This window comes from Hippocampus bargibanti, linkage group LG06 (genome assembly GCF_051943395.1).
Source record: "Hippocampus bargibanti isolate YZ-2025 linkage group LG06, ASM5194339v1, whole genome shotgun sequence".
NCBI lineage: Eukaryota > Metazoa > Chordata > Actinopteri > Syngnathiformes > Syngnathidae > Hippocampus > Hippocampus bargibanti.
The window spans coordinates 3,067,902-3,212,080 of NC_142739.1; the positions used below are offsets into that span (position 1 = coordinate 3,067,902).

Here is a 144,179-nt window from a genome sequence, read left to right on the forward strand (position 1 = left end):
AACGCACACGGTGGTGCAAAAGTACACAATCCCGGAAGACAAATTTAACTTACGGGACTCGGGGGGGAAAACACCTCGGACCGGATGAACTGACGCACCGAAGGTAGAGTCCAGGGTACGGTTGCGATGCGAGGTAAGACCAATCATCCGGCACGAGCGAGGTGACCGCGACCCGTCTAAATACACTGTGTCCGTCCGTGATTATAGAAATGACAGCAGGTGGTGGAGGCAGAGAGAGGCGGCCTCGCCCCCAGCTGTGAATTCGCACGTGACTCTTTTGATGATTGCATCTGGCTCGCAGATAAAACAGAAGAATCATGAAACACTGGACGTGATGTTATTCTGTCCATTTGTGCCAATGGATGGTCCTCACATGAGATTAGCCTTGATGTTGAGAGTGGTGTGGGAGCTGTGCCTCAGGGATGGGAGGTTGTGAATTTGGGACATCGTAGATGACACGCATCGTCTGTAGTGTGCCATCGTCAGTAGTGAGAGAGCTATAGAGAGAGATGTAAAGATAGATAGAGAGAGAAAGACAGATAAAGAGAGAGAGATCTAGGGATAGAGATCTAGAGATAGAGAGGTAGAGATAGAGAGAGGGTAGAGATAGAGGTAGAGCGATAGAGAGATCGAGAGGTAGGTAGAGAGGTAGGTAGATAGAGATATAGAGAGGGTAGAGATAGAGAGATAGGGAGATAGAGATAGAGAGGGTAGAGATAGAGAGAGAGAGAGAGAGACTAGATAGACAGACTAGATGACAGATAGACTGGATAGACAGATAGAAAGTTAGATAGATAGAGAAGGAAAGAGAGAGAGATAGATAGATAGAGAGAAATAGATAGAGAGAGAGAGCTATATATATATATATACAGTAAAGTCTCGTTATATCGATATTCAAGGGAGTCCGAAAAAATATCGATATAACCGGGACTATCGATATATCCGACCCTGTTTGCATGTAATTTTCTCCGTGCGTGCATAGAAATAGTATCGATATAACCGGGACTATCGATATAACGAGACTTTACTGTGTATATATATATATATATATATATATATATATATATATATATAAAGAGAGAGAGAGAGAAGAGAATCATCATAGATAGATAGATAGACAGAGAGAAATATAGATAGATGAAGAGAGAGCTAGCAGTTACATTGCGTCTGGACCCGACAAGCTGACTAATTCACATTCGTCTGTGATTCCGATATTTTTAGTCCAGCAGTGAAGGCCTTGCAGGCCCCAACGGCCCACCACTGTTAGAACTAACAGTCTCAATCAAAACTGAGCATTATTGCATCCACTCTTTAATCTTTAATGTTTTGGCATAACATTAAAAATGTTTTTGTGCTTTTCACTTGGGAAATTATTTACTTAGTGTGCAGGATTTTAAAGTTTGTCAAGAGCTGGCACATGTACCTGGGGAGAGGTGTGGGATGGGTTTTTTTGACAGGGTTTGTTTGCCAGCTTCCTGCGGTATTTAGAGCCCAAATCAAATTAAAACAGAAAATCAGGCATTTCCTTTGCATTTTAGTGCTACACTGGTCAAAGCTTTGGGAATGTCATGACTCCATGTCCAGTCTCGAGAGCCGTTCAGTTTTAATTGACACTTTGAGGTATCAATTTACAAGTGTCTAATATTTTAAACCTGTCAAGTTCAAGTACTTTACTGCTCACAATGTGATGCATTTCCTATGTGCTTGTCAGTAAAATAATATCAGAACTCAGTGGCGGGCCGTGCATGTCACTCCTTGGCCTTCAGTAGTGCTACGTCTGAATCAATCAGCTGCGAGTGTGGTGTGATATTACTACACATAAAGGGTGCCGTTGGCCAGGAAATAACTTGTGACTCAAGAAACTTAAGAAATACTGTCATTAAACTGTTCGAATTTTTAATGATGTCCATCTATTCTTAAAAAGTCCGTCTTGAAAATGCATTTAACAGTCTACTATATCTGCAACCAAATCCATTTCTTCTCCTCCTTCATCCATTGTGGGTTGAGGAAACCACTATTAAATCAACACAACAATATATTTACTAATTACTATTTACTACTGTAAATAATACTATTTACTTTACGGCTCACTACCGATACAGCGTGCTAGCTCTGGCCTGTATGCTCTTCACTAGAGGCTAGTGATACTATGATTGGCTAGTCACTAGCCATTTGTGTGACTAGCCAGTCATAGTTTGTGAAAACTCTGACGTTTCCAGTGCCTTCCAACAGGTGTTGGGTTGCCAACTTGAACTCTGATTGGTCAAAGCAACAGTTTCCTCTACATTGATTTTTATGCTCCAGTGCAGGGGTCGGGAACCTATGGTTCTTGAGCCATATTTGTCACGTTCCGAGCGAGACAGAAAGCAGCTGACTCGTCGGAATGTATGGGAGTGTTTGGATCTCAAAGCAGGCGACAGAGAAGGACGATCCTTGCGAGATGTTTATTCACATACAAAAGGTGCTGGTCCAAAACAAGTGGACCTGGGAACGAACAAAAAAAGAATACTAAAACACGGCGCGTGGGAAGTTAAGGGGAAAACCGACCCGCCTACTACGTCTGAAAGCAAAACGCACACGGTGGTGCAAAAGTACACAATCCCGGAAGACAAATTTAACTTACGGGACTCGGGGGGGAAAACACCTCGGACCGGATGAACTGACGCACCGAAGGTAGAGTCCAGGGTACGGTTGCGATGCGAGGTAAGACCAATCATCCGGCACGAGCGAGGTGACCGCGACCCGTCTAAATACACTGTGTCCGTCCGTGATTATAGAAATGACAGCAGGTGGTGGAGGCAGAGAGAGGCGGCCTCGCCCCCAGCTGTGAATTCGCACGTGACTCTTTTGATGATTGCATCTGGCTCGCAGATAAAACAGAAGAATCATGAAACACTGGACGTGATGTTATTCTGTCCATTTGTGCCAATGGATGGTCCTCACATGAGATTAGCCTTGATGTTGAGAGTGGTGTGGGAGCTGTGCCTCAGGGATGGGAGGTTGTGAATTTGGGACATCGTAGATGACACGCATCGTCTGTAGTGTGCCATCGTCAGTAGTGAGAGAGCTATAGAGAGAGATGTAAAGATAGATAGAGAGAGAAAGACAGATAAAGAGAGAGAGATCTAGGGATAGAGATCTAGAGATAGAGAGGTAGAGATAGAGAGAGGGTAGAGATAGAGGTAGAGCGATAGAGAGATCGAGAGGTAGGTAGAGAGGTAGGTAGATAGAGATATAGAGAGGGTAGAGATAGAGAGATAGGGAGATAGAGATAGAGAGGGTAGAGATAGAGAGAGAGAGAGAGAGACTAGATAGACAGACTAGATGACAGATAGACTGGATAGACAGATAGAAAGTTAGATAGATAGAGAAGGAAAGAGAGAGAGATAGATAGATAGAGAGAAATAGATAGAGAGAGAGAGCTATATATATATATATACAGTAAAGTCTCGTTATATCGATATTCAAGGGAGTCCGAAAAAATATCGATATAACCGGGACTATCGATATATCCGACCCTGTTTGCATGTAATTTTCTCCGTGCGTGCATAGAAATAGTATCGATATAACCGGGACTATCGATATAACGAGACTTTACTGTGTATATATATATATATATATATATATATATATATATATATATAAAGAGAGAGAGAGAGAAGAGAATCATCATAGATAGATAGATAGACAGAGAGAAATATAGATAGATGAAGAGAGAGCTAGCAGTTACATTGCGTCTGGACCCGACAAGCTGACTAATTCACATTCGTCTGTGATTCCGATATTTTTAGTCCAGCAGTGAAGGCCTTGCAGGCCCCAACGGCCCACCACTGTTAGAACTAACAGTCTCAATCAAAACTGAGCATTATTGCATCCACTCTTTAATCTTTAATGTTTTGGCATAACATTAAAAATGTTTTTGTGCTTTTCACTTGGGAAATTATTTACTTAGTGTGCAGGATTTTAAAGTTTGTCAAGAGCTGGCACATGTACCTGGGGAGAGGTGTGGGATGGGTTTTTTTGACAGGGTTTGTTTGCCAGCTTCCTGCGGTATTTAGAGCCCAAATCAAATTAAAACAGAAAATCAGGCATTTCCTTTGCATTTTAGTGCTACATATTATTTAGTCGGGCTTATCAGTTTCATCATAGTTTATATTTTTGTGGCAAAAATTGGCAATAAAATATAACAGTAATCCACACATGGTTGATGCATATTTGTGTTGGATTACCAGAAATTGTGACCAATATTTGGCATACTGAACGGATGGCTGGAGATTCAGAGACAGAACCTGTGCCAAATTGTTCCAGTTGAAGCCAATGGCAAGCCACTAACGCAAGTGTCCATCAAATGTGGCATATACCAAGGTGATGCACTCTCCCCACTGCTGTTCTGCATAGGACTGAACCCCCTCAGCCAAATAGTCGCCAAGACAGTGCTATGGATACCGCCTCAGAAATGGAGCTACAATCAGTCGACTACCTCCTCTACATGGATGACATAAAGCTGTATGCTAAGACCGAAAGGGACATAGACTCCCTGATCCACACCACCAGGATCTACAGGAGTGACATCGGGATGTCATTCGGGCTGGAGAAATGTAGTCGGATGGTGACTAAGAGGTAGTCCACACTGAAGGAGTCTCACTCCCTGAAGGAACAATAGCAGACATTGAAAACAGCTACAAGTACCTTGGTATACCACAGGCCAATGGCAACCTCGAATTAGCAACAAGGAAAGCGGCTACGACCAAATACCTCCAGCGGGTGAGGAAAGTCCTCAGAAGCCAGCTCAATGGCAAGAACAAGACCCGGGCAATAAACAGCTATGCCCTGCCAGTGATCAGATACCCTGCAGGAACAATAAGGTGGCCAAAGGAAGAGATTCAGACCACGGATGTTAAGACCCGAAAACTCCTCACCATGCATGGTGGGAGGGTTCCATCCCAAGTCCAGCACCCTGAGACTGTACACAAGCCTTAAGGAAGGAGGCCGGGGACTAGTGAGTGTGAGAGCCACTGTCCAGGATGAAATATCCAAGCTCAATGAATACATCAAAAAGAAGGCTCCAACGGATGATGTACTCAGAGAATGTCTCAGACAATGGCGAACAGAGGATGAGGTGCTGGAAGAGGGACAATCATGGGAGGAAAAGCCCCTACACGGGATGTACCACCGAACCGTAACTGAAGTGGCTGATCTCAAGAAGTCCTATCAGTGGCTAGAGAGGGCTGGCCTAAAGGACAACACAGAGGCACTCATCCTGGCTGCTCAAGAGCAGGCCCAGGTGTAGACCCAAGACCCATGGTGTAGGTTGTGCAAAAAGGCACCTGAGACAATCCAACACATAACTGCAGGGTGTAAGATGCTGGCAGGGAAAGCCTACATGGAGCGCCATAACCAGGTGGCTGACTGATTGTTTGTTATGATCCTCGCGTAAGCCATTTTGAATGCTTTTCGATTTACGATTCCGATAAAACTTTCGTAAATGAAACGGTAACCCGTTTGTAACTCGGATGTTACATATATATATATATTTATATATATATATATATATATATATATATATGTATATGTAACATCCGAGTTACAAACGGATGGATGTTACCTGCATATATATATACAGTGTATATATATATATATATATATATATATATATATATATATATATATATATATAGTGTATATATATATATATATATATATATATATAGTCACACTGTATATATAGTCACACTGTATATATATATGCAGGTAACATCCATCAGGTAACATATATATATATATATATATATATATATATATGTTACCTGATGGATGTTACCTGCATATATATATATACAGTGTGACTATATATATATATAGTGGTGCCTCGGTTCTCGAACGCCTCACAGTTCGAAAAAAAGAGGAGTTCGAACAAAATATTCGAGATATTTTTGCTTCGGCGGTCGAAGACCGATCGGTGTTCGAACACCAATACGACACGTGAGTGCATACGCGAGGGTGGGGTGCTGAGCGGCGTACGGGTGTATCGCTCTTTCCGTGACCTGTTGTCGCTTGCGGACGTGCTGCGTTTTGCTCTCGCGTCTAATATAGGTGTACGAAGAGTTTTAGCTCCTAATCATGCCTCCAAAGAAAGCAAGTGCTGCTAAAAGTGACAAAAGAAAAGTAGTGCGTACAACTATTGCATTTAAGAAAGAAATAATCGCAAAATATGAAGAAGGTGTGCGAGTGTCTGATCTGGCTAGGGAATACAGCATGGCGAAATCTACAATAAGTATGATATTAAAGAATAAGGAGGCTGTGGGAGTGAGAGCAAGTGTCACTGGATAGATATTTTAAGAGAAAAGAACATCCCGTAGCCGAGTCATCCGTAGCTGTCACGTTCCGAGCGAGAGTGACGGCAGCTGACTCGTCGGAACGTAGTGGAATGTTTGTGATCCCAAAGCAGGTGGCAGAGACGTATACTACCCAAGCAGGATGTTTATTCACAAATAAAAGAAAAGGAAGGGGCTGATCCGACCCGCTTACTACGCCAAAAAGCAAATGGCACATGAGGGTGCAAAATTATGCAATCCCGGAAGATGACATAAATTTACGGGACGCAGGGAAGATACCTCGGACCGGATACACTCGCGCATCGAAGGAAGAGTCCAGGTACGGTGGCGAGTTGAAGCAATCATCCGGCATTGGCGAGGTGATCGCGAACCGTATAAATGCCCCGTGTCCGTGATTAGAGAATTGACAGCAGGTGAACGGCCGGGAGAGGCAGCCCCCACCCCTTGCTGTCAACTCGCAAGTGACAGGAGCAAAGAGATGGTTTCGGTGTTCGAAAAAAATCGCTTTTCGAACAGGGTCCTGGTCGAGAACCGAGGTATCACTATATATATATATATATATATATATATATATATATATATATATATATATATATATCTATCGTCGTATGCCTCCATCGATCATGGCTGACCATGGATGGCTGTCCCGGTGTGTGCCTGGGCGGTGTATTATGGAGAGCAGGTTGTCTCCTATGCAGCTTGCTCGCGCTCTCCACCACGCTGACTGGACCAAAGGAACAGCTGAGCTGATACAATTTTGGGGTCAGTATGGTCGCAGGAGCTGCCGGAAAGGTAGCGGAGTTCGCCACCAGAACGCCTTAGGTGCGCCACTACCGGATTGATTTCGAGTTTACTCCCATAGGAGCTGCCGGAAAGGTGGCGGATCTCGCCACCAGACCGCTTTAGAGGCTCCGGAGACTCGTGGATGGCGGGGTCGTCTTTACACCTGTGTAGGTATATAGGACCACCTATATATATAGGTAACATCTGAGTTACAACCGGTTTACCGTTTCATTTACGAAAGTTTTATCGGAATCGTAAATCGAAAAGCATTCAAAATGGCTTACGCAAGGATCATAACAAACAATCAGGATCAGGAGCAAATCAAAAACAAACTGGGGGCCTGGAGGCAAAGAGCTAAGCAGCTCTCAGAACGATTTGTTCTAATCAGAACACACCCTCAGAGGTCTGTCCTAGGGTGAATCTGAATTCCAATGAGAAGAGCGCAGGTTTTCATATCAGATTCTGGGAAGTCCCCTGCTGAGCTGATTTGCCTGCAATAAGCTTACCTTTAATTGTGTCTCTACTTGGACTTATCAGTGTTATAGGTTTTGGTTTCTTGGCAATGTGTTCATCGTAACATCCATGGATGGATGGATAGATATCATTTTCAGTGTCATTGTCTGTTATATATACTGTTTCTCAGTATTAAATGTTCCTGTTTCTCTATGAAAACTCACGTCCTGATAGTAGCTTTTTTTTCCCAAGATGGCGGCGCGTGCACACGCAGCGGCTCCTCTCTCTCCCTGCAAATTGTTTTTTTCGTGCTTATTATGTTTGTCTCACTCGTGTAAATGTTCGTCTCCGTCTGCCTCGCTACACCCGAGGCGTACCTACTCCCATGAGGTTCTGCTCGACATCGGCAGTCCATTTTTAAAAGCAAAACCAGCTGAAGCAGAAGTACTACGCAAGCATGGATTGCTCAGGGAGTCGGCTCGTCCATTGACCTCCACTCTTCCACCGACCCCCACTCCTGCACCCAACCCAGAGTGGAGGCGCCACAAGCGCTGTATGAGGAAACCGAAGAGGGGAAATCGTGGAGGTATCCGCACTAGGCTCGCGGCTAGCCCCCACCGGCCGACCATTCCTACCATCACGATGGCTAACGTGCTAAAATGGACTACATCAGACTTATCCACTAAACTTCCAAGACCGATGGTGAGTGTTGTGCCCTTGTGTTTGTGGAAACATGGCTGACCGACAGCATACCGGACAGTGCCATCCAGCTAGCCCAGCTAACTAGCTTCCGAGCAGACAGAGTGCTCGTCGAGGGGGGGAAGACTCGCGGCGGGGGACTCTGTGTTTACATCAGTGATGCCTGGTGCCGCAACGCTGTTGTGGTATGCAAACACTGTTCACCACTGATGGAGCTTATGGTCATAAAATGTCGGCCATTCTACCTGCCGAGGGAATTTAGTGCCATACTGCTGGTAGCAGTTTACATCCCCCCGAGCTCAATTAACAACAGGAGCGCGGCATTGAATGAACTCTACCAGCACATCAGCGAGCAACAAACAGCCCACCCAGATGCTTTCCTTATCCTGGCTGGCGATTTCAACCATGCCAACCCGAAAAGCGTCTCCGTCTGCAGCACTATTCTGGACAATGTTTTCACCACACACAAAGGAGCCGACAAAGCCTACCCCCTCCCCCACCTAGGAGCTTTGGACCACCCCACCATAATGTTAATGCCCGCATACAGGCAACTTGGAAAAGTCGTCAAACCAGTCAAGAAGCAGATAAGGGTGTGGCCTGATGGGTCATCAGAGGCACTCAAAGACTGCTTCTCCAACACCGACTGGAGCATGTTCAGACAAGAGGCCACCTACAACAACACCACTGACTTCCAAGAGTACACAGACTCTGTTACCTCGTACATGAGGAAGTGCATGGATGACGTGACTGTCACCAGATCTGTCACCATCCGGGCCAACCAGAAGCCATGCTGACAGGTGAAGTCCACAGGCTCCTTAGGGCTTGGAACGCTGCCTACAAAGCTGGCAATGAGCTGGGCCTGAGGACAGCCAGGGCCAACCTGTCACGTGGCATCAGGATGGCCAAGAAACGGCACTCCAGGAGGATCGCCAACCACTTCAGGGACAGCAGAGACACCAGGAACCTGTGGCGTGGGATACAGACGATTACAGAGTACAAGCCCTCTCCACAGACCTGCAAGAACTCCACCACTCTGCTTGGAGCCAGGTTGTTGTGCCCACGTGCCTCAAAGCCACCACCATTATCCCGGTCCCTAAGAAGTCGTCCCCCACCTGCCGCAATGACTACCGCCCGGTCGCACTCACTCCCATCCTCATGAAGTGATTCGAGCGGCTAGTTATGAACCACATCAAGGCTGCCCTGCCCCCCAACCATGACCCTTTCCAGTTTGCACATGGGCCCAACCGCTCGACCGATGATGCCATCTCCACTGCTCTCCACACAGCGCTCACCCACCTGGAGACCAGAGACTCCTACGTCAGAATGCTGTTCATCGACTTCAGCCCAGCATTCAACACAATCATCCACCAACAGCTCACCGACAAACTGAGCAAACTGGGGATCAGCACGTCCCTGTGCAACTGGCTGCTAGACTTCCTGACGGGGAGACCACAGGCAGTCAGAGTTGGACCCAACACCTCTAGCACCATCACGCTGAACACAGGGGCCCCCCAGGGGTGTGTGCTGAGCCCCCTCCTCTTCACCCTGCTCACACACGACTGCTCACCATCATCACCCAGCTCCACCCTCTTCATAAAGTTTGCAGATGACACAACTGTGGTGGGCCTCATGAACAACGATGAGGAGACAGCCTACAGAGACGAGGTCAGCCGCCTGGCCACGTGGTGCAAGGACAACAATCACCGTCTGAATGTGGAGAAGACGAAGGAGATTGTTGTGGACTTCAGGAGAGTGCACCCACAGCATGCTCCACTAACCATCGACGGTGCTGCAGTGGAGAGAGTGAGCAGCACCGAGTTCACACAAAGTTGAAGATACTCTCCTCTTCTTGGCACGCTGGGAACCAGGTCTTTGCTCTCTGTGGGGTAATTTCACCTAAATGTTAGCTCTTCAAGCAGCTTCCCATCTCAATTTAAAGAATCTTTCATTTATCTGGATACACAACAGATGCAACATTCTACATATGGATCAGCAGCGCTCTCAACCCAACATGCAACATGCTAATCCCCAGCCTACTCTCCGCAGAGGTTCATGGGGGCCTTGGAACAGATTATTCTCATTTTAATAGTTTTTTTTAATGGAAAATAGATGTTTGGAACACAAACCTTTCGCCTTACATCCACTTTCTGGGAACCAATTAGCTCGCTGGCAAGCTATTAGATGGCTGGCTGGGTGGCTATCTGTTGGCTATCTGGCTATTTATTAGATATCCATTAGTTAGCTGGCTGGGTATTAGCTGGCTGGCTGTAAGCTGTCTAGCTGTTGGCTATATGGCTATTAGCTATTTATTTCCTATCCATTAGCTAGCTATTAGCTGTCTAGTTGACTGGCTGTAAGCTGTCTAGCTGGCTATCTATTAGCTATTTCTATCCATTAGCTAACTAGCTAGCTTTCTATCTAAGTTACTTCGGGGTTGAGTGAACGCTGGCGCGTGTGGCTGCCACTGCTCACCGACAGAAAAACTTTATCTTGTGACTGTAAAGTGACCTTGAAAGTGACCTTAATAGTTTTGAAAGCCGCTTATAAATGAAAGGTATTATTATTATTATATGAACCAGAGTGAGTCCACGCTGCTACTGAGGGAGCCGAACCTGAAGATACATCACCAGACTAGTGCCTAGCACTGACACTGAACCAGAATCAATCGTTAGAAAACCGTCATGTTGAGGTAATGTCGGAGAAAATTGAGAAAAGAACTTCAGACTTAGCCAAATGATCTGATGAAGAAAGAGACTGTCTGAAATGGCAAGGCATTGCAGCCAGAAATAGATTGAATGTGGCCATATAATAAGCAAACGACCTCCTTTGGGCAATTACAGACCTCTCATTCTTGCACGAATGGGTGCGAGTTTTGAATAAGTAGTCTTTAGATGTCCATATTAATTGATCAAACAAAATTGGCCTATGTTGTCAGAATCAAAGAGCTTCTGACTCCAAAGAAAATGAGTTCATCCCACGAGCAAAATTGCAAGGTTAAGAACTTGATATTTGAAAAAGACAGTTATGACAGTGTTGTGCGGCGAGACAGCAAGAAGGTGGAAAGATGATAAAAAGTTCATCCTGCCAGATCCAGGAAGTATATTTTGAGTTTTCTTTATTTGAAGTCGTGGTGGATGTCGGTTTTCGGCACAGGTAACACTGCTCTCCAGGCTGTCCTTTCACCCTCTTCTTCCTCCTCGAAGTGACTTCCTCATCATGTTTTTAAAGGTGGTTAACCTGAGCTTCTGGCCAATCAGGTCCCAGCGGCAATTGGCCATTCCCAGGTGGTTGCAATCACCTTCTCAGAGACAATTAGTGGTCGCCCGACTCTACTGTTTTGGATGGGGAGAAATGCGCACCTTTCTCCCATCCAAAACCGGAAAACACGAAATTATTTAACATTTCTTTTGGCATCATGACATCATTCACAACCTCTCCTCAGAGTTCAAACATTCTTGTCAAATAATCAGCAGTAATATTTTTCTTTTGTTTGTCGGGGCAGAGAATCTCGTATGTGACCTACTCTCCTGGTCACAGTGTATGGGCCCGGCCACTTTGCCAGGAGCTTACTTGGTCCTGTAGGTACACTCTCACCAACCACTACTTTGCAGTCACTGATTTCCTTTAGATGGCGCCGTTGACGCAAAATGTAGTCTACCTGTGTACTTCTGCCTCCACTCATATAGGTCACCATATGTTGCTGTCTCTTCTGAAAGAAAGTATTCACAATAGCCATTTCCATTCTCTTAGCAAAGTCAACCACCATCTGTCCTTCAGCGTTCCTCATCTGGAGGCCAAACCTGCCCATCACCTCCTCATCATCTTTGTTTCCTGCCCCAACATGTCCATTGAAGTCTCCACCAATTACAACCCTCTCACTTTTCGGGATGTTCTGTATGACTTCATCTGTATTCTCAAATGCACGACAATTTCTATTTTGCACATATTTGTTCAGGCGGATTTTTTCAGACACATTTTTTGATGCTAGACATTCAGAATGCTGTAGGAATATTTCTCATCCGACCATCTCGGTGTTCAATTGTACTTGATTGCACCAAGTATTTGATTTGGTCGTTTGGAATTTTTCGACAAAACAGGAGCCAGCGACAAATTGTGACAGTTAGGCTTGATCGAACTAGGCTTGATTGAACGATAAATAACGTTGGAGATGCGATGGCGGAAATCCAATGTTTATTAAGACAGCCGCAAATGCTAAATTATCTTCTGGCTGCCTTTGCGTACAGTGATGACGTTTGTCAGTTCAAAAGTAGTTTGTAGTTAAGACTTCTTTCAGAATTGGGAGAGGGAGATTCTTCAGAAGGGAAGAACTCCTAGGGAATCCATGCCAGGGTGAGCGGAGATGAAACTCGTTTGTGTTGGCGCGGATGGATGTCCTATGCAGAAGCGAAACTGACTGTCAACGGTGCCCTCTGACTGAATGACAAAAGGCGAGTATGATGACCATTTATGCAGATTGCCATAATGTTTGCTGACCATGTCAACTCGTGCTAAAGAATTGTAGAAGGCTGTCCTCCACCCAAACAATGTGGTGACATGCAAATGTCTACCCCACACAAAATTTGCAGATGTTGAGAGACATGTCGAAATTTGGCCTGCAAATTTAAGAGCAGTGATTGGCAATTGATGCATCTGCAAGACGGGTCGTGTTTTCCACGCAAACACGTTCCCAGTTGGCGAATTGAGACTTTTCATGTCTCAACAGGGGGGAGTGACGATAGCTCAATCTCCATTACCAAAATGTTCACTTTTGGTAATGAGTGATGTTGGCTGAAAGTTTGTGCCCTCCAAGAAATGCAGACTCACTGACCACTAATATTTACTAACCAACTAACATCTACCAATGATTTACTGCCATTTCTGTGAGAGAACGCATTGCAGAGCCTTAACGATGAGACAGACTTGGATAAGGAAAGAAACACCCAGAAAATGTGTTGTGTAGAATGAAACCATCCTGTCGACATGTGACCTGGCACAAGTCTTCTTTTGTTCTCCACAGGACGGAGCTGCGGTCTGAAGGGAAAGATGTGGGCCACACCAACGTGGGACGGACTGGTTGCGAAGCTACTAGCCGTCTTAGCAGCCACAAGCTTCATCTGGATTCGCGAGGACATCGTTCGTCAAGGAGATTCCCGATGCATGTCACTGTAGCCGCGTCAACAGATCACACCAGTGACGTGCAGTCAGTGAAGGCAGGTGAGGCAGTGCCTCACCTGTCGTCATGGAAAGCTGTCATGGAAATATCAAATGAAAAAATAAATTAAACAGATGTATTTAGTGATTTGTACTTTAAAGTTCTTGTCCATTTATCTTCACCGTTTTAGGATTTTTTTCAAAATCGCTGAATTTTCACATTTACCGTTCAAGTAGAGATGAGCGGTGACGTCATCGATGACGTCAGTGCCTCACCAGCCATGAACCTCACCGCACGTCACTGGATCACACCCTTTTCACAGTCACCAGCTCATCCGTATCACACCCTGGGGCCTGCTTGCGACAAATGCTACAAACAATTTCGTTCCCCCTCGTCGTCCTGGTGATCACCATCCAGGATGTCATGAAGATTTGACTGTTGTAGCGAATGGCGTGACTTTAATTTGAGATTGTTTCCATTGTGATTGTTTTATTTTGTGATTTTTTTTCTTTTTTTTTCTTTCTTCTTTCTGTTCACCTCCACCAATGTTCGATATGTTCGACAGAGGGGATATGTTGGGGTAATTCACTATACGAACATCTTTAAACATCTCTTTTGCATAGTTTGTTTACGTTTTGGACTTCCTGATACATCATATCCTGCCTTCCTTTACAGTATGTCACATCCTATTACGTCACCCGTCTTGTAAATTCTCTTCCAGCGGTCTTTCGTCCCTCTTCCTGCTTCCTCTTCCTTCTTCTTTCTTTCTCCTCCTCCTCGGCCGACACCCCGCGATGCCCCTGCTGTCTACAAGATTAAACTAACTTGGCTTCCTGCTGATTTAACCATCCTCTCCCATCAACACCCATGAACCACGGTCAAACGATCACTTCCAACCCAATACCATGGATGTTAAGACCCGAAAAGAAGCCGTAAGGAAGGAGGCCGGGGATTAGTGAGTGTGAGAGCCGCTGGCCAGGATGAAACATCCAAGCTCCATGAATACATCAAAGAGAATGCTACAACGGATGATGTAGTCAGAGAATGTCTCAGAAAATGTGGAACAGAGGATGAGATGCTGAAAGAGGGACCATCATGGAAGGCAAAGCCGCTACATGGGATGTACCACCGAACCATAACTGAAGTAGCTGATCTCAAGAGGTCCTATCAGTGGCTCGAGAGGGCCGGCTTAAATGACAGCACAGAGGCACTCATCCTGGCTGCTTAAGAGCAGGCCCTGAGCACCAGAGCCAGTCACGGAGATACCACACCAAGCAAGACCCAAGGTGTAGGTTGTGCAAAGAGGCACCTGAGACAATCCAACACATAACTTGCACAGGGTGTAAAATGCTGGCAGGGAAAGCCTACATGGAGCGCCATAACCAGGTGGCTGGCATTGTCTACCGAAACATATGTGAGGAGTATGGACTGGAAACCCCAAGGTCAAAATGGGAAACACCTCCCAAGGTAGTAGAGAATGACCGAGCAAAGATCCTGTGGGACTTCCAGATACAGACTGACACATCTTGTCAGTCTGTGTAATGGCCAACCAACCAGATATCGTGGTCATAGATAAAGGGCAGAGGAAAGCCGTTGTCATGGATGTAGGGGTCCCGAGTGATGGAAACATCAGAGAGAAGGAACACGAGAAAATCGAGAAATACCAAGGGCTCAGAGAGGAGCTGGAGAAAGCCTGGAAGGGAAAGGTGACAGTCGTGTATGTGGTACTTGGAGCACTCGGGGCAGTGACCCCCAAACTAGACGAGTGGCTGCAACAGATCCCGGGAACAACATTGGATATCTCGTTCCAGAAAAGTGCAATGCTGGGAACAGTATGGATACTGCGCAGAACCCTCAAGCTGCCTCAAGCTGCCTGGCCTACCTATACAATATATATATATATATATATATATATATATATATATATATATATATATATATATATATATATATATATATATATATATATATATATATATATATATATATATATATAGTAAAGTCTCGTTATATCGATATCGGATATATCGATAGTCCCGGTTATATCGATACTATTTCTATGCACGCACGGAGAAAATTACATGCAAACAGGGTCGGATATATCGATAGTCCCGGTTATATCGATATTTTTTCGGACTCCCTTGAATATCGATATAACGAGACTTTACTATATATATATATATCCGAAAAGTCCGAAAAAATATCGATATAACCGGGACTATCGATACCGACCCTGTTTGCATGTAATTTTCTCCGTGCGTGCATAGAAATAGTATCGATATAACCAGGACTATCGATATATCCGATATCGATATAACGAGACTTTACTGTATATATATATATATATATATATATATATATATATATATATCGGTGTTCGAACGCCATTACGACGCGTGAATACGTAGGCGAGGGTGGAGTGCTGAGCGGCGTACGGGTGTATCGCTCTCTCCGTGACCAACTGTTGTTGCTTGCGGACGTGCTGCCTTTTGCTCTAGCATTTAATATATGTGTACGAAGAGTGTATATATATATATATATATATATATATATATATATATATCAGTGGTGGGCCGTCAGAGCCAGCAAGGCCTTCTCTGCTGACCTAACATAATCAGACATCAATATCATAATTATAATAAAAGTTAATTAAAAAAGTATTTTTTCTAAATATATATATAATTATTCTACATACTTTTTTCTTGATGTTATTTTATATCCATTTGGTTATGCTCCTTTCAGTGTTGTAGTTTCAGTGTTGTAGTTTTAGGTCAGAGTTTTTAATCCAATCAGAATTCAGCTAGCTTGTGTCGCCAGGCTGTATGAAATCTGACCGACGCCTTCAGAATCAACAGTGAGGGCGTCTGTGCGCTGTACATGAACGGGCACATGTAGTTGATATATAGGTGTGATAGCCAATCAGATCACGAGTTGGCACAGTAAGGCCAGCTAGAGGGTCTTGCGTTGAACATGACATGTACGCGTCCTGTGATTGGATACTCACTTTACCTCAGCCCTCAGCCGAGGCAGCGCTATGCAAATCAACCAAGCTACAACAGATCAGACCCGGAAACTTTAGCAGAAAAACCAAGTATATCTACTCGCTTTTTTAACCCACAATGGCTGAAGGAGAGGACAACTCGCTGTCACATGTAGCCCTATTCTCAAGAACAAATGAAAAACATTTGTTTACTTTTATTTTAAAAAAATAGTTCGTTTTGTGAACGTCTTGTTGTTTTTCTTATATTAAATTGACATTTTGTAATTTAGCGTAAAATCTTGTTAAAGATTTTATGCTTTATTATTATTATTATTATTATTATTATTATTATTATTATTATTATTATTATTATTATATATATTATATATATTATATATATATTATATATATTATTCTTGGTGGACTTAATAAAACTTTGTGGACAAATGATTTTAAATTTCCTTTTATTTTTAAGTGTTTGCAGTATCACGTATAGTCACAAGTTCTAATTGCTGATGCAGATTTATTGATGTGTAATTGCTCCGGATAATAGCCTGTGTTGTAGACGATTAAGGTAATGCCACGCTACTGCGTGCGTGTGCTTTTGTAAAAGATATTTCCAAATTATGGTATTACAAGGGCTATTTGTTCAAGTCGGACTAAGCAGGACTTCACTGAAGGCCTAGGTGTGAAATGCACGGACCGCCACTGATTTATATATATATATATATATATATATATATATATATATATATATATATATATATACACACATACAGCAGTCTATAGAACGCTGTGCAACAACTTAATCAGCCTTTTAAGTACAACCGACGTCTCCGGACAAGTTGTGTCCATGTAAAATGGCTTCAAATGACTTCTACTGAGCGTATTTTAATAAAATTCCACCGCATATAGCTATATTTTACATTTTTAAGACTCGCGCTGAATATTCAGGAATTCTTATTTTTGAGTTGGTGACCAGTCCGTACGTGACGTCACTAAAGGACCGCCCTTTACCGTAAAAAAAGACGCACTGTAGCGGTCCTTCCATCACGTCAATGTATTTTGCTGTACTTGTTTGGTCTGGGGACCTCGTGTTGCACCCAAAAGCCGCCAGAAGGCCAGAAGAGGGCGTCCAAGCGCCATATAAGGAATTTATCAGCCTGTGGAAACGGAGGTGGACACAGGAGGTCACCATTTTGTGCCTCTTTTTTTGTGTGAGAGATTTTCCCCTAATGTTGCCTCAAAATGGCACAAATAAATTCTTTAATCGATTGCAAACATGTATGCTTTCCTCTTCAGAACTATTTGAATCAGATTCATAACTGGATGTGGAACAAGAAAGCATATCCTCCGAATCTGAAACCATTGTTTTGATTCTCCAGCAAGGCAAGACGTCTTGGGGTGACAACACGAACAAGGGGGCGGGACCTTCTGAAACTGGCCACTTCCGGGTTCATTTTTTTTGCAGATCAGAATAAGAATCATCTTTAGATTTTGGACACTTTAAGTCATTTTTATTAGTGTTTTGCATTTGAATAAAAACATCATACTGCGTGTTTTGAATATTTTAGATGCTATAAAACGTTTTTCTGGTGTCAGTTAAGAAACAAAAAAGTGACGTCGGTTGTCCTTTAAGGTTTATGTAAGTATATGTAAGCCTTGTATAAGTAACCTGTTTTGGTTTGTACTGAAAAGTAAAAATGTAATTAAATATATGCTGTATTAGCTAGCTAGCTAGCTAACTTCTATTTAGCTATATATATATATATATCTAATCTATTTGAGTTATTACGGGTTGAGTGAACGCTGGTGTGTGTGGCTGCCGCTGCTCACCCGCAGAAAAACTGATCCTGTGACTGTAAAGTGACCTTGAAAGTTTTGAAAGGCTGGCTACCTAGCTAGCTAGGTAGCTAGCTACCTAGCTAGCTATCTATTTGCTATCTATTCGCTATCTGACTAGCTATATGGCTACCTAACTAGCTATCTATTTGCTATCGATTCACTATCTAACTATTTAGCCATCTATTCGCTACCTAACTAGCTAGCTAGCTATTAGCTAACTACCTAACTTCCTATCTATTTGAGTTATTCCGGGTTGAGTGAACGCTGCCGTGTGTGGCTGCCGCTGTTCACCCGCAGAAAAACTTATCCTGTGACTGTAAAGTGAACTTGAGAGTTTTGAAAGGCTGGTTACCTAGCTAGCTAGGTATCTGGCTACCTAGCTAGCTATCTATTTATTATCTATTTGCTATCTGACTAGCTAGCTGGCTACCTGACTATCTATCTATTGACTATCTATTTGCTATCTAACTAGCTGGCTACCTAACTAATTATCTATTTGCTATATAACTAGCGAGCTGTCTACCTACCTAGCTAGCTATTCACTATATAATGAGCTACCTAGCTATCTATTAGTTATCTATGAGCAAGCTAACTAAGTTTCTATCTATTTGAGTTATTCCGGGTTGAGTGAACGCTGGCGCGTGTGGCTGCCGCTGCTCACCCGCAAAAAAACTGATCCTGTGACTGTAAAGTGAACTTGAGAGTTTTGAAAGGTGCTTAGAAATGAAATGTATTGTTATTATTATTATTATGATTATTTAAAATGTTCATATGTACCGCCGTTCATAACTCGAATGTTCGTAACTAGGGGGAGCGTCTGTATATAATATTTACACACATTTTTTTCCAGGATGTGATATTGACTTTGTTTACATGTGACGTTATGATGAAACGTTGCATTGGAACTTACCATATTGACTTTGGGGACCATGTATATGCTCGCCTCTATGCTCATGCCAACAGCCACAGGGGCGCCTTCAAAAACAATGTATGTTAAATGCATATCAAATGAAATAGAATTGTTATAATAATTCATAAATTATTTCTTACCTCCAAAATCGGGCCTGAGACGGATGTCGTATCCCTTTAAGTTTGTCCAGTGTCACTACATAACCTTGTCTATTTTGCCTGTTGGTCTTTCTATTGTCTTCCGTGTGTATGTTGCCTCACTTCTGCATAATTTAAGGGGGGTGTATGTAACGGAGTTGTGCACTTAGATTATTAAATTATGAAGGAAGTGACGCAACGGTGCACAGTGTGGCACCATGTCCCGCCCATAGTTTCCAGAACAATCTGGAGGAGATTCATGGTGAATCGCAATTTTCTGATGGTCTCGATTAACGCGCATTTTCATGACAATATCTTATTTTGTTTCCCCTTGTGTACTGTCTAGTGTTATCTAATTAGTTCCCTTATTCATTTCGAGTCCAGATTACTTTTTGTGTCATTATTTAATTCACGTTTTGTCGAGTGGAACTCGTGGAACTAGTGCTTTTCTGTTGCGCAGTTAATCACAAGACGAAACCGATGCGACTTCACCCATCCCTTCTGCCATACTGTGTTGCAGAAATAAAAGAAATAAAAAGACACATCCACGCAGCATCGTGGTGGAGATGAAGACAGTCACTGTTGTGACACCTGTCATATATATATGTCCAGAAAAGCGCAGTGCTGGGAACAGCACGGATACTGCGCAGAACCCTCAACCCTCAAGCTTCTTGGCCTCTGGTAGAGGACCCGAGCTAAAATGGGGGACAGACACCACCCATGAGGGGTGAGACGAGGATTTTATTTGATATAGGCTTTGTGATCGGCTGGCTGATGATGAATATGTGTGTGTCTGTGTGTGAGTAAATAAATAACTAAATAAATAGACAAATAAATAAATAAATAAATGGGTGGTAGTCGTGGCTCAAATGAAAGTGCAGTGAAAACCACTGAGAGTGATGCGGCAAAGACATGAATCTGTAGATTGGACTACTTGTCTTGGCTGTTGAGTGATGACAGACTGGCTTTCCTTTGTCACCCTCTTTGCGACACCCCCTCTTCGTTATTTGATCAATCTGATCTTTGGATCTTGACTCAAATCGCAAGTCAGCAGTAAGTTTCGCACCCATTTTTGTCATCTGTGAATCTCAAATGCATTACTTTAATAAACTATTACAACCTTGTTAAGCCTCAGTGCACACTTTCTTTCCCCGAATACATATCAAATATAATTGCTTTGGCTTTCCAACAACAATGGAAAATCTCAAGATTCCAAAGCAGTAGCTGATTTATCTCACGAGGCTGGCAAGCAACACACAAGCAGCAGCATTTGCAGAAACACCAGCCTTCCCACCTTTTTCCAGCAGTCTTCCATCTCGCCTGTCGGTTGTCAGCTCAAAATGTCTCCAGTCTGTCAGACGAAAGCCTTGCACTCAGTCTCTGTCTTATAGAGACAGAACCATCTCAATTTCTTTTCACAGTTGCAGATCAAAGTTATGTGACGTAACTGTGAAAAGACTCACAGTTAATATCATGTTTGTCAATTTTCCCACATTGCGCTGAATAAGGAATTTGTGCCCATCCCGATCTCGCTTTGGTTTCACAAACGTGACAATTAGCTTGTGATTGAGAGTGGCTTATTGACTGTTTGTGTGTTTATGTGGAAATGGTTGTCTATCCTTTGTTGCAACTGGGGCTCGAAAATAGCTGTTCACAATGGGTGGACAAATTAGATGCAAGGGTGGTTAATATTTAAATGAGACCCGTTGTTACACAACTGTGGAGCAGAATGCAGAATGACTCGCTCAAGGACTCATCTTCAGATATAAGCAGAGAAAAGATTTGCTTCGTTATTTACGATTGATGGGACAGCCGTCGCCAATTCTGAGCCACAGCTGATTTCCAAGCCAGCATAAAAGCTGGTTGAATGCATCATGAAGGACACCCAGCGTAAAAATTGTGACTATTAAAGCACGTGAGTGATTCAATGTGGCAACTCCTGACAGGTAAAACAGACAAAATATTTTATTTTATGTGACTGACCTTCATATGGCCTTGCAGCATATTTGTCCTTCAAACGTCGTCCCTGTACTGAGGCACAGCTATTGTGTTACAAGCTACAATTTTTTTCCATGATATGCAATCAGTTATTTTATAACAGGGAATATATACAGGACTGTAAATGTTTTGCAACCTTTCATCCAAACATAGAATCATATATTTGATATACTATTCTGTAGAAGGGCAGCCACTAAAAACGTTATACGACGTCAACGTTATATTCTGTATTGCAGAAGTGCTTTCTTGATGTTTGTTCTCAGTTGTCATCACATTTGCTGAGGCCTCTGCATCAGTCTTCCCCGAGAGCAAGTTGACTTCTGGGCCAGGGCCTGCTTGAGGGCTCGACACAAGTGCTTGACTGGCGCTTAGCATGCTGCTTGGTCTTTTTGACACCAATGCACAATCTAATGAGATTCTCTTCTCTTCCATGAAATGCTCCGTGTGCCTGTTCAAAAGCACAGATGAAGGGCGTTACAGAGCGACTTGAGAAGTGGGGGATGGGGATGGTTGTTAACGATGAGGCAATTGCTAAGACTGGAGGGAACGACATTGTTAGTAAGCCGAAGAAGGACCCAGAATATAGCAGTGCTTTGAGCTAAATGCTGGGAATATAGAAATTCCAACAATATGCAAGGATGTACAGTAATTAATGGCAGAATACAATCTAATAACTAGTGGAGCATTCACTGAGAGATGTAGGAATATTAAAACCATTTGCAAATTAAATACATATTCAAAATGGCACAAGTAACTAGTGTCGTAAAATATCCAGGTGATTATCACCTTTGACCTTCCTGTGTTGCGTCCTCATAATCTCTTCGTGCTTACCGACTTTGAATGTATTACAGATTGGTGTTTGTTAGAAGTGCCCTCAAGGTCACATTGCCAAAGAAACCGTATTCGAAGTGTGAGTGCTGCCTCATGGTCAGCAGACGTGAAATGACCACAATCATGTTCCCCAAATTATGTGTGTATAAGCTCTCAGTCATATAGGAGTGGTCCATCGATGAGAAGGTTTCTTCAGCCGTCATCTGTACTTTTTGAAGGTGTCGGACGTTTCGCCTCCTATCCAAGAGGCTTTGTCAGCGAACTAAAGTCTTACTGGTCGTATCGGCCCTATTTATATATCCCTAATGTCCAGACATGGCGGCGCCGGGTACAGCTATGATATGGTCCTTACTCTCAGGTTGGGGGGCGCAGAGGACCACTCCCTGTGGCCCCACTGATTGTTCCTACATTCCTGACTAACGACTGGCCTGTTTGCCCCACTCCCTCCGTTATCACCTCATCAGCATTACAAATGTAGCTTAACCTCTGTTGCCTAAGCAGGCTATTGTATGAACGATCCAAATTGAACCTCACCCCACCAGACCGGTTTAATGAAGGATTTTGTTGTTTTATGAGAATCGCTTTTTACTCCCCTTTCAGACCATCAATGTTCTTTCGCTAAGATTTTAACCTCATTGTCGTCAAATGAGTGGTTGCTAGCTTTTAGGTGCAAATGTTACGATACGACCAGTAAGACTTTAGTTCGCTGACGAAGCCTCTTGGATAGGAGGCGAAACCTCCGACACCTTCAAAAACGTACAGATGACGGCTGAAGAAACCTTCTCATCGATTCCCCAAATTATGTTTATTTGCTTCCTGCCCCTGCTGAATAACCATTCATTTCAGTTGTAACGTTGCTCATGTAACATGTAGATGAATTTTGTCTTGATGTCCTTGTGCCCGTGAAAGGGATATAGGAGGAAGAAGAAGGGGAAAAAAGCCAATTTAAGCACAAGAGAAATGACAGTATAATTTTCATTGTATACAGATCCCCACTGCTGTACAACAGTCTAAATCTGGCATTTTGAAAGCTTGCAACAGATACTCAAAACGATTTGGGCCACAGTGCAATGTCCTCAAAACCAGAGAGAGGACGCAACATCCTGTGCAAACTCAGGTAGTGACGTAAATAACTTAATAACAGTGTCATCATTTATTTCAACGCCCGAGTGGCTCTGGAAAAGTACAATGATTCTGTGATCCTTCTTTCATTGAATGACCGAGGATACTAAGGATAGATGACCCATTAGGATTGGCTGACTAAAAGAGGAACTCAATCTAATGCCTCATTTCCTCTCAGATTTGAAACAAGCTTTTTGGCTTGACCTCTCTCAAACAGATCTTGTTCTCCAGTGGCAATATTGTAATCTCACACAACATTGTCTCAGTAAAAATAATATAACAGGGAATATATACAGGACTGTAAATGTTTTGCAACCTTTCATCCAAACATAGAATCATATATTTGATATACTATTCCGTAGAAGGGCAGCCACTAAAAACGTTATACGACGTCAACGTTATATTCTGTATTGCAGAAGTGCTTTCTTGATGTTTGTTCTCAGTTGTCATCACATTTGCTGAGGCCTCTGCATCAGTCTTCCCCGAGAGCAAGTTGACTTCTGGGCCAGTGCCTGCTTGAGGGCTCGACACAAGTGCTTGACTGGCGCTTGGCATGCTGCTTGGTCTTTTTGACACCAATGCACAATCTAATGAGCTTCTCTTCCATGAAATGCTCCGTGTGCCTGTTCAAAAGCACAGATGAAGGGCGTTACAGAACGACTTGAGAAGTGGGGGGTGGGGATGGTTGTTAACGATGAGGCAATTGCTAAGACTGGAGGGAACGACATTGTTAGTAAGCCGAAGAAGGACCCAGAAATTAGCAGTGCTTTGAGCTAAATGCTGGGAATATAGAAATTCCAACAATATGCAAGGATGTACAGTAATTAATGGCAGAATACAATCTAATAACTAGTGGAGCATTCACTGAGAGATGTAGGAATATTAAAACCATTTGCAAATTAAATACATATTCAAAATGGCACAAGTAACTAGTGTCGTAAAATATCCAGGTGATTATCACCTTTGACCTTCCTGTGTTGCGTCCTCATAATCTCTTCGTGCTTACCGACTTTGAATGTATTACAGATTGGTGTTTGTTAGAAGTGCCCTCAAGGTCACATTGCCAAAGAAACCGTATTCGAAGTGTGAGTGCTGCCTAATGGTCAGCAGACGTGAAATGACCACAATCATGTTCCCCAAATTATGTGTGTATAAGCTCTCAGTCATATAGGAGTGGTCCATCGATGAGAAGGTTTCTTCAGCCGTCATCTGTACTTTTTGAAGGTGTCGGACGTTTCGCCTCCTATCCAAGAGGCTTTGTCAGCGAACTAAAGTCTTACTGGTCGTATCGGCCCTATTTATATATCCCTAATGTCCAGACATGGCGGCGCCGGGTACAGCTATGATATGGTCCTTACTCTCAGGTTGGGGGGCGCAGAGGACCACTCCCTGTGGCCCCACTGATTGTTCCTACATTCCTGACTAACGACTGGCCTGTTTGCCCCACTCCCTCCGTTATCACCTCATCAGCATTACAAATGTAGCTTAACCTCTGTTGCCTAAGCAGGCTATTGTATGAACGATCCAAATTGAACCTCACCCCACCTAAAACAACTAAATCCTTCATTAGACCGGTTTAATGAAGGATTTAGTTGTTTTATGAGAATCGCTTTTTACTCCCCTTTCAGACCATCAATGTTCTTTCGCTAAGATTTTAACCTCATTGTCGTCAAATGAGTGGTTGCTAGCTTTTAGGTGCAAATGTTACGATACGACCAGTAAGACTTTAGTTCGCTGACGAAGCCTCTTGGATAGGAGGCGAAACCTCCGACACCTTCAAAAACGTACAGATGACGGCTGAAGAAACCTTCTCATCGATTCCCCAAATTATGTTTATTTGCTTCCTGCCCCTGCTGAATAACCATTCATTTCAGTTGTAACTTTGCTCATGTAACATGTAGATGAATTTTGTCTTGATGTCCTTGTGCCTGTGAAAGGGATACAGGAGGAAGAAGAAGGGGAAAAAAAGCCAATTTAAGCACAAGAGAAATGACAGTATAATTTTCATTGTATACAGATCCCCACTGCTGTACAACAGTCTAAATCTGGCATTTTGAAAGCTTGCAACAGATACTCAAAACGATTTGGGCCACAGTGCAATGTCCTCAAAACCAGAGAGAGGACGCAACATCCTGTGCAAACTCAGGTAGTGACGTAAATAACTTAATAACAGTGTCATCATTTATTTCAACGCCCGAGTGGCTCTGGAAAAGTACAATGATTCTGTGATCCTTCTTTCATTGAATGACCGAGGATACTAAGGATAGATGACCCATTAGGATTGGCTGACTAAAAGAGGAACTCAATCTAATGCCTCATTTCCTCTCAGATTTGAAACAAGCTTTTTGGCTTGACCTTTCTCAAACAGATCTTGTTCTCCAGTGGCAATATTGTAATCTCACACAACATTGTCTCAGTAAAAATAAAATGTATAAATAAAAACAACAAAATGCATGAGCAGAGGCAAAACCCCAGAAAATCCAATTTGAATTTCATACTGTGGCTCTCAGTGTGGGATCACTCTCTATTTTGATGTCATATGTGGTGAAAATGGGCTTTTCCCCCCGATGTAAATAAGACTGCCGGGACTGCAGATGCATGGTTTTCAAAATAATAAAAAAAGATGCATCAAGTTGTAATGAAACAAAACTGCAGAACAGTGATGCCCGACCTTTTTTTTTTCTTTTTGTCACAAACCAGTTGAGACAAGCACATGCTGTTAGCTGACTGAAAAACATGTTCGCATTGCTTTTAAATTGCCAGTTTTAATCAACCTGTACTGAAAACAAAGATAATTATAAAATAATTAAACATTTTTTATTCATTTCAAAAATACGCAATTCGACTCTACCACAAATCCATTGTAAAATAAAACAGCACACTTAACTATTACGAAATGGACCAATAAATATGCCTTATAATTTAAATATAATAAGTTACAACCCTACACACCGCACTTGTGTCATTGCTCCTCGGAACTCATCAAAAGAAGACAGGATTTATTGTTGCTTTCATGCGGTGGTCGCCAGCTAGATATGAGCGACAAAACTGTGGGCAGCCGAAAATACTGTCAAGTTAAGGATAATTTTGTGATTTTATATTTGCATATTTATTCAAATTATCATTTGTCTTGAAATATTATATTGTTGGTTGTGATTATGGGTTCCTTATCAGCAATTTTCATCCGTCTCATCAGACGGCAGCGTTTCACAAAGCGTTTCACTAATGTCTATAGTTACGTTAATATGTTGGAGTTCAGGGATTTGTGCACACTTTCCTACATGTAGTTATTTACTTCACTAATCTTACAATTGTCAAGTTATGTTGGTTTTTTGAGCTCTCCCCCTAACTTGAAAAGGGTTTTGACTGTGTTGACCGGGATTACACTGGGACTTCACTCTTTAACTCCAATGATGAGACAGATTACTCCTTTCTTTTTCCTTTTTTAATTTGGATTTAATCGTCTCTTTTCTCATTGAAAAGACAATTGCTGATTGCAAGGTGAGAAACCTTTGAAGAAGGTAAAAACACAAACGGCAATTAGGTTTACATTTGAAGGCAGTCTCTTAACAGGCTGGTTTTGACATTAAACCACCAAATCAAACCATCAAATAAACGGTCACAATAACAGGTTCTCTCACCGTCAGCCACCCAGGTCTTTACACAGCTGAACTCCACTGCACCAGGCAAACTCCTAGAGCAGTACTTGAACCGAACCGAACGCTGAGCAGTGTAGCAACTGACTATTTCAAGGAGTGGTTTCTTCTGGTGAGAGCCTTCCTGATTACTGAATGGCTTTCAGCTGCTGGCACATTTGTTTTTATTCCAGTTCTCTCCTCTGGGGGAAAAATGGTGCCAAACTCATCTTTGGACGACAGCTTCGGCCATATTTGTAGTTTGCCAAGACAACAATTGAGAACTCTAATATCTTCCAGTGAGGAAAAGACCAACTGTTTATATGGGCTGACAGCCACCGCTGCTTCTATCTTTGGTACAGTAGTACAGTCATTCTGTGGAATGTTCAAGCTGTCACTTTCACTTACAGTATACACTATACAGTACCAAACCATAAAAGTGCTGCTGATAAAGCCTCAGCAGTCTATTGTGCATGACCGACTTGTCAGATGGGAGTTTGTTCTCTCCTAATCAATCTCTTTAACAAAGCGTTTAGAAGGAGGTAACGCACAGTGAATCTCGGCCATCTATGGGTGAGCCACCTGAGCTCCACTTTATTAGGAATAGGTTACAGCTAAAGGCCCTGGAGCACTTTGAAAGGTCCAAAAAATGGGAAATTTCTGACAATGTGGCATATTATCGAATGGAATACCACAGGGAAAAAATAGGCAGTATAATTTACAGTGGCGAGCCGTGTATATTTCATAGCTAGGTCTGAATCAATCAACAGCGGCGAATGTAAAACCTGTGGTGTGATTTACTACAAGTCCACTAGCGGGTATCGTTAGCCAGCAAATAACTGTCTGACCTTTCTTAATGATGTCTATCTTTTCTTGAAAATGGCTTTGACAGTAAATATGTAACCAAATCCATTACTTCTCCTGCTTCACCCATTGTGGGTTGACAAAACCGCTATTAAATCAACAATATATTTGCTGAAGCATCTAGCTACCAATACTATGTGCTAGCTCTGACCAGAATGCTCTTGTCACTAGCGACTAGTGATAAGAGCAGTTTTCACAAACAATGATTGGCTAGTGACTAGCCAATTATAGCATCAGGAATTGAGCACAGCGCCCGGGTTCGCCTGCGTAGCGTGAGGGGTGCAGTAGGGAGAGCTCGCGACTACTCACGGGGGCGGAGGAAGGAGCCGTATGGGTAGTCTCAGCCTCCTGTAGGCATTGAGTCAGCGAGGACATGGTGTGGGCGATCTCCGCGACCGCTTGCTCCAGCTGGCTCGAACGCTCCGCCTGATGGGCTAAGGCGGATATGAACTTGTCTGCATCGGCGAGATCCACAGTTGGCCAGTGTATTATGTCGCGTCCGCTCGAGGAGTGGCGACAGAACTCGACGAACGAAAAAAGTGAAGGGTTTGGATCCGAAATACACGATGGAGACAGTATCGTTCAATAAAGGTTTACTGAGACACGCAGGGCAAAAACAGAAGGTAAGGCAATCGAACAGACGAGCGGGACCAACCTGCGTACTGCTGGATGACAGGGTAGCGAATGAAAGAATACACCAGCGAGGACCGAGCGAGAACGGGTGGCTTTTATAGCCAGAAGGCACAATCAAAGGGATTGGAATCAGGTGAGTGAGCACATTTGTCTTGAAATATTATATTGTCGGTTGTGATTATGGGTTCCTTATCAGCAATTTTCATCCGTCTCATCAGACGGCAGCGTTTCACAAAGCGTTTCACTAATGTCTATAGTTACGTTAATATGTTGGAGTTCAGGGATTTGTGCACACTTTCCTACATGTAGTTATTTACTTCACTAATCTTACAATTGTCAAGTTATGTTGGTTTTTTAAGCTCTCCCCCTATCTTGAAAATGGTTTTGACTGTGTTGACCGGGATTACACTGGGACTTCACTCTTTACTCCAATGATGAGACAGATTTCTCCTTTCTTTTTCCTCTTTTAATTTGGATTTAATCGTCTCTTTTCATTGAAAAGACAATTGCTGATTGCAAGGTGAAAAACCTTTGAAGAAGGTAAAAACACAAACGGCAATTATGTTTACATTTGAAGGCAGTCTCTTAACAGGCTGGTTTTGACATTAAACCACCAAATCAAATCATCAAATAAACGGTCACAATAACAGGTTCTCATACCGTCAGCCACCCAGGTCTTTACCCAGTTGAACTCCACTGCACCAGGCAAACTCCTAGAGCAGTACTTGAACCGAACCGAACGCTGAGCAGTGTAGCAACTGACTATTTCAAGGAGTGGTTTCTTCTGGTGAGAGCCTTCCTGATTACTGAATGGCTTTCAGCTGCTGGCACATTTGTTTTTATTCCAGTTCTCTCCTCTGGGGGAAAAATGGTGCCAAATTAATCTTTGGACGACAGCTTCGGCCATATTTGTAGTTTGCCAAGACAACAATTGAGAACTCTAATATCTTCCAGTGAGGAAAAGACCAACTGTTTATATGGGCTGACAGCCACCGCTGCTTCTATCTTTGGTACAGTAGTACAGTCATTCTGTGGAATGTTCAAGCTGTTACTTTCACTTACAGTATACACTATACAGTACCAAACTATAAAAGTGCTGCTGATAAAGCCTCAACAGTCTATTGTGCATGACCGACTTGTCAGATGGGAGTTTGTTCTCTCCTAATCAATCTCTTTAACAAAGCGTTTAGAAGGAGGTAACGCACAGTGAATCTCGGCCATCTATGGGTGAGCCACCTGAGCTCCACTTTATTAGGAATAGGTTACAGCTAAAGGCCCTGGAGCACTTTGAAAGGTCCAAAAAATGGGAAATTTCTGACAATGTGGCATATTATCGAATGGAATACCACAGGGAAAAAATAGGCAGTATAATTTACAGTGGCGAGCCGTGTATTTCATAGCTAGGTCTGAATCAATCAACAGCGGCGAATGTAAAACCTGTGGTGTGATTTACTACAAGTCCACTAGCGGGTATCGTTAGCCAGCAAATAACTGTCTGACCTTTCTTAATGATGTCTATCTTTTCTTGAAAATGGCTTTGACAGTAAATATGTAACCAAATCCATTACTTCTCCTGCTTCACCCATTGTGGGTTGACAAAACCGCTATTAAATCAACAATATATTTGCTGAAGCATCTAGCTACCAATACTATGTGCTAGCTCTGACCAGAATGCTCTTGTCACTAGCGACTAGTGATAAGAGCAGTTTTCACAAACAATGATTGGCTAGTGACTAGCCAATTATAGCATCAGGAATTGAGCACAGCGCCCGGGTTCGCCTGCGTAGCGTGAGGGGTGCAGTAGGGAGAGCTCGCGACTACTCACGGGGGCGGAGGAAGGAGCCGTATGGGTAGTCTCAGCCTCCTGTAGGCATTGAGTCAGCGAGGACATGGTGTGGGCGATCTCCACGACCGCTTGCTCCAGCTGGCTCGAACGCTCCGCCTGATGGGCTAAGGCGGATATGAACTTGTCTCCATTGGCGAGATCCACAGTTGGCCAGTGTATTATGTCGCGTCCGCTCGAGGAGTGGCGACAGAACTCGACGAACGAAAAAAGTGAAGGGTTTGGATCCGAAATACACGATGGAGACAGTATAGTTCAATAAAGGTTTACTGAGACACGCAGGGCAAAAACAGAAGGTAAGGCAACCGAACAGACGAGCGGGACCAACCTGCGTACTGCTGGATGACAGGGTAGCGAATGAAAGAATACACCGGCGAGGACCGAGCGAGAACGGGTGGCTTTTATAGCCAGAAGGCACAATCAAAGGGATTGGAATCAGGTGAGTGAGCCCGGAGAGCAGGGAGGGGAGGGGCGCGCACCTGACGCCAATTAGGATGTGACATGAATATAATTCAAATAGATCTGAAGAAGAAAGCATACATGTTTGAAATCGATTAAAGAATTTATTCCGTGTCATTTTGAGGCATCAGGGGTGGGAAATGTCGCACCCAAAAAAGGCAGAAAATGGCGACAAAGCCATGTAAGGAATTAATCAGACCGTTTCCACAGGCTGAGTAATTCCTTACATGGAGCTTTGTTGCCCTCTTCTCCCTATCTTTGGTCCTACACGACATTTTCAGACCAAAGTACAGCAAAATGCATTGACGTGATGGAAGGACTGCTACAATGTGTACTTTTTTCGGTCAGGGGCGTTCCTTCAGTGACGTAGGGTGAGGACTCGTCACCAACTCAAAAACAAGACTTCCCGAATATTCAGCGTGAGTCTTAAAACGTAAAATATAGCTATATGCGGTCGAATCTTTGTAAAATACGCTCAGTAGAAGTCATTTGAAGCCATTTTACAAATTATGGACACAACTTGTCCGGAGACGTCGGTTGTCCTTTAGGACTACAATGCCATTCTGTTCCCATTTTTGTTTTATATGCAGTGATTTTTATTTGTTTTTGTAACTCCTTGTACATTTTTGGAATGAGTTTCTGTCTAGAGCCGTTACTATAAGCCTCCATAAATACTTTTAACTGAGTATTTTCCAATCCTGATTGTGTCATTCCCTTCTGTATGTGTTTCATGTAGTGTCTGAGCTGAAGATATCCATAAAAAAAACATCGTTATCCCAGCCAAACTACTTCTTCAGATTTTGAAAACTATTTATTGTCCCTTTATGCAAAACAGTGCAGTATGCTGTTAAACCTGGAGTTCCCCATCTTGTAACCTGTTCAGTGCCATGAAAACAGGTTTTCTCCCTTCTCAAAATATTTTTTTCTTAGTTCCCCTGACTTTAATGTTTAAGATTTAATGTTGATGCATTTCATAATCAAGTTTCCATTTTCGTTTCCTTCTCAAGGGCCGCCTGCCGCTTCACCGCCTATGATCATAGACCACTCACATTCGCCATGTCAAAGGTGACCGAACCGTGGTCGGTCAGACAGCAACGACATTGAGCAGTTTCGGCGATCACAACAGACATTCGGCATGTGGCTGGAAAACGTAACTCTGTGGCTGATTGCTTGTCACGCGCAATTGTCTGACCAGTCCAGCTAGGGTTGATTTCTCAGAAATAGCCACTGCTTAATCTGAGGATCCGGACGTCCACAAACTAGGCGGCTGGCACGGCCCTGAAGCTTGAGGACCTTGCACTGCGTGAAGGGGGTCCCGCTCTCCTCTGCGATGTCTACGGGGTGCACTCATCCCGTGATTCCGCTGGAGTGGCGTCAACGAATTTTTAATTTGATTCTTTCCCTCTCACACCCTGGTGTTCGGGCGTCAGTCAAGCTAGTTGGGGCCAAGATTTTCTGGCCCGGGTTACGAATAGCCAGCAGGAGGTGGGCACCCGGGCAAACCTTGAAGCTTTCCCGATTCAAAGGATAACAAAGGAGATTTGACCACATCCATGTGGATATGGTCTGGCCCCTCTCTCCTCACTATATTTGATCAGACCACTAGGTGGCCAGAAGCAGTCCCCCTGTCATCCACGAACTCGGCAGATATAGCTCAGGCGTTTCTGTCACCCTGGGTCACGCGTTTTGGCATGCCATCCAATATCATTTCTGACAGGGGCTCCCAGTTTGTGTGCGAGCTCTGGTCAGCCATGGCACAGTCCTTGGGTGTGCGGGTACACCGCACTACGGCCTACCACCCGCAGGCTCACGGGATGTGTGAATGTTTTCACCACTCACTTAAAGCTGCGTTACGGGCCACGCTATCGGACGGTAACTGGGTCGACCGTCTTCGTGGGTCCTGCTCGGGCAGAGTTGGTGCTCGGTCATCCACTCCTGTTCCTGGTGAATTTCTGCCTTTGGGTGCCCCTGACTCCAGCACCGGTTCACCACTGTGTCTCTAAAGTGTTTTTATCGTCTGCATTTGCCAACCCGGTCACCTGGGTAAACAGCAATAAAATAAAGTGTATTGCACCTTTTCAAAATCTATTATAAAATTGTGCACAATAACAAAAATCTATTTAACCAAATTTTTCTTATGGCTCTATCATTTTATATGAAGTAACGAGATTCTGTGGAACGGTTGAAGTATTGAGTACCGTCAATGATTAACTTTTTGGGATTTATTTTGTGTGTGAAATTCAAAATGTAGGGATTTCATTATCATACAGTAAATCTAGAACACCACAGACGCTTTTTAAGTTGTTTTTTCCCATTTTTAATACACTTTTTTTACACACACGTACGTAATTGTGACACCCTCTTTTTGAATGTGATTAGGTCAGAATGTCAGGGGAGATTCAAGATTTATCTACTGGAAACCATAATTTGAATGTGATTAGGTCAGAATGTCAGGGGAGATTCAAGATTTATCTACTGGAAACCATAAAAGTAGAGAAATATCTTTTTATGCCTGTCAAATAGAAACCAAAGTGATGGATTGCCCGTGGCTTATTTGAAGTCAGGAAAAACTTCAGATGTGTTTCTTTGTTTGAAAGGTACCTCATCACCTTTCTGATGTGTCAGTGATTTTGGGTTGCAGTAATGACGCACATGCCACACACTCAGGCGTTTCGCTCAGACTTTGAAAAATAAATTGTTGCATTCATTGTTCCACTTCGTGTTTGTTCCAAAAACATTGAAAGGATTTTAGAGGGAATCCGATTTGATTCATTCTTCATGTCTTACTCCTTTTTTACACCCCGGTGAATTGTTGTAATTGGTTTCTGAAAAACTGAATTTTCAACCTCAAAGATTGAGTTGTGATAGTACCAATATGAAATAGAACTAGAAGGATGTTGCATGAGAAGCTCTGTTATATGTTTGGTTGCTAGCCTGTTAAAAGAGGGGGAATGACATATTTAAATGACAATGACCAAATGACAACGATTTTAACTTTTTTAATTACTGGTTTGTAGCTGGAAATAGAGTTCTCAATTATTATTTCAGTTTACACATTATGTTCATGTTACACAATACAAGAATGTTATACATCATCTGCCGGGAGCTGTCTGTAGGTACTTGAGTCAGACTCAAAGTCCACGATAGGCCCACACCCTTGCATCGGTGATACAGTCACTCTCTCTCGTTTCATACAAAAATATAAAAGGACAAGATGGGGTAGAAGGAGGAGGACCAATTTCTTGGACAACAGAGGCTAAGATTATGACTGGAGTTGCATGCCTCAAAGTATTTCTGTTGTTACCTTCTTGGGAGAAAATGCTTCATTGGACACGTTTGCAGGCCACACAAAACACGTTAGATATGCTTGCAAAATCAAATGAGATCAAATACAAGAGCTTCAGTTTTATTATGTAATCAAGAAAATAAAATTAAACACGTATGCAGTGCGACATACGCATGGAAGCACACCAAATACAAAACTTGCAACATTGGAACTTTTTTTTCTCGATAGGTCCGTCCGTCCGTCCGTCCTTCTGTCTGTCTATCCATCCATCCATCCATCCATCCATCCATCCATCCATCCATCCATCCATCCATCCATCCATCCATCCATCCATCCATCCATCCATCTGTCTATCCATCTGTCTGTCTGTCTGTCTGTTTCTCTGTCTGTCTCTCTCTCTCTATAACTCCCTGTCTCTTCGTCCTCTCGATCCCTCTATCTCTCTGTATCTCTCAATTTATCGCTCTCTGTCTGTCTGTCTGTCTCATATATATATATATATATATATATATATATATATATATATATATATATATATATATATATATATATATATATATATATATATATATATATATATATGCATGGCAGGTTAATGTCAACAAGACTCCACTGCCGGGGAAACTCAAGCTCTGGTGTCTGCAGTTTGGACTTCTCCCTCAGGTAATGTGGCCTCTCATAGTCTATGAGGTCCCACTCTCAACTGTGGAGAAGAGCCATCACTAGATATGTGAATAGATGGCTTGGGGTTCCATGCTGTCTGTCCATCATCAGCCTCTATGGTAAAGGGGTCCTTGAGCTTCCAATCACAAGCCTCACCGAAGAGTACAAGTGCTCTAAAGTGAGACTTCAGATGACCCTTAAAGATTGAAGAGACCGGAAGATCAGTCAAGCTGCACCCCCCTATCAACTGGACGGAAATGGACGCCATCCATCGCAGTGCAGCAGGCCACAGCAGCCCTAAGGCACAGCGACATTGTGGGACACGTCCACCTAGGAAGTGGGGGCTTTGGTCTTACAAACAAACCATCTTGGCGCAAGGCCTCAATATCGGAAATATCGGCTTCATCATCAGAGCTGTCAATGATGTGCTCCCATCTCCCAAAAAAAACTCCACCAATGGGATGGCGAAGATCCAACCTGTGACCTCTGTCGAACTCCAGGAACTCTCAAACACATCCTGACCGGTTGTGAGACCAGCCTCACACAAGGCCGCTACACCTGGAGTCACAACCCAGTCCCAAGGAGTTTGGCAGTTGTCCTTGAGAGCAAGAGGAATACCATCAACTCCTTGTCAACGAGAGCCACCATCTCCAGCACAGCACCATCGACTTTCATCCGAGAGAGACAGAAAAAGCCCAACCATCCTCCTGCCAAACCAGAAGTTGGACAGCTATCCAGGGCCCGCGATTGGGAGATGCGGGTTGACATTGGCCAGCAATTGGTTTTCCCAGCGGAGATTGCAGCCGCCACCCGAAGACCAGACTTGGTGCTCTGGTCCCCTTCACTCAGGGCTGTTTACATCACAGAACTCACTGTACCGTGTGAAAACGCGGTTGAAGAGGCCTATGAGCACAAGACGCTGCGCTACACCGAACTCGCTGTGTATGCGCAACAGCGAGGATGGAAAGCCAAGGTATATCCAATTGAAGTTGGATGCAGAGGGTTTGTGGCTTCCTCCACCATCAGACTGCTAAAAGACCTGGGTATCCATGGACAGGCTCTGCGGCACACAATTAGATCAGTCTCTGAAGCGGCAGAAAGAGGCAGCCAGTGGATCTGGATGAAGAGGAAGGACCCTTGTTGGGCTCATAGAACAGCAACTTAAGACACAACTCTCCTCCTCCTCCTCCTCCTCCCCAGCTTCTCAGCATGGGACACAAGCGCGGGCGTGATCAACTTGACGCTGGCCACCATAGATGAGGGTGTCTAGAGATGAAAGGCCGAAACACCCAATGATTCTTTGGCGCACTACTGACAATGTGTCCCAAATTCACAACCTTCCCATCCCTGAGGCACAGCTCCCACACCACTCTCAACATCAAGGCTAATCTTATGTGAGGACCAGTGTTTCATGATTCCTAGGTGTAAGTGTGTGTCTGTCGTGTATTGCGTGAGGACAGCTGGGATAGGCTCCAGCACGTCCTCCTTGTAAGGATAAGTGGATCAGAAAATGGATGCGTGGATGTGAATGGGTAATTTCATCAAACATTTCACCTCAATGTGAGGCATGTCCAGGACAATACATTTCATTTACCCTTTTACTCACTAGTACTGTGAAAATATGCAGTCCATTTGTGTGAAAACAACATATAAGCAAAGAGTAGGTTATGAAGTCTTTCTGTATCATATAAGAAGCAACAAAGGTCCATGGTAAAAGAGTAGATTCCTGTTTCCGCTGAGGGCACTGCAAAGAGAAGAGCTCCTTTTACAGATTAATGGCAGGAAGAGAACTGACATTGTCGCTTTGGACCTAGTTAGACAGTTTCTTCAAGGCCTGCTGAGCTTTCTAATTTAAAGAAAGAAAAATGAGTACTTACACACTTTCAAAGGATGGTAACCCCCTCTATCATCTGACCTTGTAGAAGTCCCACAGGGTGGTAGAGTCAAGTTCCTTCAAGATGTCGCTGATACCGCTGCTTTGCTACTGTGTCATTGGGGTTGTTAATCATTGCGACAACCTACACTGCTCTAAAATGTTTTGCTAAACATTTTATAGGATTGCCTGAGAACCATGTGGCATCACATGCTCCAAATCCATCATCCCATTTATGAAAGTCCTTCCCTCTGCGTTAGGAGGGTAAAATGAATCTCAAGTCCAGTTGCTGACATGCACATTTTTCTAAATATTTGACATATTAAAATTTTTGGAGAGGTGTAATTGTGCATGTCGGTGCATGCAGAAACGTTTCACTTCAAAGGGCAAGATTGCTCACACAGTCATCACTTTTTCTTGAAATGTCATACAATCAAACATCTTCATCAAAATCTCCCACATTCATTTTGTATTGTAATCATTAATCTGTATTTAATAAACAATGGAGAGAAAGGCCGATGAAAAGGAAAACATCTTTCCTGTTACGTATTTAGATCTGTTGATGGTGTACAGATATCACAGGGTGCAGAAACAATGTTTTCATGAGCCCATGACAAAAAGTTAGCTCATTCTGATCAGGTTTCCAACAACTGAAAAACAGATACCAGCTGTTAATCTAATAACTGCAGTTTGTCCAGTTGCTTCCATGCCAACAGAACAATGGCCTCTTCTAATTATTCTAATTCAATCTTCCAAGATAGTCTTGTGTGTTGTCAAAGTATTGTTGGTCCTCTGTTGCTACCCCTACGATTGAATATGCATAATGCAGTTGTTTTTTTCTATGTTTTTGTATGAAACCGTTATTACCAGATCCCTTCGTGGTCTTACATTTGTATCCATTGAAGTGGTCACATGTGAGTTAAATAAAGTATACACAGTTTATTCAACCAAAAGAGAGAGAGAGGGGGGGGGGGGATAAAGAGAGAGAGAGAACCCTTTTGCTATGTATGGAATCACAGAAGCTCATGGCCAGCAATCTCCTTATCAGGCATGTCGAAATATCAGTCCATTACAGAGACAAATGAGCATACAAATATTGGATGTCAATTAAATGAGCATGTTCACATGACTAATCAATCCCGAGCAGTTTCTAATATGCTTTTGGGGGGCCTATTCCTTATGATACAGGAAAATAAGCACACTAGGCTGTGCATTTACCGCAGATGCACCAAATCTGCATTAGAGACTGCATGGCACATTGATCCTATACAATATTGAGCTATGGGAAATTGACACTAACATTGTCTGTGCGTGTCTCTTGGATTGTTGACCATGATGCTTTGTGGTCATGCTTCAATATCTGTGGATGGTGAAAACTATTTTTTTTAATTCCTGAAATTGTGTTGGGATTTACTCAAATCTGATTCTCACTCAGAAGCTGAAAAATGTCCTAAACTCAAAATATTTTGAGTTTATATATTTATACTATTATTTCTATTATATAGCAAGCGTAAAACAAATTCTTGCCGTGAGAAAAACCTATGAGCAGTTGCCATGTGACATACATTTAACTGATTAGTAGCAGGCTACGTGTGAATAATTGTTTATTCATTGTATTTTTACTTTTTACAACATTTGATTACTATTATACTATGTTTACTTGATTACCATGTTGAAATATATGAATTACAATCACCAAATCATAAAACAAGACCGTGAAATGGTTTCGCCCCGCCCCCCCACCCCACAATCACAAAATGTAAAAGACACCCACGAATTGTCAGCGTTTTGTTAACATGTTAGATTCTCAGCTGTATGATGCATTTGAAAAAGAGAAAGTAAAATCCTCAATAATGCCAGAAATATAATTGCCGTTCGATCTGTGATGCTTTACGAATACAGTCTCAAATTGTGCCTGACTCACTGTGTTCTGTTTCTTGCTGTGTTGCGTTTCCTCGAGTACGTCCTTCAAGCGCATGTGGCGAACGGCTGAGCTATTGCCTCGGAGAGGCAGTGACGCTGTCAGCTCAGATCCGTCTTCATTAGGACGGGTATGGCTCAATGGGAGACTTGCTTCCATAGCATCAAATGTACAGCATCATACATCTACATTAGGGAAAAGGGGTCATCTCACATAGATGGATACTGAGGGGTAATAAGGTGTGCAGGTCAGCTGTTTTCTCCAAAATCCAAAAAGTATTTGTCCTCGGGCGCATTTATACCAGAGTGATGAAAATCCTTGCGTCGTAATTCCCCGACTTTTGTTTGCTGTTTATTGGCAGCCTAAGACTGCCTTTTTCAAATGGAAAGGTCATTCACTGAGGCAACTTGCCAGGTGTTTGCGGAGCAGCAGACCATTGCTGTGTAGTGAATGCATTTATGGCTCTCCCTGGCAATCTAATGGCCTGCCAGTCCGTCTCTCAACATAAGGAAAGAGCACTGGAATATTAAATGTGGCTGAGCTAAAATAACTGTTAGTAGGGCACAGTATTGTTGGTTCAAGGGGCTTTTGTTGGTGACACGTCATTATGGGTTGGAATGTCAAATTGGCCGCCCACTTATTCTGTACAATGAAATTCGATCATTTTTCTTCCAAGCAGTTCAACACGTGCTTGCAAACCCATGTAAAACAAGCACAATCAATACATTCACACAAAAACAAAACACAAAAAAAAAAAAAAAGAAACAAACAAAAAAAATATGCTGAGCTAAATATCCAAGATAATGCCATTTTATTTTTCCATTGTTCTGTTAATAGTGTGCTTCTATCTCGTGCGGTTCCTAGCTAACAGCTAATCAGAGCAGACACTTTTTTCATATAGCAATTAATGGACCACTGCCACAAAGAAAGACTAAATCTGACTGCAAAAGACTTTTACGACTGTCAATATGTTCATGGGCAGGCAACATTTTATGGGACCATCCTCAACCCAGTGACCAACAAAGACTTCCAGCTCCATCCCACAGGCAGGTGCTATCAACCAATGCATACGAAAACCAGCAGACATTCCAATTGCAGCCTCCCCCTACCTACACATTAATCTCCTAAACAGTTGACTCAGAAATTCCATGGTAAGCATTTTGCAAAAAGTGGCTAACTTCTCACATCACTGTGTTTGTTATTGTTGCATTTTCTCTATATCTATTACAGTTATATATATATATATATATATAATTATTATTATTATTATATATTATAACTACTGTTGATTCCTGTTTCACATGATTGGATGGATACAGAACTTCCTGCGTTATTTGAAAAATCGTATCAAAATTACTGCACGGCTTGATGAATATTGCTTGATGACACTCCTCATTTGCACAGCATTCATTGTTCAGAATAATCCCAGTTGTGACATCCCCACAATGCTTCATGACTTTTGGTAGTTTTGTGTTCTTTAAGTTAAAGTTGCTTGTTGCTGTCATGACAGTGTTGCTCAAAATACCAGAGAATGTTTGTTCTGATATCTTTGGCCAATAAAGATGGTTCTGAATAAAATGTGCGGAGGACAATCCACATATTTGCATTGACAACGTTGGCCACATTGGGCTTCTGCTATTGGCAAAGTCTGTGTTTAAGTGGCAAAAATATGCATCAGCTCTCTTGTCTGCAAATGAGCTCAAGGCAGCAGCTTTGACAGCTACGAGTCCAGGGAGATGCTGCCCAGGACAAGAGCTTCGATCATAAGTCAATGGCTGGCTATTTAGATGTTGACTGTGTTTGGAGACTACTGCTAACAAGCACAAAAGGGTCAATGACCGAACCGGTGAAGGTGTGTGAACTGGGATGATACATCAGAAAGCGCTCACTTGTTTTCTTCTTCCACCTCCCGAGAACATTCAATCGTTGTTTCCACTGTCGTTACAAGGTGCTGCCAAGCACTGCTTGAGGCGTGGTTGGGCAAAAATCTCTGCTTTACATGGATGTGTACGTGGAGGAGTCCTTATGTTAGTCTCTGTGGAAACATTGTAATCATCTTTATGTATTTACCCCTTGGGAGGCGGTGCTGCAGAAGGCTCGCTTTGGGGAAATGACAGCGAGAGGAGGCCATATATTTTCAGAATGAATGAACAGCAATTGAGAGACCACAATGGAAAAAAATAAGTGCTTGTGAATAATAGTCTTTAACTTTGGGGTGGATGAAATGAAGCTTTAAAGTCACAGCTGTTCAAACAGCTAGAGTGCCAGAAACAATTGAGGAAAGCACATTCACGCCGGTGCAAATCCTTTCACAAATGCAATCCCTCTACTGTTTTTCGCCGACGAATGCCTCCCAAGAGTTTGACAAGATGGGAAGTGTTCAACTGAAAATGCAATAACAAATTTACAGTGTACAGGCCTGGTAAGCAACAGCGGAGACATAAGCCTGACAGGCAAGGCGTGAGGGGAATTTTGGCCTGAGCCACAGTGTTGCAGGTTTATTACATGCCACGCCAGACTGGTTACTAGATGAGCGGAAAATAATTATCTGTGGGGACTCCTCAACAAGCAAAGAACAATCAAGGCTTTTTTTACTCCTTCCTTTCTTTCACTTTGACTGCAATGGGAACTATAATGAGACTTAATAATGTGTGTGTCATTAGAATTATAAATTCAAATCATACTTTGCAGGAGTAAAAACTTCAAGTGATGTAATAAACGGTGATAGAAAACACATTTAGATAGTGTTCTTTTTTCAGGCATAAAACTGCCTTAATTTTCCACAATACCACTCTGTGCCCCACTAGAATCTTGCAAGCAGTTTGCCTTCATTTAAAGGACAACCGACGTCACTTTTTTGTTTCCTAACTGACATCATAAAAACGTTTTATAGCATCTAAAATACCCAAAACACGCAGTATGATACTTTTAGTCAAATGCAAAACACCAATAAAAATGACTTAAAGTGTCTAAAACGTACTGTTCCTCACAAACAAACGTAAGTGGCCAGTTTCAGAAGGTCCCGCCCCCATGTTCGTGGTGTCACGGCAAGACGTCTTGCCTTGCTCGAGAATCAAAACAATGGCTTCAGATTCGGAGAATATGCTTTCTTGTTCCGCATCCAGTTATGAATATGATTCAAATAGTTCTGAAGAAGAAAGCATCCATGTCTGCAATCTATTAAAGAATTTATTCTGTGTCATTTTGAGGGGGGAAATGTAGCACCAAATGTGTGTCATCGGGGGTGACCGAAAAGAGGCAGAAGAGGGCGACAAAGCACCGTGGAAAGCTCAGTGGAAACGGGCTGATTAAGTCCTTTGTCAGTGAATATCAAATAGATGCTCGGTGCCACAAACAAGGATTCACCATCGCGTTATTTATGGGTTTTCCTTCTAATTTCGCCCTCAACACGGATCAACACGAAGTTTTCAGACCAAACCAAGTATTGCAAAATGCATTGAGGTGATGCAAGGTGTGTCCTTTCTCGCTGAGGGGCGTTCCTTCAGTGACGTAGGGTGAGGACTCTTCACCAACTCAAAAACAAGACTTCCGGAATATTCAGCGCGAGTCTTAAAACGTAAAATATAGCTATATGCGGTGGAATCTTTGTAAAATACGCTCAGTAGAAGTCATTTGAAGCGACCATTTGAAGCCAACACAACATCTCCGGACAAGTTGTGTCCATAATTTGTAAAATGGCTTCAAATGACTTCTGCTGAGCGTATTTTAATAAGATTCCACCGCATATTGTATCTATATTTTCCGTTTTAAGACTCGCGCTGAATATTCAGGAAGTCTTGTTTTTGAATTGGTGACGAGTCCGTACGTGACGTCACCAAAGGAACGCCCCTGACCGAAAAAAGACGCATTGTAGCGGTCCTTCCATAACGTCAATGTTTTTGATGTACACCGATTTGTTCGAACTGTGAGGCGTTCGAGAACCGAGGTACCACTGTACTTGTTTGGTTTGGGGACCTTGTGTTGCACCCAAAAGGCGCCAGAAGAGGGCGACCAAGCTCCATATAAGGAATTTATCAGCCTGTGGAAACAGAGGTGGCCACAGGAGGTCGCCATTTGTGCCTCTTTTTCGGTGAGAAATTTTCCCTCAATTTTGCCTCATAATGGCACGGAATAAATTCTTTAATCGATTGCAAACATGTATGCTTTCTTCTTCAGAACTATTTGAATCATATTCATAACTGCATGTGTAACAAGAAAGCATATTCTCCGAATCTGAAGCCATTGTTTTGATTCTGCAGCAATGCAAGACGTCTTGGCGTGACGTCACGAACTGGGGGCGGGACTTTCTGAAAATGCACAATTTGCAGCTCTTTTTTTTGCAGATTTTGGACACTAAGTCATTTTTATTGGTGTTTTGCATTTGAATAAAAATATCATACTGCGTGTTTTTGGTATTTTAGATGCTATAAAACGTTTTTCTGATGTCAGTTAAGAAACAAAAAGTGACGTCTGTTGTCCTTTAAATGTGCCAAGAAATGGTTTGGATCTTTTCTAGTATTTGAGGTGACCACTGGGGTATAAGGAAATTGATGAATGAGAGACTTTGTCAGTGAAAGCCTCTGCATTTAAAAATTGTCGACTGGCTGCAGCAAAACCTATATTTTTAAGAGGGTAGACAGGGGTGCATTTAGAATCAAGCCTTGGATTTATGTCAGATTTCATAGCAGGAAGCAGATTGGGTAGGAGATAGCATACTTGTCGTCATTCCACACTCAACTTCCGGAGACCCACCATTGGATCATTTTGGGTCCTGTTTTCACCTTTGCTTAGTCTTTTCATACTTTGATTTTAATCAGTGAATCCTCAGGTAAATATTCATGAGGTAGTTTATATTACACAAGTTTATTCACTACTGGCTCTGCTGACCTTGTTTGTGTATCACAGCAGGAATATGGATCCCATTAATGAGAAGTCACTCGGGTCAGAGTTTTTAAAAATGCTAGTTTGTTCAAGGCCACCTTACTCAACAGACGAGGCAAAAACTGAGAAGGAAAAAAATTGCAGGACTAAATCTGTGAGGGCACAATAAACATCCAGCGTAACACATTTTCAATTTTAATGCAGCATCATACACTTGAATCGTAAAAATAGCCATTTTGATTCAAACAAGCCACAAAAGTGCAGATGAACGGTGCTGTTAGCACTAGGGGAAAGCTTATCAACAGTGCATGCATAAATGACAAAGTTGAATCAAACTAAAAATTGAACGACTACAATGTATTACGAATCACAAGTGGTAGTCGTGTTAAATGGAATTTAGGGGTGCTGGATGCACACCTGGTGTACGTGTGCATAGCTACAAATTCATTTGTTTGCCAATTTCTGCTCTGATGATTAAAAGGCCCTCAGTCAATGTGAATACAAGCATTTCAGATGAATTTTATTGAGCTGAACATTTTCACAAGGAAAATTAGTCCTATTCATCTAATAAATTTGTAAAAAGTGCACTATAATCAGACAAACAAATACAACGATTCACAAGTTCATATATTAAACAGAGAGAAAAAAAACAGACAATCTTAAGATCATTTCTCTTCAGCAGAGACATAAGTAGAAGGATGCAACGATCAGTAGAGGATGGATTATTCTGTCATTTTGTTAATAAAAGTCATTGTGTTTATTTGTTTGACCTTCAGGCAGAGTAAACTTGACCAGTCTTTTCACCATCGTCACGTGACTGATTGTCCATGCAATGGTCACACATGTAAGGAAAAAGATCACTAGTCTCTATCAGTGCAGAGCTGCGGGATACAGAACATGCAGCCACATTTGAACAACTGAGTTGGTAAAAAGGTTCATTGGGAGCCACGACAAAGGGGGCAGGAAGACTCATGCGACCTTCAGTGATATGAAGTCATATTAATGTGTCACTGGGGATCCTGGAATATAGCCAAATTCTTGCTCACACATCTGAATTGATGCTCAGATTGGCCAAACGTGGGTCAGAGTTTATTTCATACCTGTAATGATATCCCTCCATGTGGTCCCTACAAGCATCCCGGATGTTGTACATCCAGCGCTTGATGCCTTTGCGGTTCAGGTAGAGCACCAACAGGAATATGACACCAATCAGTGCCAGCACCAACCCCAGGAAAACATACGAAGTCTCCAGCACGCCTTCCATGTTGCCCGAACACTTCAGCTGGGACTGCTGTACCTGCAATAGTGGCTGTCGCCTCAAATACTCAGGGTCTGCACAGGTAAGGTTCTTCATGTCCGTGACCTGAGTGGAGTTCTTCAGCCACACCAAGAAGTCATCAATAGAACAGTCACAACGCCAGGGATTCCCTAGTAAACGAATATGCAGGTCTGACATCAAGTTGAACTCAACCAGAAATGTGGAAGGAACATTCCTGAGATGATTGTGCCTCAGATCAAGTTCTTGCAGTTGCATCAACGTTCGTATCCCATCGGGGATGGAGATGATGGAGCTATTCTGCAAGTTGAGCTTCACCAGGGTGGATAAACTTGCAAATAAATCATCTGGCAGAAACACAAGATCATTGTTGGACAAATCCAAAACTGACAGCTGGGGGAAGTTTCCATTCTCTAGGATATTCAGTGTCCCATTGACAGAGTAATTGTTGTGAAAAGACCTACTGAGGTTCAACACCTGCAATTTGTTGTCATTTGGAAAAGCCCATTCGCTGAACGTTTGGATTTTATTATTGCTCAAATCCAGCCGTTCCAGGTTTGGCAAGTTATGAAACACAGTTGCCTCCACAGTCTCCATCTCGTTGTCACTGAGATCAAGATCTGTTAATAATTCCAGGTCGCTAGGAAAAGAGTCCTCGTTGATGCTCGAAATGTTGTTTCCCGTGATTGAAAGAAACTTGGAATTGACAGGTATGAAATTTGGAATTGCATCCAAATCCTGGTTTTTACATTTTACTGTTTGTGAGGAACAGGCGCATTTTTCCGGGCAGCCCTGGCAGGACAGTATTACAGCAAGAAGCAAAAATAACTGAACCACACCGTACACGAATGCATTCATTCGAATTCCTTTGCTTTGATGCCAGCACGTTGTGCACAACAGGCGCATCTTGTCTTTTGCCATCTGTTATGGACACTGCACGCAACGTCAGTCCGGAACAGTCACTTCCGAGTGAAGTTTTTCCCCACCTTGATCGGTTCCACTTCAAACTCAAACGCCATGAATCTACCCCCAAACCATCTTTACTGATGTCTTCATTTCCTCGAGGACGGAAGGTAGTCAAGTACACAAACTTCTTCGCTTCGTTAATTCCCCAAATGCCAACGTGAACGTGCAGGGTTTAAAATACAAATAAACACGTCAGTTATTCAAAAGTCAAACTTGGTGAAAATAAATTGAACCGTGCCAAAAACAACAATGCACTTTGTCTACGGTCCCCGGATAGTGTTTTTTTATATTCCTTGCTGTCAGGCGGAAAATTGGAGGTTGTCGCTCGGTAACCTGGTGAGAAACCAAGGAGGGAGAATCCAAACACAACAGCACCGCTACGAGGGTGGACTATACCATCATAATCCTCTGAGGGGGGTGCTTACGTGGTGGAATTCGTCGAGTCTCACAGAACCATATTTATCCAGTGTCGAATACATTTAATTTATTGAATTGGTAGTTTTTATACTTGTATTCTGACTTGCTTTGCCCTTCTGCCCGCAATCAGGTCGCCATGGCTGTGAGAAACTGTTGTCAGTTGCCTTATTTGGTTCAATAAAAGTTCACAAGTTTAGTGTCATAGTACGTACTACATATTTGACCATGGCCACCACCTGGTGATGGCATTGCGCACCGGGTCGAAAACAGTCATGCTCATCTTGGTGTTTTTAAATGGTGTTTTGTAAAGCTTTAAACAACATAGAGCAGGGGTCGGGAACCTATGGCTCGCGAGCCATTTATGGCTCTTTTGATGATTGCATATGGCTCGCCGATAAAACTAAATACATATTCTCACTTTTTCGTTTCTTGTTGGGGCTGCAGTTGGCGGAAAGCGCAATTTTGATTGAATGACACTGACCGAGGTTGGCGGAAAGCGCAATTTTGATCAGATGATACTGGCTGTCATGTTGAAACAGGTAAATGCCCCTATAAATAAGCCCGACAAGTAAAACAATGAGTACACTTCAGGCTGAATGCACCTGAGGATTCACCTTTGTGAAGAGAAAAGGTTATGATTCTAATTTGCAATGAAACAATACAATCTATGAAACAGTCGAATGTCAGTGGCACTATGACAAGCCCCATGCTAATGTTACCATCAATATAATTCTGTGAGAGACAGCAGAAAGCAAGTGTGCAAGCAAATGAGCACTGTGCAGGCTAGCTAGCAGCAGCTTTGCCTATGGACCCGGCAAGTTGACTTTCATCCCGATCATTTGGCTGTTTTTTTTTTTTTTTTTTTTATTTTATTTTATTTTTTTTTTACTAATCATGAGGAACGGAAAAACATTCCTATTAATGGCGAGTATTAACACAAAGTTATTTTACATAATACATTCTGACATTTTGTTGAAATTACATGCGTGTTTGCATGCGAGTGCGTATGTGTGTGTGTGGCTCTCACTGAAAAACATTTCTAAATATTTTACTTTTATGGCTCTCTTAGTCAAAAAGGTTCCCGACCCCTGACATAGAGGTACATGTACTTGAATATCTTCTAAGCCAGTGGTCCTCAACCTTTTTTTGCGCCATGGACCGATTTAATGTCAGACAATATTTACACAGACCGGCGGATAAATACAACAAAATAAAATGATACGACAGGCATGAAAATTGTTTTTTCTTTCTTTTAAATATAATAATAAATGTGAATCCATTGTGTATTTTTATACAACTTTATTAGCAGAGTCCTGGTAACATCGCGGCAACAATATATGTAACATCTTCTCTGCCCATAAATGCTCTATGGTCACCATGGTAATGTTTAAATGTGCCTTCAAAATAAGATACACCACAAAAACAAGTACAAAGCGCATGAAAAATACAACTCACTACAACTGAATCAGTGGGACCCCTGATAAAACGTAAATTATGTAAATTATTCTTTCTGCGCGGCCCAAATGACCCACAGACCGATTCCGGTCCGCAGCCCGGGGACCTCTGTTCTAAGCATATACTCACCGACACTACTACGGGAGCTAGATTTTTCTGAAATGGCCTTGGGGTGGCCAAGGCCATTTCAGAAGTCTGCAAAAACAAAAACGTAAAAATACATTTTCAGCAATCAAAATTTAATTTTATGTTGAATAAAAACCGGAAGAGTAACCAGAGAAACGGGCACGTGGAAACCATACAAACTCCTCACAGGAAAGGCATAACCGTAATCAAACCCTTCACCTGTGTATTGTAAGGCCAACATGCTCATCGGTCGATCACCGTTGTGCCACCCGAGGTGGAATCCATTGGAGTGGGTCTGTTGAAATGAATGGGGAAAGCTAATGCCATTTTAAACACCGCTCCTCCTGAACAGAATCACACGAGTGTGCTGACTTGTTTTTTGTTGTTGTTGGTGTTGTTTTTTGTGGTAGTCTCATAGTTCACAAAAAAAGCCAAGGACATAGTAGTGTTCATTGCATAAAACCCATGCTAAATCTGTCTCATAATTTGGGATGTTGTGTAGAGTCCAATTGTGCTACAACGAGCTCGCTTGAATTGAAATGCAGTCTTGTTCTTTTACTCAACCGAGTGAAGTTGTTATCTTTATGACAGCAAGCAGGTAGAAAAAATGATAAAAGTTCACTCAGCCAGATCCAGGAAGGATATTTTGAATTCTCTTTATTTGAAGTCGTGGTGGATGTGAGTTTTCGGTAGACCACAGGTGACACTGCTCTCCAGGCTGTCCTTTCTCCCTCTTCTTACTCATCGAAGTGACTTCCTCAGTCTGGTTTTAAAGGTGGTTCACATGAGCTTCTGGCCAATCAGGTCACAGCGGCAATTGGCCATTCCCAGGTGGTTGCAATCACCTTCTCAGAGACAATTAGCAGTCACCCGACTCTATTGTTTTGGATGAGGAGAAATGTGCACCTTTCTCCCATCCAAAATCCAGAAACAATTAACAAATATTAAAAACATTAACAATTCTTTTGACATCATGACAGTTTACCACTTTCTGTCATTGACATTGTATTAATTGTGTGTGTGTGATTGGCATGTTGATGATAGTCTTCTTTTCCTTTCATTTCTTTTGACATCATGACATCATTCACACCCTCTCCTCAGAGTTCAGACATTCTTGTCCAATAATCAGCAATAACATTTTTCTTTTGTTTGTCAGGGCAGAGAATCTCATATATGACAGGTCCTATTCTCCTAGTCACAGTGTATGGGCCCTGCCAATTTGGCAGTAGCTTACTTGGTCCCGTAGGTAACAATATTAACACCTTCTGTCCAGGGTGCCAATCACTCCCTGATAAATTATTGCTGTTTTTCTCGCTGGAGATCCTCTTCCAGCTTCTGACGTTCTGCATCTTCCATTTCTTTCCGGAATTCTGGGTTCAGAAACCATGGGAATTGCAGCTTGTCTTGGATGAGGAAAACTGTGGTTGGGCATATGGTAGGTAACCCAACATGGGAGTTTCTTGTGCCGGAGGAAAGTTTGTTGGCCTGGAAGTTCAAGGGTCAGTGTTTTGCGGTTGTGGTTTTAGAGGAGGATAATGTTGACTCGATCGACTATCAAATGTCCATTCTTGCTTGTTGTGGTGCATCTGTTCTCTTAATTGGTTGATCTGTTCAATCAACATCCCCTGTCTATGTTGAGAATATTGCATGAAATTTCTGATTTCTTTCACCAATTCCTCATCAAGTTGAGCTCTGCTTGTACTCACTGTCTGAGTCTTAGGCTTCACCACTGGTTCCATCTCACTCTGCTCAGTTCCATCCTTGGCTTGGCAACTGTCAGACGCCTCATGGAAAAGAAGAACGGAATCTTCTTGGGGCAAATCAAGCTCCTGGATTCCTTGATCCCCTTCAGAACTCTCCAGTCCAGTTTGGTTGGCACGTACTGCACGACTTCATCCTCATCCCACCTTCTTCAGCTCTGCTTCCTCTTATCTTTTCCACTTCAGTAAGGCGTAACGATCCCACCTTCTTCATGCAGGGCGAAACTATCCCACCACTGCCACCAATTGTTATGCGGCGAGACAGCAAACAGGTGGAAAGAGGATAAAAGTTCACTCAGCCAGATCCATGAAGGATATTTTGAGGGGTTTTTTGTTAAGCCGTGGTAGATGTCGGTTTTCGACAGACCACAGGTAACACTGCTCTCCAGGCTGTCCTTCCTCCCTCTTCTTCCTCGTCAAAGTGACTTCTAATGGGTTGAAAGTGATCGTTTGTCCCTGGTCCATGGCTTCTCAGGGTGTTGATGGCAGAGGATGGTTAAATCAGCAGTAAGCCAGGTGTCGAACAGAATAAGTTAGTTTAATCTAGTAGACAGCAGGGCATCGTGGGGTGTCGGCCGAGGAGTGGAAGAAAGAAGAAGAAGAAAGAGGAAGGAGGAAGAAGCGCGAAAGACCGCTGGGAGAGCATTTATAAGACGGACATAATAGGATGAGACGTAATAGGATGTGCCATCATGTAAAGGAAGGCAGGATATGACGTATCAGGAAGTCCAACACAACGAATCAGTGTCCTCCATCTAACCCTGTTTTGTTTATCCTCCTCTCTCACACCGGCTACCTTCATGTCCTCTTTGACAACATCCATAACCCTCCCCTTAAGACAGGGGCTCTTAATCTTATTGGAGGCACGGAACCCCACCAGTTTCATATGCTCATTCACCGAAACCTTCTTTCAATGACTATGCCCACTAACTGCAGACGAGACTGAGGGGTGGATCTCTGCGGCGGAGGATCCATTGACTCCTTGAGACCGACTCACCGAACCCCTAGGGTTCGATCGAACCCAGTTTGAGAACCACTGTCGTAGGACTTCCTTTCGGGATTCTGCCAGGCAGTTTAAGGCTCAGTATCCTTCTCCCAATATATTCACTCTCACTCCTCTGGACATGTCCAAACCATCTCAGTCTGGCCTCTCTGACTTTCTTTCCAAAACGTATATGAGATGTCCCTCTGATATACTCATTCTTGATCCTATGTCTACCTTCCTCCTCTGCATCATGTCAACCAGCTCTCTATCTTTAGCTCTCATTGTTCCTACATTCAAAGTTCCTACTCTCAGTCCTATACTCCTATTCACGGTGAGTCTCATGTTGTAATCATATAACAGCGTCACATTTTCTTTATAGCTTCTATTGTATAGTCAAATCATCCAAGGTCCATATCAATATCAGAATTAGTAATGCGTCCACAATTCATATCAGCACATCCCATCAGGTACTTTACACTGCTCCCTACCAAATAAATTCAGTCCAAGCAGTGGGGACGTGCAGGCACGAGCGGCAAGTAAGCAAGCCTATCACTATCACCATCTGCTGGACGTTCTCTCCATGTAGAATTTCCATCCATCCATTTTCCGATCCATTTACCCTCCTTGGGACAATTTTGAGTGTCCAATAAGCCTGCCATGCATATTTTTGGAAATGTGGGAGGAAACCAGCGTACCTAGAGAAAACCCAAAAATCCCTGGGGAGAACATTCAAACTGTTGCGCTAGTCATTCTGGCAGCAGTCCTAGCGTTTTAACAGTAACCAAAATGGTAGCTTTTCGTAACGATTGCAAAGTACTCACGAGAGAATAATGATGCACAGCCGTATCAATCATTGGTCTGGGAACTCGACAAACTTTTTATTCTGCGCATGCTCTTTAAAAGGCCTTACAATTTCCGGGTATCACATGATCAGCTCGTTTCACAGGTGACATCAATCAGTGAAATTTCCCTAATCACGTCTTTGCCTCACACACACATTTATACTCGCACACTCAACACTCCCACTCAAAGACATATTCACAAATTCATGCAGCAAACAAAAGAAAAACACAAAAAACATTGAAACAAGAAATACATTGTTGTAAAAATAAAAACATCCTATATATTTGCAACACTCTGCAAGCTTCAAAATATTCACATTTCTCCAAACAAATATCTCTTGAATCTTTCAAATTTCACTTTTGTCACCGCCTTAGTAAAAACATCCGCAACCATGTTTTCTGTCTGACAATATTTTACAGATATTTTCCCCTCAGTGTGCGCAGAACGTACAAAATGATATTTAGTATCTACGTGTTTGCTTCTCTGCCTACACACTGGGTTTTTGGACAAAGCTATTGCCCCCTGATTGTCCTCATATATTTTTACTGGTACGTGGCGGTTACGGCTGTCTATCCCTTTTAATAATTGGACAAGGTACATACTTTCTTGAATTGTGGCCGCCAGTGCCATATACTCAGGTTCACAGGTTTATAACTCCACAGTTGGCTGTTTTCTACTTTTCCATGATATAGCTGGACCTTCCTTCGTTAGGCTAAAACAATATCCGGTTGTGCTCCTCCTGTCATTTATATCGGCAGCCAAATCAGCATCACAAATCCCTCTAGTTTTAACTTGTCTTCACATTTTCTGAAATTAAGCTCTTGATCTGTAGTATGTTTTAAATATTTTAGCAAGTGTTTAACTGCAGTCCAATGCTGCTGTCTTGGTTCAGCTAGGTGTTGTGAGAGTTTGCTAACAACCCAGCTTAAATCGGGTCTGGTACATGTCATTTGTATAGTATTAGGCTGCCCACTATCTCTCTGTACCCTGATGAGTTGACAACTTCACCCTCACTGTTAAAGTCCAATTTCTGTTCACACGGGGTGCTTATTACTTTGCACTGAGACATTCCAAATGTTCTCAATATTCTCTCTATGTGTTTCTTTTGAGTTATCTTGATCTCTCCTTTACTTTGTTTAAAATCGATACATAGGAAGTATCTAAGTGGACCCATATCTTTCATTTTGAACCTTCTTTTTAGCATTTCTTTTATTTCACTGAGTAGGGTATCATTACTCACCGCTATGATTAAGTCATCCACCCACACTAACCAAATGACTCTCATTTTCGGATTCTCTGCAGTAGACACAGATATCAGCATTATTTTGTATAAAACCATCTTTATGAGGTGATTATTTTGTAACATGTTCCAGTTACGCCCTGACTGCTTTAAGCCATACAGTGATTTGTTGAGCGTACATACCAAACGTTCTCCTGTTTGTGACCTGGTCTCAATACCTTCAGGTTGCTCCACAAATAATTCACAGTCCATTGGGGCATGGAGATATGCAGTCTTCACGTCCATTTGGTGTAGGGTAAGATCTTCCTGCACAGCCACCTGCACCAGTGCTCGAATGGAAGTCATGTTAGCTGTCGGCGAAAATGTCTCTCTGTAGTCAATTCCTTCCACTTGACCAAATCCTTTTGCCACAAATCTGGCTTGACAAATCTCAGATCCATCTTGGTTTTCTTTCACCGTATACAACCAGCGACCTCCCACTGCTTGTTTGCCCTTCGGTAGCGGGGTCAGAGTGAGTCTCATTTTCTGTCAGGGATTCCATCTCCTCTCCCATTGCAGTAGCCCACATTTTTTACTTTTCAGATTGCATAGCCTCTTTGAAAGTCCTAGGTACACCATAAGTTACCTTGTAGAAATAGTCAATATTTTCGGTTTTGTCATCATCACACTTAGTTTTACATATGTACTCCTTTAAATATTCTGGAGCCCTTTTTTGTCTTTTAGGAAACCTCCTTCCCTGTTCTGTATGAATATTGCCTGTTTCTACTGTCTCTTCAGCACTTGGTTCATTGCTTTTCTCAAGTTGATCTTGACTCTGTTTGATTTCCTTTCGGGGTACTTTACTGTAACTCTGAATATCGTCCCGCAAGTCACAACCAGTTTGAGTTTGACCATCTGTGTTGTTTTTCATAAAAAAATTCACCAGTCTATGTTTCAGGACTTTTCTTGTCTCGGGGTAGTACCCATTATAGGCTGGACTATACTTATCATAGCCTACAAAAATCCCCTTCTCACATCTGGGATCTAACTTCTTTTTGTCCTGTTTATAAACGTAACATTCACAGCCAAATATTTGCATGTTAGAAAGGTTGGGTGCCTTTCCTGTAAAAGCCTGGTAAGGTCTCTGCTGTAGTCGCTTACTGTAGCATCTTTTGCAAATTTGAGCGGCTGTTTGTACAGCATATGTCCATAGTTGCTTGGGAAGGTTACTTTCCAACAGCATGCATCTAGACATCTCAAATAGTGTTCGCCAACCTCTCTCGGCAGTGCAGTTTTGATGAGGCGAGTAGGGTGCACTTGTCTCATGCCTTATCCCATTCTTTCTTAGTAAATATTGAAACTCTTGCCCAGTGAACTCTGTGCCGTTATCGGATTGGATGCATTTTATTTTTCCATATGGGGCTACATCTGCAATGAATTTTTATGTAGCCTTTGTCGTGTCAGCCTTTGCCTTAATAAAATATGGGAAAAATCATCCCACTGTGGTCAGTGAATGCTATTGAGTATCTGTAGCCATTTCTATCTGTCAGTTCTATAGGACCGCGCAGGTCTGTGTGCACTAGCTGTAGCACAGTAGCAGCTTTAGCATCTGCATGTCTGTTCCTGCTTTGTGTCAGTTTGCCCTGTGTGCATGTTTCACAGTTTTGATTAGGCTTGTGTTTCACCCTAATAGACATTCCTTTAACCACTTTTTCTAATTTAGCAACATCTTCGAAGTTACAATGACCCATTATTTTGTGCCAAGGTTGGATATCATAACAACCATACGCTTCATCAACATTGTTCTCTTCTATTGTGTTTAGGTAATACATTCTACCATACACCTGCATTTTGAATTTTGTCCCATCCCCGTGGACTAACCAGTCATCACCATCTTTGAAGCGGACGTCTGCTTCACTCGCTGTTGCTGCTTTGGCGGAGAAGGATGTAGAGTGCTTGCTTGAGTCTCGTCTTCACGTGTCGCCCCTCGCTGTCCAGCAAGTAGACCTCAGCCTCTCCTCTCATCTTTGCCATTCCGCTCACCTTGGTTCCGTCTGCGAGCTCAATGATGTGGTCCTCGGGTTTGAAGCTCTTGTCGACTGTTTTGAACTTTGTGGTGTCGTTGACCATATGTGTTGTGGCACCACTGTCGACCATAAAGCCTTTCTTGTTTGCACTTGTTGGATGGTCATTTAGATTGAAGAAGAAGGATGTGTGCTCTGACTCGATCTCGTCAGCAGCTCCCTTCATGGCGTCGCGGCCTCGTCGCGGCATTTTGTAGTCCCACTGGTTTACATTACATTGTCTTCATTAGCACTCTGGTCACCTTTTCCATACTTTTCGGTGTTCTCAAAACTTCTTAGCTTAGTTTTGAATCGCCGAAAGTCATTCTGTCATTAGTTTTGGTGACGTGCACCACGAACGGTTTGTTAGAGTCAGGAATCCCTTGTAGCACCATGGCTATCTGAAGCCCATCGCTAATGTGCTCTTCTGCTCCTCTTAATGAGGTGAATACAGTCTCTGCTCGGATAACATAGTCTGTGACTGTCTCATAGCTGCCTTTTCGGCGTGAGGAAAGTTTGCAATACAAACTCACCACCCGTGGTTTGTTCTTTCCAGCATAATGCTCACAGAGAATCTCCAGTGCTCTTCTCCCGTCACGTTTTGCGTCCCTCATGACCAGCGATAGACTCTTATTGTCCAGACATTGCACCAACTCTGCATATGCCTCTCCATTCTTAGCCTTGTCTTCGGCGAGAGCTTCTTCGCTGTCTTCCTCAATGTTCGGGACGCCCAAAATAACGTCTCTGAGGCCTCGCAACTCCATGTGCGCCAGGAACCTCGTCTCCCAGAGCTCGTAGTTTTTCTCATCGCCATCGAACAAAAACCATCTTTGGCCTGTGGTACTGGGCTCATAACCTGTTGCGCTAGTCATTCTGGCAGCAGTAATAGTGTTTTAACAGTAACCAAAATGGAAGCTTTTCGTAGCGATTGCAAAGTACTCACAAGAGAATAATGATGCACAGCCGTGTCAATCATTGGTCTGGGAACTAGACAAACATTTTATTCTGCGCATGCTCTTAAAAAGGCTTTACAATTTCCGGGTATCACATGATCAGCTCGTTTCACGGGTGACATCAATCAGTGAAATTTCCCCAATCATGTCTTTGCCTCACACACACATTTATACACGCACACTCAACACAAACCCCACAGAAGCAGCCTGGAGATGGAATTGATTAGGTATCTCTGCACTATGGGGTAGAGGTAAGATATTCTGCCCGAGCCCGACCCGAGCGCAATTATTGACATTTTGTGCCCGACCCAACCCGAAATTTGGGTCGGGTCGGGCTGGGCTTCTCTCTCGCGGAATTTTTTAAATGTCAATAAAAATGTATACTAAAACGATGTGTGGATACTGAACCAATGAAGACTTGTTATAAAATAATAATTATTATTTTTCAAAGCAGTAAGTTTATTCTTATTTAACTACTAAACGGGAGCACGCAGCCAGAGCACGCTTTGAGCTCAGCTGAGTCAGCGCACGTGAACGAAAGCCAGAGTTTGAAGTGAGTAAGTGTCCGCCACCGTTTCCCTTCTGCCCCGCCTTCCTAAAGGCTGCTGTGGTTTATGGCACACCAGCCGGCCGTCAAACTGAGGGATGACCTTAAAATTTCTGTCAACTCTTCAAAAACTTCGCAATGATAGAAAATAGTCGGTTAATGTAACCTACACAAAAATCTAAAAGTTGTCAATGTTTATACAGTCTTGTTTAACTTAGATGCCGTTGCAAAGGCTTTCATTTGTTATTAGAAATTCCCCCCCCCCGAATTGGTCGGGCTTGGGTCGGGTCGTGCTGACCTTTTGGGCCTAAAGAGTTTGATGTTTCTCTTTATTTCTAGAATGGTAGTCAAAAGTAGGTTTGTTGTCAAATCTCTTTATTTGTCGAATGGTGGTTGTCAATTCTCCCAGGGAAGTGACACACAGATGTCTCGCAGAGCTTGATCGTGGCGTGGAGTCGAGCAAGTCGTGCTGTGAAACTCCGCCCGATGCTGAGCAGGTCTCTGGGAGTTGCGTGTGTGTCTGATTCCGAGATGATTATGATCCTCTGTCCCGCGACAGCTGCGCCTTTATACTTTCCAAGCGTGGGAAATGTGTCAGGCTGCAGTGACGTGCGGTGAGGATCATGGCTTGTGAGGCAATGACGTCATCACAGTCAGATTTACAAACATATAAACTACAGAGTAGCTTATTCACCATTTGATTGGCAACAGTTAACGTGTTTTGTCTACAATGTCATGTCAGCATTCTTTATATAGCATAGAAAAAAGAATAAAATATTATCGTGTTACCTTTTCTTATAAATGAAGTCCATGCGCCGCTCCTTCTGAAGAAAGGCATTGATAACTTCTTTGTAGAAGCCTTCCTTATCTTTCTTCAGTTTTAAAAGTCTCTCTATTTCTTTCAATTTATATATGTGATCCTCCATTCTGAAAATGAGGCCAAGCAACACGAAAAAATGACTGGATGGTTGCATGTAACTTGCTAAATGTTTACTGTAGCTCGCTGTCACCAATTCTATTATTCTGCAGCCGAGGAGTTGCAAGAAGAACCTCTAATCACCAGCGTCCACTGTTATGAGGCAGGAGAACTGTGTGCCTCACCCATGCACACAGTTTTGATAAAAATAAAATAAAATAAAATAACCACTGTAGTACATTGTTTATAATGTAAAGTGATTTTACATTATATACACCAGCTAAACTGTAGAAATTTAGTTCATATACTGAAAGTGTTTGAACACTTTAATAGCAGAGGGACAGCAATGCGGTCTTACTGCAGAGCAAGCCAGCACAGTTAGCATAGTCATTGCGCAATCCATGGTGAAGCTCAGCCAGCTGTTGCCTCACCGCTTGTGGCTACTTATTATTTGAACGGTAAATGTGAAAATTCAGCGATTTTGAAAAAAATTCCCAAAATGGTGAAGTTAAATGGAAAAGAACTTTAAACTACAAATCACTAAATCACTAATAACTGTTTAATGTATTTTTTCATTTGATATTTCCATGATGACAGGTGAGGCTCGGCCTCCCCTGCCTGCACGTCACCGTCAGGCTGAGATTCACATCAAAGCCGCAGTGCGCACCTGTGCCGCCACAGGCCCGATCTTACCTCAACTGTGGGGTCAAGCGATAACCATTGAGGCCATGTAAAGTTTTAAAAATATTCATTCCTGTTTCATTTTAGTTTAATGGTCAAAAACTTTCCATTGATTACCTAATAATTATAAATTATTTGTCACATTAAATAGCTGGATGTGCGTATTTACAATGCAGGATGATCGGAAACTGAAACAAAGAAACAACCTACTGTTGCTGACTCATGCATTAAATTGCAATCAACCGATGCTGAATTTTATTACACGCGTACTGCACATGGTGACGTTCCCCAGACTGTGGGATCTTTATTTACAAATGTGTGTAACAGTTAATCACTCCTGCTGCTAGAAAGGCCACTTAGTTTCCCAATGCTTGGTATTTTCGATGCCACGGCCAGCACTTGGCAGTGTTGCGTTCCGTTGTGACTATGCGTAGAAGCAGAAGCCAAACGACACTGGCAGTGTCCAAATTCACAAGATGATCCACTGGAAGAACGCGTTTTGGCCGCGTTATTCACCCGTGACATGCAGTATAAATTCATTTATTGAGAGAACTGACTCAGTTGGTGAAAGCATTGCGCAAGCCAGGAACAATATTCTTTGCTATGATTGGCCAAAGTAAAAGTTAGTTAGGCCTGCACATATTGCCGCATGGCCCAACCAGCTCAAAGTATTATGCTGAATGTCCCGCCTTTCCCCTGCCGTCTCTACGTGCAGCACTAGTTTAATGCAGTAGTCAGATAAGCAAGAACCGAGTTAAATTCATGATACAGTGTCGTGAAAATTATTTATAATAATGGAACATTCGATATTCGTGGTTCATGTGACTTATTTTGCCATCTCTTTTTTGTTTATCTAGCGGAAGGTAGTGTGATTGTTTTTCCATCTCATTTGATATTTCACATCGGCTATACTTGTTTCTAATGATGTGTCAGTCCATTTGTGGTTGCTTCTGGCTAATCCGGACCAACGTGCAGTCAAATGTAACATGGCATTTAGGATGGTTTTGTCCTGGCATGATTTTCATTTTTAAAACACAAAAATAATAATTCCAATGTATTTTAACTGTCTCGCTTCGAAGCTACATCTTGCTGAGACATCAAGCTGGTCGGGGATGTCTTCAACCTTCAAAACCATATTTTTGCGTGTTTTAAATGACCAGATTGGCGAGTTGCAGTACTTGTGAAGTAACTTGTGCGGCCTGCTCTTAAAACTAGCTACCCCCCTACTATGCTAATTTAGCTTGCTTGTTACATAACTCAATAATTCAGCATTATTAATACATGCTGTCAAACCCAATGTGCATGGATTTGCAGTCCTAAATGCAGTTGTAATGCTCGTTAAATCGTTAACTTTAAGAACATAAAACCAAGATTTATTTTTTAGTAAGATCCCTTCTCATAACTATTCTGTGAATTGTGAATTTCTCCACTGTGAGACCAATAATGGTTATCTAATCTAATCTGATCTAATTTTATTGTAATGCAATATTTGTTTCTTTTACAGGTTTGAACTTCGATTATGGAGTTTTGAATTACACTGCGTGACTTTTGAGGGGAAAGCGAGGCTTTCCCCTCAAGTTGATGGTTGGACTGCAGGCTGGGAAGGTTGCAGGGATTCTTAAATGTGTTGCCTTTTGTAAATTATATTGAGAGCTCATAGAGAACAAATTATTTTTTGTAATATTTTGACGCCATGGTTTGGTGCACAAGATAAAACACAGGTTAGTGGTGTTATGCCATTTGTGAGGGCACCTGGGCTTGCTGTTGACATTTTCTTGAGATGGTAGACTGAGAAAGTCTCCAAATTTCGGGGGTCGCTAGGGTGCAGTGGAAACGCAACACAAGCACAATTCTAGCACCCCACAGCACAAACATCTCAACCTTTCGTTTTGTTATTTTCATGTTTGATGCACTCAACACCGATTGAAGGAAGCATTTTTCCACTAGATTGTCAATGCTCCTGTGTGAGTCTGTGCGCACGTGCGTGTGTCTGTATTTGCGGCTGGACATTGCTTTGTCTTTGGTTTGGCTTTTAATTTAGACTACACTTTCAGACGACAGTAGGCATCATTTTGAAAATTTTGGGTAGCCCAGGATGAGTCTGGAATTGTCAGACTGTACCCCAAAATGCCGCTCATTGCAGCATGCAAATGAGGTGGTAGCAGCAATAACGAGCGGCTCAGAGGTGCAGTTACGAGCATACTTAATCTCACACTGCCATAATGCAGCAATTTTGCGGGATGAATTTGGCCGCACAGCATTGCACCTGGCTGCCTCTTTGGGAAAGAAGGCCATACTTGAGTGGCTGCTGGAAAATAAGAATGCTGATTTGACGGTAAAGGATGAAGAATCAGGCTGGACACCTTTGCATCGCAGCGTCTTCTATGGACAGATCCACTGTCTTCTTTCTCTGGCCAAGGTACATGTTATATTTTAAGTTCTAGTTTTATCTAGTTGGTCATCACTGAACGGGCTGTTGAAAAACATAATTAATGCGACCCCTCAAAATTAAGCTTCAGTAAATTTAATAATGGGATCCTTATCCTGGTGTTTATGTCTAGCATGGCGGAGTCCTGTCCACTCAAGATAAGGAGGGTCTTTCTACCCTGGACTTGATTATGAAGGACCGACCACCACATGTCACATTGAAAAACGCAGGTAAATTTTAATGTTCTACATTTACTGCACTATGATTTGGTGATTGGAAAATAATCCCGTATTGCATTGATGAAAGTACTGAAACTGTATTGAAAACGTAAATATTAAATATTGCTGTGTGCGTGTGTGTGTGTGTGTGTGTGTGTGTGTGTGTGTGTGTGTGTGTGCGCGTGTGTGTGTGTGTAACGCATTACAGATCCGACTGACGTTTATACATGGGGAAATAATACAAATTTCAGCCTTGGGCATGGCAATCAAGAGAGTCGATTGCACCCTGAGCTTGTGGATGTCTTTGCCAGGACTGGAGTTTATATTAAGCAGGTACCGGTAGATTTTTTTTCCAACTTGCTTCTCCTCAACAAACATTCCACATTCAGTCAATGTTTTCTAAATTTCAATTACGCTCATGTAAATGTCCCACTTCCACAGTTACAGGTAAATGTGAACCCTTTGGAATCGCCTGTTTCTGCATAAATTAGTCATAAAAAGTGTTCTGGTATTCATCTTAATCACAACAATAGACAAATGCAATCTGCTTGAACTAATGCCACTCACATAACATGTTCTCATGTATTTTACCACACACGTTTTCATGTATTTTTAAATCAGAGAGCCTTTAATAGTCCCACAATGGTGACATTTGCAATCTACATAATATCAACACAATATGTCAGCATTCACTGTGTGGTGGAAAAAGTAAGCGAACTCTTGGATTTAATAACTGGTCGACCCTTCCTGTAGGAACCATAACCTTAACGTATCCTGCCCAACGTTCACTAGGAATTTTGGACCATATGACAAAACAGTTTCACTTCAGCAATGTTATTGTAACATCTGGTGAGGATTGTTCTCTTGAAGTCATTGCAGTGCATCTATTGGATTGAGGTCACAACTCTGAATGGGCCACTCCAGAAGTTCTTCTGTTGAAGGCATGCTGTTGTTGATTCACCTCTGTGCTTTGGGTCATTGTCCTGTTGCTTCACCCATGTTCTTTTAGCTTCAATTGATGGACAGATGGATTTAGGTTTTTCTGCAATATGTCTTGGTAAACATGGGAATTCACCTTTCCTTTGATGACAGCAATCTGCCCAGGCCCTGGGTGAGCAAGCCATGATGCCCTTTTTTTGTATTTCAGCAATCATTAATCGTAGGTCTTCTGAGAGCTGTTGTGGTGCGAGGCATAGTTCACGTCAAACAGTGCGTCTCTGAGAATACTCCTAACTGGTGAGGTTTTCATGGGGCATGTCAGCTTTACCCAACACTTTCAATTTCATTTTATTTATTGGACTCCAGGTTGCTGACTACTGAATCCAGATATCTCATTAGCCTAAGGCAGTGGTTGGCAACCTTCACCTCTCGAGTCGCATGCAGCTCTTTAGCGGCGTCTTAGTGGCTGCCTGGAGCTTTTTTAAAAATGTTTGGAAAAAGAAAAAGATGGGTGAGGGAAGTATTTTTTTTTTCCTTTGCATATGTTGCCTTCATTTTAAAGCTTTAAATTTTTTTGCACCTTTTTTGGGGGTCCAATATAGCTCTTTCAACACTTTGGCCCAAGGGTTCACATACCTTTTGCCACCCTGCACTGTGAATATTTACATGGTGTAAAAAAATGTGTGCTAGGAGCTCAAGCTGACTGTTTGTCTATTGTTGTAGCTTAGATGAAAATCAGAATACATTTTATTTGCAATTTTTGCAGAAATTCAGGTAATTCCAAAGTGTTTTCATACTTTCTTCTTACAACTCTTCAAAACTTACGGCAGAGCATTGGGTCTTGTATAAAAACATAGCATTATCATTATGTCCTGTCAGGACACCAACTGGGTACCCCTCCCGAGTGCTGTGATATGCAACCCTGTCTCTGGAGGAGAGAAGCAATAAACTCAGACAAGAGTGTTTCATTAGTGTTATCCCTAAATCCAACATTCTGTTATCATAAATCATATCTGTTATGTCCTCTTTCATCTGGAACTGCTTACTGTAACAAAAAGGGTACAGAAAGTGCTTAAGAATGAATGACTCTCTGTGTTGTCATGTTACTTGTTATGTAGTTTTTTTTTTTGTTCTTTGGACTTCATGACAGCGCCGCGAGAGTGGCTGCTTTTCCAGCAGCTCCTGTATTTTGTTTTTCTACTTTCATTCCTTTCATAACTTTGCTGCTATGAAATGTAAATTTCTCCACTGCGGGACTAATAAAGGCAAATCCAATCCATATTTATAAGTAAAGTACACTGTGATGGGACAGCGATGTCAGCAGTAAACATTATCCTCAAAAAGGTCGTGGGCATGCTAGAGTCTATTCCAGCCATCTTCGGTCCGCAGGCGGGTTACATCCTGAACTGGTTTCTAGCTGATTGCAGAGCGCACATAGATGAACAACCATTCATGCTCATAATCAGACCTAGAGGAAATTTATAGGTTACACTTTTTTCACTTAAGCATGGCTTTGCATAGGTAACTCTCAGGCTGTGCCAACCTAAATATGATTTCCTGCATTATTTGTCACAAGAATGTTCTTATGTGCAGTTAGTGAGATACAGCATTGTGGTCATCTATTCAGTCCAGAATAGCTGTTTGTGTTGGATTGGGTTTACCCACATGTGTCCTAACCTGCTGTATGTGATCGAGAATAGACATAATAGAAGTTATCATATTTAAAGGTCATGTAGTTATGCTTTGTTGGTTGAACATGTATGACTAGAATACACAATAGAAGCAGAGAAAATCTGAGGTCAATCTGAGGTGAACAGACACAGCCTGTTACACTGTCATCTTCATGTAGGAGATCTGGCCTTGGGCGTAATTTAGGACTTGGTAAACTCCTTCACAGGAAGGGCTCATTAGCCAGGTTAGTTAGTTAACAATACATCTGCTGATGCACAAACTTGGACACATCATCAGTGTTGATTCCTAGAATCACTGGGTGTTTCGGGTCTTTCAACAGACACCCTCCTCCAGGCGACCCGACCGAGGTTTGCAAGGCCCCGGCCTGTGTCAAAGTGGCATGCTACTGCTCCACTGCCCCCACGGCTCTCCCCTCCTCAACCAGAGCCATCTGGTGGCTCTTTCTGCTGCCTCCACGTTGTTGCCTATGGCTCTTCTCCGGTTTGCACCTGTTATGCCCAGTGTGCCATAGGCTTTGCTCAGGGAGTGGCTGGCAAATCCCCGACTGCCCACCTCCACCGGCATACACCTCAACCTCCACCCGTTCCTCCGACATTCCTCCACCACCTCCTGGTACTTCTCCCTCTTCCTTTCCTGAGCCTCCTCCATCCTCTCCTCCCAGGGAACCGTCAGCTCCAGCAAGAAGATTTGCTTTGTGGCCTCAGAGACCAAGATGATGTCAGGTCTCAACCTGGTCTGGGTGATGTGTGCTGGAAACTTCAGTTGCCTTTCCAGGTCAACTGTCATCACCCAGTCTCAGGCCGTGGAGAGCAAACCAGTAGAGCGGTTGCTTGCTGTAGTCAACCTTTGTCCTTCTTTGACAAAGTGAATGGTCTTCGCCACAGGTGCCAAATCCGGCCCGCCACATCATTTTATTCGGCCCGCGAAAGCAAATCAATCTTGTGAAATTCCATGATGTGTGCTAAAATCCTAACCAAAATTTCAGATTTTTGGATGTAAACCACAATAACAGTCATTATTCTTGACTTCAGATTTGAAAACTAGTTATTCATTAATTTATTGTGCGATCTATATGTAACATGTGGAGGGGATTAAACATTCTAATGGCTTCCCCAAATTCATAACGGCCCTCGAGAGGAAACCATAACAACAATGTGGCCCTCGGCAAAAAATGACTTTGACACCACTGGTCTTCGCAGTGGCTCGGGTGTAACGGCTTGCCGCAATCCCCTTGCTGATTGCTTCAGCGATGGATTTGAGGACCTGGTCGTGCCTCCACCGATACCGACCCTCGCCCAGGGCCTTGGGGCAGCTGCTCAGTATGTGTTCCAGAGTACCAATCTTGGAACACAGGGGGCATGCTGGTGTTTCTGTGGTGCCCCAAGTGCACAGATTAGATGGGCTTGGAAGGACATCGTACACCCCCTGAATCAAGAACTTGATCCTCTCTGGGTTCCATGACCAGATGTCCTTCCAGGTGACGCGGCGCTCCATCGCCTGCTCCCACTTCATCCAGGCACCATGCTGCTGCATGGCCACTGCTCTGCTGGTTCGCTCTTCCTCGACTGCAGCTCGGACCTCCTCCTGCACCAGCCTCTGCCTCTCCCTCGCGCTGGCAGAGTCATAGCGGGTCGCTGTTCGTCTCCCCAGTCCAGCTCTACCTTGCGCCACTGCTCCAACAATGGTCCTTTGCCTCAGTCGAGTTTCTGCACGCTCAACTGCCTCGGCTGCCCTCCATTTCCTCCCTGTCCTCACAACGATCCCTGCCCCGGACACTTTGGCATCTCTGGATCCAGAGTACTGCAGATGTTCCCGTGCCCGTGCTACGATGAATTCCTCCCTGACTGAGCTGAAGGGGAGCCTGAGCTTGTTGGTTTTCCCGTACAGCCCAATGGTACTTAGGCTGCGGGGCAGTCCCAGCCATCTGCACAGATAGCTGCTCACTCTTTGCTCAAAACCTTCCACCACAGTCATGGGGAGCTCGTAGATTAGCAGCGGCCAGAGGATTCTTGGGAGGATCCCATGCTGGTAGACCCAGGCCTTGAATCTTCCCGGGAGCCCAGACTTGTCCACTGTTTTTAACCAGCCCTCCAGTTCAGCGCTGGTTGCTTTGATGGACTCGCTGTCATTCAGGCTGCAGTTGAAGACCTTGCCAAGGCTCTTCACTGGCTTCTCAGACACTGAGGGGATCTGGTTCATGGAAAGGACAATCCATTAAAATGTCTATGTTCTGTTGTTTGTAGTTGTTGGGGCTTGGGATGTACAGGTGTTCAAATCAAGAAGACTATGTTTTACTAATGTGTCACATAAATTTGCATATACTCTCAATAAATAGCTTGGCAGAGGGCTGCAGAAGTTGGGCGTTGCTCATGAATGGCTGCGTTCCATGCCGGCAGTAAAAGACAATCGTCCTGCGTTCCAGCCTTTCTTCACAGTGTCCAGCGAATATCTCTGACAGTATGTCATCGTTGGTCATTTCATGAACCTCCTTGCGGTGCAGATGGACCTGATTTCATAATTGCGTAATGACTGTGGCACCACATGTTATTTCCCTTGTATTCTTAGTCCACTGCAACTGCCTGAGGTTAAATATTAATTCCACAAAGACACATTTTAATTAAAGGAACAATGGTGATGTGTGGAATGTCAACACCAATCTCATACTTGGCAAAAGATCCCTGTGGTCTATTGAGGGAATCTATGTATTAGTCATGATGTTTGCTTGTCTAGGTAGCCTTTTTATTGGCGTAGTATTTTACTATCATTGCAAGAGGCATAAGCTGATTGATGGACATGGAAGAGATGACAACATCATGAGGTCAAATTGGAACAAGTCTGTGCAAACAGAGATATGAGTTAGATTTGTCCTTACTGTACTGCCTTTCTTATTAATAAATCCATTACAGAACGTCTGTGTTCTGAACGTGTCATTTATTTTTGTTTGTTTTATTTTTAGATGTAAAATGTTTTAAATTCAGATTGTTAATGTTTTTCTTTCGCTGTTTTAGGTGGTGCTCTGCAAGTTCCATTCGGTGTTTCTATCTCAAAAAGGTCAGGTGTTCACATGTGGACACGGACAAGGAGGACGCCTCGGCCACGGAGATGAACAGACTTACTTGGTCAGACTTATTTGGCAGGATTTTAGTTAAAAATTGGAAAAATTGCAGTCTGTCCTTGTTTTACAAAAGAGTTGTACTACATTTCTGTGAAAGCACTGGAACCTAAATCTGTACGTGTTTCATAACGTGCTGCAATCTATCGGTAACCTACTCTTATGTGACAGGTCTTACTGGCAGTACATACTTGTATGAAAATTTAAGATGGTCTCACATCAAAGTTTGGTTTCTTTTATGGGTTTGTTATTTATATGTATAGTAGTTGCTGGATAATTCAGCCAGAAGGAACCCAGCCCCTTTTGTGAAGTCAGCTGGGCGCCTGCTCACCTGTACCCCAAATGAGTCAAGTGCAACATAAAGCACGTGGATAGATGCATTAGAATAACTATGTACTGTACTTGTTTTCCTTTCATTTGCAGCCTGAATTGACACCAAAATACATGTCTTGAATTGATCAATTTCCGTTGGTGCTTCAAATGTTTCTCTCCTGAAACTCCTCACGCACAAAACTGCATGATCACCAAAATTCCAAATTATAACAATAATAAAATCAATATGCGTTGTAGTGCCTATCCTAATTATTTTATACTATATTTTATAACATTTGCTCTAGTTTTCACATACTCAATTTCACCTTCATTTCACTTTCCTTCAGGTTCCCCGAATGGTAGAGGGTCTCATGTCCCATCACTGCTCTCAGGTGGCCGCAGCAAAGGACCACACAGTGGTGCTAACAAAAGAAGGCTATGTTTACACTTTTGGGTTGAACACCTTCCACCAGCTCGGTTTGACTCCTCCACCAACTTCGGCACATGTTCCTAAACAGGTAAATTTGACATAGTAGAATACGGTGAACCTTGTTTCCATTACCTCATCAAATCATCTTCAGCAATTTGGAGCCACATGAGTCTGAAAATGTATTTATTTATTTGAAAATTTATTTTGTCCATTTAATTTTCACTCATTCTTTGGTATGTAGGTGTTTTCCAAGGCACTAAAAGGGAGGACTATAATTGGAGTTGCAGCTGGCAGGTTTCACACAGTTCTGTGGACGAGGGAGGCAGTTTATACAGTGGGACTCAATGGAGGGCAGCTTGGTAAGACATCAAATAAGTAGTGTGGCTAGGTGACATCATGTTTAAAGATCATCTATGTTGTTTGTGTCTTAGAAAATGGGTAAAACTAGATTTTTTTTTTTGTCAATTGGGGAACCTATTCATATGTCAACGATAAATATTATACTGTATTGTTTATTCATTTGGGTAGTGAATATCGTGCAATGGCGTTTTTTGTTTAGATTATTAACAAAAAAAAACAACAAAAAACAATTGATATATTAAGTCCCACTGTATGGTTTGGTCTTCAGGTTACTTGTTGGACCCCAATGGCGAAAAATATGTCACAGCCCCACGGCAGGTATCTGCTTTGCACCACCAGGATGTCACCATAAGAGTGGCTGCTGCAAGTAGTGGCGCAACTGTGATTGTGACCAAAAAAGGAGATGTTTACCTGTTGGCTGAATACCAGTGTAAAAAAATTGCTTCACGGTCAGTAAAATGCCCATCACAAAAAGCGAATATTTTACTTAGATTTATTATTGTCCAATTTTCTGAATTATTCATGTTGCTGGTGATATAGCACAGTCAATTCAAACCGTACAAACAGTGGCTTGTTTAATAAGAAAGTAACTAGTTTGTACTGCATGATTGCATACAAGTTAACTACCTGCATTTCACAAGTTGGTAGTTTCAGGTTGTGTTTTAGGCAATGATTATTTTCTGTTCTTGGCCCCATTCAGGCAGCTCCATATCAAGAAAGTCCTTGTCAGTGGTGGAAATCTCGACCATCGTGTAAGTCCCCAAATTCTAAATGAATGTGGAGGAGAAAAGTTGTCCATCTTGGCTTTGGATGAAGCTGGTCGGGTAAGTGCAGGCAAAAGTAAAAGAGAAAATGACATTATTTTTTTCCAATTAAAATGACCAGGACAGTATTCCCTGATAAACCATGTGTGATTCTCTTTACAATCATGCGACTTTAGATTTGAACTACAGGGAATTAAAGTAAATAAGATTGTATATATAATCAGAGTTCGCTGACAAAGCTCTTCGGATGAGGAGCGAAATGTCCAACACCTTCAAAGAAGTATAGATGACGGCTGAAGAAACCTTTTCATTGATTATAAAGTATATATTGTTTAACAAGTGAATGCAAATTTAAGATTTAAATTTTGTCATTCAAATTTCACCACATTAATCAGAAAATAACCTGCACCAAGAAAAGTTTTGAAACAGAACCCATGTTTTAAAGTTTTCAGCTTTCCATGTTTCATAAAAAACTTCAACCTCTGTCTGAGTTCACGCAAACTGACACACACGCACACACGCATGCGCACACACACGCACATACCATTCTATTGGTGCAAAATGGACAGTTGTACTATCCCAACCAGTCTTGTCTCATTGAAGGCCTATAGATGGAATGAATATTTTGACCAGCTTGTATTTTTCCATCCCTGTCAGGTGTTCTGCTGGCGCTCCTCAGGTAGCTCGATGAGAAACTGCCGCTGGGCGTATGGGCGGCAGGTTTTCATGTCTGACATTGCTCTCAGCAAAAACGGCATGATGTTTGTAACTCCGGAGGGGGAGGGATTCCGTGGCATCTGGGCTGCAGATTATAAAAAGTACAGTGAGAAAAAAGGTGAGTTAAGTGGAATGAGAATGATGCATGTTGACTAGTTGATTCTTAAATAATGGTATGAACGAAGCCCAGTATTGTACTTGTAATTTTCTTTCCGTATGTATTCTTACATCAGAGATGACTGTGGGGGTTTGTGGACATTCAAATGTTGCCACAATGTTTGAGCGAATTCGTCTAGAAAGACTTCCCTACGTTCACAGAGCCGTCAGCGTTACTATGGACTCAAACGGTCGAAATTTTGGATTGCTTCAGGTTGATCCCAAAACAAGGTAAAGGGTAATTTGGTGGCATGAAATTCCAGGCAATCATTCCTTGACCTAACTGAGTCTAAAGGGTAATTTGGTGGCATGTAATTCCAGGCAATCATTCCTTGACCTAACTCAGTCTAAAGCTGTAATAGCCCCTCACACAGGGATGGACAACTTCAGTTTTTTTGTCAGTGGTACTGGGGGGTCTTATTAGATGTATGATACAAGCAGTTTTAAATATGGACTTGCGTGCATATGTGCAAAATATTCCTCTTAATATAAAGGCCTAATTTCAATGAAGTTGGAATGTTGTGTTCAACGTAAATAAAACAATACATTTTGAAAATCATGTTCAAATTTAATTAAATACACTATAAAGACAAGACATTGACTGTTCCAATTAATAAAAATAAAAATATGAATAAATTGTTTTTAGTCAATAATCAGTAATTACAATTTAATGGCTGCGACACGTTCCAAAAAGCTTTGACAGGTGGCAAAAATTACTGAGAAAGTGGATGAATGCTTATCAAACACCTGTTCGGAACGTCCCACAGGTGAAGAAGCTCGATGCAATTAGGTGGGTGCCGTGATTGGTTACAAAACAAGCTTCCTTGAATTTCTCAGTCATTCACAAGCAAAGATGAGAAAATGGTCAAACCTTTTAAGGATAGTGTTCCTTAATGTACAGTTGCAATGAATTTAGGGATTGTCAAGTATGATCCATAATATCAACAAAAGGTTCAGAGAATCTGTAGATTGCATTCAAGCTGAAAAGCAACATTGAATGCCCGTGACCTTGAATCTGTCATGCGGCGCTGCATTAAAAACCAACATCATTGTGTAAAACAGGGGTGTCAAAGTCATTTTTTGCCGCGGGCCACATTGTATTTATGGTTTCCTCTCGAGGGCCGTTATGAATTTGGGGAACCCATTAGAATGTTTAAATCGCTTCAAATATTACATATAGAGCACACAGCAAATTTATGAATAACTCGTTTTCATATCTGAAGTCAAGAATAATGACTTCTATTGTGGTTGACATCCAAAAATATGAAATTTTGGCTCAGGTTTTAGCAATCATCATGAAATTTAACAAGTTTGATTTGCTTTCGCGGGCTGAAAAAAATGATGTGGCGGGCCGGATTTGGCCCGCGCGCCTTGACTTTGACACCTGTGGTGTAAAAGATGTCACCACATTGGCTCAGGAAAGCTTCTGAAAACCGTCAGTAAATACAGTTGCACATCCATCCATAAAGCTCTCTTATGCAAAGAAAAAGCCATTGATCAACTTTTTTTTTTCAAATTGTTTTTGAAAATTGTGGATGTTGTGATGCGGTGAACACAGCATCTTGCTTGTTGAGGTATGGTCGACTTTTCTTAACCACATGCAAAAGTCTGTCTAATCTGGTAGGCTACCTTGTCATCACTTCCAAATATGGGCTCACTGGCCACTGGGACACTGCCATCTATCTGACCTGCTGCACAACCCTTTCACAACCAGTGCGATTAGGAAAGAGCTTGAAGGTTCATTAATACTGGGTTCAGTTTTAAATTATGGGTGTGTCTTATGACTTTGTGGTCAAAACTACTACTATATTTAATTGTTTTTAAAGTTGGAGTTGAAGTCAAAAAACCAAACCTAAACACTGTGTTTCCTTTTTTCCAGTTTATATGAGATTCCCAGCATTTCTCCACCCTCCTTTGCCACACACTTCCAGAAACTTCTGGAGGAAGCACATGAAATGGACAGTATCCATGATGTCACACTTCAGGCTGGCAATCGCACCTTCGCAGCTCACAAATATATTCTGTCAATGAGGTCTGAGTTCTTCCGGAAACAGTTTATGGTTGAGCATTGTGGGATTGATGAGGAGCTTGATAAAGAAGTGAGGAAAAGTGAAGACACTGTGGGCTGCGACTTGTTCATTCTGGAGAACATTCCACCAGACATGCTGGAGTATGCCCTGCACTTCATCTACACTGATAACTGTGAGTTACTGGAGCACGGAGCCCGACCTCGACACCATGGATCCCTGATGGAACAAAGCGAGGTGTGGAATGTAAATCATACCCTAGTTATTTTTGGCCTATGTTCCCTTGAGTTTTTACAAGAGGTCAGAGTATAATCTACTGTTATGTCCTATAAATGCTCTAATTTTGTGTTGCGCAGGATTCAGAGGAAGAGAGGCTTAACAGCAACCTGCAGGACTTGAGCCTTCGAGGTCGCTCAGCACTCGAAGTGTATCGTTCCCTTCCCATAGCAGCCAAAGGAGATTGTAACAAGGCCACAAGCAGAAGCTCTAAAGTTGGCAAAAAGGTGAAAGGCAAAGGTGACAAATGTACCCTTGAAAGAGGGGAAAACCCAGTGAAGATTTTGCAGGCAGTAGCAAAGAAGCTTGGCCTTGGCAGCCTGTCTGTGCGGTGAGTTTTATGTTCAGAACCAACCTTACATGGTAATCCTTTTGATTTCAGTTTCTTATGAAGATATTTTATTTTTCCTCGGCAGACTGGATGGTGTCAAATATGAGGGTGGAAAGATCAATGTTATAAACAAGAAAACTGGCAACAACCTTAAATTTAACCAAAAGAAATGGTATGTGTTCTAAAATTGTCATATGCCATATATAGGGAGTGTTTTGACGATGAATTGCTGAATGTAAAAAAAGAAAAAAAAACATCCTTTCTGCTTGTGGCTTACAGTTCCTACTTATGTGACGTGACTCTGAAATCCGAAGATGGCAAAGAGTTTCCTTGCCATAAAAGTGTCCTTTGTGCAAGACAAGGTGCGAATTAAGTTTTTTTTTCCAATGAAATACTTGTAACCAGGTGAAATTACATTTTCATGTGGGATCTCTTATTTGATAGCAGCTTCACGATGCTTTTATCTAATTTTTGCAGAATTTATTTGTAAAATAATATCTCGAGGAACTGGCGTTCTCTACCCATGGTATAGATAAACCATATCTAAAATGTATAATTGTAATATATATAATAATTTGGAGCATGATGTAAAATTATAGTGAAAAGTCTGAATCAAACACAATTACGTAGATTTCTATTTTGGTTACATAATGCACATTTCAAAACTCAATTCACACAGTTAAATAAATTTGACTTTTCCCTTGCGGATTTCTCTGTTTACCTACTCCTTACGAGGACAACTGACCTTCATTAGCATTGCTGCTGGGTCAGACCTGTGAAGACCTTATTTCCAAGCAGCTTGGAGTCTGAAGACGATCACAGACATTTTCACTCACTATTATCATCACACTGATCAGAGCTAACCCTGCATCTTTGCTTAATTTTGGTTGTCAATATGATAGTTTCAGCTGAGAAACTTTGTCGGGGGCGGTGATGATGTAAATGAGGAAATGACCAGCTTACAGAAGCATATTTGAATTAGAAAGTTCAGATTTTCTTGTCGATTCAATTTCCCATTCAACGGGTAGCATTTAGAAAGTATTTATTTGTCATGTAAACATCTTTTGTTTGTGTAAATGTTTACAGAATACTTCCACAGTATGCTGAGCAATCCGTGGATTGAGGTTTGTTGTATTAATTTTTATTTTTTTTTCTACCCAGCTTGTCAGTGATGCTCAACTAAATTATTTGCTTTACAATATCTTGGCATAGAAGTTACACTAGTTCACAGGCAGACGCTTTATTCCCTCAGGCTACTGCTGGCACTGCACTTCGGATGCCCATCAGCTCAGACATTTTGTTTGCAATTCTTGAGTATATTTACACAGATGATTGCCCCACCATTAAAGGTATCTTCACTTTACATGCTTGAAACATCGTTTTTGTAACCCTGCTTGTTTTTATTTACATGCGCTATGAATACATTTGAAACTTGATATGCTGTTGTCCTTTTTTTCACTCCAGAATCTATGAATGTGGCGTTTGTCTGCAACGTGCTTGTTGTGGCTGATCATCTGCTGATAACACGATTGAAGGAAATGTGCGAGGTTGTCATCACAGAGAATTGTATGTCACATTTGTATTTTTTTTTTAAATACTCTTGCTTCAGGAAACTGTAAACTAACTGCCTTCTGTAATCTACACATCATGATAAATTTGAGTCGAACAAATATCACCATCTGCGATTGGCTGGCAACCAATTCTGGGTGTGCCCCACCTCGTGCCCGAAGACAGCTGGGATAAGCTCCAGCACCTCCCGCCACCCTCGTGAAGAAAAAGCGGTCAGGAAGATAAATGAATGAAATATCACCATTTAAAAATGCATTTTGTACAATATATAACTTAATTTTTGCTACATATTGTCGGGGAATTAACGTGATTCTGCATTGCTGTGGGTAGATGTCAAGAGTTAAAAGAGAACTCGAGGATAATTCCAATATAGTATTCGATATGTGCTATCACTGGGCTTATATTATAGTCAAGGTTGTGTTTGTGGTATTAAAATTCAATTCAATTCCTTCTCGTCATTCTCAGAACTCTGCCATTTTGATCCTGCATCACCCCGTGTTTTCAGCTGAAATCGACACCAAGTGCCTTTTGGCTCATAGTGTGAACTTCACTGTTGGTCCCAACTAATGTGGGCGCATGGGGCATATTTGTGCAATGAAAATTGTTGACTTGAGTTCCTCTTTATTTTTTCTGGAGAAATAACATCATACTTTTGTTGGATATGAATAAAAACCGCTGCCGCTGATTGCATACCTTTTCTGCAACCTTCCGAAAGTGGCTCATTCTGCTAATTTGTTCTTTGCAGTATCTCTGAAAAATGCCGCAGAGCTGCTGGAGTTTGCCACCATGTACAACGCAGGGCAACTGAAACTCTCCATCCTTCAGTTCATTGTGCTGAATATGGCTGCGCTACTCGAGTCAAAGTGAGAACCAGGATTGATGGTTATGCAGGGGCTTGAAATGTCAACATGAGATTTCAATTCATGCAAACAATTGCTCGCGTTGAGCTGAAACATTTGTGCAAATTTAGTATGTTTCACATTTTTTCCATTCACATCGGTCAGTAAACAGTGTAATTTTTCTAGTCACACTTTAATGTCCTAGTCGCACTTTAATGTACTGTTAATTGCTCAATAAGCATACCGTTCTTATGGTTCCCTGAAAATTTGAGGGAGGTCTGCCTGATGCCAGCGAAATGAAATACGCATATTAGCAGATATCGTTATTGAATAAATGCTGAATACTGTAATTATTTTCCTTGTTTTGGTTATGCGGTGCATAAAATTGATTGCTTATGTGTCAGCTCCTTATGATTTATTATTTTCTGTGATCCCATTAGAGCACTGGACTGTCTCAGCGATGAAGTGCTTCTGGAGCTTTCTGCAGCCTACAAGAGGATGGTCAGTCACCCCAACACCTGCCCCACAAACGTTCCTATTGCTGGTTACTGTTTTTGTCAAATCAAAGTCAAAAAAGTCAGTCAGCTTTATTGTCAAATATGCTAATATGCATGACATACAGCACAGATGAAATTGTAAATCTAATGTAGATCTAGCTTCGTTATAAGACGATTCTGGGATACTCAATACTATTATAACAATATTATTTTCCCACACCAGTACTAAACTTTTGAATTGTAACAGATATCGATGCCACTATTACTTTTGATCCGTAAAATCTGAAGAAACCTTTTCATCGATGGACCACTCCTGTACGACTGAGAGCTTACACAGACGTATTGAAGGACAGTCTTATATCATATCCTAAAAATATTTATGGCAACCAAAGGCTTTCTTTCAGCTGGGCTAAACTGGAATCTACAGTATTTGGATGACGGTACATCATGGTACAGTTAGAATTGTATTTTTTACATTTTAATTTCAGGTCCCAGCCATGCACAGGAGAGTTGTCACACCAAATCCTGATGCCCCGGATCTCAGTATGTATGAAGATGAAGATATTGACTTCACCTTAGCCCACAAATTAGAATCTGAATTGGACCAATCTAGCAGGTAAACAGCCTTGAAGTCAGCCCAAACATTGCCAATGATTTTTTTAGTTGATATTGTAGCAATCCGATCTGTGAAAGAAGAAGGAAAAAAACAAAGTTAAAATTACGGCAGAATGGGCCTTGACTTGGGTAATGTTTTTCTTTTACATAGACAGTAAATATGAACGTAGTATAGCCCAAGTTGATTTACTCTCCAAAATAAAACCAAGATGTGTAATCTGTAAATTATGAACCAAGTTGTTTTTAACCTTAAAGGACAACCGACGTCACTTTTTTGTTTCTTAACTGACATCAGAAAAACGTTTTAGAGCATATAAAATACCCAAAACACGCAGTCTGATATTTTTATTCAAATGCAAAACACCAATAAAAATGACTTAAAGTTTCCAAAATCTGCAAAACATTGAGCTGCGAACTGGGCATTTTCAGAAAGTCCCGCCCCCAGTTTGTGATGTCACGCCAAGACATATTGCATTGCTTGAGAATCAAAACAATGGCTTCAGATTCGGAGAATATGCTTTCTTGTTACACCTCTAGTTATGAATATGATTCAAATAGTTCTGAAGAGGAAAGCATACATGTTTACAATCGATTAAAGAATTTATTCCATGCCATTTTGAGGCAACATTGGGGAGAAACGATCACCAGAAAAGAGGCACAAAATGGCGACCTCCTGTGGCCACCTCCGTTTCCACAGGCTGATAAATTCCTTATATGGAGCTTGGACACCCTCTTCTGGCGGCTTCTGGGTGCAACACAAGGTTTTCAGACCAAACTACAGTAAAATACATTGACGTGATGGAATGACTGCTACAATGTGTCTTTTTTTTGGTCATGGGGCGTTCCTTTAGTGACGTCACATACGGACTCGTCACCAACTCAACAAGACTTCTGGAGTATTCAGCGCGAGTCTTAAAACGTAAAATATAGCTATATGCGGTGAAATCTTTGTAAAATACGCTCAATAGAAGTCATTTAAAGCCATTTTACAAATTATGGACACAACTTGTCCGGAGACGTCGGTTTTATTTGCCCCCTAAAAGGGACAGTTGATTGGAATGCACATTGGCGCATAACTAATATAATGAAAAATGATGTCTGCGCCATAATTCACCCCGCTGAAAAACTGATCTTTTTTTTTTTTTTTTTTTTAATGACTACATTCAGCACACCTTAATGACACCCATTAATGCTTGTTTTTCATCTCACTCTCTCAGTCATTGAGGGCAGACAATCTTTATAATGTTTCTCGGCATGTTTTGTCAAGTTCAATTGTCTGATATCAGTGGCCATTAATCACCTAATATGCATATGCACAATTCTGCTGTATTGTATCTCGAGCTGGGCTATATGACAACTTATTACACAAAAAAATAATAATGAACATTTTTAATTGTATTGGATAATAGATGGATGTTTGGATTGTGTGTTTAAGTGCAAAGTTGTGTTTTGGTCCAGAGATTTCTGTAATACATAATACGTAATAAGTTTCAGAATCATTGAATAATAGAATGTATTCATCACGATTTCAGTATCGATAAAAAAATATATACTTTTGATAAAGTGAAGATGATAAACAGTGTATACACTTAAAAATAAATGCAATTTAAATGTGTGCTGTTATTGAATCAAAACCCTCCTTCCTCAGGGAAGTACTGTTCAAGAAAGCCAAGACGAAAGCTAAAAAGAAACCAAGGCGACGCTCTGACAGCTCAGGAGGCTACACAATCTCTGAACTTATTCAAAGCCCCCCTGCTGCAGGTATGGTTGCACAAACACATACAAGTGATAGTATACTTAAAGGCCTCACTTTAGACTGATTTGCAATAACTATTTCTTTCAGGAGTTTCCCCGTGCCTAGTGAAGACACGAAAAGGCACCTCAACAGAGTCACTGCAGGAGCTGCTCACATCGGACTCAGAGGGTAGCTGCATGGGACTGGGTAGCCCCAGAGATATGCAGTCACCAGTGTTTCATGAAAGAGCTGCGGTTAGTGTAGTGTAGGGGTCATACATGTTATTCAAAGACAGGAAAGTAATTGGTTTTATTATCCACAGGACGAGGGGGTCTTGTGTCAGAGAATAAAGATTCCACCCAATACAAGGGATGACCTTCCACCTCCCCCCACCTCTAGTCCAAAAGATATCCCAAAGATCCTTCGCAAGTAAGATTGACCAGGGTTTTTCATGGCACAAATTAAGACACGGGTGATGCGATCCTGACCATGCACCATGCCGTACATGTACTCTATAAATTTAACAAACATACTTTTTTTTACAGGAACCATACATTAAGAGTTCCAAAAGGAGTATGACTATTATGTTAAATCAATCGTTTATTAAAACCTACATAGGAAAATAATTGACTCATAGCTTGTGTGATGGGGCCACATTTACTTCAGACACCTTATAGATTATTTTCAAGCAATCATCAAGCTTTGTTCGGTCCAGGCCCACCTGTGCTGCAATAGGTTGATGCAACACAAGGGTTGGATTTGGGGTTTTGAAACAAGTCCATTGAGATTTACACAACTTTGTATGGTCCTTCCAGCTGACTAAATAATGAATTTGTTATGTTATGTGTTGTAATAGTTTCCTCTCCAAATACATTGCACCTGAATCAAATGAAGGTTAGAAATATGATTCGAGAAAGTCACTTGAAGTGCATCTTTTTCTCCAGCAATATTTTGAATAGATGCATAGGAGAAAGTTTTCTGCCATGATGACTTGAAATCTCATCCAGCTTTTGACTGTATGTTATTTCGAACTGTAGACCTCCACATCCACCTCCAGTGTTGGATCTTAGAGCCATCATGGACATGGAAGCCAGCTCTGCGCAGACCGTCAAACCAGTTCCTAAAAGTCGAGCAAGGTAAAAATTCAATGCATATTCAGGTTGGCTACAGTTCTTGTTTATAGACTATTGATGGCACACGTTTGGGGGATTCCCACCCACTCTCCATATTTTTCTGCTTGCCTTCAGTGTTGGTACCCTCTGCAAATATTCTCCTACTCCTATGAAAGTGTCCCAAAAGCAAAGGAAGATGTTGGCCTTGGCCAATAAAGAGACCAATGTGGAGGCCACAGCATCCAAATCCACCCCTAGAGTCACGCCATCCAAAAACAGCAGTGGCAAGACCTGGTGAGTGTTCTCCCAAATCCATCCTTCCATTTTAAATATAACTTATTCTGTTCAGGCGAGACAGATTGTATGCTTGTAGCTTGCTATTTGGGCTGCTGTGTGAGGCCTTGCATTGTCATGATGCAAGATGAGTACTTTATGACACCTGTGTTTCTTCTTGACCTGCCTCAGCACTTAACAGGAGTTGGCACCAAGTTCATAAGTAACGATGACGTCAGATGTATTGTGAGCGACTGCTTGAGAGATTAGTCCAATCTCATTTTTATGCAGAGGGAATATAGAAGCTTTTGCATGGGAAAGCGATGTGACAACACTGGGAGACTTAAGTTGGGAGGGGATAAAAAAGTAAAAAAGGTTCTATCTTGATCAGAAGTCCTGATTCCAAAGAAATTCACCTTATTTATTGAATGGCCCTCATAGTCGCCATTTTGGCATATGTAAAAACACATACACTAGTTGAAGAGTCTTTTTCTTTAAACTTTCCCTGATTATTCACTTGTTTGTTTTTGTGTTCAGGACATGTTTTTGTTTTGTCCTCATTGTAAAACTTTTTAGGTTTGCTAACAATTACTTGTTTGTGTTTTTTCTAGTCCTTGGTCACCGAACCACCATGAATAGAGGTGCTAAACCAGGGGTCGGGAACCTTTTTGACTAAGAGAGCCATAAAAGTAAAATATTTAGAAATGTTTTTCAGTGAGAGCTACACGCGCGCGCACATACAAACGCTCGCGCGCGCAATACAAGCGCTCGCGTGCGCGAGCACACACACGCGCGGCCACTTTTCAACAAAATATCAGAATGTGTTATTTAAAATAACTTTGTGATAGTACTCACCGTTAACATGAATGGTTTTCCGTTCCTCGTGATTGGTCAAAATCCAGGCAAACTATCGGAATGAAACTCAATTTGCCGGTCCAGAGGCGAAGTTACTGCTAGCTAGCCTGCACACGGCTCATAAGCTTCCACACTTGCTATCTGCAATCTACTTCTCGCAGAAGTATGTTGATGCTAACGTTAACATGGGGCTTGTTAAAATGTCACTGACATTCGACTGTTTCATCGATGGTATTGTTTCATTGCAAATTAGAATCAGAACATTTTCTCTCCTCTAATGCTCCGGTGCATCCACGATGAAGTGCACTAGTTGGGCGTTTACCTTTTTCAACATGACAGCCACTATCATCCAATCAAAATGGCGCTTTCGGCCATTCTAGGTCAGTGTCATCCAATCAAAATGGCGCTTTCGGCCATTCTAGGTCAGTGTCATCCAATCAAAATTGCGCTTTCCGCCAACTGCAGCCCCAACGGGAAATAAACGGCGAAAAAAACGACAATATGTATTTCGTTTTATCGGCGAGCCATATGCAATTATCAAAAGAGCCATATATGGCTCGCGAGCCATAGGTTCCCGACCCCTGTGCTAAACCGTATTAGGCTTATGTATTGCTAAAAACACTGTTCTTTTTACATTTTTTTACATACATCATTCGGTTTATCAGTCAAATTAAAGCTCCACTATTTCAATGTGTTTCATGTTTCTACTCCACTGATTTCTGTCATCAGGGCAACAGCACTCCAGTCCCAACCTTCACCTTGCTCCTTCCGGGCGCTGCTTGAGGAGGAGGAGAATATCCTCCTCCGAGCGGGGCAGCCGGGACCTCACAGGGATCAAAGTGGTCAAGCGTTACCTGTCAGCATTACCCCTATTAATCGGAGGGTGTCATTCAAATGTGCTGATGGCGACGAGCCGGAGAAACCTGGGTAAGTTAACTCCATGCATTTTGTTCTGCTATCACTGGGAGGCACTGTGGTCAAAATAGTGCTTCACCTTACACAAGTTTAAACCAGTGATTCCCAATTGGCCAAATACAAGAGGTCATTGGGTGTACCATGGGAAGTGATTCGGTTTCACTTAAATTAATTTGGCTGGTTTTGTCTCCCTTCAATACCTGCAGACCAAATGTATTAAAATTGGGAGTAAAGTGAACATGATCTGGACATGCATTGTCTTTCTTTGTAACATTTTTCTTTGGGTGTGCTGTCAGTTGTTTTGTTGTGTCAGTCCTGACTGTTTTTTGAAGAAATCCCTATTCATATTGAGTGTATTTTATGCTTTGACAGTGAAACAGTTAGTTCATTAGAATGCCTGTTATATAGGCCGCCATTTTCATGGTGAATGTGGAAAAAGTGTAATTTACACTGGTATTGGCACAATATGATTGGCACAATATGAACATTGACAATTGAGAAAAAAAATAACATTTTCAAATATGAGTAACATACGCTGTATTTTAGTAGTGTACAAAAGACTCAGGGCATCAAAAGATTTGTCATGACAGTCTATTAGGGCTGGGGAAAAATATCGTTTTGCAATGTATCACAATACCTTTTTTTTTGCTCAATGCATGTTAAGTGAGTGGCGATACTTTAAAGTACATTTGCAAGGTTCGATCCCAGCTGTGACCTTCCTGTGTGGAATTTGCATGTTCTCCCCGTGTCCATGTGTGGGTTGTTCAACTTCCTCTCATATCTCCCAAACTTGCATGTCCTTAGATGTGATTGTGAGTATGAATAGTTATTTGTCTACACATACCCTGCAATTGGCTGGAAACAGGTTGTGGGTGAATGCAAAGTATAAATCGTGACTCAGATATCTATTTGCACGGGAGAAATTGAACCTGTTGCTCTTCTGTCTCAAAGTTGGAATTTTTCGCTGTGCTCCTACATGGGTGCGGTTAAAGCTGTAGAAGAATTGTGATCGTTTTGGAGAGGAAAACCTTCTCACCACATGTGGCAGAATAAGGCTCTATGGCAATGTGCCGATGTTTCTGGCATCCATGAATTTCTGGGTTTTCACGATTTACAACCTTACTTCTTCCCAAATGTTCAACCTTGCGTCTCTCAACGTAACATGTTACAGATTTTGACTGCTAGTCACATCTAAGTATTCAAATTACCAAACAGAGCTCACAGTTGGCCTATAAATTTGGAAGACACATACTGAGGGAGGAGCTGGCTGGCTTGGCTGATAGAGACTGGCGCGCGCACACACACACACACACACACACACAAGAAATGTGTATGCTTAGCAGTATGCATGACTTTGTGTGAAAGAGCAATTGAGAGACCATCAAAACATCTCAAGTTCGATTTAATGAGCAAAGGGAACAAGTGCAATAAACAGCTATCCCTGCAGTGTGACACCCGGTCATATGCGAATATGCCTCGTATTACATGAGTCCGAGAAACGTTCCGTAATTCTCTGTAACTACAGTGATACCTCGGTTTACGAACCCCTTGGCATGCGGACGATTTTTCAGGTTACACATGGAGCTGCCACAATGAGTGGTGTGTCGTTCGCGAACGAGCCCGGCTTGTTTTTGTCCTCTATTCCCCGCCTCCAGTCGTCGGTTAAAGCCATGTGATTGGTCAACAACGCAGCAGTGGGGTGGGGGGGGGGGTGTTACAGACAGAGAGAGTGAAGCCATTCTCCAAAAAAGTAAATAGCTGCCAACATTTTTGTTGTCCTCTCTTCCCCGCCCCCAGTCTACGGTTAAAGCCATGTGATTGGTCAAGAACGCAGCAGTGAGGGGAGGTGGTTTAAACATTAAAGAGAAAGGGAGAGTGACAAAATGGATAGAAAACAATGAAATTTGGACTCGTTTCAACTTTGATAGTTCAAAGGCAGAGTGTAGACTGCAAGGTTAAATTTCCCATCAATCAGGCTCCACAAATAACCCGCACAAGCCATCTGTACACTTAATGCAAAAAGCTATCAACCCAGCTAAACAGAACACAATTGATGAGGAACTAGGTAAAATTATCGCAGAGAAAGCACCTACAAGGGATCATTCCTCAAGATGGTAAAAGAAGATGGCTACGTTCATCATCAAGTGTTTAATGCTGATGAAACCGGCCATTCCATTAAGCCATCAACGACCATCACAAAGGTAAATAAAACGACTTTATTATACTGTACAGTTTATTCCTTTAATTATAATACCATAGCACATTTATTATACATAAAATAAGGTATATTTTGTGTAGTTTTAAGGCTTAGAAAATTAGAAAGTAGAAAATTATGTTTTATGGGGACCTGGGAACGGATTATTCTCATTTTAGTGGTTTCCTCTTGGAAATTAATTTTGGGGATACACACTTTTTGCCTTACACACTGTCTGGGAACCAATTGAGGTCATAAGCCAAAGTATCACTGTATTGCTGTCTTTGTCATTTTTTGGGGAGGGGCTCATCTACCAATGTTTGTAATACAGACATTGCCCCATTTAATAACATAGGGACTATTAGTCCGAGGCAGCTAATCTCTTCTTCTGCATCGCATCTGACTCACATCGCAACTCGCAAACCTCTGCACGCCGACTTCACAGTGCAGAGGTTGTGAGTTCAAACCCCGCTCTGTACTCCCTGTGAGGAGTTTGCATTCCACCCCCACCCCCTCCTCTGCATAGATTTTCTCCATGTCCTCTGGTTTCCTCCCACATTTCAAAAACATGCATGGCAGGCTGATTGAGCACTCCAAATTGTCCCTTGATGTACGTGTGAGCGCATTCTTTTCTATGTACACTGGCTGGTAACTCGTCCAGGGTGTCCCCCGCCTACTGTTTTTTTATGTCCATTGTGTATGCTTATCTTCTGGTGTACATTTTATTTTGTTCTTAACTTTTGTAAAGTGTCTTTAAGTATGATGAAAAGCTCTTTCACATAAAATGTATTATTATTACTGTCCTAAAACTGCTGGGATAGGCTCCAGAACCCCCGCAACGCTCGTGAGGATAAAATAAAGCACAAGAAAATGTAGGAATGTTTTATAGTGCGCAAATTTTGGAAAGCGCATTGTGAATATACTGTCTTCAGGTGGTTGTTGGTAGTGCCACACAGGTCAAAGATACAATGACCAGCAGAAAGTTACGGGACCTTTCACTTATCAAGTAATAAATTGGTATGGTTTAACTTTCCAACTGTTTATTGAATATTTGCTCACCCCGGCATTCCTCTAGAACATGTTGAAGACATTATAATATCATTGAATGCTTGACATATTTTTAATCCACCACACAATGATACTGGGCAGTCTTTTTAAAAGGGGACATGAGAAACGTAAATTTGTTTTAAGTTGGTCCATATATATTTCTTTTTGTATTCTTAATTACGCGAATAAGTATAAAGTATTATGCAACGGTTTGTATATAGATAAATGATACGATTTAGAGTCACGGTTGGGGGGCAGGGGGTCATAGAAAATAATTGAGAAGCACTGCTTTATCCTCAACATTCACAAGTAACGTGGATACGGGGATTCTATGTTTTACTACTTACTGGCAGTATGACTACCAACCATGAACACATTTTAGCCATTCCTCAAATGCAATCCAGAATCATGAAAGACTGGACATGATATTATTCTGTCCATTTGTGCCAATGGATGGTCCTCACATGAGATTAGCCTTGATGTTGAGAGTGGTGTGGGAGCTGTGCCTCAGGGATGGGAGGTTGTGAATTTGGGACACATCGTCAGTAGTGTGCCATCGTCAGTAGTGAGAGATACAGAGAGAGATAGAGAGAGGTCGAGAGATAGAAATAGAGATCTAGAGATTGAGGTAGATAGAGATCGAGATAGAGAGATATATATATATATATATATATATATATATATATATATATATATATATATATATATATATATAGAGAGAGAATCATGAACCACTGACGTGATGTTGAAGCTGTGCCTCAGGGATGGGAGGTTGTGAATTTGGGACACATCGTCAGTAGTGTGCCAAAGAATCATTGGGGGTTTCGCCCTTTTAATCACTAGACACCCTCATCGATGGTGGCCAGCGACAGGTTGATCACGCCTGCGCTTGTGTCCCATGCCCAATCAGATGTTCAGAAGCTGGTGGGGGGGTCTTAGGTTGCTGATCTATGAGCCCAACAAGGGTCCTTCCTCTTCATCCAGATCCAGTGGCTGCTTCTTTCTGCCGCTTCAGAGAGTGACCGAACTGTATGCCACAGAGCCTGTCCATGGATACCCAGGTCTTTTAGCAACCTGATGGTGGAGGAAGCCACAAACCCTCTGCATCCAACTTCAATTGGATATACAGTAAAGTCTCGTTATATCGATATTCAAGGGAGTACGAAAAAATATCGATATAACCGGGACTATCGATATATCCGACCCTGTTTGCATGCAATTTTCTCCGTGCGTGCATAGAAATAGTATCGATATAACCGGGACTATCGATTAATCCGATATCGATATAACGAGACTTTACTGTACCTTGGTTTTCCATCCCAGCTGTTGCGCATCCACTGCGAGTTCTGTGTAGCGCAGCTTCTTGCACTCATAGGCCTCTTCAACAGAGTTTTCCCATGGGACTGTGAGTTCTGCGATGTAGACAGCCTTGAGTGAAGGGGATCAGAGCACCAAGTCTGGTCTGAGGGTGGTGGCTGCAATCTCCGCTGGGAAAACAAATTGCTGGCCAATGTCAACCCGCATGTCCTAATCGCGGGCCCCGGATAGCTGTCCAACTTCTGGTTTGGCAGTAGGATGATTGGGCTTTTTCTGTCCCTCTCGGATGAAAGTCAATGGTGCTGTGCTGTACGTGGTGGCTCTCATTGGCAAGGAGTTGATGGTATTCCTCTTGCTCTCAAGGACAACTGCCAAACGCTTCAGGACCTGGTTGTGCCTCCAGGTGTAGCGGCCTTGTGTGAGGCTGGTCTTACAACCGGTCAGGATGTGTTTGAGAGTTCCTGGAGTTCGACAGAGGTCACAGGTTGGATCTTCGCCATACCATTGGTGGAGATTTTTTGGAGATGGGAGCACGTCATTGATAGCTCTGATGATGAAGCTGATGTTGCTTGCCTCCATTTCCTAGAGATCCTTCCAGCTGAGCCTTCTCTTCTCCAGGCCTTCCCACCTCATCCATTGTCCCTGCTTGGCAAGAGCAGTTGTTTTAGCTTCCTCTTGGCGACGCACCTCTGCTATCACCATTTTCCTTCTTTCCGATGTTGAAGCCTTACGCCAAGAAGGTTTGTTTGTAAGGCCAGACCCCCCTCTTCCTAGCTGAACGTGTCCCACAATGTCGCTGTGCCTTAGGGCTGCTGTGGCCTGCTGCACTGCAATGGATGGCGTCCATTTCCGTCCCGTTGATAGGGGGGGGGGTGCAGCTTGACTGATCTTCCGGTCTCTGGAGTCTGTGAGGGTCATCTAAAGTCTCACTTTAGCGCACTTGTACTCTTCGGTGAGGCTTGTGATTGGAAGCTCAAGGACCCCTTTGCAATAAAGGCCGATGTGGGACAGACAGCGTGGAACACCAAGCCAGCGTTTCACATATCTAGTGATGGTTCGCTCCATCTTCTCCACAGTTGAGAGTGGGACCTCATATACTGTGAGTGGCCACATTACCTGAGGGAGAAGTCCAAACTGCAGACACCAGAGCTTGAGCTTTCCTGGCAGCTGAGTCTTGGTGATGTCCTGCTTTAGTTGCTGCACTTGATCTTTGTCTCTGAGGCTTGCATTGTACCACCTGCCCAGGCTTTTGACCGGTTCCTCAGACACTGTTGGTATTTGGTCATCACCAATGCAGAACTTCACATTTTTTAGCTGTCCCTTGACGATTGAGGTGCTGCGTGACTTGCTCAGCTTGATTTTCATCCGGGCCCATTTAATGTTTTCCAAGTAGCTGCCTGGTGCAAGCTGCGGTAGTGGTCAAGGTGGCCATGCCATCCATGTATTCCCGGATAGGTGGGAGGTGGATCCCATTCCTTGTTCGCTCACCCCCCACCACCCACCTTGAGGCCCTGATGATGACCTCCATGGCCATTGTGAAGGCCAGGGGTGAAATCGTACAACCTGCCATGATGCCGACTTCTACACGCTGCCATGGTGTTGTGAAGCAGAGTTGCAGGTCTTCGAAGTAGGCTTTTACCAAGGCGGTAATGGAACATGGAAAAAGTTGAAGAATTCCCAGCGAAGGTTATGGGGAACTGAGCCAAAGGCATTGGCCAGGTCGAGGAAGATGACATGAAGATCTCTTGTCTTTCTTTGCCGCTTGGATTTGGTGCCAGATCATACTGGTGTGCTCCAAGCAACCAGAGAACCCAGGGATGCCAGCCTTCTGTACAGATGTATCGACGTACTTGTTCTTCTCCAGGTAGGTGGAAAGTCTCTGTGCTAAAACATTAAAGAAGATTTTCCCCTCAACGTTGAGAAGGCTAATTGGACAGAATTGACTGATGTCTGCCGCATCCTTCTCCTTGGGAATTAGTACGCCTCCGGCTCTCTGCCATTCCTTTGGTATTATCCCTTTCTGCCACACAATCCTCATGAGTCTCCAAAGATAACGCAGAACATCTAGTGCGTTCTTGTAGAGCTTATATGGAACTCCATTTGGCCCCGGGGCTGATGCTGATCTTGTAGGCCGTATTGTATTGTCCACTTCCTTCCATTTTGGAGGGCCTGTCTCGAGGTTGAATTCTGGTGGTTCAATAGGGGGGATGTCATGTGGGATAGCTAGTTTTTCCTGCCTTTTTGTGTCCTGGTGGACCTTTTCCAGATGCTTTTCAAGTTCCTGCTTGGAGGTTTTCAGGATTCCGCTTTTGTCCTTCGCGAAGAGGTCTTTGACAAACTTGAAGGGGTTTTTATAGAACCGTGTTCTTGTGTGTTCCTTGTTCTTGCGATGTTTTCTCAAGTTGTCTGCCCTTCGTAAGGTTGCCAACCGGCATGTCCCCTTGGAGCAGCATGAGACCTTCTTTCTCTGCATCAGAGACCTTCTTCCACTGTTTTCGCAGGTCCCTTCTTTCTCTGACCAGTCTGTCTATCTCTTGCTGCCTCCTGGATTTGGTTGGTGGTGGTCTTGCATTGGCGGTTTTCCGATGTACACTCCAAAGCGCTCCTCCCCGTAGTGATATCATGGTCAGTCGTTACGGAATTCGTCTTATCCAGTAGCAGTGTTTGAAATAACGTCTGCCCGGAGGCCCGGGGCATACAACATTTACGTCGGGCGTACAACTTTCAAAATGTCTCGGCCCGAATGGCCGACAACTTCTTCAAGAAAAAAAGTTTTTTTTTTTTTTTTTCAAATCAAACGTTTGCTTTATTCAATAAAGCAAACGCTAGCAATCAGTCGTGAAGGAATTCGTTTTATCCAGTAGCAGTGTTTGAAATAACGTCTGCTCGGAGGCCCGGGGCATACAACATTTATGTCGGGCGTACAACTTTCAAAATGTCTCGGCCCGGATGGCAGACAACTTCTTCAAGAAAAAAAGTTTTTTTTTTTTTTTTTTTTTTTTTTTTTTTTTTTTCAAATCAAACGTTTGCTTTATTCAATATAGCAAACGCTAGCAAACTGCTACAAACCATGTGAACTCCTCTTTCTAAGCGCCTTACAACTATCTTTTTTCATCAGAAAGAGAGATAATTCCTAAATTATATGGGTCTGGAGTTATATGAGCTTGAAATGAGGGCGGCTGTCCAAAATACAATGCAATGCATACATATTGGTTTATATAGTGCTTTAACAACAGCTGAAGCTGGAACAAAGCACTAAAATAGCTTTTTATCTATTTGTCTTACTATTCTATTTGAATTACTTCCGGGTGGAGTGAACGCTGGAGCGTGTGGCTGCCGCTACTCACCCACAGAAAAACTTATCCTGTGACTGTAAAGTGACCCTGAGAGTTTTGAAAGGCGCTTATAAATGAAATGTAATTATTATTATTATTATTCAAATACACTGTAGTTCTGGAGAGGAAAGCATACATGTTTGCAATTGATTAAAGAATTATATGTGCCATTTTGAGGCAACATTGGGGGAATATTTCTCACCCAAAAAAAAAGAGGCACAAAATGGCGAGCTCATGGCCAGCTCCGTTTCTTATATGGCGCTTGGATGCCCTTTTTTGGCGGCTTTTGTTAATGCAGTTCAGCGCAGGTCGGATATATCGACAGTACGGTTATATCGACATTTTTTCTAACTCCCGAGAATATCGATATAACGAGACTTTACTGTATTATTATTATTATCATCATCATCATCATCAAGTACACTTTACAGTCACGGTAAGTCCGAAGCACGAAGCAGGCTTCTGGTTGGCTGCCATGCAGAGTATGCAAATTGCCAAACCAACGTTCGTTTGGAAATTTGCATATTCGGCACGCAGCCAATCAGAAGCCTGTTTCGTGCTTCAGACTTTTCCGAGTGTTGTAAGGTTGTGCATTTGAATATCATTTTCCAAAGTAGATTGACAGAACCTCATCCCCAGAAGAAAGCTTCAAATTAATCAAGGGAGCATTTGTGGTAGGTACTTCCTTAATTAAAAAAATCCTTTGTACCTCGCAACACTGTTTTTTTTTTGTGATTAGTCGTCTTTTTGTGTTTCAAGTTGTGAAAAATGGGGCAGGCAACTTTCTGGGCGGGCAGGCAACACTTCAGAGTTGTCTGCCCTGGTGTCCGAACTTTTTGTCATGAGTTTCAGACATTGCCAGTAGCCATAGAAAAAAATAAGTGTCACCTTTTATAATTAATTCACTGTATATTTTATGTTGTATTTTCGCATCATAAAGACTGCATGGGCCAGTCAGACTAGGGACAGTAGGCAGATTGTGATTCGTGGGATGTACTTTGCTCAAGTCTGCTCGAACAAATAAAATGCACTTTACTCTAAAGGACCAAAAAAATACACCAATGAATTAATAGGAGCAACCCGCTAATGAATTTAATTCTGATTCACAAATATGACTGGAAATATTTTGCCTTGAGTATATAAACAATAATACCTTTGAGTATGTAAATACCTCCTCAGTACTTTTGATGACATTCACTGGATTTTTCTCAGTATGACAGTGAAAAAAATGCTTACGATTGACTACGGGGGAAGTGGGATGACCAGTTTAAAATTATGGTCAGCAAGGTTGATGCGACCTATGTCACCCTGACTTCAACAACACTCGTCTAGAGAAATATATACCGTGCCCAGAAACAGGCTTTGAAGCTGGGTGTCATCTGCCGTACTGTATTTGCAAAAGCCTGTGATTCAGTAAGGTTGAAATCTGAAATTAAACGCTTTTTCCGTAGTTCCTGCTTGTCTGCAAAGTTACTTTTGCTGTGTGTTTACCCTGCAGCAGATTGTCAAGGAGTCTTCCAGATGTTAAACAGCTGCGTTAGTCTAGAGGAAAGCCAGTGATACTAACAAGAATTGATAAGGGCAGCCCTCACGTCACATTATATCTTACGGAAGAGTGAGCAGGTATCAGGTTCCTCTTGGTATTTAGCGGAAAAGTCAAGAAACCACAGCACCAGTTGCACCAGCCTCGTCTTCCGGAACAGTCATTCCTTTAGATGTATTGCTGATCTATGAATCTTAACCCCCTCAATTCTGATTTTTAGAATCCTACTTGCTGTTGTCTCCACATGGCTTTCACATAATATAGCGAGGATAAATAAACAATAGTGAAATGTTGATCAGCTAAGGTCCTCGAAAAGATGTCTGGCGTGATTATGTCCAGGAAGGATCGAATGAATCTTAACCCATTTACGCCAAGCGTGTTCATATGAACACATTTTATTTTTAAATCAAAACAGAATATCAAATGGCTACAAATGCAGTATATCATTAACAATAATGTCATTAAATATAATTAACAGTAATGAATGTGGCAAGATGCACAAAACCGGGATAAATGGAGGACATTGATTCGCTGTGGCGACCCCTGAAGGGAAAAGCCGAAAGGAAAAGAAGAAGAATGAATGTGGCAAGAAACAACATAATGCATTTGAAATTGAATTTATCTGTGTTGACATGAACAGAATCAACATAAATGGATTAAGTAAATTTATATTTGCCTCAGTATTCAGTATAAAAACTTGTGGTTATGTTTGAATTGATTATATTGGCACTACAGCATACTTCCAGCGGATTCACATAGGGTATTTTCCGGTGTATAATGTGGACCCAAAAGACTTGCTTTTCTTCAAAAGATGATCCTGCACCTTATACGCAGGTGCGCCTTATATGTGAAGTAATATTGAGCAAAACATGTTTCGCAACAACGTACTGTCATCAGCCACCGACTCAATTTCCCCCTGTAGAAGAAGTAGTGCGTAACCCCAGCCTCTACTGTAGCACCTTATAATGTGGTGTGCCTTATATTTGGAAACCTTTATATGGTTATATATTATCTTTGGATAACTTTTGTCATTCATTGAAGGGGCATCTTATATGTACTTTGACGCGCCTTATATATGGAAAAGTTTAAAAATACAACATGCTTTGGGGGTGTGCCATATACTCTGGAGCGGCTGACACACCGAAAAATACGGTATTCACTGATTTTTTTTTTCTCCCAAAAATAAAAACAAACAAACATTTTTTGGGTTTATATGCTGTTTTTGTGTCCAAAGCAGCAACAGCATCGTTTTGAGTGCTATGTTGGTAGAAGAGTTTCAATTGGACAGTATTAGTGCTTTGCCACCTTCTTGTGACGTCTAATGGGCAGTCAAAAAACTTTTTAGGGATTGGGCATCAATTACACGCAGCTTTTGGGTGTTTATGGCTGGACTCATTCCCAGTACATCGAAACAGTTCACTGTATTTTCTCATGTCAGAATTTTTATTTGACTTGAAATTCCAAGAAAATGCCAAACAGTTGTACAAAGCAGGCAACTGAACTGTCAACTAAAATAGACTTTCTGGTCCACAAAACAGTTTTCAGGTGCAGTTTCTCAAGTGTAGCGAGCCAAAAATAACTGCCGTTTTGTGTTTTCCAAGATTTAAATCATGTTTTAAAGCTCATCATTCTGGTCCTAATACGGTCAGGATTGAGGTCCACATCATGATTTAGGCTAGTTACATGGTTACATTCCTTAATGACTGTATTCAAGTTGGATGTATAGGCAGCCAGTCACCTCGAAGCTGGCCACTCTGTTCTCATATTCTTTTGTTTGCCAATGAGACAGGACAGTGCCTCATACATCCTCTTTCTTTTCCTCCCCCCTCATCGTCTCTCCCTTCAGGCCCTGGGTGAAGGCAGCAGCAGCCGGAAGCCCCCCTCCTACCTCCTCAGTGACCTTTGCTTCCATCGTGGAGGAGGAGCGACAGCAGGAAGCGGCGCTAATCCGCAGTCGAGAGAAGCCGCTGGCACTCATCCAGGTACTGCGGCATTGCCTGTGTGTGGTAGGGCTTTCTTTGACTGACACGGATCGGCATGTGCCATGACACACAGCAGACACGGTTGAAGAAAAGGTTCTTCACGTTATTCTATCCAGCCTTCTTTTATCACGCTGCTAAGTCTCTTTCCCCCCAAAGGACTTTATGGTTTACATGATCGATAACAACGTGCAACAAACTTTTATCATGAGAGATACGTTCCAGACCCACGATAGATGAAAATCACCAATTTTGAGCCACTTTTTTTCCAAACACGGTTTTACAGCGCCCCATAAGCACATAGACTTTAAAAACTCTTTTTTAAAAACGAGTTCATCAATAGTATTCACATGCTCTCACTTGATCCAAACCATAGAATGTCATTTCTTGTCAGTCTAAGCGCTGTAATTCAATCAATTGTACTTTGTATCTTAATGCTAATGTATGCTTGTTTAGCGCTTGTGTTAGGATAATTGTAAACCTTCAAACATTTTATTTTAACCCGCGTGGAGAAATAACATTTCAAAGGCAGAACACAGTACCCCATGCAGTGAAGGGATTTCTTCTTCCGCTTGCTGTTAATTTAGTGTGCCTTATCTCTTCCAGTGCACCTCATTTCTGCCCATCATGTTGCAGCACAATGTGGTAATCCAGTACACTGAAGGTGCACAACTCTTAGTTCAGACGTGTTTATATGCTAACAAAAATCATCAAAGCAACGCTGTTTAAAATTCTACTATATTGCCACAGCAGGAACCATGGGCTGTGATGAAGTGGGGTTTGGGGTCCATCGTCTTCGTGTCGCTCTGTGGCAGATCGTTTTATGACCATAGTTGGTTGGAAAATTGCTGAAAAAAGTTACTCTGTTGCCAGCCTTCTTTCATCACCTTCCTAAAATCCCTACCACGACTCTCTGTTTGGCCCCATGAAAAACATTAATTTTGTCCTGTCGGCAGGTTTTTTTTTTTTCACCCTTAGAGGGTGTGGTTCTGCTGCTGCAGATAGTTTCCTCAAATATGCCTCCTTTTCTTGACCTTCTCTTCTCTCTGTGTAGCTTGAAGAGAGGGCGATTCAAGACCTTCTGTTCCACTACAATGGCTATGACAACCCTGATGAGCTGATCTTGGTGGAGAGGGCCTCCTCGGGTCCCATGGCAGCTCCAAGATGGAACAAACACTGATGACTTGCCATAACATGGGAGTGAAGTGAGATGATTTTTGGCGGTGTGCTTATTAAATCAAGTCCTCATCGATGACAACTCTATGCTACTTATTGCTGTGTTACATTAAGTTGTTCTCATTCGCTCAATTGTGTTCTTCATGGGTGTCACGGGATGAATGTATCCCATAAGAAGGAAATGTAGTCTGTCTGAAGCCTTTTGCAGCATAAACCTTTTTTTTGCTCACATGACTAACGTTAATGCTGCCCAATTGTTGTAACGTGATGTTGCCAAAGAACTGAAATTGAGATGGAGACACACACGGAGGGTGCACAGAGAAGTGTAAGTTTGTTTCATTGGAACTTCTCCATAATCTTGAGAAAGATTGGAGTGCCAACTGGATTTAGAAAATGGCAAAATTGACTACATTTCAACTGATTGATTTGGAGAGATGTTTGATGTCATTTGGCGTCATTCGATATTTGAAAGTGGGGTAAACCCAAATTGTGTCAATCTTCCAATCCGTGGTTTGGTGTGTTCGAGTGACATAATAAATATTTTGCAGGGTGCATTTTCTTTGCAAGGTGCTGCTGTGCTGTTATCAATCTAAATCAGATGTCACAAAGAACATCGATGAGAAGGTTTCTTCAGCCGTCATCTGTACTTTTTGAAGGTGTCGGACGTTTCGCCTCCTATCCAAGAGGCTTCGTCAGCGAACTAAAGTCTGACTGGTCGTATCGGCCCTATTTATGTCTGGACATTAGGGATATATAAATAGGGCTGATACGACCAGTCAGACTTTAGTTCGCTGACAAAGCCTCTTGGATAGGAGGCGAAACGTCCGACACCTTCAAAAAGTACAGATGATGGCTGAAGAAACCTTCTCATCGATGGACCACTCCTGTACGACTGAGAGCTTACACAGACGTTACATGTATTTTCTGTCCTGATTTACATACTTGACTTTTTTTCCCCAGCCAGTAAGGGCAATGTAGGTACCTCAATTAGGCCATGTGATATTAAGTTTCTGTGATTGGGTTGTCTTGGCATTAAAAAAGACGATGAGAAACAGCAGGCGATAAAGTATCATACCTGTGCAATGACCGTGTGTGTGCGTGTATGTGCAAAAACGGTGACGTCTTTAATGTCCTAAATTTTTTCCTAGCCATGATCCTCTTTGGCGTAGAATCTCTCTGACTCACTAAAAAATGGTTGCCTCCTGACATGCTGGCTTGCCTGCATGAGCCAGAAACAATTTGCACATCTCAGCCTCTAATTGACTGCAGTGACCCTGATCCCAACCTCGGTGCGCGACAATTGACTGGTTTTGCTGAGCGTAATTACAACTAAAGCATCATATCACAAGTCAGGAAGAGAGTGCTTGTGGGGGTAATATTAAATTTTCATTAGTGTCTAATCAGCTGAAGTATTTTTTATCATGCCACTCTAGCAGGTTATTGGGAATCAAACTGAGATGCAGTGGAATGAGAAGTATTGTTGGTAGGTATAGAAAATACAGTTTGAGACATAATAAACTGCCGTGTCCGCATCAATTCTTGATGAATAAATTATAATAAAGGTGTATTTCAACCCACAGTCCCTGTGGAGAAAATCCCATTGTACTCCACCCTGGAAATTCATATTTATAGGCTGGAATAATGAAAGTGTCCATCCGTCAAAAGTAACTCTCCTTTTATTGTTGAGGGCGTGCCGATTTATTAAAGGTGGTTGATTTGAGGACAGTGCGTGCAATGTGTCACTTGGGAGATGGGGGAGGACAGACCTTGGCCATTTTCCAGCCAGCCAGATGGAAAAAGCTGTGAGGGTGTCCTCCAAGCTGTTAGCATAACTCCTGTATTATTGATGGCTAAAAAAGACTATGTTCCATACATTCAATGCAATAATGTCCGACCTGCTGAATAGTGTCAGGTGCAAACCCTAATAAATGAACTCAAAATTCCCATTCATCCTGTCTGACTGTATGGATTTATAAACTGTAAATAATAATAATGTAGTGATATAATTCAAAAAGCAGAGGGAATGAGTTAAATGGAAAATTCGGTTGAACTCAATAAAATCATGCGGCTGCTGCCAGAATTTTACAGAAGCTATGGGGCTGAACTTGGGCCGCTCGAACTTCGCCTGGGCCAAAAAATATAATAATCCATTCCATCTGGAAGATTGCAAAAGAAGACAACTGTAATACTTACATGTTCTTTATTTGGATCATGGATACAGTATGTATACAGTGTATTTTATTTCATGGTTAGCATGAATTAATGGTCATTTAAAGTGACAGTAACCGTATTTATCATGACAGATCGATCGTTGCCTTTCAAATGTTTTTTTTTCTACAGCGGGAGGGCGTAGCCTTTTTTTCCTTAACTTCAACTCGCATGTGTATTGAGAACATTTAAAATATTAAATTTAGATTTTTGTTCCTACAACCCCACAACCTACATTGTATTGATTTTGAGCATCACTAGCATCGATATGCACTCAGTTTAGTGGTATATGACACGATGGCTTAAAATAATAATCATACTCATACTTTGTATAGACAACGTGAGACTTCTCTTTTTGTCAAGAAAATCTGCCAATTAATGATAACATCTATTTCATACTTCCACTCCTTGTGACAAACATACTGTATTATAATTTCTGTAAATCCGCCAGTTTTAGCAAAAATGAAGTTTCCAACTGTCGTCCAACGATGCAAGGTGTCAAGTGCGGCAGGCAGCTGAAAACACAATGACATCATCAACAGTCAACTTTTGTCTTGTTTTCTTGGGCTTTGCCTTTTCTTCCTCTTATTTACTGACGAAAACAATGGTTGAAACAGTAATTTGTATTTTAAATAGTTCATGTGTCATGTGTAATTTTGTACTGGATTTAGGCAGGAACAACAGATTTACCTGGTTGTTCATCTAATCCAGACATGGGCACACTAGGGCCCGCGGGCCACATACGGCCCGTGAGGCTTTTTAATCCGGCCCGCCGAATTTGCCCAAATTATAGTACAAACAGTGTCTACAACTCATGACAAAAAGTTAGCGGACAACAGGGCAGATAACTGAAAAGTTACCTGCCCAATTTTTCACAACTTGAAGCACAATGAGACAACTCATCACATTACAAAGAATTGTCACAAAGTATAAAGCTTTTTCTAAATCAAGAATGTACATACTACAAATGCTACCTTGCTTAATTTACAGTAAATGTGCATGGCTGTAGATTTTGCTGCAGTAGTCGATTGTCATTGTGGTGCACAATGCAACGTTTGCATTGCTTCCTATGAGCCACTAAGCCCCTTTCATTAGTCTCACGTACACTTTACAGTCACGGTTTAATGTAAATTTACGTTTTGTAGCGTCACATATGTTGTTAGCTTCTTTTGAATCTTTCTTCTGGGCTGAGGTTCTGTGCATCTATTTTGGAAAATGACATGCAATTGCACGACTTTATAACGCTTGCGAAAGTCCGGAAGAAAGAAGCAGGCTTCTGATTGGCTGCCGTGCCGAGTATGCAAATTTCAACTGCAGGTAGCCTATGTCTGTGTGCTCGGCGACGGTACACGTGTATTGTTTGCGCGTGAAGGCAAGGGCGTCAGTGGAGAGTTTGTTGAGCGCGCGGTCAGGACAAACCATCTATGATTTGGCGGAATTTAACACAAGTAGGTATTATTGAGCTTGAATATTTCGTTGTGTAATATGTTTTGAATGTTAAAAGTTATTCCATTTTTCAATAAATGTTGATTTATTTAACTTTGCCCCTTCAATGAAAACTTAATTAAAAACAGACGCAATCTTGATAAATCACAGTGCATATGTTATTTTAATCTATTTCCATTTCCTCCTCCAAGTATCTGCGAAATAGTATGTAAACGCCATATTCCTTGAGACCATTTTTTTTGTTTCCCACTGACATCAGAAAAACGTTTTATAGCATCTAAAATACCCAAATCAGGCCGGCTGATATTTTTAGTTAAATGAAAAACACCAATAAAAATGACTTCAAAATGAATCCGGAAATGGCCAGTTTCAGAAGGTCTCACCCCCTTGTTCGTGACGTCACGCCAAGACGTCTTGGCTTGCTGGAGAATCAAAACAATGGCTTCAGATTCGGAGAAGATGTTTTCTTGTTACTCATCCAGTTATGAATATGATTCAAATAGTCCTGAAGAGGAAAGCATAAATGTTTGCAATTGATTCAAGGAGTCCTCCCATATCAATTCGAGCCGTCAATGACAGCAATGTAGCACCCAAAAAATGCAGATGATTGCGCCCAAGCTCCGTTAGAAATGGGCTGATTTGTCAGCTGGGAATTTGTGTCAGCGAATATCAAATAGTTGTCTTGGTGCAACACACAACGATTCACCATCGCGTTATTTATGTGTTTTCCTTCTAATTTTGCCATCAACACGGATCAACACGAAGTTTTCAGACCAAACAAAGTACCCAAAATGCATTGTATGTCGCTTTCTCGGTCAGGGGCGGTCCAAACGTGACGTCACATGGGGGTCGTCATCAACTCGAAAACAAGACTTCATGAATATTCAGCGCAAGTCTTAAAACGTAAACTATAGCTATATGCTGTGGAATCTTTGTAAAGTCAAAGTCATTTGAAGTGATTTTATAAATTATGGACATAACTTGTCTGAAGGCGTCGGTTGTCCTTTAATGCTTTAGTATTTCCGGCCCAAACACTCCCTCCAAATGCGCCTGGCCCGGCCCCTCTGTCAAATTTTAGAACCCAATGCGGCCCGCGAGTCAAAAAGTTTGCCCACCCCTGATCTAATCCATGCACCCATCCATCCATTTACTAATCTAATTATGCTCAGGAGGGTCGTAGGAATGCTGGAGCTGATCCCAGCTGTCTTCAGGCATAGGCGGGATATAACTTGAACTGGCGGCTGTGATTTATACCTGCCAAAAAATATAGAGATATATGTGTATATTATGTCTCTTTGTCGTCCAACCTCCCAATCTTCACCCAGTATGTAACCTGTGCCACCAGATACAATAACATTTGGGACTTGTTTTATGCCAACACTAAGGGGGAATATACACACTAGCATCTCCCGCTTTTTGGAAGATTGTGTCTCTCCAGCCCGTGTACAAACCCCTGATGCCCAGGCAGCTGTAACCCGCATGGTCAGAAGATGGTCTAAGGCTGGAAAGGCTAAGCGGGATTGCGTCATTTAACCAGGGGGGAGCTCTTCAATAAGGTTCCTGGAGGTGATTCACTCACCGACACCATCACGGACTCCATTAACTTTTGTGAACACCGTAAACACCAGGACTGTGAGGTATTTTTTTCCAAAAACAAACCATGGATTAGTTCCTACACAAAAGGCTGGCCTGAAAGAGAAGAGGGGTTCTTTTGCGTCGAGAAACAGACAGGAGCTGAAGGCTGTGCAGGTTCAGCCAAGGAGAAGGATCACAGCTCAACCAAATTTTCCATTTTACTCATTTCCTCTGCTTTTTGAATTATGTCACTACAATATTAACATTATTTACAGTTTCTAAATCCATAGTCAATTAGGATGAATATATATATATATATATAGTAAAGTCTCATTATATCGATATCGGTTATATCGATAGTGCCGCTTATTACGATACTATTTCTATGAACGCAAGGAGAAAATTACATGCGCGCAGGGTCGGATATATCGATAGTCCCGGTTATATCGATATTTTTCGGACTCCCGAGAATATCGATATAACGAGACTTTACTGTATATATATGTATATATATATATATATATATATATATATATATATATATATATATATATATATATATATATATATATATATATGTGTGACGGTAATTGTCTTCATCTCCACGATGCTGCCGTCTTAATGAAGACGAGACGCGTCAATGTGTCTTTTTATTTCTTTTATTTCTGCAACACAGTATGGCAGAAGTGATGGGTGAAGTCGCATGGGTTTCGTCTTGTGATTAACTGCGCAATAGAAAAGCACTATGAAGCACATGTGCTCCAAAGTTCCACTCGACAAAACGTGAAGTAAATAATGACACAAAAAGTAATCTGGACTCGAAATGAATAAGGAACTAATTAGATAACACTAGACAGGACAAAAGGGGAAACAAAATAAGATATTGTCATGAAAATGCACGTTAATCGAGACCAACAGAAAATTGCGACTCACCCTGAAACTCCTCGAGATTGTTCTAGAAACTATGGGCGGGACATGGTGCCACACTGTGCGCCGTTGCGTCACTTCCTTCATAATTTAATAATCTAAGTGCACAACTCTGTTACATATATATATATATATATATATATATATATATATATATATATACACAATGTTTCTGTGATTTTTTTCTCCATGTTGTGGAATCGTTTCCAATCAGTGACAGTGATTATTTGGGTGGAATCGTTGTGTGTGTGTGTGTGTGTGTGTGTGTGTGTGTGTGTGTGTGTGTGTGTGTGTGTGTGTGTGTGTGTGTTTATTTATTTGTTTGTTTATTTGTTTCCAGGTAGCTGAATTCAGTGGGTGTTTGCACTGAAGTTTCCAAACTGAATTACTGTAGCATATTTTCAGCATATCTGTAAAATGTAGTAGTCCCAAAAGTGCCTTGCCAGAATGTAACTCCATGTCACTGCAAATGGATCTGCAGGTTGGTCCTGGCGTATACAAAGGCCCTTTAATAAAGCAGATTAAGTGAGATGGTCCTCCCTATCTCCCTTGTGAAACAAGATCCACTGTAACCTTTCGTTTTAATCTGCAATAAGAACATGGAACCAAACACATCACACACTGACCCTCTGGGATGAAACAACTGAAATCACAGATCCTCTGTGCGACTGACTACTGCTTATCCTCTCCAGGGACCCTCACAGTGCTCCATTCGACTGTTTTCTTGACAGGAGTGATTCTGCAGGGTTTTTTTAGCCACTATGTCTGAAGCATTTTGATTGAAAAGTAGGAAGGAAATGACATTATTGTCAATCATGATTCTGGTACACAACCTTAGCCAAAAAAAATTGTAGTTTGCAGCATAGGCAAAGCTAAGGACAAACTCACTGTCCTCTGGAATTCAACTTCTGGCTGTGAAGAGAGATTGAAGAGGCACTGGAGGCGACATAAATGAGTGGAGCTTTGTTTTCTAGTCCTGCAGTCAGCCATGTATCATGTTTTTGTCACCTTTAGTGGGGCCCTGGACACTGTACAGCCATTTCTATGTGGTTTTCATCGAATTATAACGTGTAGTTAGAAGATATGATTCTGAGTAAAAATTTGATTGGGCTGATTGCTGAGCACTAACTCATGATTGTACAACACATCAAGTTGCCCCTCTATCATGCTCAATGTAAAAAAGGTGGAAGGGTGTTTTTTTTGTTGTTGTCGTGGTTATGACTTCTGCAGAAAATTATAAAAATGTTTATGTACAACGACATGAAATTATCCCTGGACAATATATCTTTTAGAAAGGAAGAGTGTCATGCAGCTTTTTCCACATGAGCTGAGAGGGTCTTGGTGAGCAAAAAGAGTTTATATAAGACTGAAAGACTACAGCCAAGGTGAACAGACAAAGAGACGGGAGAGTTGTCGCATTGTCTTCCGAAAGGAAAAGGGAAGAGATGACTTTGTGGTGGAACCAAAAACTACAGGAAATCACAGTCAAGAGCGAAGAAGTGACACACAGAGCAATCACAGGAGGAGACATAGTTTATTTAACATATTTAACATAGCGACAGGCCTGGAGGTGTTCAGTCCTGATTTTGCAGATTTCTTGAGCACAGTGACAATAGTGGAGTTTTTAAAGCAGAAGGGGGCTTCTCGGTTCTGTTCAAGATCTGCATGAAGACTGGGGCAAGTTTATCAGCACCCACTTTTACGGAGGAAATGGACATTTCATCCGGCCTGGAGGCCTTATTCATTCATTGTCGCTTGAAGAGCCGTCTCGTTGTGAATCAGCAAAAGGTGGATGGAGGTGGAGTCAGGGATCTTGAGGTTGTTGTTTGTAAGGGTGACTGGAGCTGGATTGTGAAAGTATACTATTTTTCAAATCTGCAGTCGAACATATTCAAGTCGTTAGCTGGTCTCTGTTCTCAATTTCGGCGGGGTGGTCTCCTGGAGTTTGTGATTGTTTGCAAGAATTTCCACATTGACGCAGTGAACCTTTTTTAAGTTTTTTTCTTTTCTGTCGAGCATTTTGTGGTGATGTTAATTTCCTCTGTCGGCTGCTTGCAGGCCCATGTGTACAGTGTCGTATCCACGCTTCGAAGGTGTTGTTATGGCAACACGCCCACACACACACCCGCCCACCAGGGGGTCTTCGGCTGCTGCAGGGACCCATTGTCAAACTTGTTTTTCTTTTGTATTTATTCGTCCCGCCTTTCTTTTTCACTATATTGGTCATCGTCTTTAATCAACATTTTGTCAAACGCTCAGAATGACATCTTTTCAATTATTGTGCCAATTCATAAACCGATTGCACGTAACAGTCCCTGTTAGCCACACATCCTCACAAAAACTAATGTAGAATCCTACATTCGTAGGAGGCATTACAAGATGCCAGATGAGATTTGAAGGACACTCCAGTCAGTGCTGTCCAAACAGTATTTTAGTACCAGCTTTGCGTCTTTCTCCCCCTCTCGACTGCCTTCATTGCAGGTTTTGTACATTTATGCTTTACGTCTATGTAAGCTCTCAGTCGTACAGGAGTGGTCCATCGATGAAAAGGTTTCTTCAGCCGTCATCTGTACTTCTTTTCCGTACCGCTTATTCCTCATTAGGGTCGCGGGGGGTGCTGGAGCCTATCTCACCCTGAATTGGTTTCCAGCCAATCGCAGAGCACGCAAAGACGTACAACAGTCACTCTCACGCTCACACCTAGGGACAATTTGGAGTTGTCAATCTGCCTGCCATGCATGTTTTTGGAGTGTGGGAGGAAACCGAAGGACCCGGAGAAAACCCACGCGGGTCCGGGGAGAACATGCAAACTCCAACGAACCGGCGACCTCTGCACTGTGAAGCCGTTGTGCTAACCACTCAACTACCGGGCCGCCCATATATATATATATATATATATATATATATATATATATATATATATATATATATATATATACAAATTCTCAAAAAAGACTATCAACATCGCAGGGATAATACGAGTGGGCCTAAATTGGCAGTACATATGCACCTAAGAACTAGCAACCACTCATTTGACAACAATGAGGTTAAAATGTTAGCGAAAGAACATAGATACAGTGATTAAACAGACAAATCTAAAACTAGGCACATTGTTATCAGCCTTCCAACGTTGTATACCAGTGATCCAGAATGTTGCCTTCGTTGGTGCAATAATATTTATTTATTTATTTATTTATTTATTGCATGTTTGTTTATTTGTCTGCTTTGTTTTTTTAATAATGAAGATGTTTTGGCTGCTTAAGTCACCTGAAACAAATGCATGTATGGGTCAATCATGTGACATCTGGAGCTCTCATAACATAACAATATTGGGATCATTAAAAAAGAAATCTGCCAAAAAACAATGAATTTGAAGTTAGATTTAATATTATTTATGTTCATATCACATTGTTGAACAGTGTGGAATCAATTGAAACACTTAAAATGTTGAAACTATTCATCCGTCCATTTTCAACACTGCTCATCATGAACAGGATCGTTGGGAATGCTGAAGACTAGACCAGCTGACTTCAGGCGGAAGGCAGAGACCCTGAATTGCTCACAAATCAGGGTACACATCGAGGCAACAAACCATACACACCAACATCCACTCCATCACTGTGTGGGAAATTATCCCATGATGCCTACATTCAAGTCAGGAGAGTTTACCACTACACAAGGGGTCGGGTAGCTTTCATACACCACTGTATAATATTATAGTGCATCACACAGAAGGAAAGGAAGCCTCTTGAATGGCTGCCTTTCCAGCAGCGCATATCCCTGTTTTTTTTAATCTTATCAGTGACATGCGGTGAGGTTCATGGCTGGTGAGGCACTGACGTCATCAGTCAGATTTACAAACATATGAACTCGACAGAGTAGCTTATTCACCATTTGATTGGCAACAGTTAACGTGCTTTGTTTAAAATGTCATGGCAGCATTCTTTATGTAAACTGTAGCATAGAAAAAAAGAATTAAAAAAAACTTTATTATCGTGTTACCTTTACTTATAAATGAAGTCCATGCGCCGCTCTTTCTGAAGAAAGGCATCTATACCTTCTTTGTAGAAGCCTTCCTTATCTTTCTTCAGTTTTAAAAGTCTCTCTATTTCTTTCAATTTAGATATGTAATCCTCCATTCTGAAAATAAGGCCAAGCAACACGAAAAAATGACTGTATGGTTGCACTTAACTTGCTAAGTGTTTACTGTAGCTTGCTTGCTGTCACTAATTCTATTATTCTGCAGCCGAGGAGGCGCAAGAAGAATCTCTGTAATTGTTCGGTCAATTTACGTTACCACGTTTTCCCACCGAAAGGGATCCCAGAGAAACCACACTGATACAACTCAACTCACTCTCGTTATTTATTGTTGATTGAATTTTGAATACATTGGTTCTTTTTTGTTTGGTAGACGAGCAGTGAAGAAACACAGAATGTAAATGCAACTCATTCACAATCATTTCTATCACTACTTTGACATTATTTAGGTTTTAATCAACAGAAAGGTAGAACGTGGAAATGCAACTCACCGGCGGTGTGTCTCCCTCGGCTAACAAGAGCCACCTGGTTCAGACAGCATTTATCTCCACAGCCACACTCACTCACTCACGAGCCGATCGGATTAACCCTTTCCAGTCTGCTTGTAAAGCCAAGTTTAACATGTGATTGCCTATTTACACAACAGTAATCACCAGCGCCCCCTGTCATGAGGCAGGAGAACTGTGTGCCTCACCTATGCACACAGTTTTGATAACAATAAAATAAACACTGTAGTACAGTGTTTATAATGTAAAGTGACTCTACATTATATACACCAACTAAACTGTAGAAATTTAGTTCATATACTAAGTGTTTGAACACTTCAATAGCAACATGCAGAGGGACAGCAATGCGGTCTCACTGCAGAGCAAGCCAGCACAGTGAGCATAGTCATTGCGCAATCCATGGTGAGGCTCAGCCGGCTGCTGCCTCACTATGCACGACTCTACTTAGTATTTGAACGGTAAATGGGAAAATTCAGCGATTTTGAAAAAAAATCCAAAAATAGTGACGTTAAATGGAAAATAACTTTAAAGTACAAATCACTAAATAAATATAGCTGTTTAATTTATTTTTTCATTTGATATTTCCATGATGACAGGTGAGGCACGGCCTCACCTGCCTCCCCTGACTGCACGTCACTGAATCTTATCCTATCTTACAGTAACTAAAATCACAATGGAGGAGTGCAGTAGTGGCATCCAGTCAATCTCCAAGAGAAAGTATAAGCATACTATTAAATTTCTTGTGGCATCATTCTTTTATGTCCCAAATTGTGCGCAGGGTAATTCACTCGCATACAAATGCAGACCAGTCATCAAATAAACTGGGGTTTTGACAAGGAACACATCCCTGTAGAGAACATTGAATATCCTGTTCATACAGTAATAATGAGTGACATAATTACATGCAAATATTTCAATGGGCTTCAACATGGGATGTACTGCAGTTATTTTAATGTGTTTTATGTTACATATGATGTATCTGTTTTTGATGACTTGCAATTTACCATTCAGGAGGCTGCTACTTCATGAAATTGAGGGACGGTCCAATTCGGAGCGAGGATCTGGCCACACATGCGAAAAACATTGACTAAGTTGCATACATACATACATACATACATACATACATACATACATACATACATACATACATACATACATACATACATACAGTAAAGTCTTGTTATATCGATATCGGATATATCGATAGTCCCGGTTATATCGATACTATTTCTATGCACGCACGGAGAAAATTACATGCAAACAGGTTCGGATATATCGATAGTCCCGGTTATATCGATATTTTTTCGGACTCCCTTGAATATCGATATAACGAGACTTTACTGTACATACATACATACATACATCATGTTATGCATGCATAACATGAAACAGTCTGTGAGGAGAAAAGTGGTGGCAATGTTCAATGAGTAAAATGCAACGCGCGCCTTGTTTTTCTTTTTGTTTTCTTCCAGACCTGCAAACACGAGCAATACGTGAGAGTCATTCTGCACTGTTAACCGTTACCTGCCCACCGAGATGGGAATGAATTGACTTTGTCTTTATGGTGGTCTGGGACTGAGCCATACTGGATTTTTATTCTGTGGGAAAGTTGAATGGGACAAGAGTGAAAATTCACTCCTGGGTCACTCTCTACTTAGCATTGTTGTGAGTCATGGGCCTAAGTGCAGGCATATCCTGCGCCGACCCTGGAGGCCGGATGTCCTACCTATTTTCCATCTTTACCAGCTGCAACACACCTGATTAAAATGATCAACTCATCAGCCAGCAATGCAGCAGCATTCAAACTTTCCTGATGATTTGAATCAGGTGTGTTGCTCCTGGGAGAGCTGGAAAACAGGCAGGATAGTGGCCCTTGAGGATCGACTTTGGATACCACAGCTTTGATTTATTGAAATAGTCCATTTTTTGGCCTCTTAGGATTTCTATTCCACACAGACAGGTTCCGAGTAGACCCGAGGATTAAACATGATACCTTATTTCAGTGTCTAAAAAAAGAACATAGACGATGATGTGACTGCCCTGGCGGGGAGAGTAACAGCAGCTTCTGTATGGTACTGGAGTTAAGTAAATGGGATAATCAGGCTTTAGAGATCTGAGTGGCCGTTATTGATGCAGAGTTTCATGCTGCCAAATAGCACTGACAGAGCTGGTTCATGACCTTTACACCTACTGTGTCTGTCCGTCCGTCAGTCCATCCATCCGTCTGTCTGTCAGTCACAGTACGGTTTTGTGTTGAGTCACAAAACAGCCGATAGGAGGCGATATAGCAACATTTGTGTGTTCGGTGATTCGGTTCAACCGCTTGTGATCAGCAGTTGTGTGTGCTTCCATTCCAAACAGAGGACTCCGGTTCTTTGTACTGATGGTTAATTCTTTAATGTGATTTCACACCACCTTAACCACCACCGTAGAACTACAAACAAGTATAAAAATATAACTCTTATTTACACAAACATTTGGACTTCACATCAATGAAATAAAACATATGCAATAAAATCGTACAAACCACTTTGCCGCTTTCTGTCCAAAATAGAAGTTTTGCGTACAGTACAGCGATAAAGCATGTCCATTCTCACCGTCTTCTCAGTAAAACGAAACTTAAAGGACAACCGACGCCCCAGACAAGTTGTGTCCATAATTTGTAAAATCACTTCAAATGACTTCTAATGAGCATATTTTACAAAGATTCCACCGCATATAACTATATTTTACGCTTTAAGACTGTGACGAACGCTCGAGTGCTAGGAGGCAGACCTCGAGCGACGGACTTTTGGTGTTAGGGAAGGACCCGAAATACACGGCGTGACAGGCTTGGGTGGATAAAGAGTCTTTACTGGAAACAGCATCAAATAATAACAAACAGGGATGAGTGAAGGAAGATAACTGAATGATAGCAGACCTGGCAACACGGACGTGGAAATGGCAATGACCAAGAATACTCCGACAGAAAACGGTAGTGAGCGGCAGACAGATATAGGCAGAAGGCACAATCAGTGAATGACAATCAGCTGTGGGAACCCAGGTGAATGATGATTGGAGGGGCCGTCTCCCAAGAATGTCGGAGGAGGTGACAGGAGGGGCGGGGCGCGCCCCGGATGGCAGCGAGATGTGACAGTGCCCCCCCCTCAAGGGACGCCTCTTGGCGGCCCCCCAGGTTTGGATGGGTGAGCCGCATGGAAGGCCCGGGTGAGGGATGGGTCGAGGATCCAGGCCCGTGGGACCCATTGACGTTCCTCAGGTCCATAGCCCTCCCAGTCGACCAGGTACTGCACTCCTCTGCCCCTGCGCCTGGAGTCCAGTATCTCCCGCACGGTGTAGACTGGTCCGTCGTCCAATATCCGGGGGGGAGGTGGGGGGGCGGGCGTGGGGGCTAAGGGGCTGGTCTCCACTGGCTTGAGGAGGGAAACATGAAACACGGGGTGGATCCGCATGGTGGGTGGTAGCCGGAGCCTCACCGAGACCGGGCTGAGGATGGCCTCGATGGGGAAGGGACCCGTGAAGCGTGGGCCCAGCTTGGCCGAGGACCCTGCCAGCCGAAGGTCCTTCGTAGATAGCCAGACCTCCTGCCCGACCTGGTAGCTGGGTGCTTGCCGTCGGTGGCGGTCTGCCACCCGCCGGTTCCGGGATGCGGTGCGTGACAGGGCGTCCCTGGTCTCCTTCCAGACTCTGTGGGCCCGTCTGAGGTGATGGTCGATAGACGGGACCTCCACCTGGCCTTCCTGTGTGGGAAATAAGGGCGGCTGATAGCCACAGGCGGACATGAATGGGGACCGACCTGTGGCTGCGGAGACCAGGGAGTTGTGGGCGTACTCCACCCAGGGTAGGTGCAGGGCCCACGACGCCGGGTTGTGGAGGCACACGCACCGGAGGGCCGCCTCCAGGTCCTGGTTCTTCCTCTCCGTCTGTCCGTTGGTCTGGGGGTGGTACCCAGACGACAGGCTCGCCGATGCCCCTAGGGACCGACAGAAACGCTTCCATACCTTGGACACGAACTGCGGTCCCCGATCCGACACGATGTTAGTCGGAATCCCGTGGAGACGGACGACGTGGTTAACCAGGAGTTGAGCCGTCTCGGTGGCAGACGGCAACCTGGTTAACGGAACGAAGTGGGCCGACTTGGAGAATCGGTCCACTATGGTGAGGACGACCGTCTTGCCACGGGAGGGGGGGAGGCCTGTCACGAAGTCGACGGAGATGTGGGACCAGGGTCTGGACGGAACCGGTAGGGGCTGGAGGAGTCCGGCCGGGGGCTGGTGGGAGGCCTTTCCACGGGCGCAGGTCGGGCAGGCCTTCACGAAGAGGGTGATGTCCCTCCTAAACCCCGGCCACCAGAACCGTTGGGCGATGAGTTGGATCGTCCTGTTGACCCCCGGGTGGCAAGCTATCTTAGATGTGTGCCCCCAGATGAGCACCTCGGTGCGTAGGGGGGGGGGGACGAACAGGCGATCCTTGGGACAGCCCCTGGGGATGGTGGTGGTTCCCTGGACTTGTTGGACCTTTCTCTCAACCTCCCACCTCAGGGCGCCCAGGATGCGCTGGGCCGGCAGGATGTTGGTGGTAGTCTCCTCCCTTTCTGCCGGCTCATGGATACGGGATAGGGCGTCGGGCTTGGTGTTCTGTGACCCTGGGCAGTAGGTGAGAGAAAAGTCAAAACGGGTGAGGAAGAGTGACCATCGGGCCTGCCGTGAGTTAAGTCTCTTGGCCGACCGGATGGCCGCCAGGTTCTTGTGATCCGTGTAGACGGTGAAGGGGTGTTTAGCTCCCTCAAGCCAGTGTCTCCATTCCTGCAGGGCCAGGACGACCGCCAGCAGTTCCCGATTGCCGACGTCGTAATTGGCTTCGGCGGGGCTGAGCCGGCGGGAGAAGAAGGCGCAGGGGCGTAGCTTCTGGTCGGTGGGAGAGCGCTGGGAAAGGACGGCCCCTACTCCGGACTCGGATGCGTCAACCTCGACCGTGAACGGAAGATCCGGGTCGGGATGACGCAGAACGGGGGGGTTGGTGAAGGCACGACGGAGGCGGTTGAAAGCCCCCTCAGCATCGGGAGTCCACCTGAAAGGGAGCTTGGTGGACGTGAGGTTAGTGAGGGGGAGTGCCTTCTGACTATACCCGCGAATGAAGCGGCGGTAGAAGTTGGCAAACCCCAAAAACCGCTGAAGCTGCTTGCGCGTCTTTGGGATCGGCCATTCCACCACCGCCTTGGTTTTGGCGGGGTCGGCCCTGAGCTGCCCCTGCTCCACCACAAACCCCAGGAACGACAGAGAGCGGACATGGAAGTCACACTTCTCTGCCTTCACATAGAGCCGGTTTTGCAGGAGCCGCGCCAGGACCCGTCGGACGTGTTGCCGGTGTTCTTCTGCAGAGCGAGAAAAAATAAGAATGTCATCGAGGTACACAAAAACAAAAACATTGAGGAAGTCCCTGAGCACATCATTAATTAAATTCTGGAATACGGCGGGCGCGTTCGTGAGCCCGAACGGCATCACCAGGTATTCAAAGTGCCCTAAAGGCGTCTTGAAGGCTGTTTTCCATTCATCCCCCTCACGGATTCGGACCAAATGGTAGGCGCTGCGAAGATCTAATTTGGAAAAAATGGTGGCGGACTGAAGGGGCGCAAAGGCCGAATCCATGAGGGGGAGAGGGTATTTGTTGCGGATGGTGATGTCGTTCAGGCCCCGGTAGTCAACGCATGGGCGCAGGGATCCGTCCTTCTTGTCGATAAAGAAAAACCCTGCGCCCAGCGGGGAACGCGACGGCCGAATGAGTCCTGCCGCTAGAGAGGAGTCTATGTAAGTGCTCAGGGCTTCCCGTTCCGGTTGAGAAATATGGTAAAGTCTGGAGTCCGGTAATGGAGCCCCTGGCTGCAAGTCTATAGCACAGTCATACGGTCGGTGTGGCGGCAGGGATTGGGCGTTGTCTTTGCTGAACACCTCCCGCAGGTCGTGGTAGCAATGTGGCACGCCTTTGAGGCAGATGGCCTCGGGCGGGCCACCGCGGGAGGGGTTACGCCCTGCCGTAGCCGACCGCAGGCAGTTAGCGTAGCAGTAGGGGCTCCAGCCCTGAATGGTGGGACCCTCCCAAGAAATGGATGGGTCATGGGCCTTGAGCCAGGGGAGACCCAAGACCAATGGCGCGTTCCGGGAGGGCATAACAAGAAATTGACGGTGCTCCACATGGTTGCCTGCCACTCGGAGCTTAAGTGGGGCTGTGAGGTGGGTGACCCGGGCTAATAATCGGCCATCCAGGTCGACGATCTCCTTAGGGGGAAGGAGATCTAAAAGTCGGCAGCCCAGCAGGTCGGCCAGGTGAGGGTCGATAATGCACCCGTCGGCCCCCGAGTCCACTAGTGCCCGCACTCTTTGGGAGCTGGAGGGGCCAAATAGTTCACTCTCCAGCTCCAACCGTGTGACTCGTGTCGTGGACTTAGCCCCCAACGGATTCCGTTTCGGCGGGGACTTACATTGGCCTTGGGTCCTAGGCTGGGGGCCTCGGGTGCGACGAGCCCTCGGGTTGGAGCGGTCGTCTCCCCCCCCTATCACCATCGGTTCCCAGAGTCCCTCCTGGGGCTGCGCGCGGTCGCTGCCGGGTGTGGTCGACCGGGGTCGGCTTCGGGGTACCTCGGGCCGTCGGTCGCTCAGCTCCTTTCGCCGCTCTCGAAGACGCTGATCCAAGCCGATGACGATCCCGACGAGGTCGTCGAAGGTGGTGCCGGCGTCGCGGGTAGCCAACTCATCCTTTAGGTCGGAATTCAAGCCGCGACGAAACACCCCCCTCAACGCTCGGTCGCCGTAGCCGCTGCCAGCGGCCTGGATCCGGAAAGCGACGGAGTATTCTGCGGCCGAACGGGCCCCTTGGACGCAGTCGAGGATTCTCCCTTCCGCCTCGACCTCCGTCACTGGATGGTGAAACACCCGGCGAATCTCGGCTACGAAGTCCGGATACGAGGCGCACAGCTCCGGTCGGGACTCTCGTACCGCCAGCACCCATGATTCGGCTTCACCCGCGAGCAGGCTGGTGATGAAGGCTACCTTAGCCTTATCGCTAACGTAGGCGTCAGGATGTTGTTCAAACACGAGCGCACACTGCATTAGGAATTGAGCGCAGCGCTCGGTTTCGCCTGCGTAGCGAGAGGGTTGGGGTAGCGGGGGCGTGCGCCTGCCCACGGGCGGGGGGGGAGGAACAGAGAGGGTGGCGATGCTCTTTTCCATCTCGTTGAGGCGTTGAGCCAGCGAGGTAGTGGCGTGGCGCATTTCCTCAATCGCCTGGGCCAGCTGGCTCGAACGCTCCGCCTCTTGTACAAGGGCGGTAAAATACCTGTCAACGCCGGCGGGGTCCATGGGTGGTCGGAGTATTGTGTGACGAACGCTCGAGTGCTAGGAGGCAGACCTCGAGCGACGGACTTTTGGTGTTAGGGAAGGACCCGAAATACACGGCGTGACAGGCTTGGGTGGATAAAGAGTCTTTACTGGAAACAGCATCAAATAATAACAAACAGGGATGAGTGAAGGAAGATAACTGAATGATAGCAGACCTGGCAACACGGACGTGGAAATGGCAATGACCAAGAATACTCCGACAGAAAACGGTAGTGAGCGGCAGACAGATATAGGCAGAAGGCACAATCAGTGAATGACAATCAGCTGTGGGAACCCAGGTGAATGATGATTGGAGGGGCCGTCTCCCAAGAATGTCGGAGGAGGTGACAGGAGGGGCGGGGCGCGCCCCGGATGGCAGCGAGATGTGACAAAGACTCGCGCTCAATATTCCGGAAGTCTTGTTTTTGAGTTGGTGACGAGTCCTAACGTCACTTCACGGAAGGAACACCCCTGACCGAGAAAGGACATACTGTCGCAGTCCTTTCATCACCTCAATGCATTTTGCTGTACTTTGTTTGGTCTGAAAACTTTGTGTTGGTCCGTGTCGATGGCGAAATTAGAAGGAAAACACATAAATAACGCGATGGTGAATAGTTGTGTGTTACACCGAATAACTATTTGATAGTCGCTGACAAAAATGCCAAGGAGGAAAAATCAGCCCCTTTCCACGGAGCTTTGTCGCCATCGTGTGGGTGCTACATTTCTCTCCAGATGCCTCAAAATGACACGAAATAAATTCTTTAATCGATTGCAAACATGTATGCTTTCCTCTTCAGAACTATTTGAATCATATTCATATCTGGATGAGTAACAAGAAAGCATTTTCTCCGAATCTGAAGCCATTGTTTTGATTCTCAAGCAAGGCAAGATGTCTTGGCGTGACACCACGAACAAGGGGGTGGGACCTTCTGAAACTGGCCACTTCCGGTTTCAAATTGAAGGAGTTTTTAGACACTTAAAGTCATTTTTATTGGTGCTTTGCATTTGACTAAAAATATCCTGCGTGTTTTGGGTATTTTAGATGCTATAAAACTTTTTTTCTGATGTCAGCTAGGAAACAAAAAAAAGTGATGTCGGTTGTCCTTTAAATAACGAAGCGCGGAAAGTAAAACCTGTAACGGACATGACAACAACCCAACGTAACGTCAATAAAAATAGAGCACCGCCATCTGCTGATCAATTTTGGGATAACAGTCAAAAACAAATGTATCGGCAGCATTTACAGCAGTTATGTATTTTTACTTCGTTTCCCCTCACCCACACATTTTCCTGCATTTTGGTTGAATACAATTAAAGCACAACTTAGTGTTTTCAGGGCAAGTGGAGAAGAAGTGATCATTTTGTACAGAAATGCATAAATTGTGAGATGTGAATTCTGGCACCTGACCACTTGTGCGTCTCCGTGTTTGCGATGCGCTGCAGAGTTGCTGGGGCGGGCATTCTGGCTTTTCTACAGGGATCCAGGTTGTGGAGTGGGGACGTAACAGTTAACCTCCCCGCCAGTGGAATAATATATGGCATTCAATAGACTCGAGGCAAGTTGGACCTCGTACGCGCACGTGTTGTTTTTAAGAGCAACATTTCTTGGAAGCGGGAGGAGATTAAAAATGAATAGAGACGCCCAAAAGTTTCTTCTTGCGACGGGTTGATTGTCAGCGGGAGCACTGTGCCAAAGTGTGAATCGAGTACCAGTTTTTTCATGCAAATTCATCAGATCATAGGCGTGCCTTTGAGCAATGGAGCCGGAAAAGCCGCCACCTCCTGGATCATGCAGCACCTTCAAAGACTGCGATGTGCACGTCTCGGATACATTCATAGCAGCGCTGTGAAGCACAAAGTTATTACAGGCTCCACTTTCCACGCGTCTGTCTTCTCGACTGGCTGTTCTTCCTCTTCGGTGCAACCAGCAAGTCTGCAGCTGTGCCTTTGGGGATTTCGAAACTCACTTGTTGCTTTCAGTCGCCACGATCTCCTTTTTAATGTATTTTTTATGGTCTCACCATCAACTTGAACTTCTTATAAAATTATTATTCCCGTTATTGTTACTGACATGTGTAGATTCGATTTACATCACGTAGAAGTGACTCCACGAAACGGAACCCGTGCATAATTACGCATTCGCTCCAATTTTGACACTTATTCCTGACTTGAATAACTCGGGACTTTTTCAGCCTCAGCATGTCAGAGAGCGATAGTTGCTCTACCGGCAGTCGGCTTTCTGAAACCGAAAGCGGCAGCGTCAGTGTGCTGAGCTGGGAGCAAGTGCAGCGTTTGGACGCCATTCTGACGGAGACCATCCCCATCCACGGACGGGGCAACTTCCCCACGCTAGAGATGCAACCCCGACAGATTGTGAAAGTGGTGCGCAGCAGGATGGAGGAGAAACAAATCCACGTCCGGGACGTTCGCTTAAACGGCTCTGCAGCCAGCCACATACTGCACGAAGATAGCGGATTGGGCTTCAAGGATCTCGATCTCATATTTTGTGCAGATATGAAAGGAGAAAGGGACTTTCAGATTGTGAAGGACATTGTTCTGGACTGTCTCCTGGACTTTTTACCCGACTGTGTGAATAAAGAGAGGATTACCCCTCTAACATTAAAGGTAAATCGACACAAACAATTAATTTGGTTTTGGTGTGGTGGCATTTAATTGCATTTGTGACAATTTGGGTTAACGGTCATCGTGCTCACACTTAATGTGCAATTCGATTAGTTTGGTAATAGTAAAGGAAGACCAAGAGGATTGAGTTAAACCAATTTGGACGGGAACCTGAACTCAGCCAGCTACAGGAGATCTCATATCGCAGCTAGCATAATCTTTTGGTTCTGCAGAGCCAAACCTAACTTATCTTTCAAAAGATGTTGACAATATTTGTGATTATATCTTTCTGACGAATGTTGTACCTCTTGCAGGAAGCCTACGTGCAGAAAATGGTGAAGGTGTGTAACGACTCGGACCGCTGGAGCCTCATTTCTCTCTCCAACAATCGGGGCAAGAATGTGGAGTTGAAGTTCGTGGACTCTCTTCGCCGACAGTTTGAGTTCAGCGTGGACTCTTTCCAGATCAAGCTGGACTCCCTGCTGCTCTTCTATGAGTGCTCCCAGAACGCTATGTCCGCAACTTTTCACCCTACCATTATGGGCGAGAGTGTGTATGGTGACTTCGACGAGGCCCTGGATCACCTACGTCACAAGATCATCTGCACCCGCAACCCGGAGGAGATCCGAGGCGGCGGTCTGCTGAAATACTGTCACCTGCTGGTGAGGGGCTTCCAGGCCGCGTCCGAGTCTGAGATGAAGTCCCTGCAGCGTTACATGTGCTCCCGCTTCTTCATTGACTTCCCAGACATCGGGGAGCAGCGGCGCAAGTTGGAGTCCTACCTTCAAAACCACTTTGTGGGCCTGGAGGACCGCAAGTACGACTACCTAATGACGCTACACGGCGTGGTGAACGAGAGCACGGTGTGCCTCATGGGACACGAGAGGCGACAAACCTTAGGGCTCATCGCCATGCTGGCAGTGCGTGTTCTGGCCGAGCAGAACGTCATTCCCAACGTGGCCAATGTCACATGTTACTACCAACCTGCCCCTTATGTGGCAGACGCTAACTTCAGTAACTACTACATAGCACAGGTACAGCCGGTGTTTGCCTGCCAGCAGCCTGCCTACTCCACCTGGCTGCCCTGTAACTGAGCCACCCGGGAGTGGAGAAGGAGGGGATACGTGGGGGGTTGCTTTGTTCGAACAGAAGCACTCTTGCCTCCACAGCAAAGGGAGTCCTTTTTTAAAAATGTTTTGCATCAAAGCTCATGTTTTGTTCATACCTTGAGTATGAATGATAGATAACAAAATCACTCACGTATCTTGAAATTGCAACCCTGTCTTTTTAATATATTAAAAGTTGGACTTAGGCAAATGCAATCACCAAACCTGTCACTCAATCAAGAAGTGAACAACAAAATCAACATCAGTGCACATTGACGTGACAGCAACTCTAGCTCGGGACCTCGGGGTGGACAAGACCCAACTCACCAACCCTAGCCCGATCACACCAACTCACAGATGGGGGCAGGGGAGAATCTCCAGGGCAGTTTTAATAGAATATGTGATATTGTGGATGATATCAGCTAACGCAGGGAAGCTGCTCTTTGGATGACTTAGGTTATTCAACCAGCATCTCTTTTTCATTTGGGTATAAACATGGTTTTTACAGACCAAAGATTCTTGTTTGTTTCTTACATTAAAACACCGTTGTTGTCCCTAAGGGGAGTTAAGTAAAACTTTGTCTGTATGTAAATGTGAATGTTTGTGTTGAAGTGCCTATCGCCTTTCAGTGGGCAGAAAAAAAAGAAAAATATATACTGTGCAACTTGACTTTTTTCACGCAGCATACGAGAATAGTGCCAGGAAGGCTTATGGATGTGTGACAATGACAAGTAAAATTTGCAAGTAAAGAGCAGGAGTGGTATTTTGCAGGAAAGTAGCAGCAAACTGTTGCACAACAATTATGTTTTCAGTGTAAGTATATTATTTGACCACATTGTCATGTATTCTGCTTCTCATTTGTATTGCCACTTGACAAGGGTCCTATTTTCATCAGAAAACCTTAATTAAGTGTCATCTGTATGTTTTATGGGAAAATTGATGTTCTTTTATCACCTGGGAAAAAGTACAAGTGCAGTCAAAGTTCACACAGTTCAGAGGTCAATAGCCACTTTGATAGCATATGCTAATATGCACATAAGCCATTCTATATGTTCAGGGTGTGGACTAATTCCTTCCCGATATGATATTATTGTTGGATTTAAGAGAAAGTGGATACGTTTCCTTCATCCGCATGGATAAATGGATTTAGTTTCATCTTGGTTCCAGGGTTCGCAAAACTGACATACTGTCGGTAGAGTTTTGTGCCATTCTTAACCTTAGACAAACCAACTGCAATGGCAACAGACTCCTTGGTGGTGCTAAAAAGTAACGGAAAGAGAGCACAGGCTGCGTTCAGAGTCAGACAGAGCGACCGCTTGAAGAATATTTGCCGTGACACCTCAGATGATGAGACACTATTTGCTGTAGCACCCGGACAGGGAATTCCGCAGCTGCTGCTCAAGCACTCCAGCTGGGTCTGCCTCTCTAAATGCTCTGTTGAGGGCTCCCAAAAAATGTGCTGCCAAATACTTTGGCGATCCACTGTGGTAGCATGTACGTTGATTAAAGCCATTTGTTTGAGTATCGAAAATGGATGTGTAACAATAGATTGTATTTCGTTTTCGATAGCAGCAAAAAAGGCAGACATTTAAAAAAAATGAGGGAGAAGGAGCCGTAGCAGGAAGGAACCGGTCAGGAGAGATGGGTGCAGCTGGTGATGGGGTGTATCTCAAGGGCTACTGTGCTTCATTGCGTGAACTGGATGACAATTTAATTGCATGTTGCTTCTTCTTGCATTTTTTTTTTCTATGGGGGTACCAAAAACTGCACAATTTTTACTTTCAGATGTATTTTTTAAAGAAATGAAGAAAAAAAAACAACTCAGAAAAAGGAACTCACAACAGATTCACCAGATGTTTTAGTTGAAAAGTGTTACACTTGTGGTGCTATGGCTTATTTAATGTTGTGAATGCTTCATTCTTCTGCATTATAAAACAACTTTGTAGATATATGAATACAAGGAATACAAGCTCCACCATTGAAAATTTACTTCTGTTGCAGCCTGTTAAAAAATAAAAGACAATGATTACCTTTCAATCGCAGAATCCAGCCAGCCTGCCATAATGTTATTTGTCATCCTGCCAGACACAATTTGACATTTCTTTCTTCTTGTCAGTGATTGTCTTTGATGGCAAAACTTTGGATTGTGCAGGCAAGGCATTGTATCACGTTTTTTTTTTAACTTGTTGCCAGCTGATTTGCTTGCTAGCTCCGGTCTGCCTGTCGAGTAGTGATTGTGCCTATGAGGTAGAGATTGTGGATTACTGCAATGTCCTGTACGCGTTGGCTGTAACATGTTTATCATGATGCTGTCTTTTGCAGAACATAGATGGGAAACGAAGCAAAATATATTTTTTTGGTATATTTTCTGAGTTTATAAATCTGTGATTGGATTTATGTGGATATAATATGTTATGTTATGTGTCCAATGGGTCCAAATTAAACAATATTTTTATCAATAAAATGTATGCAAATCAGACGAATGCCTCGCGGACAGACCTTTCCCCTTGAAGCTAAACGTCAAACCATGATTGTTTTCATTGCTCGTACTCCAAAGTATCAACCTCAATTCCCCAAATAACATAGAGAGGAAGATTGCATGTCATCAATCCTATGGCAAAGCCGAATAGGAGTTAAAAAAGTACAATTTCATTCAAAGCAAGTCAGCATGAAGATGAATTACCAGAAGTCTTCAAGTGTCTCAAAGGGGTCCTTGTAAGCAGACCACCACAATTCATCTTGTGCAACTGCACTCGGTGGCTGACCCTATTGCATAGATGTGGAATTTCTTTAGGAATTTACCAAACAAATCTATGGGATATTGTACCATCAATCTTAAAGAGCTGGACAGGCCTGTACCAAAGAGCCATTCTTCTTTTACATCCCAATTGGAGTCTGAATGTACATCTATACCGACATGCAGATGGATCATCAAATACTATCTGTCAATTATTTGGATCCTGTGAATAATCTATTAATTCCCGCCATTATAGAATGAGGATGGACATGAGCCCACTATCAGGTTAAACATTTTTGGGGAATCAGAATGTCAGATTACTTCACAAATTACTGTTTTTTATTTAGACAGATTTTCCATCTGTATGCACGTTCAGCTGGGTTGCAAAATAACCTTACAGAAAGACGATGAAGTCAGAAAAATAAAAGCGGAAAAAAGTGAATGAATACAAGAGAACATATTTGAAGTTTATTTAGATTTAGTTAAAAACCTTTACGCTCAGGGTTATAGATCTTTCGCCACCCTCTCCCACCATTAATGACTTGTAATGTAACTATTGTTTCTGTTTATGTGATAAGGGGTTTGGTAATGGGAAAATGCTTGCAATGTATTTTGGATGCATTAAATATGACCATTTGTAATTTTGATTCAAATTTTAGCTATCATCTTGGTAGTTGACATGCTTGATTTGCTTTCACGAGCTACATAAAATGACGTGGCGGGTCAGATCTGGCTCCCGGGCCTTGAATTTCCCACCCGTGATCTATGACAAATTCTCATGTGACATGTCAGAACAGCTTTATTGCATAGCATCAGCTTTATTGTCAAGAGTTCATTTCAATCTGACAAGCATTATCCAGTTAGGCTCTCATCCATATGAGCCTGAGACCCGATTGTCAATGCACTGGTGTTGGTCTATGACTGGGATGCTATTCAAAGACAGACTTTGATGAGCAAGCTGAGATAGAAGCATAAAAGAGCATGAAAGATTTATTTATTTATTTGTTTGTTTGTTTGTTTTCTATGGGTGCAAATCCGCTCACATTCAGCTTCAGAGCTGTCTGGCAGGAGACAACTACTTCTGGATGCGTTTCTGCTTGGGCCTGGTGGGCCCATCAGGCCCCCGCATCAAAGAACCAATCGAAAAAGCTGCAGAATCATGTACAAAGAGACATTCTTCCTTCCTTGTTCTTGGTGAACAAAGTTTTGATGCATTTAGAAATTCCATGTAGACCACAGCTATCTTTCTGCCATATAGAAATATAAATACAGTATAGGTTTGTCTCCACTGGCAAGTGGCCTATCATTCCCCTCACTTGCGACCTCAAAACATCTCATGTTGGCAAACACCACTCTATTGCAGTGAAAGGAAATACACTGTTGCGGCCTACTTAAAATGTTTTACTTTTAAAATATCTCCCTATAAATTTTATTCATTTGACATTGGCCCACCCTAACGTCATTGCATTTTCCAAACAAGAAAGTAAATCTGTCACGTGACAAGACTCGAGGGACGACAGCAGGAGGTAAGGGTTGGATCCAAAATACACAGTGAGACAGAGTTCCAATAAAGAGTCTTTACTGAGACACGTACAAAAAATAACAAACAAAGAGATGACAACGAGGGGCCGTCTGAGAGGAGCAGCGGAGGAAGAGACAGGAGGGGAGGGGCGCTCTCCTGACGGCGACGAAGATGTGACAAAATCTCGCTCATGGAGACACACAGCTTGAACCTCAACCTGAGTCAGATTATTTTTTAATAGAAATGTGTGTTGTGTTTTCTTGAGTGCCTGTTCACTTAAAGGTTTTAATCAAATCTGCGTCATACTTTCAGATTCACTTGTGTGGCATTATCATTTGTGCTTCCGTTTAACAAGCGGAACCCTGTTTACCCTGTGCCTCAGTGAGATGAGTACATCCTGGCTTGATCATCAGTCAATTACGGGGCTAACAAATAGACCTCCACTCACAATCCTCTTCACATTCACTTCATAGTCTTTTTTCCACCTAATAAATTAGCCAGTGTACCTGTAGACAGCTCACTTCAGCAAAGTCATGTTTGAAAAAAAGATGTAAAGAGAGAATTTTTAGTTTTCTTTTTTTTTATTTTCCATACAAGACCAAATTGACAATATATATTTAATTTAAGAAGTAAAGTCTATTCATTGATAGAATAGTGATGTCTACTGGAGAACACGTACTAAGAATCAATATTTCAATACAGATTCTAACCACTCAGATAAAACTATGATATACAGTATTCTGTATAATGAGAAGCTGCGGTTGCGCTATTAATCATGACTTCTGATTTAAAAAAAAAAAATTTACAGCAATTGTTTGTGCGCTTTATGTTAAACATTGCTATGTGCTCATTTGGTGGAGTGACAAGTTGGTGGCGTGAAGTTGATTGAAACTTTATACCGACTCGGATCACCTTCAACTCCGGTGAAGGCTGCTATGTGTTGATGTCTGAGTCTTCTCTTCTCCTTTAGTGTTGCAGTGTTTTGATAACCACCATTCTGAGCTTTCACAAGGGCGCAGGAATTTTAAGGTCGCATTGTATTGGCTCATGCACAGTACATTATTATAACAGTATTCCAGAGTAGAAAAATGTGCGTTTTGAATTGAAAAGAAAATGCAACATTGTCTCCCATTTCTCATTTTGGTTTTGCTTCATAAGGGCTTCCCTCACAACCTTAAAATGCATGTGATTATGGTTTAGACATTGAATTATCGAAGTAAATGCATCCTTGGTGTCAGTGCAGCAACGTCATGCGTCACTGAAGCGTGACATCCGACAGCTCTCACATTTTAAATATGGTCTCTCTTCTACCCTTTACTTTGACATACTGTACCTACCTACCTATCTACAATGGGTGATGACTGCGCAACTCCAGTGAAATCTTAAATGGATTGTAATTTTATTTATGAAGGTATGTCATATTAAATACTGCATTACAATTTTGAAACAGTTTTTATTCCTGTTCTGCAATGAAGCACCACATCACTTACTCGGTTCTTACACCCCTTCTCATTTGTGGTTAATTATAAAGGCAGCTGATATGAACAGCAGCACCAAAGGGTCTTGATTCAAAAGTGCTTAATTTGAGATGGTGCATCAAACAAATCCCTTCTAATTTGAGGAGGCTGTGATTTTAACTTTCCACTTGTCTGGTTTGTGAAAGACCACACTGACGTGCATCTAAGAGTTGGCAGGAGGGGGGTGAGAGCTAAACCAGACCATGGAGTGAATCCCTGTATAATTATATGTTTTACCTTTGAGTAAGCAGGATAGCTGCATAGCTTAGATGCTTTTGATTTATCCTCCAGTTTGTCCTTCCTGATTATCTGAGAGCTGGGCTATTCTCTGATGTCTTTTCCACTGCAGGGGTTGGAGAGTGACCTTCTTGGGATTTCTTGTTGTTTTTCCTCCTAACTGGAGTGAAAAAGATTTTCCAGCTCAAAGTTTTTATGGGGACACTAGAGTTTGTAGAGTAGCTTTACTGTCATGACTGCAGGGCTTGGACCAACATAGTTCCACTCGTTGTCGACAATTTATAAATGTGGTCTTAGTTATTAGGAATGTATTTCTTTATTTATTTTATTTCTTGGACACCTACTTTCTATTTCTCACTGAGTGATAAGAAAGTGGAGACGATATGATAGCAAAAATGTAAACAAATTCCACTGGAATGACATTTACAATCTATTAATAGCTATTATAAAGATATCAAGTTTGAATGAATGTCTGTGACAGGTTATAGACGATCAGACACACACACACACACACACACACACACACACACACACACACACACACACACACGCACGCACGCACACACACACACACACACACACACACACACACACACACACACACACACACACACACACACACACACGCACACACACACACACACACACACACACACGCACGCACGCACGCACGCACACACACACACACACACACACACACACACACACACACACACACACACACACACACGCACACACGCGCGCACACGCACACACGCACACACACACGCACACACACACACACACACACACACACACACACACACACACACACACACACACACACACACACACACACACGCACACGCACACGCGCACACACACACACACACACACACACACACACACACACACACACACACACACACACACACACACACACACACACATATATATATAGATGGATAGGCAGTAATCAGGGGTGGTCTGTACTCTCAAACGGTTTTGCATAGTCTGTAAACTAGGTTTATTCTTGCCTTTCCAGCAGCTCATGTATTTTGTTTTTCTACTTTCATTCCTTTCATCACTTTGCTGCTGTGATATGTACATTTCTCGACTGCGAGACTAATAAAGGCCAATCAAATCCAATCTAAAGGTGGTTCAAAAATTTCCTTGTGGCACCTTTGCTGAGCATTTTTGGAGTTAGAACGACCCGTCCTCCAAATGCTTCTGGGTCATAGCTCTCAGATTAGAAATGAAAAGAAATTCCTAAGCCACAACTGAATACCAATGAAGTCTCTTTCGCTACGTGTATCACTTCAACATGTTGCCACATCACATTTTTTTTCTATTTTCCACTGCATTCAGTTTTTTGTGCCATCTTGTGGTATGTTAGAGTGTTACAGAAAGAGCACAAAATACAAAAAGGTATTTTTTTCAGTGAATAGCTGGGAGAGGTTTCAACCCCAAAATAAAAAAACAACCAAACAAATAAACAAATAAATAAACAAATAAATACATAAATACACAAATAAATACATAAATAAATAAGCAAACAGTTGAATATCTAATAAACAAAAGGAAAGCAAGTGGGGGTATAATGTTAATTTGTTCTTTATTTACATTTACAAGGTACCCTCAATGATTATGAAGTGCCATTGATAAGTGATTGCATTTGTCAGCGGTTAACCGACGGTCTAAAAAGTTATGAATTTGTGACATTTGTGTGAAAGTAAATAAAATGATGACAAAATTGTTAAAAATGGATCAACAATGATACTCACCTCACACAGATGCTTTTTTACCCCTTTCCAAAACTGCCCTGTCTATACTTCAGCTGCTGAGCCATGCAGTGTGGTCGATCTGGAAACAGCCTCTTATTTGTATTGGAGATGGGGGCAGATAATGAAGAAAAAAAAACAGAACAAGAAAAATATAAGAGGATAATAAATCCAAGAGTCATTGATGGTGTATTGGTGGACTCGCCTGACTTGTGTGTGGGCTGCGTGGGATCGGTTCCCACTCAGTCATATGTGCCTTGAGACTGACTGGCGACCAGGTCGAGTTATAGTCCGCCTTTCACTCAAAGTCACCTAGGGTCGGCTTCAGCGCTCTCCACAATCCTGTTCATGATAAACCATGTTAAAAATGGATGGATGTGCGCAGTTTTTCTATACTGGGAAGGCAGTGCGACTCCCTCTGAGGGAGGCACATAATGAATGAAGAATATGACTGGATGGGTGTTGAACCAGGAAGCGCTACAAACTTTTCACTTGACATCAGTCTTGCAAGTATAGATGTACTTCAAATACAATTTCTACGTGACTTGCAGACCTAATGGGTCAGAATGAAAAAAAAAAACAAAAAACAGCAATCTTCAAAATGAATCCGGTAATGGCCAGTTTCAGAAGGTCCCAACCCCTTGTTCGTAACGTCACGCCAAGACGTCTTCAATCAAAACAATGGCTTCAGATTCAGAGAATATGCTTTCTTGTTACTCATCCAGTTATGAATATGATTCAAATAGTTCTGAAGAGGAAAGCATAAATGTTTGCAATTGATTAAAGGAGTCCTCCCATATCAATTCGAGCCGTCAATGACAGCAATGTAGCACCCAGAAAATGCAGAAGATGGCGCCCAAGCTCCGTTGGAAATGGGCTGATTTGTCAGCTGAGAATTTGTGTCTGCGAATATCAAATAGTTGTCTTGGTGCAACATACAACGATTCACCATCCCGTTATTTATGTGTTCTAATTTCGCCATCAACACGAAGTTTTCAGACCAAACAAAGTACTGTAAAATGCATTGTGTGTCGCTTTCTCAGTCAGGGGCGGTCCAAACGTGACGTCACATGGGCATCGTCATCAACTCGAAAACAAGACTTCATGAATATTCAGCGCGAGTCTTAAAATGTAAACTATAGCTATATGCTGTGGAATACTGTGGAAGTCATTTGAAGTGATTTTACAAATTATGGACATAACGACATCCTTAAATGCTTTAGGTGTAGTATTTCCGGCCCATACACTGCCTCCAAATGCTCCTGGTCCGGCCCCTCTGTCAAATTTTAGAACCCGTTGCGGCCCGCAAGTCAAAAAGTTTGCCCACCCCTGTTCTAGGGCCATACAGCTCTTGGATGGCATTGGAGAAACCCTGGGTGTTGTTACAGTCTGCCAGATATTAGATCTCATGTGCCTTCTGCAAACACCAAGTGTCCTCCATAACACGGAGAGCCCGCTGGGTTGCTGCCCTTGCTTCGGTAAAGATTGCTTTCCGGGTGTGAGATGTGGGACAGGATAGGAGAGCTTTGTGGGCCTCATGTTTTGCTTTTAGAATGGACTGTATTTCATCAGAGTTTGAATCGAACCAATCTTGGTGTCTTCTCCTTTACTGTCCAAGCACTTCTGAGGCTGTGCTGTAAATAGCCTGTCGCAGAGCTTGCCAGTCAACTGGGTCCTCTGGGATCTTGTAGAGTTTTTCTGCAAGGAGACGTTGAAGGTTGGCTTTGATGGTGGGGTCGGTCAGTGCTGTGCAGCAGAGCTTTCCATTGGGAGCTGTCCTTGGACGACGGGGATGTATGTGTATAAGGAGTTTGGATCTGACCATATGGTGGTCAGTCCAACACTCAGCTCCACGCATGACACGGATGATAAGGACATCCTGTATGTCCTTCTGACAGACAATCACATAGTCCAGGAGGTGCCAATATTTGGAGCGCGGGTGCTGCCAAGTGGTCTTGAACCTGTCTTTCATTTGGAAGATGGTGTTAGTAATGACCCGATGATGCTCTGCACAGAGGGAGAGGAGCCGAAGGCCATTGGTGTTCATCTTTCCCACTCCATGCTGGCCAATAACTTTATTCCACACAAGGTGTTCCATGCCTACCCTAGCATTGAAATCTCCCATGATGAGGAGTTTATCCGTGGCCGGAGTTTTCTGCAGGATGGTGTCCAGAGCTCTCTAGAGCAAGGGTTTTTCCCAGCACAGGGCTTCAAAGAGGGGTTTAACACCCAGAGGCCCCCACCACATTCCACTGTGTTGGCCTCTCGTAAATGACAGTTCAATTGGAAAAAGTAAACAAAATAGTTAGTAAATTAGGCTAAATAACAGGAACATTTATCTTGAATTGGATGAAATTGGCAAGGTAAATGTAACTAGATTCGGTGTTGATTAATTACTTAAAAGAGATTCACCAGTTGGTATTGGACTTTTCACACGGAGGACTTTTCACACATCAGGGACGAACGATCACCCATAAACCCATCAACTTTGCTTTGTGGGACTCGTTACAAATGACAGTCTTTGTTTTTATGTCAAGTCCCAGATAACAAACTAAAATAACCATCCTTGCTAGCACTTGTCCCAACTTGCGTGAACTTGTCCCAGTGAGGATGATTACTTTACTTTGCTTTCTGGGCCTCTAGCAAGGATGGTTACTTTTCGAGAAAAAAAAGGATGTTTTTGCATTAAAAAGGGCCTTCCCACGCATCCACCCTTATACAAAGCGTCACATACTTTGCTTTCTGGGACGAGTCACAAATGACAGTCTTTCTTTTTATGTCAATTTGTTTTATTAAGTAAGTGTTAAGCAATCAAAGTATAGTATCTTCAACATTACAATCATTCGCTAGTGAGGATGGCTACTTTACTAGAAAAAATTGTGTTTTTGCATTGTAAAGGGGTTAATCATCGCTGGACACCAAAGGGGTCATTGTGCTTTTTTGCAACTGTAATGGGCAGCATCTTCACAGCCCTGCTTTGTTCAGTGGAAAGGTCGGTGCTGTTGGACAGTCTGCGGCTGGATGAATGCATGGCTGGAGGAGCCCGCGATAAAAAGAAACGCTTTTATCGAACAATTGAACAAAAAATCGAACCAAAAAAAATTCGTATGTGGAACTGTCGCGGCTTGGAATTGAAGCGGATTTATGTGGGACAGGAGATGTGAGGCAATCTCTTTTCGTCAATGGATGCTACAGCTGCGTGTTTGCTCTCAACATTTAGCTTGTAGTCGACGTGCACATTCCACCATGATGTCCCTGATCCATCTGCCAACGAAACAGATGCTTTGATTCTCTCTCTTTCATCTGGAACTGCTTCGTGTAACAAACAGGATACAGAAAGTGCTTAAGAATGAATGACTCTCTGTGTCTTTGTGTTGTCATGTTCTTTGTTATGTAGTTTTTTTTTTCTTTTGACTTCAAGACAGCGCCGCGAGAGTGGCTGCCTTTCCAGCAGCTCCTGTATTTTGTTTTTCTACTTTCATTCCTTTCATAACTTTGCTGCTGTGAAATGTAAATTTCTCCACTGCGAGACTAATAAGGCAAATCCAATCCAATCCAATATACACAGCGTCACATACTTTGCTTTCTGTGACTACTTCAAGCGAGGATAGTGACTTTACTTTGCTTTTTGTAGAAGGGTGAGTGGGTGGGAATGCCTTTTTAATGCAGAAACGTCCTTTTTTTCTAGAAAAGTAACCATCCTCACTCCCTCGTAATAATTATTGCTTGACAGAACCACTGTGAAGTGACCAAATATGGTTGAAATGAATGCTTATATTAGACAAATATTTTAGATCCACAGTGGCCTCAGGAGTAGGTCCCTGAAAGAGTCTTTTCTCTGCTGAGAGACGATTGAGATTCAGCCACTCACAGTAATGTGTGAGAGGCTGCATTGAGATCTCCAGGCTCTGGGATCAGTGTGTGGAGCCGCCGGCTTGGTTCACAGGGGTCAGTCTGAGGATGTTTGTACTGCAAAGTCACGCTTCTGCCAAAGTGAACTGCATGTGCAGACCTCCTCCAGACCTCTCCTGAAAAAGAAAAGCATTTTTGGAAAATCATTATAATGTTTATATACAGTGGGAAGTCTGCTAAGCTTAGTTTGGACTGTACTGCTCCACAACGTGACTTGGTAGAGATTTTACGATAGGTGAGCCAAGATAGGAAAAGTGCCTTATCTCTTCTTCCACCTTTGTCAAGTCTATAGGAAACTTTTTGATAGAAGTGTATGTATACAGTATGTGCAAGTGACAAAGTGTACATCCGTGTGTGTGTGTGTGTGTGTGACTCATTACACACTTCCAGCTTCCTCATCCAATCTTCAGAGATGCACTTGTCTGGTCACAGAACAGTAATTCATTGTCTGACAGCTGTTTTCTTTTCAGTGCTCGCCCTGCCTGGATCCTGGGGTGAAATTCCACACACACAGCCAAAGGGAGCTTTTCCTAAATGGCGGAAAAAAGGCCATGAACCTGCCACTGTTACAAAATAGCGTCATAAAACAAACTCCAGTGGACTAATTGAGGAATTGAATTTGGCTTTTAATTCAATTATCTTCACTTATGGGTCAGTGGCATTTTTATAGGTGTTTCTTTCCACAAACATCTGCTTCATTGCTACTGTCTGATGAAGAGATTACTCGTAGACGTAAGCCTACTGCAGTCATGAAATTGCTTATTCCCAACGAACCAACCACATATATTGTTATATATATATATATATATATATATATATATATATATATATATATATATATATATATATATATATATATATATATATATATATATATATATATAGTAAAGTCTCGTTATATCTATATTCTCAGGAGTCGGAAAAAATATCGATATAACCGGACTATAGATATATCCGATCCTGCGGCGAACTGCATTAAAAGGGGTAATAAATGGGGATATTTTATATGGCATGTAATTTTCTCCTTGAGTTTATGCATTGCGTATCTAGCATGCTTTTGTACTGTAGTGAAGTGAATAATAAACTTTTGCATTAAATAAAAACGTCATTTATTATTTTCATAACGCACTCTTGCCATTGTGACTCTGAGTAGCACTCGACATTGTTCTATACACGCGAGAAAAACCACGCCAGCATGTACATACTGTATGAAAAATAGTGATTATTGCAAGCGAGAAAGATATCTGAATACAACACAATTAAATACACGTGAACATGTGATTGCCTATTTACACAACAGTAATCACCAGCGCCCCTGTCATGAGGCAGGAGAACTGTGTGCCTCACCTATGCACACAGTTTTGATAAAAATAAAAGTCGAGCAAGTCGTGCTGTGAAACTCCGCCCGATGCTGAGCAGGTCTCTGGGAGTTGCGTGTGTGTCTGATTCCGAGATGATTATGATCCTCTGTCCCGCGACGGCTGCGCCTTTATACTTTCCAAGCGTGGGAAATGTGTCAGGCTGCAGTGACGTGCGGTGAGGATCATGGCTTGTGAGGCAATGACGTCATCACAGTCAGATTTAGAAACATATAAACTCTTATTCATAAGCCTACATCAATATTTCATCAGTTAAGCATTTCACATGCTTACCATTGAATTGTTGAATGAGCTAGAGAATAGGTCTGTTACATTAATGTAATTTTATATGTATAATTGAATGCTGTACAACATTCCTATTGTTTTTTTTCTGTTTGTATGCAGTTTTACAAGAAAGACTTACATAGAAATACTAAACAGTGGATTCTCATCTTCTCACAGGTGTTGAACTCCCAATAACAGACCATTACCTCGTTACAAACAACGTTTCCATCTCACTCTCCACCACCAAAACACCCCGTGCTATCAACTTTCGTAACATCAAAGGCGTCAACTCGGATGCCCTTGCTTCAATGTTTGCCTCTTTTTCTCTTGCCTCTTTTTCCTCTCTCAATGAACTGGTCTGCCGCTACAACTCGGACCTCAACGACATTATCAACACGTTCGCTCCTGTCAAATCCCGCTCTGTTTTATTTACTCGTTCAGCACCCTGGTTCAATGCTCATCTCCGCTTATGAAATCGAAAACACGCCAGCTTGAAAGACTTTATCGAAGAACCAGAATCACTGTTCACAAAGATATGCACACAGCTCAACATTCTCTCTACAAGAACAGTATCTATCAAGCAAAAGCAAAATCACAATACTACTCTGGATTGCATCCGCATTGCATCCGACGTAAAAGCTTGCCCAAAACAAACATGCGGATCAAACCTCTGAAGCTGGAGGACACTGATTTGCTGTGGCGACCCCTTGAAGGGAAAACCCGACAGGAAAAGAAGACTCATTGACTCAAATACTGGAAATACTCGGGCTCTCTTTTCTCTTTATAACAGAATGATTCAACCCCTTGTATCTTTCCCCCCTCACTTTTATTCCTCTGACACCTGCAATTCTCTCCTTTTATTCTTTTCTGAAAAAGTCAACAAAATCCACCAGCATTTTGGCTCCTCTGTACCCCTCCCTTCCCCCCAACCTACCCCCTCTTATCTCGTATCTTCTTTTGAACTCCCTCATCCCTCTACTATCTCGAACCTCATAACTAAATTCAAGAATTCTTCCTGTCAATTAGATCCCCACCCTACAGTTCTGGTAAAATCCTGCTTGCCATCGCTCTTTGCATTCATTTCAGCCATTATTCAGTCCTCGCTATCCACAGGAATCGTCCCTGTCCCCCTCAAAACGGTGGCTGTCACGCCAATTCTTAAAAAGCCTGGATCTGGGCACTGAAGAGGATGAAAGGGGGAAAGGCACTCGGGCCTGATGATTTACCAATCGAGGTATGGAAGTGTCTTGGAGAGGTGGCGGTAGTGTTCCTGACTGTGCTACTCAACAAGATCTTGGATGGTGAGCAGATGCCTGAAGAATGGAGACGATGTGAACTGGTGCCGATTTTTAAGAACAAGGGAGATGTGCAGAGTTGTAGTAACTACAGAGGAATACATTTGATGAGCCATACAATGAAACTATGGGAAAGAGTAGATGAAGCTAAACTAAGAGCAGAAGTGAACATTTGTGAGCAGCAGTATGGCTTGATGCCAAAAAAAGAGTATGACAGATGCAGTGTTTGCGTTAAATATGCTAATAGAGAAGTACAGAGAAGGTCAGAAGGAATTGCATTATGTCTTTGTAGATATGGAGAAAGCGTATGACAGGGTGCCCAGTGAAGAGCTGTGGTATTGCATGAGGAAGTCTGGAGTGACAGAAAAGTATGTCAGAGTGTGTAATCATGACTGTTAGGCAGTTGTGAGGTGTGCTCTCGGTGTGACGGAGGAATTCAAGGTGGAGGTGGGACTCCACCAGGAGTCAGCTCTGAGCCCTTTCTTATTCGCGTTGGTGATGGACAGGCTGACATACGATGTTAGACAAGAATCACCTTGGACCATGATGTTTGCAGATGACATTATCTGTAGCGAGAATATGGAACAGGTGGCGGAGAAACTAGAGATGTGGAGGTATGCCCTGGAAAGGAGATGAATGAAGATCAGTCATATTACGGACAACTCATATTCGAGGCTTTGGAGAGAAAGTCATAGAGGCCAGACTGAGATGGTTTGGACATGTCCAGAGGAGAGAGAGTGACTATATCGTAAGAAGGCTGCTGAGCCTTGAACTGCCAGGCAGGAGACCGAGAGGAAGTCCGAAGAGGAGGTTTATGGATGTTGTCAAAGAGGACATGAAGGCAGCTGGTGTGAGAGAAGAGGATGCACAAAACCGGGTTAGATGGAGGACACTGATTCGCTGTGGCGATCCCTGAAGGGAAAAGCCGAAAGGAAAAAAAGAAGAAGACAAGAACGTTCCTTACAATGCACAGAGGGTTTCATCCCCAATCCAGTCTCCAAAGGCAAAGTGGAAAAAAATAAAGTGGTGGACAAGTGAGCTCAAGGACATTATCCAGTAGGATATACAATAACATGCCTCCAAGAATACATCAAGATGATGGTGCCATGGGGGCGATCTAGAAAGTGAATACCTCAAGCAACAATAGCCCAGTAAGCGGAGGAAAGACCCAGATGGTCTGTCATAGAAAGACATCCTTCGTAGACAATTGTCATTTTAGATTTATATAAAAGAGCCACATTTATTGAACATTTGCCAGTGCAAAATGGGTGCAAACTAGTTTATGTTTGTTTACTTTGCTGTATGTATGTAAGCAGATCAACATTGCACATGTTCTCAATTATTTTACCTGGATAAATAAATTAAAAACCTAGTTTAACCTAAATTAGTGTATGAAATGTCAAAATTTAATTTCCCATTCTTGAATGACTTTCATGGCTGTAAGTCTTCAAATCACATCGTGCAACCAAAAAACAACATGATGAGGAGCTTAATTATCAAGATTTTTTATTTCTTTTCTGTCAAGTCCATGAGTTGGTTTACCTTTGTTGGCCTCACCAACAAACAAACAAATAAACAAACAAACAAATAAATAAATTAATACAATCCACAGCGACCCATAATTTCACCACTGTGGGGCTATTAAAGGCTTTCTGATTCTGAATCTGAAAATGTCGGCCTCTTTTCCTGGCTGCTTAAATAGATCACCACAGCCCTGTGCCATGTTACTTTTACTACTTATGTGAAAACATCTGTGTTTTGTGAACAAAAATGTAATTGAAAAGAAATGAGATCCCTAACTCAAATCTATCAGTAGGTTTATCTTTGGGGTTGTCACAATACTAATATTCAAAGAGTGAATAATTTTATTCAGTTATTACAACACAGTGCACCTATAATACTGCAAATTAGCCCGCATATGTACACCCAGCGTGTTATATGGGGCCTACAGGCTTACGTTACCATGACGACTGGGACTTCATAACTAAGTCACTGCATTATATATATATATATTAGTGTGAACCACATTATAGCTTGAAATTGGTGAATGGTGAATTGTCACTCAACAGTAGCTGAATGAAATAAATTAGCCACACATTAGTGGCTCAGCGGACGAGCAGTTTGCACCTCAACCTCACAGTGCAGAGATGCAGGGCTCGATATCAGCTCCAGCCTTCCTCATAGCCGCATGGGTTTTCTCCGGAGAATGAATTATGACATGTTTTTGTTATCATACATTCTCAGCACACATAATGGTCTTCGGAAATATGAATAACGCAGTGGCGGTCCGTGCATTTCACACCTAGGCCTTTAGTGAAGTCCCACTTAGTCCGACTTGAACAAATATCCCTCGTAATACCATAATTTATGACACAACGGCTGGAGATATCATTTACAAAAGCACACGCACGCAGTACTGGGCGTGGCATCACCTTAATCGTCTACAACACAGGCTATTTCCGGAGCAATTACACATCAATAAATCTGCATAAGCAATTACAACTTGTCACTATATGTGATACTGAAAACAAACAAATTTAAAATCATTTGTCCACAAAGTTTTATTAAGTCCACCAAGAATATGCAATCTTTAACAAGATCTCATCTCATCTCTCATCTCATTTTCCGTACCGCTTTTTCTTTTTTCTTTTATTTAACAAGATTTTACGCTAAATTACAAAATGTCAACGAACTATTTGTTGAAAATAAAAGAGAATAGGCCTACATGCGACAGCGAGTTGTCCTCTCCTTCAGCCATTGTGGGTTAAAAAAGCAAGTAGATATACTTAGTTTTTCTGCTAAAGTTTCCGGGTCTGATTTGTCGTAGCTTGGTTGATTTACATAGCGCTGCCTCCGCTGAGGGCTGAGGTAAAGTGAGTATCCAATCACAGGACGCGTACTTGTCATGTTCAACGTGAGGCCCTCTCGCTGGCCTTACTGTGCCAACTCGTGATCTGATTGGCTATCGCAACTATATATCAACTACATGTGACCGTTCATGTACAGCGTACAGACGCCCTCACTGTTGATTCTGAAGGCGTCGGTCAGATTTCATACAGCCTGGCGACACAAGCTAGCTGAATTTTGATTGGATTAAAAACTCTGACCTAAAACTACAACACTGAAAGGAGCATAACCAAATGGATATAATATAACATCAAGAAAACAGTATGTAGAATAATTATATATATATTTAGAAAAAATACTTTTTTAATGAAATTGACTTTTATTATAATTATGATAATGATGTCTGATTATGTTAGGCCAGCAGAGAAGGCCTTGCTGGCTCTGACGGCCCACCACTGGAATAACGTGTACAGATTCATGCTCGAAACAACACTGGATGATGTCGAAATGCTTCACTCGTACAATTGATTTCACACATGCACTTGGCATTCCTTCACAAGACTAAAACTGGGACGAAACTGCAAGTTTCTTTTTCTCTCTCCTTATTTCAGGATGTTTTATAAATGTTGAAATTGATGAACACGACGTGCAGGTAATAAGGTTTCCTCACATATTCCAATATATCTGCGATTGGCTGACAACCTGTTCAGGGTGTCTTTTCTGGGATAGCTCCAGCGCACCACACGAACCTCGTGTAGAAAAGTGGATCAGAAAATGGATACAGAGGTAACATTAGCATCACTGAACAGTTCATTTTTCTAGTTTGTGTCAGTCTATGTCTAATGAGTTCAGACTCAGAGAAGCCGGCTGTGTTCTTCGTCTTTTTGTCCTATGGCTTCCACCTTGCACAGTAGAGTTTTAACTTGCATTTTTAAATGTAGCGTTCAACTCTTAATTGGGCATGTGTTGCCGCACCCATGTGTAGCGAAACAGTGTAATTACAACAATATAAAATGGAACAGAGAGAGAAAAAATGGGACATTATGTGTAGTGTACGCATTAAAGTTCTGTCAGGATCTGTGGTGTTTGTGATTTTTCATATTTTGTACTGATTTTTGGGCTGTGAGCTCATTTAGTACGATAAGGCACGTAAATGAATCAGCCGTAACCACCAACATGTTCCAAAGTTTCCCATTGTCCACTATACATCCATAGAAACCATGGACACGATATCAAAGAAAAAAAAGTAATCAAAGTCAGACCTGGATGAGAATGCAAAAAAAAAAAACGTAGGGGATTTAACCAAAACATGAACCCCTGGAACTCTGCAGCCACTTCCCTCAAAAGTCATTCACAGTTACTGGGATAGGCTGTAAGGAACGGAGCAAGACTAACGTAAAGTAAAATAGGAGACAATATGCCCCGCTGTATTTCAGGCAAATGGGGCCCTGACATTGTGTAAATGTAGCTTGACAGCAACAGGTTTCTTGGTGAGTCATGCGCAGCATCTTCTATCTCAGTTTTCCTTTTATTTCCTGTCTGAATGACCGAAAAACACTGTAGGGTGGCTTGTAACGTGGCCTAAGCAAGGTTTGGACACTGTCTCTGTCCTTCATTTGTAGACAGGATGTTTAACCAAATTGTTTGTACAGTTCAATGGGGGACTGGACCACTGAGAGATTTGGTCCAGATGGTGTTATGAAAACACATTTGGCGCGGCACTGACAACGAGAAAACCTATTGACATTGTGCCTTGCCAACATAATTGTTATTGTCATACCTGCTGCACAAATAGAAAACATTAAAACTGCTTTTTTTGTCAAGCTCGCCTTTTGGCGATGTTGCACTATGATTTATTTTTAATCTAATAGTGATACAGAGGTTCTGGAAGGGCTTTTTCCAAGGAATATTGACTTGATGATCAACGGATCACAAAATGGGTGGATGGATCAATAATATTGAGATCTTGCAATAATTTTAAGGCATTAACACTCACTTGACCGATGATTGAAAACATTTAAATAAACAATTAAGTGTGGTTAATTGAGTTCAAACCCGTTCTCAATTTGTTGTGTACAAGTAAAAATATGATGGTTAAAAATACATTCTGTGTCACAGTTTTAACAGCTCTCCGAGGGAAGTCTTAACTCCAAAGTGGCCCGTTACAAAAAATTTACCCCCTGAGTTAAAGGCTTGAAAACTACTGTACTGCAAAAGTTATTCCCGTTGGACAAGTTATTGTGACCGAGTGATAGTGCAGCACTATAATTCAGAACAAACAACCTCCAGCAAAGGTTATTTGGGATAGAAAACACTGTAATTGTCAAGTTTTTTTTGTACAGGTGGTCGGAATCTCGACCACAATGTACACCCCTGCATATCCAACCCTCTGGCTATGCACACATTGTCACATCTAATGATAGATGATGTCCTACTGTGAGCTCACATATTTAAAGAGACGAGCATACACAACTGGTTTAAGGTCCGAGAAGGGAATAATCGGAACAGAACAATTGATAAATTAATTACAATTTGAAATGCAGTACAAGTACTAAACAATCGCGCCTTGAGTAGTGCAGCAAGTGGGTAAACCTGATTTTGAAATGAATATTGTTTTGAGAACGCTTCATCTCTTACTTTGGGGACGATATATAATGAGATACCCATTTTTTCATGGTTGTTACCATATACCAATGGTGTCCAAATGATGGCCTGGGGGAGTTTTTCTTTTGTCCCATTTACGCAAAGTAACTTCTTTCTAACTGTCTGTTGTCTTTATGGGCATTTAAATTTCCAATACATATCAATAACAGTACCCAGGACTTTCGACGAAAAGGTTTCTTTAGCCGTCATCTGTACTTATTTGAAGGTGTCGGACGTTTCGCTTCTTATCAAAGAGGCTTCGTCAGCGAACTAAAAGAAGGATAAGAAGCGAAACGTCCGACACCTTTAAAGAAGTACAGATGACGGCTGAAGAAACCTTTTCATTGATGGACCACTCCTGTACGACTGAGAGCTTACAGAGACGTAGTGCTCAGGACTGTTTCCGCATAAACAGGTACACCATTCTGCAGAACTACATACTGTATGTTTTGAAATAATTTTCTAAACCTCTGCATTCATACTTTAGTTCTATTTAAACATTGGGCTGGCGTGTACTTACTAATTACGTATACATGACTTCAGGAGTCACCAACACGGTGCCGACATGGACCACAATAGGACCCCGCAAGCCTGTTCTAAAATTGCTTCATCAAAGTGGGACATTGCCGAGAAAACACGAAGGAGAAGGTTATATGAATCATGTATTGTTTTATATTTTCTTCATGTACAGCACTTTGTATACACATGTGGTTGTCCTCTATGAATACAGTTGAAATGAGGTCAGCTATTATTAAATATTAATCATAACAACATGTAGTTGAAGGTAATTTGAGCAAATTGTTTCATTTTATGAAACTGGTCATTCTTCTCCTAAATCACTTCCCAAGATGTAGCAGTCAATTTTCAAAAATGTTGTTGTTTTTGCATGAGGAGATATGCTCCCAACTTGTTTTGTCGAGAACATTATGTTCATGTAGATGAGGAGATACAAAACTATATAGTGTATTTATTGTCCGGTTGTGCTTGCCATAAAACAACCAAACAAATAAACAAATATGTAAATAAACAACGAAATAAATAAATAACAATTGTCCAAATCAATCTTGACTAGCTTTGCACAAATGTATTTTTTTCTCATCCAATATAGAATTCAGCTATTAGCGTCCACAGATGAAACGAGGGCAGCAGCGACACATGATTTTAAGAGAGAATACATAAATATAGAAAGCACGGCCATGGATTCTGTAGCAGTTTTTAAAGGTGGAAATACATTGTCGTTTACGAGCTAAGCAGAGAACATGTAGAACATGCCTTTTTCCGAGCAGTTTTTCAGCATATCCCCGGATAGCTTTGGTATGCAACCCATCTGACGTATTGGGTTTGTCAACTTCCACTTTTTGTCAAGCGGTGACCAAATGCCATATATATCACGTTTCGTATTTTACTTGGAGTGGATATGTTGGCTACGAAATGGTGTATGCAAATTGGAACATCTCTACTTGTGTATTTATGAATTCTGTTGCTTCGACACCAGTTCTGGTTGAAACTTTTTGGAGCGAGAGTACAGGCATAAATCTGATGGCAGAGATTTGCAATACTGCAGTCATCTTTCTTGACATGCAGCGTTGGACATTAAGTCGTTTGTTATTTTATGAGAGGAGAAGAAAGTATCTGACCACCACAGAGCTACAGTCGGCGTGGCTGCAGTCGCCCCTCACCTGAAGAAACAAACTTAAATGCCAATATTTGGACCGATCTTCTATCCCTTAAGCTCATCCACCACCCCCTCTGTTGTATGACTTCCCAGTGTGCTTGGCTTGCAGACGTGAGGAATTGTATTCTGCTTCTCATTAGCTGTAATCTCAGTGACCCCGACTAGTTATCTTGCCAGAATGTCCCTTCCTATAACAGGAAACACCATCACCTACAATTAGCCAACCAATACAAAACCTTTGGAACTTGTTTCAAACATTGACGGTTGCAGATTAAATTGCATTAAACATGGACTTGGCTCATCGAGGCACAACACATAACAGGGAAAACATCTCCATTTGCGCTTTGTAGCATGGCAAACCTAGAGCCAGATGGACTTTTATAGCAAGGCCAGCCAATCAAGACAGGTTCTTGGTTCCCTGAAAAGTATCTTCAGTCTAGAAATATTCGGAATGAAAGTCGTGAAACCAAAAGCAAAGCTTTGTGAGGCAATGTCCAAACACTGCAGCGAGTTTGAGATTTATGAGATAGTCTGCTAGGGCATCCTCGATACCATGATACAGGACAAAAAGTAAATCATACATATTCATCTGTTTTGTTTTAAATCTTTGAACACTCCTTATCTGGTTTTTGATTGTGATTTGACGTAAGCAGTGCCTTCAACGGTACACACACCCTGGATGATTGGAGAACAAATGAACATGTCTGTTCTTCAGCAACTTTTACCACTGACATTCTCAGTATCATTTTGGAAACCCTTACTACTAGCTTCCTTCGCGGTCTGCTTTGGATGATGGTGCTTGTGTGGTCCACACGACATCACCCCTCTGCCCAGACCTTAATGCAATACAAGGGGCCATGTGAAAGCTGCACCTTCCAAACTTTACCCCATTGGCAAAGACCGCTTTCAAACCGTGTCGTCCCACCAGGTCAGGGAACAACTCACGATCAGGCATCACGGATTCAATGGCCCTGCCGTTGCATCCACACGTGTTAAGATGTCTGAAACGGGCATGGTGAGGTTACTCTGGCAAACTCGTTCTCTCAAGCCACGCGTGTCCTTGATTTAATCAGGGCTCATTGCTGTGGTTGAAGCACGACGTTTTGCTGCTGGATGGTTTGGCATACTGGGTCTCACCCTTTGAACATGACCGGGTGAGGTGACCTGCAAAAATAACACATTTGCAATGTACTTCCATTTCGTCATGTCTCAAAAACCACTTCATGAGAGTATAAAAACCTTTCTGCAATATTTAAGAGTTTTTCATGACATCATACCAGTTCTGTTTTCATGACCATTTTGTGTATTTGAGAGGGTAATGGAAATTCAGCTTGTGTTAAGTGTCACTCACGCTGGTGTAGGGTTTGGCGTCAATGGTTGGTGGTGGTTGCACTGACTGGTAACTGCACTTCTGTCAGCCAGCTTCAGGGCAGTACAAGACACATGTAGTTTATTGTCACCAGTATTGTCAGCAGAGCATAAATGTGTAACACATGAATAATGTATCCACTGTGAAGTATCATTGAGTGTCAAAAAAAAAAGGCAAGATCAAAGTGATGCGTTATTATTATTATTATTATTATTATTATTATTATTATTATTATTATTATTATTATTATTGACTCAAGTCACATTTGACGATTCTTAATACTTGTAACATGAAAAATTGGGAACAACTTGAATCGATTTGGTACTTGTTATCTACAAAGTGACTCAACTTGAACTTGACAAGTCATCTGGTTTATATCTTAATAACTGCGTTTTCCAAAAAAGGGGGAACTCAGCCAATGTGAGGAATTAATGTAAAGTGGTTAATTAAAAACCAACAACAATAGAACGTCTGTGTAGGCTCTTGGTCGTACAGGAGTGGTCCATCGAGGAAAAGATTTCTTCAGCCGTCATCTGTGCTTTTTTGAAGGTGTCGGACGTTTCGCTCCTCATCCAAAGAGCTTCGTCAGCAAAACAAAAATGTGATGGTTACCCTGGCCCTATATCCGTAACTGACAGAGATGGGTGTGTCAAACCTCTGCTCTGATAGGTCCCTATGCCCATCCCCTGCTCTGATAGGTCTCTGTGCCGGATCGCTGCTCTGATATTAGAGTTACCAGCACAACTTTAGTTAGCTGATGAAGCTCTTCGGATGAGGAGTGAAACATCCGACACCTTCAAAGAATTTGATGACGACTAAAGAAACCTTTTCTTCAAACAACAATAGAAGTAACTCCGAGAATCATTAATAAAAATAAATGGAGTATTTTGTTGTTGACATGAGCAAAATTGGATGCCAAAACATACAGTTTGCACCTCACCTAGTGCTCCTCTCATCAATGAAAATTGGGAGAAAATATCTTCATCAACAAACCTTTTTCACATGGAGATTGCAAGGTCTTTTTCTGAACCCTGACAAGCTGAAGTATTTCAAAGAAAATGAGTTAGGATCAATTTGGTTAGTACAACACCGAGGAAGTGACTGACAGCACACCAGCCGGGCATTATTTTTGGAAGAAAAACAAAAAATGACAAATGGCCATATTTTTATTATATAGACGTGAAGAAGAATGCAGAATGTGTTGTGGGAAAACCAACACATGAATCTGAAGAGACGTCTCACAGCATTTCATCATGAAATTACGGTCAATCAAAATATTAATATAACAATGGCATTTTTTTTTTAGAAAACGGATATCAACTGTGTCTGTGGTTCATGTGTTTCATTTCAACGCTAGCTCCAGACATTAATTGGTAATGAGTGATGCGTATTTGTTCTGAAAGAGTGAAATGTGGCTTTGTGTTGGTATGCTTGTGTGTGCGTGTGCGTTCAGTAGCTTCGACTGAACCAGCAGGTTGACAAACTCATATACTTTGACGAATACAATCACGGATAATTCTGACTAAATTAAGACTCAAATGGTAATAAAAACTAAAATAACACCCTGACACAAATACTAGACTAAAACTGAAACAACCTGCCAAAAACAACACTAACGTCATGGATTGAATACACAACAATGACGTCTAACATCATTCCTCATTGGCTTGGGACCAGGAAAAAAAAGGGGGAAAATCATCACGATACTGAGTCATTTTAATTTTTTATTTTTTTACGGGCAATGTTTCTCTCTGGTGTCTCAATATTGTCAGCTTCGAACCATAATATGGAGCATAGGAGAGTTTGTGATCTTAATGGGGACCTCTTAGCAGAGATAAGGTACTGCACCACTATCATTAACCTTCTCAGGTAATCATGTAGAGCACAGATCAGGTGTCAAAGTCAAGGCCCAGGGGCCAAATCTGGCCCGCCATATCATTTTATTTGGCCCGCTACAGCAAATCAATTGTGAAATTAACATGATGCTTGCTAAACCACAATAAGTTATTATTTTTTACTTCAAATTACGTCATTTCTCAATTTGTTGTGTGCCATATATGTAATATATGGACATTCTAATGGCTTCCCCAAATTCATAACGGCCCCCAAGATGAACCCAGTGCAGTCAGGGGAGGCCACGGCCTCACCTGTCATCACGGAAATATCAAATGAAAAAATAAATTAAACAGTTATATTTATTTAGTGATTTGTACTTTAAAGTTATTTTCCATTTAACTTCACCATTTTGGGATTTTTTTTCAAAATCGCTGAATTTTCACATTCACTGTTGAAATACTAAGTAGAGACAAGCGGTGATGCAGCAGCCGGCTGAGCCTCACCATAGATTGCACAATGACTATGCTAACTGTGCTGGCTTGCTCAGCAGTGAGACCACATTGCTGTCCCTCTGCATATCGCTATTAAAGTGTTCAAACTTAGTATATGAATTAAATTTCTAAAGTTTAGCTGGTGTATATAATGTACAGTCACTGTACATTATAAACACTGTACTACAGTGTTTATTTTATTTTTATTTTAATCAAAACTGTGTGCATAGGTGAGGCACACAGTTGTCCTGCCTCATGAGAGTGGGCGCTGGTGATTAAAGATTCTTCTTGCGACTCCTCGGCTGCAGAATAATAGAATTAGTGCCAGCAAGCTACAGTAAATAGTTAGCAAGTTAAGTGCAACCATCCGGTCATTTTTTCGTGTTGCTGGGCCTTATTTTCAAATGGATAATCTGAGGCTCGACGTCCCGACTCTTGTTTAATTCAGGAAACTATTTTTCATATTTTCATTTTATTCAAGTAAGACCGACAAATTTTAATTCATATTATTATTATTTTTTTTTCACAATAGAGCTTGCATGCTGGGTCTGAGAGGACAGTAATTTCATCTGTGCTGTATGTCATGCATATTAGCATATTTAAAATAAAACTGACTTTGACTTCTTTTTTCATCCATCCATTTTCTAGACCGCTTAATCCTAACAAGAATCACGGGGGGTGCTGTAGCCTATCCCAGCGTCTTCAGGCACTAGGCGGGGGACACCCTGAATTGGTTGCCATCCAATTGCAGGGCACATCCAGACAAACAATCATCCGCACTCATAATAATAATAATAATTATAATAATACATTTAATTTATAAGCGCCTTTCAAAACTGTCAAGGTCACACTACAGTGACAGAATATTTTTTTCAGTGGGTGAGCAGCGGCAGCCACACACGCCAGCATTCACTCAAACCGAAAGTAACTCAAATAGATAGAAAACTAGCTACAGTGATACCTTACGAATACCTTGGCTTATGAACTTTTCGGTTTACGAACGTTACATTTATGAAAATTTTACAAAGGCAAACGAACTATTTGTCGCGATACACACGAAGCTGCCACAATGAGTGATGTGTCGTTGGCGAACGAGCCCGTTCTTATAACAAGAAAATGGCCACTGTTTTTGTCCTCTATTCCCCCCCCTCAGTCTTCGGTTAAAGCCACGTGATTGGTCAAGAATGCAGCATTGAGGGGCTGGGGTTACAGACAGAGAGAGAGTCAGGCCGTTCTCCAAAAAACAAAATGGCGTATTCGGCTAAAGCCACGCATCATCATCAACGCAGCACAATGGGGAAATTTGCAGTCCACAGCAGCAAAAACAAAAGTGAAATGGTGAGAACAGGGATAGAAAACAATGAAATTTGGAGCGCCTTGTCAAGAGGGCCAGTTCTGTCCTGGGCTGCTCGCTGGACTCTCTGGAGGAGGTGGGCAACAGACGGACGCTAGCGAAACTAAAAGCGATGATGGACAGCCCCTCCCACGCCCTCCTGCACACCCTGACAGCACTGGGTAGGTCCTTCAGACAGAGACTATTACACCTGTGCTGCAAGAAGGAGAGGTACCGCCGCTCGTTCCTGCCGACTTCTGTCAGGCTTTACAATTCTCCATGATCACATGTGAAAGAAACAAAAATGGACACTTGTTAATATGGGTTGATGCAATATATCAATATGCCTTTCTTGATACTTGCACTATGTACAGTTTTTTTAATGAAACGGTTTTGCACATTTACATTTGCACAGTATACAGTTGACATTTTTTTTGTTATGCTTAGAATATCTTGTTTTCTATCCTTTTATCCCCCACCCCATCCCCTTTCAAATTGCTGCTGTGGACTGCAAATTTCCCCATTGTGGGACGAATAAAGGTTTTCTGATTCTGATTCAACTTTGATAGGTTAAAATATCCCATCAATCAGGCTCCACAAATAACCCGCACAAGCCATATATACACTTGATGCAAAAAGCCATCAACCCAGCTAAACAGAAAACAATTGATGAGGAACTAGGCAAATAGATCACAGAGAAAGCAGCTCCAAGGGATCATTCCTCAAGATGGTAAAAGAAGAAGGCTATGTGTTTTATGCTGATGAAACCGGCCACTCCATTCCATCAAGTCATCAATGACCATCACAAAGGTAAATAAAACGACTTTATTATATAGTACAGTTTATTTCCTTAATTATAATACAATAGCACATTTTTATACCTAGAACAAGATATCTTTTGTGTAGTTTTAAGGCTTAGAAAATTAGAAGGTAGAAAATTATGTTTTATGGGGACCTGGGAACGGATTATTCTCATTTTAATGGTTTCCTATGGGAAATAATTTTTTGGGATACACATTTTTCGCCTTCCACACTGTCTGGGAACCAATTAAGTTCATAAGCCAAGGTAACTCTGTATCTAGCTAATATATAGCCAATAGATAGCTAGCTAGATAGCTATCCAACCAACTAGAAAACTAATCACACCTACAGACAATATGGAGGAGAAAACCCACGCAGGCCCGTAAACAACATGCAAACTCCACAGAGGGAGGCCGTACCGGGCCTTCAATTCACGACCTTGGCACTGTGAAGTCGGTGTGCTAACCACTCGACTACCGGGCTGCCACGAGCAAGTTTAATTTACATTTACACTTGAACAATCATTTCGTTGGAACATGCCTGAATTTCCCAATCATAACATCATAGAAGTTATGTGTCGTGTTTTCTGTGACTTGAAGCTCATCAATCAAGTGCCACTCCATTCAGTTCAATTCTACTTCGGGTTTTGAACTGAGGTTAAGCCGCACTTTCAATTGGCGGCATGTGCACACGGCTGGCATTCCTGCCACACGTGTGTGTATTTCTTTTTTGTTGGTCTCCCACAATTCTTATTCAGTTCACAGTGGCACTGAAACATGGGCAGGAATTTTATAATACAGTAAAGTCTCGTTATATCGATATTCAAGGGAGTCCGAAAAAATATAGATATAACCGGGACTATCGATATATCCGACCCTGTTTGTATGTAATTTTCTCCGTGCGTGCATAGAAATAGTATCGATATAACCGGGACTATCGATATATCCGATATCGATATAACGAGACTTTACTGTATAACAGCTCTGGGAGAATCACAACGTGAGTTCCAATTCTCAAAAATTAGCATTGTGTTCTCCAGTGGCCTTACTTGTGCCCAAAGCCTCATTCTACTGAAATTATTTACTGTACTTGAATCCGTTTGTAATTTACTTTGGGATCAAGATAGGTCAAAGCGTTTGCTGTCACAGAACATTAAATCAATACAGCCCAGACCGAAATCAGTTTAATCATTCCAATGTGTGTAGCTGTGTAACTTTTCTGCTGTACTGTCTCATACATGAAAGCAAGTCAAAAGGACACCAAGGCCAGAAATTAGAAGTGCCTTGCATTTTGCTTGGAGAACAGACTTCTCCTTTTTTGACAAAATGTCAAACTTCATATTATATAACAGTTGAGCTAAATGTCATCCTTTCAAAGTAGCCAAATTAATAACAATATCAAAGGTTTTACGAGGGACACTCTGAATAGGTTGCCAGCCAATCGGAGGGCGCACAGAGACAAACAACCAGTCACTCTCACACTCACACCTCGGCACAATTTGGAGTGTTCAATCAGCTTGCCATGCATGTATTTGGAATGTGGGAGGAAACCGGAGGACCTGGAGAAAACCTACGCGTGCCCGGGGAGAACATGCAAACACCAAACAGGGAGGCCGGACCGTGACGCGAACCGGCGACCTCTGCACTGTGAAGCCGGTGTGCTAACCACTCGACTACCAGGCCGGCTGTCGCAAACATGTTTCAAACTTAAAATGATACAATTGTTAATCATCAAAAGATGATAAGGCATTATTTTAAATGTAATACTTGGGCCTAAAAAGAACAGTACAGTAGTAAACAGATGGCGGCAAAAAATTCAAAGTCTGTTCAAACCCTATGTAATATAATTCGCAATTACTTCACCAACAATATATTTTTTTTGGAGCCTATCTCAGCTGTCTTCGGGCACGGGGCGGGGGACACCCTGAATTGGTTTGCCAGCCAATCGCAGGGCACACAAAGACATACAAAAGTCACTCTCACACCTCGGGACAATTTGGAGTTGTCAATCTGCCTGCCATGCATGTTTTTGGAGTGTGTGAGGAAACCGGAGGACCCGGAAAAAACCCACGCGGGTCCGGGGAGAACATGCAAACTCCACGCAGGGAGGCCGGACCGGGACGCGAACCCGTGACCTCTGCACTGTGAGCCGGTGTGATACACACACACACATATATATATATATATATATATATATATATGATTATTCAAAATTCTCAAATAGAGTGCTATTTTCAAAATACGCCGTGTAAACTAGAAAGCGCAATAGAATTTGGCTAGCCATCATGTAATTGAGAGTACATTACTCTCAAGTATTGTCACGACATCAAACCAAACAATAAATATTTGTTGGCAATTTTTTTTCCCCACAATATGAAAGAAATGACAAACATCACACAGGCTTCATGTGACACCCAGCTAATGTGGGAATGACATCAAAGACAGATTTGTTTTCCTCTTCCAAGAAGCATAGAAACAAAACCTTGTT

The 144,179-nt window shown here is 42.5% G+C and overlaps 3 protein-coding genes across 3 annotated transcripts; 2 read left to right on the forward strand and 1 right to left on the reverse strand.

Annotated features, from left to right (window-relative positions):
* Window positions 1-40,323: 40,323 nt before the first annotated feature.
* tpbg (trophoblast glycoprotein) lies at window positions 40,324-45,903 on the reverse strand. Its single transcript, XM_088998732.1, has 2 exons — window positions 44,404-45,903; window positions 40,324-40,457 (listed from the first exon to the last, which is right to left on the reverse strand). Exons 1-2 carry the CDS (start codon window positions 45,498-45,500, stop codon window positions 40,451-40,453), a joined length of 1,104 nt encoding a protein of 367 aa, XP_088854858.1. The 5' UTR covers window positions 45,501-45,903; the 3' UTR covers window positions 40,324-40,450.
* A 12,312-nt stretch (window positions 45,904-58,215) lies between these two features.
* On the forward strand, window positions 58,216-92,841 carry ibtk (inhibitor of Bruton agammaglobulinemia tyrosine kinase). The gene is made up of 29 exons (XM_088998225.1): window positions 58,216-58,373; window positions 59,015-59,929; window positions 60,072-60,168; window positions 60,365-60,489; window positions 65,796-65,906; window positions 66,559-66,729; window positions 66,883-67,000; window positions 67,270-67,450; window positions 67,702-67,825; window positions 68,423-68,600; window positions 68,716-68,869; window positions 70,518-70,902; window positions 71,022-71,272; window positions 71,358-71,444; window positions 71,552-71,634; window positions 72,359-72,396; window positions 72,525-72,621; window positions 72,737-72,838; window positions 73,587-73,704; window positions 74,121-74,181; window positions 74,666-74,793; window positions 76,441-76,553; window positions 76,636-76,781; window positions 76,850-76,956; window positions 77,565-77,663; window positions 77,775-77,933; window positions 79,497-79,694; window positions 90,965-91,100; window positions 92,152-92,841. Exons 2-29 carry the CDS (start codon window positions 59,606-59,608, stop codon window positions 92,275-92,277), a joined length of 4,017 nt encoding a protein of 1,338 aa, XP_088854351.1. The 5' UTR covers window positions 58,216-58,373; window positions 59,015-59,605; the 3' UTR covers window positions 92,278-92,841.
* Window positions 92,842-111,914: 19,073 nt separating this feature from the next.
* tent5aa (terminal nucleotidyltransferase 5Aa) lies at window positions 111,915-115,894 on the forward strand. Its single transcript, XM_088999420.1, has 2 exons — window positions 111,915-112,971; window positions 113,283-115,894. The coding sequence occupies exons 1-2, from the start codon at window positions 112,546-112,548 to the stop codon at window positions 114,060-114,062; spliced, it is 1,206 nt and encodes a 401-aa protein (XP_088855546.1). The 5' UTR covers window positions 111,915-112,545; the 3' UTR covers window positions 114,063-115,894.
* Window positions 115,895-144,179: the final 28,285 nt, after the last annotated feature.

Coding starts and splice junctions, on each gene's coding strand:
- tpbg (XM_088998732.1), bottom strand. CDS start 45,500: ATGGCAAAAGACAAGATGCGCCTGTTGTGCACAACGTGCTGGCATCAA.
- tent5aa (XM_088999420.1), top strand. CDS start 112,546: ATGTCAGAGAGCGATAGTTGCTCTACCGGCAGTCGGCTTTCTGAAACC. Junction 112,972..113,282: donor TTACCCCTCTAACATTAAAG/GTAAATCGACAC, acceptor TACCTCTTGCAG/GAAGCCTACGTGCAGAAAAT.
- ibtk (XM_088998225.1), top strand. CDS start 59,606: ATGAGTCTGGAATTGTCAGACTGTACCCCAAAATGCCGCTCATTGCAG. Junction 66,730..66,882: donor CGGCACATGTTCCTAAACAG/GTAAATTTGACA, acceptor TTTGGTATGTAG/GTGTTTTCCAAGGCACTAAA. Junction 76,554..76,635: donor TCAAAGCCCCCCTGCTGCAG/GTATGGTTGCAC, acceptor TATTTCTTTCAG/GAGTTTCCCCGTGCCTAGTG.